The sequence below is a fragment of the Vidua macroura genome, chromosome 10, assembly GCF_024509145.1.
Source record: "Vidua macroura isolate BioBank_ID:100142 chromosome 10, ASM2450914v1, whole genome shotgun sequence".
Classification (NCBI taxonomy): domain Eukaryota; kingdom Metazoa; phylum Chordata; class Aves; order Passeriformes; family Viduidae; genus Vidua; species Vidua macroura.
Genome location: NC_071580.1, coordinates 983,821 through 1,106,278, shown reverse-complemented (window position 1 = coordinate 1,106,278; position 122,458 = coordinate 983,821). Strand labels below are relative to the sequence as shown.

The 122,458-nt window shown below is 53.9% G+C and overlaps 3 protein-coding genes across 5 annotated transcripts; 1 reads left to right on the top strand and 2 right to left on the bottom strand.

Moving 5' to 3' along the window:
* Positions 1-1,995: 1,995 nt before the first annotated feature.
* On the bottom strand, positions 1,996-70,982 carry KCNAB1 (potassium voltage-gated channel subfamily A regulatory beta subunit 1). 2 transcript variants are annotated; one of them, XM_053986922.1, is made up of 14 exons: positions 70,640-70,982; positions 33,156-33,199; positions 25,338-25,375; positions 22,848-22,927; positions 21,624-21,668; positions 20,279-20,323; positions 19,690-19,733; positions 13,483-13,569; positions 9,423-9,508; positions 8,147-8,267; positions 5,951-6,045; positions 4,908-5,028; positions 3,960-4,048; positions 1,996-3,379 (listed from the first exon to the last, which is right to left on the bottom strand). In XM_053986922.1, exons 1-14 carry the CDS (start codon positions 70,849-70,851, stop codon positions 3,290-3,292), a joined length of 1,197 nt encoding a protein of 398 aa, XP_053842897.1. In that variant the 5' UTR covers positions 70,852-70,982; the 3' UTR covers positions 1,996-3,289. The 2 variants fall into 2 exon arrangements, with proteins under 2 accessions (XP_053842897.1, XP_053842896.1); XM_053986921.1 differs by lacking the exon at positions 70,640-70,982 and adding an exon at positions 57,095-58,008.
* Positions 70,983-82,499: 11,517 nt separating this feature from the next.
* On the bottom strand, positions 82,500-110,746 carry GMPS (guanine monophosphate synthase). Its single transcript, XM_053986223.1, has 16 exons — positions 110,609-110,746; positions 103,928-104,109; positions 99,811-99,925; positions 98,581-98,678; positions 97,521-97,624; positions 96,694-96,887; positions 95,165-95,330; positions 93,279-93,430; positions 92,757-92,930; positions 91,860-91,965; positions 91,214-91,329; positions 90,229-90,354; positions 89,349-89,464; positions 87,504-87,634; positions 84,834-85,006; positions 82,500-83,047 (listed from the first exon to the last, which is right to left on the bottom strand). The coding sequence occupies exons 1-16, from the start codon at positions 110,633-110,635 to the stop codon at positions 82,946-82,948; spliced, it is 2,082 nt and encodes a 693-aa protein (XP_053842198.1). The 5' UTR covers positions 110,636-110,746; the 3' UTR covers positions 82,500-82,945.
* A 1,108-nt stretch (positions 110,747-111,854) lies between these two features.
* On the top strand, positions 111,855-122,152 carry SLC33A1 (solute carrier family 33 member 1). Of its 2 annotated transcripts, XM_053986153.1 has the most exons (6): positions 111,855-112,583; positions 116,698-116,888; positions 117,510-117,694; positions 118,106-118,223; positions 118,940-119,155; positions 120,838-122,152. In XM_053986153.1, the coding sequence occupies exons 1-6, from the start codon at positions 111,866-111,868 to the stop codon at positions 121,003-121,005; spliced, it is 1,596 nt and encodes a 531-aa protein (XP_053842128.1). In that variant the 5' UTR covers positions 111,855-111,865; the 3' UTR covers positions 121,006-122,152. The 2 variants fall into 2 exon arrangements, with proteins under 2 accessions (XP_053842128.1, XP_053842130.1); XM_053986155.1 differs by lacking the exons at positions 116,698-116,888; positions 118,106-118,223.
* Positions 122,153-122,458: the final 306 nt, after the last annotated feature.

Genomic DNA, 122,458 nt, shown 5'->3' with positions numbered 1-122,458 from the left:
AAATGGTTGAAGCTTTGTAAAAACTGACAGTAGTTAGTGGAAGTGCAGCACTGGGGATGTCCCCATGGCAGGGCTCCACCTCAGCTGGCAGGGACTGGTCAGTGTCACCTTGGGGAGGCTGGGGACAGCTGCACGGGGCTCATTTCAGGCCAAATCACAGAACGTGGCTTAGAAAGGACCTTAAATCCCACCCAGTGCCAGCCCTGCCATGGCAGGGACACCTCCCACTGTCCCAGGCTGCTCCCAGCCCTGCCCAGCCTGGCCTTGGGCACTGCCAGGGATCCAGGGGCAGCCACAGCTGCTCTGGGCATCCTGTGCCAGGGCCTGCCCACCCTGCCAGGGAACAATTCCTTCCCAAAATCCCGTCCATGGCTGTCCCCTCCTGCTTCAGGCCAGGTCAGACCTTACCCGGGACTGCTGTGCTGCTTGGGGACCTTGGGGCCAGCCCCGCTCCCTCCTGTCCCTCCTTGGCACAGCTGGAATGGTCCCTGGGCACAGCTGGAATAGTCCCTGGGCACAGCTGGAATGGTGCCTGGGCACAGCTGGAGTGGTCCCTGGGCACATCTGGAATGGTCCCTGGGCACAGCTGGAGTGTTCCCTGGGCACAGCTGGAGTGTTCCCTGGGCACAGCTGGAGTGGTGCCTGGGCACATCTGGAGTGTTCCCTGGGCACATCTGGAGTAGTCCCTGGGCACATCTGGAATGGTCCCTGGGCACAGCTGGAGTGTTCCCTGGGCACAGCTGGAGTGGTCCCTGGGCACATCTGGAGTGGTCCCCAGGCACAGCTGGAATGGTCCCTGGGCACATCTGGAGTGTTCCCTGGGCACAGCTGGAATGGTCCCCGGGCACATCTGGAGTGGTCCCCGGGCACATCTGGAGTGGTCCCTGGGCACAGCTGGAATGGTCCCCGGGCACATCTGGAGTGGTCCCTGGGCACATCTGGAATGGTCCCCGGGCACATCTGGAATGGTCCCTGGGCACATCTGGAGTGTTCCCTGGGCACAGCTGGAGTGGTCCCTGGGCACATCTGGAATGGTCCCCGGGCACATCTGGAGTGTTCCCCGGGCACATCTGGAGTGTTCCCCGGGCACATCTGGAGTGGTCCCCGGGCACATCTGGAATGGTCCCTGGGCACATCTGGAGTGTCCCTGGGCACATCTGGAGTGGTCCCCGGGCACATCTGGAATGGTCCCTGGGCACATCTGGAGTGTCCCCGGGCACATCTGGAGTGTTCCCCAGGCACAGCTGGAGTGTTCCCCGGGCACATCTGGAGTGGTCCCCGGGCACAGCTGGAATGGTCCCTGGGCACAGCTGGAGTGTCCCTGGGCACATCTGGAGTGTTCCCAGGGCACATCTGGAGTGGTCCCCGGGCACATCTGGAATGGTCCCTGGGCACATCTGGAGTGTCCCTGGGCACATCTGGAGTGGTCCCCGGGCACATCTGGAATGGTCCCTGGGCACATCTGGAGTAGTCCCTGGGCACATCTGGAATGGTCCCCAGGCACATCTGGAGTGTTCCCTGGGCACATCTGGAGTGTTCCCCGGGCACATCTGGAGTAGTCCCTGGGCACATCTGGAATGGTCCCTGGGCACATCTGGAGTGTTCCCTGGGCACATCTGGAGTGTTCCCCGGGCACATCTGGAGTGTCCCTGGGCACATCTGGAGTGTTCCCCGGGCACATCTGGAGTGTTCCCTGGGCACATCTGGAGTGTTCCCTGGGCACAGCTGGAATGGTCCCCGGGCACATCTGGAGTGTCCCTGGGCACATCTGGAGTGTCCCTGGGCACATCTGGAGTGGTCCCCGGGCACACCTGGAGTGTTCCCTGGGCACATCTGGAGTGTTCCCTGGGCACATCTGGAGTGTCCCTGGGCACATCTGGAATGGTCCCTGGGCACATCTGGAGTGTCCCTGGGCACAGCCCCCCCCGGCTCAGCAGAGAGCCCTGCTGGCCCAGGGCAGCTCCAGTGTCAGTAACAGGCCTGCAGCCCTCAGCGTAGATGCACAAAATGCTTTTATTGCGTCCAAGCAGAATTCCAGTCAGACTGCATTTCTCATGTACAGCAGGAGTCATTTACACACAACCACAGCTTCAGATACAGGAGGAGACCACTCAGGTGTGGGGAGCTGCTCACCTGGCCCAGGTGAGTGCTGCAGGGGGGGGAGTACAAGGGTCCTACAAATACTGTACAGAGCTGTGTCCCAGCAGGGACGGGAGAAATACAGACTGAAATCAGAGGAGCATGGTACAGAGCAAATCCTTGGGGAGATACAACGTGGGCTTGAGCTGGGCCAATTAGGATGTAAATTCTTCCTGTCAACTCCTGTAAATGCTCACAAAAATCTGTTTAAAATGCGTCTTATACATTTACTTACTCCCAGTTCCAAAGCAAGTGGAAGCAGGTGTAGCCTTTTGGAGTATGTACCTGATTGTTCCTGCAGTTCTCAGCAGCTATATATTGTGTATATTTATAATACCTAGATCCTTTAAAGCTCCTGAATATTGAAATTTGCAGTAGCTCTGTCTACAAGCAGGCAGAAGTAGAGGCAGGTTTCTATAGATGCAAAACCCAATATTTAATCATGGCTTTCTTGGCTTAAGGTTTATGGAGAACTTTGCAGAGCTGTTCTGTTCAGTAACCTGACATGCGTGTTTGGGCTTCCTAGCACTGCTCCACTCCACAGCTGGAACAGCTGTAAAATTAGGAGCTGAACTACCTAATTGCTAGCTAGTTCTCTGTCTTACAGCCTTTATTCAACTACAAAGAAATCCTAGAGCTTATATTCAGCGTAAAAAAGCAAAGTTTGAGCTTGCCCATTCCATCTGTTAACCTGAAGAAACATTATAGTTGAGATTTCCCAAACATGGTTTTATTAAAACCTGAAGTTGTATCTGGCTTTTCTTCATTGAAAAAATAGATCTGTACATCCTTCTTTAATTACCAAGTACCTGAAGGTTATAAATTTTTTTTTTGTTGTTTTTGTTTTTTTTTTTTTTTTTGCTTTACAAGTGTTTGTCACAGCACAAGCATGAGGTGCAAAGAGTAAAGTAAAAATTAATGAACTCGGTCAAGAAGGTAAGAAAATACAAGGTTATTCTTGGTTAGAAGAGAGATCAACTGTGCTTTTAAATTCACTGCAGAGTAGTAGCAAGAGCACACATCTCGAAGGATCCAGTGACAGTAGACACCGAGCAGCAAGTGCTGAATGATTCTCATGAGAGTAATTCAGGGCTGTACTGGAGTACAGAGCACTTCTAAACCATGCAGTCCAGGAAATTCATGCATTGCATTAGGATCTGTAGTCCTTCTTGCTGTAGGGCTTGTTGCCCAGGATATTATCTATTTCATTTACAATATGGGATGTCATCTTTGGAAGGACCTGGGGTGGAAGAAAGCGATGTTTAATCGAGATAGTTCCAAAATGAAACCTAGATTTTATCAAAGTACATTTCCTCTGGGGTTTTTGTGTGACAGTTATTAAGCATTCATCTAATAACTTTCTCCCTTAAAGGAAAAACCACAGGAGGATCTTTACTCAGTGAGAGAGTCACAGCAAAGCCTCTCAGCTCTCTGTGTGGAATATTGCTTGGCTGCACTGGGACACGAGCTGCTGGCAAGGACAGCAGAGGCAGAGCAAGCTCTGACTGGGGAAAACCAACAGGGAATAATTAGGGTGGGTGCAGGTGAAATGTGACAGCACACAATCTGTCACAACACGCCCTGGGCTCACTTGCATTTTCAGGTGCTTGAAAGCTGCTGATGCCACCCTCGTGTCACTGGGCACGTCTGCAATGACCCCAAAAGGTGCTGAGCCATGGTGGCACCAGGGATGGGCCTGATTAGGGTGCATGAATGGAGCTGAGAGACAAAATCCCACGTGTCAGCCCTGAACTAAGAGAAGGAGGGTGCTGGGGTCTGGGGGTGTCTCCCTGCACGGAGCTGCCACCCCCTGCACTCACCTGGATGGCGCCGAGGTTCTCGATCAGCTGCTCGGGGTTGGAGGATCCCAGAAGGACAGAGCTCACCCCCTCGTTCCTCAGGCACCATGCTGGGAACAAAGGCACAAAGTGGTCAGGAGCACGCAGGGGCTGACAGGGCCTCGCTCCAGTCCCTGATTTTTGACAGAACCTCTGAAAATTACCTCATTCCTTGTCTCAACTTTGCTCCTCTGGCACTACCGGGAGGGAGATGCACAGATCAAATCTCAAACCCCACAGATCTTCCAGGATCCCACCTGAGCCTGCTCCCTGCCCCAGCACTTCTCCTGCCTGTGGGGTTTGGATTTTCCCTGTCACAAGGATTCGCTGCTGGGATGTTGAACCAGGGATCACCTTCCTGATAAATGTGGTATTTTCCAGCTTCAGCTCTCAGCAGCATAAAGATAGTTACTAGGAAAAAAAACCCCAAAACTCATTCTGAACAGCATTCTCGTGTCTGCCAGCCCAGCACCACAGAGGTGATGGCTTCACGGGGGGAGGGATGTCCAGGGAAACAGGGAGGTGGGAGCCCCAGGGATGCCCAAGACACTGACCCTGTCAGTCACAGCCTGGTGCTGCTGCTGGAAACAATCCTGGTTTCATTAATTGTTGCCCAGAGAAGCTGCGCCTGCCCCTGGATCCCTGGGAGTGTTCCAGGCCAGGCTGGACCAGTTTGGAGCAACCTGGGCTAGTGGAAGGTGTCCCTGGAACAAAATTTAGAGTTCCTTTCTACCCCAAATTCCTTTCTACTCCAGGATCAGTAATTTTTTTTTTTACGCATTTTAAACAACGAACACATCTCTAGCTGCAGGCCCGGCCCAAACCGTGGTGGAAAGAGAACCCATTTTCTGTGTCAGCCTTTCCCAAGGCATCCCTGAGCCCTGAGGAGGGGGGAGCAGCCCTGGAGGTGGCAGCTGTGCAGGCACCCACCAACAGCCAGCTGTGGCAGCGTGCAGCCCAGGCGCTCGGCGATGGGGGACAGGTCCTTCAGCTTCCCCTGCTGCTTCCTGCCCTCCTCGCTGATGATCTTCTCCTTCAGCCACTGGTAGCACTGCAGGGCAAGCACAGCACGTCAGGCTGTCAGCTTTCAGCCTCCAAAACGGGGAGTTTTGAGGCGATTTGTAATTATAATCTATAAATATGTATAAATAGCAGCACTTGAAAAGCCACGTCCGGCCCAGAGGGTCGTGGGGGCTGAGTAACACAAAGCTTGGCTGCACAAAGCAATTAGGGCACGGCCAGGATGCCTCCCGTTGTCCTCAGCTCTCTGGCTTTGTTCTCACTCCAGAGCCTGGAATCTCTCTTTTCTTTTTGGTCCCCACAACCCCCAGTCAGAATAAAATCAGGACAATTGTGAGGAAACCAAGTTGTGGTGACACCAGAATGCCAAAACCTGTTAGAGAGGGCAGCCCCCAGCAGCCCATGGGTCCTCAGTGGGCTTGCCCTTGGCCTGGGGGTCTCTGGAGGGATACTGGGATCACTGGAGGGATGCTGGGGGGCTGAGCACCCCCTTGGCCTAGGCTGGCACCCGGGGAAACGATGCCCAAGTCTGTTGGACCTACGTGGCTCAGGGGGCTGCACGAGGCACCAGCTGCATCCATTCAGGGCTGGACTCCGTGACCTTGGAGGTCCTTTCCAACCGTAACAACTCCAGGATTAGCATCAGCGAGGAGCCTGGAGCACCACAGAGCCCCTGGCTCGTGCCTCCTCCCGGGTGAAGCCCCTCAGTGCAGGGTGGGGACAGCATCCAGCACTGCCCCCAGAGGAGCCCCAAGCCCCCCTGGGCTCCCTGCGTGGGGAGCCCGAGCTCGTTCTAACCCAGATTCTCCTGCTCTTTGGAGTGTGGTTGCCAGAGAAACCGAGCTGCTCCATCCAAGCACAGCCCGGCCTTCTCACGAGGGAGCCCTTTCCCCTTTGTCGTTGTTTTCCTGCCCTCACAGAAGCAGCACAACTCAAACGTGCACCAGAAATACCTTGAGTGAAGCCCTTGAGCTTTCAGGGACGCCGTTGCCGTATTTCCCTGAGATGATCCCGCAGGCCAGGGGAGACCACGTCATTGCTCCCACCCCTGCGGAGGGAACAGAAAAAGGGGGTTTGGGGGAGTGGGACAAATCAGAGCTGCAGCAAAAATACGCCTTTCAGCCAAAAACTAAACCAAAAGCAAACGGATTGCTGCTTGTTTCTGTTGCCACTGGCAGCAACGCTCAGCTGGTCTTCCAGGAAGGTGCTGCTGGTGCCCTTAAGGATTTATTTTACTTAATGGACCCCATGAATCTCAGAGAGTAAGGCGCAGCCAAGGCAATTAATATTTAATATTTTCATTAATGTACTTTAGTTATTAACATATAATATTAAGCAATACTTCATCAGAGGCACAGAAAGCTGGTTTTTCTTTTGGGGCACTATTAGATAGAGACTTGGCTTTGTCACTGGTCCCACCTGGAGCCCCAGGTGATCCTACTCTCCATTTCTCCCTGGGAATGCCCCAGCCAGAAGATGATCTCCATGCTCCTCACCATCACCTCCCTGGCCCTCACCATCACCTCCATGGCCCTCACCATCACCTCCATGGCCCCCAGCATCACCTCCCTGGCCCTCACCATCACCTCCCTGGCCCTCACCATCACCTCCACGCTCCTCACCATCACCTCCATGGCCCCCACCATCACCTCCATGGCCCTCACCATCACCTCCACGCTCCTCACCATCACCTCCACGCTCCTCACCATCACCTCTATGGCCCCCACCATCACCTCCATGGCCCTCACCTCCATGCCCTCACCTCCATGGCCATCACCTCCATGCTCCTCACCATCACCTCCATGGCCCCCAGCATCACCTCCATGCTCCTCAACATCACCTCCATGGCCCTCACCATCACCTCCATGCTCCTCACCATCACCTCCATGCTCCTCACCATCACCTCCATGCTCCTCACCATCACCTCCATGGCCCCCAGCATCACCTCCATGGCCCTCACCATCACCTCCATACCCCTCACCATCACCTCCATGGCCCTCACCATCACCTCCATGGCCCTCACCATCACCTCCACGCTCCTCACCATCACCTCCATGGCCCTCACCATCACCTCCATGGCCCCCACCATCACCTCCATGCTCCTCACCATCACCTCCATGGCCCTCACCATCACCTCCCTGGCTCTCACCATCACCTCCATGCTCCTCACCATCACCTCCATGCTCCTCACCATCACCTCCATGCTCCTCACCATCACCTCCATGGCCCTCACCATCACCTCCATGGCCCCCACCATCACCTCCATGGCCCTCACCATCACCTCCACGCTCCTCACCATCACCTCCATGCTCCTCACCATCACCTCCATGGCCCTCACCATCACCTCCCTGGCCCCCAGCATCACCTCCATGGCCCTCACCATCACCTCCATGGCCCCCACCATCACCTCCATGCTCCTCACCATCACCTCCATGGCCCTCACCATCACCTCCCTGGCTCTCACCATCACCTCCATGCTCCTCACCATCACCTCCATGCTCCTCACCATCACCTCCATGCTCCTCACCATCACCTCCATGGCCCCCACCATCACCTCCATGCTCCTCACCATCACCTCCATGGCCCTCACCATCACCTCCATACTCCTCACCATCACCTCCATGCTCCTCACCATCACCTCCACGCTCCTCACCATCACCTCCATGGCCCCCAGCATCACCTCCATGGCCCTCACCATCACCTCCATGCTCCTCACCATCACCTCCATGCTCCTCACCATCACCTCCACGCTCCTCACCATCACCTCCCTGGCCCTCACCATGACCTCCATGGCCCTCACCATCACCTCCATGCTCCTCACCATCACCTCCATGCTCCTCACCATCACCTCCATGGCCCTCACCATCACCTCCACGCTCCTCACCATCACCTCCCTGGCCCTCACCATCACCTCCATGCTCCTCACCATCACCTCCATGGCCCTCACCATCACCTCCATGGCCCTCACCATCACCTCCATGGCCCCCAGCATCACCTCCATGGCCCTCACCATCACCTCCATGCTCCTCACCATCACCTCCACGCTCCTCACCATCACCTCCATGCTCCTCACCATCACCTCCCTGGCCCTCACCATCACCTCCACGCTCCTCACCATCACCTCCATGGCCCAGCAGGCTCAGACTCACCGATTTTGTGATACAATTCTGGCAGCTGCACCTCCACCTTCTCCCTCTGGAACAGATGATACTCGGCCTGCTCACACACGGGTGGGATCATGTTGAACTGCCTGGCCACGGAGTAGGCTTCCTGCCGAGGGGAAACCCGTGGAGAAAACACTTCAGTCCATGGAAACACCCTGCAGGACACGCCAGGCCACGTTCTCTGAGGGGACAGGAGGTGGCCAAGGCAATCCTGGCATCTCCTGGAGTCACAGCCTGGTTTGGGACACTGAAGCCCATCTCATTCCACCCCCGTCCATGGGCCAGGCTGACACCAAACTGAAGGACTCGACTTCAGTCAAACCAAAAGGACACAAACACAAATAAATCACCCAAACCCCCCCACACACCAGCCCATCTTCTCCTAATCGGCACCGGGCTTGTTCTGGGACAGGCTCTTAAATTATTTGAGGTGGAAAGCCTGGATGGAGTGGAACCCAGCATGCCCAGGGTTGCCCTGCCAGCAGCCCTCACCATGATCTCCATGGCCCCACCATCACCTCCACGGCCTTCACCATGATCTCCATGGCCCCACCATGGTCTCCACACTCCTCACCAGGACCTCCATGCTCCTCACCATCACCTCCACGCTCCTCACCATCCCCTCCATGGCCCCACCATGACCTCCATGACCTCCTCGGCCCCACCATCACCTCCACGCTCCTCACCCTGATCTCCATGGCCCCCACAATGACTTCCATCTTCCTCACCATCACCTCCATGGCCCCACCATGACCTTCACCTTCCCCACCATCACCTCCACACTCCTCACCATGATCTCCATGGCCCCACCATGACCTCCACACTCCTCACCCTGATCTCCATGGCCCCACCATGACCTCCACGCTCCTCACCATGATCTCCATGGCCCCACCATGACCTCCACGCTCCTCACCATGATCTCCATGGCCCCACCATGACCTCCACGCTCCTCACCATGATCTCCATGGCCTCACCATGACCTTCACCTTCCTCACCATGATCTCCATGGCCCCACCATGACCTCCACGCTCCTCACCATGATCTCCATGGCCCCACCATGACCTCCACGCTCCTCACCATGATCTCCATGGCCCCACCATGACCTCCACGCTCCTCACCATGATCTCCATGGCCCCACCATGACCTCCATGCCCCTCACCATGATCTCCATGGCCCCACCATGACCTCCACGCTCCTCACCATGATCTCCATGGCCCCACCATGATCTCCATGGCCCCACCATGACCTCCACGCTCCTCACCATGATCTCCATGGCGCTCCAGCGGGACGTGCCCCAGTACATGGCCATGCCCTGGTTGATCACGTGCGTCATCGCCCGCACGATTTCTAAACAAGGACAAAAAAAGGAGAGTGAGAAGAGCCCAGAGGCCACGTTTCCACCAAACCCACTTCCACACGCCACACACACGGACAGCTCTGGGCCCTGAGCACGCCCCTGCTGCGCTCTCCTGCCCAGGTGTGTTTGGAAAAGCATTTTCAGTGCAAACATCAAGACACTGACCCTGCAGCTGGTTCAAAACTGCCTTTCCCACCCGGCTACGGCCTTAGGAGAACATTTCCTCCCAAACGGAACACAAGAGGGCAGCACAGTGGAAAAATAAACTTCAAAATAAATGATATATTTTTTTTTAAAATTGGCTTCCTGAAAGCACATATCTGGGTCTGCCTCTTTTTACCCGGAACACTGGGGACAAAGCTGCAAGAACTGAACCCAAGGGCCCTGTCACCCCCAGGTGTCACCTCTGCCAAGCCCAGCACAGCAGTGCCATGGTCCCCACTGCTGGGCCATGGTCCCCACGGTTCCCTGGGATATGGGAGCTTGCAAGGCCACACACCCCAGGAGAGGATCTTGGATTTCACCCCTCAGACCTCCCTGCCTGCCTGGGGGTGGGAAAAAAACCTCATAAACTTTAGTTTAAAGGAATCCCAGACTGGTTTGGGTTGGAAGGGATGCTAAAACTCATCCAGTGCCACCCCTGCTGTGGGCAGGGACTTCCACTGGCCCAGCTGCTCCCAGCCCTGTCCAAGCTGGCCTTGGGCACTGCCGGGGATCCAGGGGCAGCCACAGCTGCTCTGGGCACCCTGTGCCAGGGATTTCCTGATCTCCCAAGCCAGGAATTCCTTCCCAATATCCCATCTGCCCCTGCCCTGTGTCACAGCCCCCAGGAGCAGCCACGAGCCGCAGCCCTGCCCTGGCCGTGGTCATAAACCCAATTTCTGACAGGGCTGCAGCACGGACACAACCACTGCCCACAGAACGGGAAGAATGAGCTCCACTCGCCCTGGGAAGTGCAAGAAAACAGTTCTGGGGCACTGCTGCCCGTGGCACCTCGTGGTCAGCAGGCACTGCCCGCCTGCCCCAGCAGCTCTGACCACCCCAAACCCCTGCGGAGGGGCTGCCCTGGAGCCTGCAGTGCCCAAAAAATCCCTGAGCTCGCACGGGGTCAGGGCTGCAGGCACTGCTGCCCCGAGCCCACACAGCAGCTGCATTCTCGTCCCACTTAGGGCAGGAAAAGCAGGAGCCTGGCAGAGAGGAGGCTCCAGTGCCAGCCTGGGCGTTGCTGAGAATCCTCCTGCAGGCTCTGCCAGGCAGCTCCAGGGGGGAAGGCTCCATTTATAACCCACAGGGCTGCTCTGACACACAGACCTGCCTCAAACCCAAACACAAATCCACTTTGTCCGAGGGAGCGAGGCAAAGGAAATAAGAACCCCAGACAGCGTTAGAGCCAGCACTGGGATGGAGAGGAAACTTCCAGTTCTTCCTGAAAAAATATCAGTTCATCTCAGTGAAGTGTAAAGACAGAATCAAAAACTGGTTGGGGTTGTAAAGGACCTTAAAGATCTTCTTCTTCCAAGCCCTTGCTGTGGGCAGGGACACCTTCCACCTGACCAGGGCTCCAGAATTCAGTTAATGAGCAATTTCCATCTGCCCCATCTGAATATTTAATTTAAAATTGTTTTTCATTCCCTACCACCATCAGTCTAAGCCTGTAAGTGATCCTTCCCTTCCTGCCTCCCTTCAGCAGCTTCTCCCTGGGTTTAGTTTTCTATTTTTGCCCCGCCACCATTTCAGAGTTTTGCAAAACATTTCGTCACACGCCTCTTACACATCTCAGCCCAGGGTTGTTTTCATTTCTCCAGCCTCTACTCCTTTCAAAAAAAAAACCCAATTCAACTCGGAACATGTATGTAAATATAAATATATCTGTATCTCCTTGTTGAGAGAGCCAGGGGACGGCGGTGGGATTTGGGAAGGGCACAGGCCCGGATCTCTTGTCCTGCCAGCTGGATGCCCAAATGGCAGCGCTTAGGAACAGGAGTTGCTGGGTTTTTGTAACGTAAATCAATGCTTCAAATCCCAAATAACAGCCCCTTAAGGGGCACCATAACAACAACAACTCTGGAGCAGGTTAAAGTTCCCTGGAAGGAACGTTGTCACCTTCCCTCCCTGCGTGCCAGGCTGTGCCAGGTGCGCTGTCACCTGGCTCTGTGACAATGGGGACACACCAGGGACCCTCCTCTCCAGCTGCCCTGCTGGAAAAGCCCCTTGGGATGAAGAAAAAGCCTCTGCTTGCCCAGCTGGGGGATGAGATCTTCAGCCCGAGGAACAGGGCACGGAGCACACGGGGGCTGTGCAAAGGGATCCTTACCACCAGCCATCCCCAGGGTCCCTGAGTGAGGGGCTGGGGGTGGCCCAGGACAGCAGGGACACCCCACTCACGGCTGAGCCAGCCCCAGGGAGGGTGGGCAGCCCTCACCCCCTGCCTGGCAGACCCCAGCCCAGCTCTGGGGCACGGCCAGAGCCACGAGCCACGAGCTGCCCAAGGTGCTCAGCTCCAGCTGCTCCTACTCCAACATTCGCTGCTCTTACAATGGAAAACTGTTTTAATTTGCCCTGAGACATTTAAGAACATTAAATACATTTCGGGGGTTTAGGTTAAGCAGCTTGGCCAGGTGCCCTGAGGCCCAAGTGACTGACAGCACAGAAATCCCCACGGATGCTCATCTGCTCCTTCCCCAGGGGAGGAACAGAGCCTGGGGAGAGAAGGATCTGCTCTGGCTGGGGTCAGATCTGTAGAAGCTGCTCCTTGGTGCTGAGGGAGGAGGGACAGGGGACAAACCCCAGGAGCAGCAGGCAGGGAAAACAAACAGGACATCCAGGTTTGGATTTGGCTGTGCCCCGCTGCTCACAACGTGCTGGCTGCTCCAGCAGGACCCACAGGTAGGGAACACGTTAAGGTCACCTTCTCCTTCAGGAGTGGCTGCCCCACTCCTGGAAGTGTCTCAGGCCAGGCTGGACGGGGCTTGGAGCAGCCTGGGGCAGTGGGAGGGAATGGGGTGAGCTTTAAGGTGCCTTCCAAGGCACTCCATGGTTGCCTGTGGGAGAAGTGAGGCGTGTGTGGTCTGAGCAGGATGGAGTGGCTCGGGAAGCAGCACCGACAGATGGCCCAGCAGATGCTCTGGGATGGAAGTGGCTTAGTAGGTGATCCATAAAAAAGGCAGGAAGAAGATGGGAAGTATCTCCAGCACGCCATTCATAAGAGAAATGTCCCTTTTTTCACCCTGCTGGAGCCTCAGCCAGCGCCACAGCCCGTGCCTGGCTGCCAGGGCCAGCCCTGGGAAGGTGGGATCAGCTGTGCCCTGGCCACGGGAGCCCCTCCAGGCTGCTCAGTGACAGGAGACCGAGCACAGAGGTCACACCTCCCTCCCAGACACAACACAGAGTCTTCCTCGACTCTGCAGCTCCTGGGGAAGCTCCTAAAATCCCAGGCCAGTCCCTGAGCCTCACTGGGTGGCACAGCCCCATGTCCAGCAAGGAAATGGGTGCCAGCACTCCTGAGACAGAGCTGCAGCTCTGTTTGATTGCCATGGACCATCCACTACACCTCCTGCAGCCATCTGCCATAAATCCAGCCTTAAATCCAGCCACAAATCCCCTTTGTCTGAAGGAACTGGGAAAAGGAAATACTCCAAACATTAAAGCCACTCCTGGGACAGAAAGGAAACTTCCATTTCTTTCTAAAACCTACAAATTCATGTCGTGGCAGGGTAGATATAGAAACCTTAAATAGGTTGGGAGGGACCATAAAGGACATCTAATTCCAACCCTCTGTGTGGGCAGGGACACCTTCCATGGACCTGGCTACCAAAATGACACATTCCACATTTAAACTGCCCCGCCTGAACAACTGATTACAAATTGTTTTAATTGGTTTTGGCTTCCTGCCCTCCTCACTCTAAGCCCTTAGGCCAGGATCAGGCACCAAAGGTTAACCACTCCCAGCTCAGCTCCCACCAACCTTCCATGGGGGTGTTGTTGTCCGGCCGGTTGGCAAAGACCACGTCCACATATTCCAGCTGCAGCCTCTGGAGAGAAGCCTTGAGCCCTGGGCATGGGAAAGCAGAGACAAGGACAGGCAGGGTCAGAGGGAGGCACGGAACAGAGCCAAAATGGGATCAAACACAGCTGGCTGCATTTAAATATATGTATTTATATATATATAGATATATACACACACATAACCACTCAGGATGTGAGAGGCATGCTGAATAATGCTGTCCCACGTCCCTGCAGAAAGAAGAAAGCACCAGTGTGGTCACACAGAGAGCTTGGAGCTCCAGGATTTGTGCTGCTCTGTCACCAGATGACACAAGGAAAAACTGACACACCACAGCCTTGGTCACGACGAAGAGACTCATTTATTTCCTCTGACTCCAATCTTTTATAGTTCTCCAAAGGTGCCAGTGGGTTGGAGGGTGAACGTGCCACCTCTCCAAGGACACTGGACAAGCTACCTGTACATCAAATTTCTCTGCCTCTGTGAAAGAATGCAAAACAACAGGTTGTTTATAGAAAGTTGTGTGGGAAAGTTCTCTACAAGAATGTCAACTCAGAAGGGTTTGGAAAACTCTTGACAATCAGGGCGACATGGCCCAGCCCTGGTCGCAGAGCGTGTCCCTGCCAGCCTGGCAGGGGCAGCTGCCAGGGGCTGCTCCAGGGCCCTGCTCCTGCCTGCAGCGAATGCAATCTGAATTTTGTCACAGAGCCTTTCTTGCTCCAGCTCCTGACGCCAGGGGCACATCCCAGGGATGCAGTCCCGGGGGCAGGATGGTGCCACTGGGGTGGACTGGTGCCACTGGTCACGAGGAGCAGGGAAAGCAGCAGGGAGGGCTTCACCTTGCCAGGGTGAGCCGTGCCCACCTGCACTGCACAGGGAGCCTGGCAGAGCAAGCCCTTTGCAGCTCAGCCCATAAATGTCCAGGTTTTGGGAGCCTTCCTGTGAGGATCTGATGGGAGATGGCATCAAACCCCTGCAGATATATTTATATATCTATGTATGAGTGTGTGAGAGAGGGTGAGCAGGGGATGGGCATTTCATCCAGCTCAAAATTCAGCAAACATTTTCAGCCTGCTCTATTTTGACTCATTCTTCATGAACATTCATAAAAACATTTTGTTCTTGGGAAGATTTGTGGAAAATAACGGTTAAAAATCCTCTTCTCTCTCTCACACACACGGATATATATAAATATATATATATATAGAAATATAAAATATCTCTCATTGACCTTAATGTTGTTTGCTGGGTGTTCTGTGAAATTATTCCAACTCCTGCCAGTGTTTTTCTGTCATTTCACGAAGTATCTCCACAAGAAATGGAAAATGGATGGGTCTGGAGTGCCTGTGACACACCTGCCACCTCCCTGAGCTCCTTCAGTGCCAGCACCTCACTGAAGCTTTTTTAGATGAAAATTCAACAAAATGTTGCTACCAGGAAAAACTTTCTCCAGCATTACCTTACTGGGAAAGTCCCAGGATCCTGATGTGTCTGGATCCTGCAAACACTCCAAGATAAAACTCTGCAGGGCAATCCTGGATAAAACTTGCCCAGAGCAGGAAGGAGGATGGAAGGAGGCAAAGCTGCAGCTCAGGGAGGGGCTGCTGCCCCCAGCTCATCCCACCTGAGCTGGGCACTGCCCTGGGGCTCCGATTTTCCAGGTGTGCAGCACAGAAAGGAGGAGCTGCTGCACAGGGGATTCCATCCCCGAGGATGCAGCAGGTCCTGCACCTCCCGTGGGGACAGGGTCACACTGCAGAGGAGGTGGGGCACTGTGAAAAATGCAAATTTTATGATTGGCTTTATGCAATAGTTACAATGAATATTATATGTGTAATGTTATATGTTAATATTATATTATCCATGTTGGACAGTTGTGCTGTATTAATGCTCTCAAGTGGTGTGCTGAATGCATTTTTAGGTTATAACACAATGTTAAAATAGAAACTATACATGTAAGATGTGTACTATGTAAGTGTGAAAAATGCATATTTTATGATTGGCTTTACGCAATAGTTACAATGAATATTATATATGTTAATATTATATTACCCATGAATATTATATGTTATATGTTAATATTATATTATCCATGTTGGACAGTTGTGCTGTATTAGTTCTCTCAAGTGGTGTGCTGAATGTATTTTTAGGTTATAACACAGTGTTAAAATAGAAACTATACATGTAAGATGTGTGCTATGTAAGTGTGAAAAATGCATATTTTATGATTGGCTTTACACAATAGTTACAATGAATATTATATGTTATATGTTAATATTATATTACCCATGAATATTATATGTTATATGTTAATATTATATTATCCAAGTTGTGCTGTATTAATTCTCTCAAGTGGTGTGCTGAATGTATTTTTAGGTTATAACACAGTGTTAAAATAGAAACTATACATGTAAGATGTGTACTATGTAAGTGTGAAAAATGCATATTTTATGATTGGCTTTACACAATAGTTACAATGAATATTATATATTATGTGTTATATGTTAATATCATATTATCCATGTTGGAAAGTTGTGCTGTATTAATGCTCTCAAGTGGTGTGTTCAATGTATTTTTAGGTTATAACACAGTGTTAAAATAGAAACTATACTATGTAAGATACTTTTTAACTAGCTCAAGAAATAGATGAGAAAATCAAGGAATTCTTCGCACAAGGATAACAATTACAGAAACCCCTAAATCTTCCAGAGGAGAGGAATTTATGGCTTTCCTTATCAATAGAAATGAACTTCTTCAAGCCTGACTGAGACTCAAAGGCGCCTGGGAATTAACAGAAACTTTTTGACAAGTACTAGATGAATTTCTTGTTTTAAATAAAATATATGCATAATCATGAAGTGTTTTGCATATGCAACAGGCTGTTGCTTTTGAGGTGATTCCTTTGTTCACAAGGCGTGCTTGTCGTGGCTTAAGGGCCCGAGAGCATCCGGAATTCTCTGCTTTTTATTGTCTTGTAATTGTCCTAACTCTAAATTTTTATTCCTCTAATTGTATTGCTATTTTTATTATTATATTATAACAATTTTATTTTATTATATATTATATATTATATATATTATATTATAACCATTTTATTATTATTAGACTTTAAAAATTTTAAAAACCAAGTGATTGGCATTTTTCACAGGCACCAGTCCCTCCCCAGGGCGCTGGCATTGCCCTGCTGGGCGCTGGCACTGCCCTGCTGGGCGCTGGCACTGCCCTGTGGGCGCTGGCACTGCCCTGCTGGGCACTGGCACTGCCCTGCTGAGGGCTGGCACTGCCCTGCTGGGCACTGGCACTGCCCTGCTGAGGGCTGGCACTGCCCTGCTGGGCGCTGGCACTGCCCTGCTGGGGGCTGGCACTGCCCTGCTGAGGGCTGGCACTGCTCTGCTGGGCGCTGGCACTGCCCTGCTGAGGGCTGGCACTGCTCTGCTGGGCGCTGGCACTGCCCTGCTGGGGGCTGGCACTGCCCTGCTGGGCACTGGACAGCCCTGCTGGGGACTGGCACTGCCCTGCTGGGCGCTGGCACTGCCCTGCTGCACAGCATTCCCCAGCCCAGGATCCCTGGGAGCAGCCCCAGCCCTGGAAGCAGCAGGATGCTCCTGCTCCAGAGCCCTGGCTGGCTCCTCTCCTGGGGACAAGGTCACTGGGGACACTGCTGTGACCCTCAGTTCCCTGGGCACGGTGACACTGCTGAGCCTGGATGTGACCCTCAGTTCCCTGGGCATGGGGGACACTGCTGAGCCTGGGTGTGACCCTCAGTTCCCTGGGCACAGTGACACTGCTGAGCCTGGATGTGACCCTCAGTTCCCTGGGCACAGTGACACTGCTGAGCCTGGATGTGACCCTCAGTTCCCCCGGGCACGGTGACACTGCTGAGCCTGGATGTGACCCTCAGTTCCCCGGGCACAGTGACACTGCTGAGCCTGGATGTGACCCTCAGTTCCCTGGGCATGGGGGACACTGCTGAGCCTGGATGTGACCCTCAGTTCCCTGGGCACGGGGGCACTGCTGAGCCTGGATGTGACCCTCAGTTCCCTGGGCACGGGGGACACTGCTGAGCCTGGATGTGACCCTCAGTTCCCCCGGGCACAGTGACACTGCTGAGCCTGGATGTGACCCTCAGTTCCCCGGGCACAGTGACACTGCTGAGCCTGGATGTGACCCTCAGTTCCCTGGGCACAGTGACACTGCTGAGCCTGGATGTGACCCTCAGTTCCCCGGGCACGGGGGCACTGCTGAGCCTGGATGTGACCCTCAGTTCCCCTGGCACAGTGACACTGCTGAGCCTGGATGTGACCCTCAGTTCTCCTGGGCACAGTGACACTGCTGAGCCTGGATGTGACCCTCAGTTCCCCCGGGCATGGGGGACACTGCTGAGCCTGGATGTGACCCTCAGTTCCCTGGGCACGGTGACACTGCTGAGCCTGGATGTGACCCTCAGTTCCCCCGGGCACGGGGGACACTGCTGAGCCTGGATGTGACTCTCAGTTCCCCTGGGCATGGGGGACACTGCTGAGCCTGGATGTGACCCTCAGTTCCCTGGGCATGGGGGACACTGCTGAGCCTGGATGTGACCCTCAGTTCCCTGGGCACAGTGACACTGCTGAGCCTGGATGTGACCCTCAGTTCCCGGGGCACGGGGGACACTGCTGAGCCTGGATGTGACCCTCAGTTCCCCGGGCACAGTGGCACTGCTGAGCCTGGATGTGACCCTCAGTTCCCTGGGCATGGGGGACACTGCTGAGCCTGGATGTGACCCTCAGTTCCCTGGGCACAGTGACACTGCTGAGCCTGGATGTGACCCTCAGTTCCCTGGGCACAGTGACACTGCTGAGCCTGGATGTGACCCTCAGTTCCCCCGGGCACGGTGACACTGCTGAGCCTGGATGTGACCCTCAGTTCCCTGGGCACGGGGGACACTGCTGAGCCTGGATGTGACCCTCAGTTCCCCTGGCATGGGGGACACTGCTGAGCCTGGATGTGACCCTCAGTTCCCCTGGGCACAGTGACACTGCTGAGCCTGGATGTGACCCTCAGTTCTCCTGGGCACGGTGACACTGCTGAGCCTGGATGTGACCCTCAGTTCTCCTGGGCACGGTGACACTGCTGAGCCTGGATGTGACCCTCAGTTCCCTGGGCACAGTGACACTGCTGAGCCTGGATGTGACCCTCAGTTCCCCGGGCACAGTGACACTGCTGAGCCTGGATGTGACCCTCAGTTCCCTGGGCACAGTGACACTGCTGAGCCTGGATGTGACCCTCAGTTCCCTGGGCATGGGGGACACTGCTGAGCCTGGATGTGACCCTCAGTTCCCTGGGCACAGTGACACTGCTGAGCCTGGATGTGACCCTCAGTTCCCTGGGCACGGGGGCACTGCTGAGCCTGGATGTGACCCTCAGTTCCCCCGGGCATGGGGGACACTGCTGAGCCTGGATGTGACCCTCAGTTCCCCTGGCACAGTGACACTGCTGAGCCTGGATGTGACCCTCAGTTCCCCGGGCACGGTTCTGTTCCTGGCACTGCTGTCCCTGTGCTCTGAGCCCAGCCTGAGCCAGCTCTGGCTCCAGCCCAGGCTCTGCCTGTGGACAAACCGAGCCCGGAGCTCCTGCTGTCCCCTCTCCTGCAGGAACACGGCCACAAGGACAAGGCAGAGCAGCAGGAAGGGAAGGGGAGCAGGGGCTGGGGTCAGACCCCACGGTGGGATGCACAGAGCCAGGGCAGGGAGCGGGCAGCAGAGCCGAGCCCTTGAGGAGCAGCAGCACCAGGAGCAAAGCTCAGCCGTGCCAGCCGGGGCCTGGCAGCCCTCCAGAGGCTATTTCTGCAGCCTGACATCACGCCCACACCCTCATCCTCATCCCTCCCGGCTCCAAAGGCAGCCCGGGCGCCCCTGGCCCCACGGGGAAGGGCTGGGGTGTGCAGAGAGCTCCCCAAAGCCAGCAGAGCCCAGGGGATGCAGGGACAGGGGCTGCCAGTGCAGCTGACACTTTTTGAGGGGACCCAAAACAATCCTTGGGTGCGTTCTGGGCACCTCAGGGAACTGCCCTGCATGGGAGTGGCACAGGAGCAGTGGGATCAAACAGCCCCAGCCCATGGGAGAGCATTGGGATCCAGAGCCCACCCCAGGGCAGCCCGAGCCCCTGGCACAGGCAGAGCCCAGGTACCTTCAATGATGTGTTTCCTGGAAAGGCCTCTCTCCGTCTCAGCTCTGCAAGGGAAAAAAACAGGAACAGCTGGGAGAGTGCCAGCCCTGAGCTGTGCTCTGACTTAAACACCCCCAGAATTACAGAACCCCAGACTGGCTGCGTTGGGAGGGGCCTCAAATCCCACCCAGTGCCACCCCTGCCATGGCAGGGACACCTCCCACTGTCCCAGGTGCTCCAACCCCAGTGTCCACCCTGGCCTTGGGCACTGCCAGGGATCCAGGGGCAGCCCCAGCTGCTCTGGGAATCCCATCCCAGCCAGGAATTCCCAATTCCCAATTCCCAATCCATCCCTGCCCTCTGGCAGTGGGAGCCATTCCCTGTGTCCATCCCTGTCCCCACTCCCTCTGCAGTTCTCCTGGAGCCCCTTCAGGCTCTGAGCTCTCCCTGGAGCTTCTCCTCTCCAGGTGAGAAACTCCACAGCCCTAAAACTCTTGGTAAAATAAACAGAAATGCAATGACAGCAGCAAACCACCCCCAGGTGCCAGTAACCTCCCCTGGCTGCAGGGCTGGGGCAGCAAACCCCAGGACAAGTGACTGTCACACGTACTTGCCACCCCAGTACAGCTTTGTGGTTATCACCAAACTGGACCTCCTGTGAAAAGAACAGGAAAATTAATATAATTTTTTAAAATAATAATATTTTTAATAATAACAATAACAAAGCAGATGCTGCCCACCAGCGACTTGTGAAGCCTGGGAGCAGGATTTCTGCTGGGGATGCTCAAACTGACAAGAGCAGCTGTGAAATGTTGAGGAGACCCTGACTCCAGTGTTGGTTTGGGGGGTGAATTCCCTGCAAATGGAACTCTGGCAGTCAGGGAGACCCCAGGAACTGCCAGGTGCCTCAGGGAGTGGCACCTCTGTGCTCGGGGCACTGTCCCTCTCCACCTGGGGTAAGCAGCACAGGGGATCTGAGCTTTAGCTCCTTCAGGAGATGGAAAGTGAAATATCCTGCAGGTGTTGTGGTGAAATATGCTCATAAATAGGGCAGGAGGAAATGGAATGGAGTCAGGGGAAGTTTGGGTTGGAAATCTGATAGAAACCCAAGGTAATCCAAGCGACCAAAATCCCCAGACATTTTTAATTGCTGAGGAAGCAGCACCCAGCCCTTTATCCAGGGGCTGCAGTGCTACTCCCTCCTGCTCTCCTGCCCCGTGCCTCTCACTGCCAGGCAGCATTCCCAGAGCTATTAAACTCGAGTGTGAGACATCTGAATTAATCTGCAAAGTCTACATGATGTCAAATCAAAGATTTATCACCCTCCAGCTACCTCGCTGCATAACCAGGCACGCACAACACAATTTCCCCAGCTTTCATTGGGCTTCATTTCATTTCCTCCACGTCACCCAGAGTATTTCTCACCAAGTAATCCATCACCCCCACCCCAAATCCCCTAGGCTGGGTTTGGGGAGAGCCCTGCTAGAACCCCCCCCTCCCCTTCAGCTGAGCCTGCCCAGGACACTCGCGGGAGGCCTTTGAGGGTTGTGCAAATCCCTTCAGGCTCCACAGCTCGTGCTAATGAGCATCCTCTGAGCGGCGTCACCTCCTCCCGGGCTGCCGCAGCTCTGCATCCCTCACCCGCAGCCTTCCGGCAGGGATAAGGTGCCAGCGCCCGGCCTCCCACACCGGGGAGGGGATGGGCACGCTGCGAGGGGTGTGACTGGGACAGGGGTGGGCACGGAGGGTGGGCACAGCCCCCCGGAGTCACCGGGAACAGCCCAAATCCCAGGGCAGCACCAGCCCTGGGCACAGGGGGAAGGTGTGGCTGCTCCTGTGGGACCACGGCACCCGCCAGGCGCTGGGACAGCCCCACCCAGCGTGGGAAAGTCTCCAAATCAGAGGGAACGCCATAAGGGAATGCTCGTCTGGGGGCAGGGGATGCCATACTGTACCTCCAGCCCTTCTTCTTCAGGATGTTCCCCAGGATCACCTCGGCCCTGCGCAGGAAGAGCCCGGCGTGAGGGGGGCAGGGGGTGCTCAGTGCCCCCAGCCAGCCCGGCTGCAGCTGCCCCTGCCCTCCCCTGCTGGCAGCGACCCCCAGATCCACCCAGCACAGAGCCCAGAGCCTCCTGTCCCCCCAGTGCCCCTTCCCAGAGCCCCTGGTGCCAGCCTGAGCCTGGGCTGGTCCCTCAGCAGGACACTGACACTGACACGCTGTCCCAGCCCTGCTGGCAGCCCTGGCGGTCACCCCAGTCCCATTTAGCACGGGTGGTGTCCCCAATCCCTCAGGTGGTGTCCCCAGCCCCCCCAGTGGCTCTGAGAGCAGCCAGACTGGCTCCCCTGGGATCCCTGCTGGAGCTGTCACAGCCCCAGCCACATTCCCTTTGTTCAGGGTTCACATTTCTCTCCCTGTGCCAGCACCAGTGGCACAAGAGGGGCACTCCAGCCTTTGCTGGGCTCAAGAGGCTTTGGGTTAATTAATTCGGGTTTATTTGATGGGTGCCCCAAACACAAAGGTTCTCCTGTCCCACTCAGGGATGAAGAGGCTTTCCAAGCACGCCCAGAGCCCAGTCCATCAGAGGGGGAGCAGAGAGCCCAGGGAAGGCAGAGGCAGCTCTGCCAGCCCCTTTTGGGCACACCCTGCCCAGGTGTGGCTCTGCCAGCCCCTTTGGGCACGCCCTGCCCAGGTGTGGCTCTGCCAGCCCCTTTTGGGCACGCCCTGCCCAGGTGTGGCTGTGCCAGCCCCTTTCAGACACACCCTGCCCAGGTGTGGCTCTCCCAGCCCCTTTGGGCACACCCTGCCCAGGTGTGGCTGTGCCAGCCCCCTTTGGGCACACCCTGCCCAGGTGTGGCTCTCCCAGCCCCTTTTTGGGCACGCCCTGCCCAGGTGTGGCTCTCCCAGCCCCTTTGGGCACACCCTGCCCAGGTGTGGCTCTCCCAGCCCCTTTTGGGCACACCCTGCCCAGGTGTGGCTGTGCCAGCCCCTTTTGGGCACACCCTGCCCAGGTGTGGCTGTGCCAGCCCCTTTGGGCACACCCTGCCCAGGTGTGGCTCTCCCAGCCCCTTTGGGCACACCCTGCCCAGGTGTGGCTCTCCCAGCCCCTTTTTGGGCACGCCCTGCCCAGGTGTGGCTCTCCCAGCCCCTTTTTGGGCACGCCCTGGCCCCGGGCACTCACTTGCCGGCCGCGTACACCTCGGCCGTGTCGAACAGGTTCACGCCGCTCTCGTAGGCGATGGTCATCAGCTGCTCGGCCACCTGTGGAGGCACGGGTGGACAGCCAGGTGACCACCTGAGCCCAGCACACCCCTCTGGCTGCCCTGGTGTCTCCAGACCCTGGCAGGGGGCTCGGGGACCTTGGCATGAAGTCAAAACCACCTGTGGCTTCCATTTTAGCCCATGGGAAAAGCTGCCAACTCTGTGTGAGGAATTACAAACCACAAGGGTTTGAGTAGTGTGATATTTGAACTAACACAGGGTGGAAAAGTGGAATTTTGGGGGTTTTAGAATGTGGTTCAGGGGTACAAGTTGGAGGAATCTGGGCGTGTCCTGACCTTCTTCTCCTCCATGTCCTGCTGTGCTGGTGACACTTTTCTATTGGTTTAAGGTAGAGACACACTGTCCAACATGGGTGGTGGGCATTGGCACAAATCTGTAAACATCCCACACGTAATTTTGAGTATAAAATGTGGGAGCCACCCCAAGGCTGAGCAGAGACTGCCATGGCTTCTGTACTAGACAGACCTCGGCAGGTCAGAGAGAGAAAGTTATAGATAAGAAAGAATAAACAACCTTGAAAACTCGACCTCACACATTCCCGACCTTTTCTTTGGCTGCCAGGCTAGGGGAACAAGGACTTTTATGATTTCGGGGTCATTCCAAGCAAGCAAACCCCAACAACAACCCACACCCCGAGCCAGCAGGGAAAATCCCACAGCAGGAAAATCCCGTGCCAGGCTCAGCCCCTGTGACACCTCCAGCAGGGCAGGGAGGGAGGGACACCAGAACACGGATTTACATCAACTCCCCCTGGAGCCAGCCTGGCAGGAATTCATCTCCTCTCACAGGAGCTTTCCATCAGGAAGAATTTCAGAGGGTTGCAGGAGACACTGTGCAGTCCCACAGGGTGTCACACAGGATGGGGGGTTCACACTCCTCTGGCTGCCTGTCCCGAGCCCTCCAGATCTGCCGTGGGCTGGGGAAACGCCTGAAGGTCACTTTGTGGAGCCCCAGAGGAGTCCTGGGGCTGCTGCTGCCCCCGGGGTGCTGCACCCCGAGGGGCTGAAGGCTCTGGCTCAGCATCCCGAGGACGTGTCCTGCTTTTCCATGGAATTTGTCCTGCTTTGCACGGAATTACGGGGAGCAAGGGGGGCAGGAGGACCAGAGTGCAAACTGGACACCAAAACAGGCCTTGACTGAGCGTCACTGACTGCTCATCATCCCACAGGGCCGTGAGACGGGACCAAAGCTGGGGGTGCTGGGGACCAAAGCTGGGGGTGCAGGGGACCGAAGCTGGGGGATCCACTGGGACCAAAGCTGGGGGATCCACTGGGACCAGAGCCAGGAATCCATGGGATCAAAGCTGGGGAATCCATGGGAACAAAGCCGGGGAATCCATGGGACCAAAGCTGGGGGTGCAGGGGACCAAAGCTGGGGGATCCATGGGATCAAAGCTGGGGGATCCATGGGAACAAAGCCAGGGAATCCACTGGGCCCAGAGCCAGGGAATCCATGGGATCAAAGGTGGGGATCCATGGGACCAGAGCTGGGGAATCCATGGGAACAAAGCTGGGGAATCCACTGGGACCAAAGCTGGGGGATCCATGGGAACAAAGCTGGGGAATCCACTGGGATCAAAGCTGTGGGATCCACAGGAACAAAGCCAGGCAATCCACTGGGACCAAAGCCAGGGGATCCATGGGATCAAAGCTGGGGAATCCATGGGAACAAAGCTGGGGGATCCATGGGACCAAAGCCGGGGATCCAGCGGGAGCAGCAGCGATACCATGACAGAGCGAGAGAATTTCAAGGAAAACCCCTTGGAATTCAGGCTCCTGGGCTCTTTTCCTCACGCCAGAGCCGTTTTGGGGTGGCTGCACGTGCTGGGGGCAGGCAGCTGCTCGCCCTGGGGCGCTCACATCCGTGCCACGCGGGCTGCAGAGGAGCTCCAGGGGTGATTCCTGCATCAGGAGCCATCTGCTCCAGGGAAAAGCACCTCCAGAGGAAACCCCAGCTCGTTTTCAGTGGTTTCAGCTTATTATGCCAAAAATAAATCACCTCTGCAAGGCCGGCCCTGCCTGTATTTAGGGCTGCTGCCCATTACATCCACACACAAAAATAGGTGCCAATTCCTGCTGCAGGAGCCCAGGGGACGGAGGGGACATTGCTGGGGACAGCAGGGGACAGGGGATGGCCCTGAGGGGTGATGGGGCTTTGAGAGGCCACCTCTGGGAATGTCAGGTTCTTTAGGGGGTTGTGGCACAGCTCTGTGTAGTGACTCGCTGCTGTCTCTCCGTGCAAGAACGTTTGAAATTTCATTTTAAAATGAAATTCAAACTTTAAAATGAAATTCAAATTTTAAAATGAAATTTAAATTTTAAAATGAAATTTAAATTTTAAAATGAAATTTAAAAACCCTCCCAGGGTGGGGTTTGTTCCATGCACTCACCTCGTCTGAGATCTGACCTCCAAAAGTAACCCAGGTCCCTGGAAAAAGCAAAATAATCCGTTACTATGAGAAGGTTTCGACATCAAAATTGAGATTTCACCAGAATTCCCTTTGGGATTAAAAGGGTTTTAGATGGGGTGAATGGCTCAGAGGGTGGTGCAGCCCCAAGAGAGCTCCAGGCAGGACAGGGCACCTGCTCCAGGGTGGGACTGGCACAGGCAGCTGCTCAGGCAGCACCCGGGGGATGCTGTGGTGCCAAAACACAGAGCTGGATTCAAATCGTGGGAGGGGTTGGGTTGGGAGGGACCCCAAATCCCACCCAGTGCCAGCCCTGCCATGGCAGGGACACCTCCCACTGCCCCAGCTGCTCCAGCCCTGCCCAGCCTGGCCTGGGCACTGCCAGGCCCTGAAACCTGAAGCTCTTTCCAAATCAGAAATCATTTTCCAAAGGTTCCATTTGACAAATTGGGAAAAAAATCTGTGATGCTGCCACAACGCATCATTTGGGGAATGAAAGCCTCCTTAAATATGTACTTCAGCATTTAGCATCCTGAAAGCCAAAATTAGGATTAAAAAAAAAAAAAAAAAAAAAAGGACATTAAAAAGAGAAATATTTCTTCTGACAGGAACAATTTCCAACCCAGAGTGACTTTTCCCCAGGAAGTTTTCCATGAAGCCAATGTCCAGTGCCAGCCCAGCCCTGGGCACTGCTTTCTCCAGGCTGGCTCCTAAAGCTGCTGCAGTTTAGGCTCAGTTGCTGACTCTGGTCTATTCTTAGGAAAACCTGGGGCATTATCTCTTTATGATCATTGCATAAAATAAAATAAAATAAAAATAAAAATAAAATAAAATAAAATAAAATGAAATAAAATATAAAATAAAAATAAAATAAAATAAAATATGAAATAAAAAATAAAATAAAATAAAATAAAATAAAATAAAATAAAATAAAATAAAATAAAGTAAAATAAAATAAAAAATAATATAAAATAAAATATAAAATAAAAATAAAATTAAAAAATTTAAAAATTTAAAAAATAAAATAAAATAAAATAAAATAAAATATAAAATATAAAATAAAATATAAAATATAAAACATAAAGTAAAATATAAAATAAAATTTAAAAATAAAATAAAAAATAAATAAAATAAAAATAAAATAAAATAAAATAAAATAAAATAAAATAAAATATAAAATAAAATAAAAAATAAAATAAAATAAAATAAAATATAAAAATATATATAAAATATAAAATATAAGATATAAAACATAAAATAAAACATAAAATAAAATAAAAAATAAATAAAATTAAAATAAAATAAAATAAAATAAAATATTAAAAAATAAAATATAAAATATAAAATATAATATAAAAATAAAATAAAATATAAAATATAAAATAAAATAAAATAAAATAAAATAAAATAAAATAAAATAAAATAAAATAAAATAAAGTAAAATAAAATATAAAATAAAAATAAAATAAAATATAAAATATAAAACATAAAGTAAAATATAAAATAAAATTTAAAAATAAAATAAAAAATAAATAAAATAAAAATAAAATAAAATAAAATAAAATAAAATAAAATAAAATATAGAATAAAATAAAATAATATATAAAATAAAATAAAATAAAATAAAAAAAATATAAAATATAAAATATAAAATATAAAATATAAAATATAAAACATAAAACATAAAATAAAATATAAAATAAAATAAAATAAAATAAAATAAAATACAATAAAATAAAATAAAATAAAATAAAATAAAATATCCTGTGGTGGAAGCATCATGTGGATTTAAGCAGATCATCATTCAGTTTGGGTTGGGAGGGACCTTTAAGGGTCAGCTGCTCCATCCCAAGGGACTCCCAGAGGAACAGGATTTTGTACCCTGGGTGTGTGTGTGTTTATTTTGGGAATGCGTATTTCCCGAGGCACTGGTGGGAGTTTGCAGAGCCCACACTGGGCAGCTCCCGTGGCAGGGAGACCCTCCTGGAGCAGTTCTGGGTCAGGAAAAGGAGATGCATTGGAGTTTTTCTGTCTCCAGCTCCTGTTTGTTGTTATCTTATCAAAACTTCAGCACTGTCTGCACCAGACTCTGCGTGCAGGAAAAACAGCACAGAAATGGCCACGACCTCGTGGTGCAAGGCTTTTCAATCTAATCAAAAACTGAGCTGCACAATTAACAAGTGACACCTAAATTATTTTCCTTTCTAACCCAATAACCGACCCCTAAAGACCCACAATGTGGATTTTTCTGCCCAATTACAAGACACCACCCAAACCCAAGAAGAAAGAAGAAGGGAACTCAAGACAACACCCTGTACCCTCCATCTTGAACCCATCCTAAAAATCCTAAAACCTGAATTTCTCACCCCTGTGACACACTGCACTGCTCTCCACAATCTATGTCACACTTTTGTGGTTTCTGGTTCACCTTGAGGCTTGGGAAGTTTTCTCCATGAATGAGGGTCAGGGTTAGGACACCCCAGAGCAGCCAGAGGAATATTCCCAATGCCCTGGGCTCCCACAGGTGGGGAAGAGGCAGCAGGGAGCTGGGCTAGCAGAGGTCACACGGGGCTCAGCAGGGCTGTGACAGCCCTGGGCCTCCTGCCAGCCTGGCACAGCGTCCCCCCCGAGCCCAGCACAGCTCCAGAGCTGCACAGGAATCCAGACATCAAATCCACAAATCCAGCCCTTCCCTGGATGGACGGGGCAGAGCTCCCGGGGCTCTCAGAACCCCCCAGAACCCAAAGCTCTCACTGAGCCAGGGGCTCAGGCTCCCAGCTGGAAATGCAGCGGGATGTCCCCAGCCCCTGGCAGTGCCCAAGGAGGGCAGGAGGGAGGGGTCCCTGCCATGGCAGGGGTGGCACTGGGGGAGCCCCTCCCAACCCATCCCAACCCATCCCAACCCACCCGTGAGGCAGGGACGGATCAGGACAGGGACTGCCGTGCTCTGATGCTGCCAAGGGGCAGAAACTGCAGCTTCCCTGCCTGCCTGAGCTTGGAAAGATGCAAAAGCTGCTCCCAGACCCTCATCAAAGAGGGAAGGGGTCCCTGGGCACCAGGACACGAACCCTGAGCAGGGGTGGGGGTGCTCGGGCAGCTTTGATCAGCCCTGCTCAGAGCACAGGCACTCATCATCCCTGGCAGCAGGAGCTCGCTCTCCTTCCCTCAAAAAAAAAAAAAAAAAAAAAAGGCCAATCTGAATTTTTTAATACGTCAGGTTTCTCTCAGTGCAAATAAAGCTATTTAAAGATGCACAAAGTGTGAGTTCAAACTGCAACTCCTGACTTCCTGCTGAACAACCCGAGCTGGAAAAGCCAAGTTTGCCACAGATCAGAGATGAAATGGAAACTAAATAAATGAGCAAAGAGCACACATTTTCTAGCTAATTTTGTATTTGCTTTAGCTCTATAAGGACAACAATAATGGGACAGGAGTACTCCTGCTGCACCTTGCTGGCTACAGACCTCAGGAGAGGTATTTTCTCTGATTATTGGAGTTTAAATGCTCTGGTCCTGCACAACAAAGATAAAACTGAAACCTGTTTTCATTTTATCTTTAAGCTTCTTCATGCAGATAAAAAAAAAAAAAAATAACCAAATGAAGCCTGATTTCCATGTTAAAGCTTCAGAGGTGTTATTTTTACAGGAATACATTAAAATGTGTTTGTACCAAAAAAAAAAAAATGGGTTGAGACTGTTTATCTCAAAGTGATTTTTTTTTTTCCTTCTGCGTAAGCAGCACACAGGTGCACAGGTGAGAGGGAAGGGGATTATTCATCCTCCCCACAGAGTGCACATCCTCTCTCAAGATTCACCTTCTGACACAAAGCACGTCCCACTGAGTGCCAGCGTGCTCGGGGCACGGGGACAGCAGCCCGAGAGCTCACCATGGCTCAAATCACAACAACAGGCACCTCCAAGCTCCTGAAATGCAAGAAGAAATACCTGTGGGTGCTGGGCAGCCCTGCCCGAGGTGTGCCCACCCTGCGCTGCCAGGCCCAGCTGGGCACAGGAGCAGCAGCAGGAGCCCGTGGGTGGGGGCTCCGAGGGGTCTCTTTCCCCACAACCATCACAAAAACCAGGCAGGGACTGAGTTTTGGCTGTGGGGTCAGGAGCAAGGGAAGGCACCCCCATCAAAGCAGAGCGTGGCGTGGCACAGGCTGCTCCCCTCCCTCTGCAAATTAAAAAAGGCAAAAAAAAAAAAAAAAGCACAAGGCACATTTGGCATTTCAAACAACAGCCAAGGATGATTCACAACCTCAGCCAACACACTCATTTGGGGAGAAAAATATACTGGAAAAAGATATGTATTTTTTAAATATATTTTTTCATTTATTTTTTTTTTTTAATTTGCTCCTTTCCCTTTTCCAAGCCACTGTCTCTCTCTCACCTACCCCAGCTCATGGTTTGGAAAGGCATCCCCTGCCCCAGGGCTCGGGCAGACAGACCTCCCACTGCTGCCCCTTGCCCATCACCTTCCTCCCTTCTGCCTTGAAGAGGTTTTCCAAGTGGATACCCTCAGCTCCAAGGGCAATTCCTGCACAGGGCCCAGCTTTGGCTCCATCTCCCCGAGCCCAGCAGGGTGTGGTGCCACCTGAGCAGTGCCACTGCCAGCACACCTGTGCCACCTGTGCAGGAGCAGAGGGCCGAGCCCCCAGCCCGTGCCAAACCTCACCCCCAGAGCAGGGACCGAGGGGAGAGCAGCACCTGCCCCCTCTGGGCTCACAAAACACCATTTCTGGTGTGCCCCACTTGCCCTTCAAACACCATTTCTGGTGTTTTGTAGTGTCCATGGGACTGGGGATTGGGGATTGGGATGGCAGCTGCTGTCCTGCTCCTTCCCCTGCAGGCAGGGCTCCTCACCTCGAGGGTCTCTCAAAGCAGCAGGAGCCCACAGGCAGGGTCCCCCCGAGCTGGGCCAGGGAATGTAGGAATTTCCCTGGAAGCAGAAGCACCTCTTGGTGCTCACCTGGAGTCACTCATCCAGCAGGAGCTGAAGGCTCAGCCCAGGCAGGAGCAGGACCCAGCCTGGGGTGCTCCCAGGGGAGCTCAGCCTGGCTGAGCACTCCCAGCTCCAGGAATGATGCTCAGCCCTGAGGGGCTCGGAGCCCTCCCCTGCCAGCACCTCGGGCAGGACCAGCAGAGGAGCTGATCCCACTGAGCCGGGAGGAGCAGGGTGTCCCTAAAGGGTCCCTGCTCTCAGCCCTGCCCACCTCTGACTTGTGCCCCACTTCCTTCCCCTTCTCCTCCACTCTCCATCCCGCAGGATGAAGCACACTCCCGCCTTGCTGGGGTTTTGCAAGGCTTTTGAGAAAGACTGCTGAGCCTTCAGAAAGTTTAGTGAGCCCTAAATTAGATTTTCATGCTGCAGAGAACACGGGGAAACACATTTATCTTTTGGGGAGCTGCAAGAGAGAAGCCACTGAGGAAAGGCAGATAAGCCAGAGCTGGGAGCAGACACCTGGTGGACCTGCAGGGACAGGTGGGATGGTTTTAAACTGAAAGAGAGGAGATTTAGATCAGAAATTGGGGAGAAATCCTTCCCTGGCAGGGTGGGCAGGCCCTGGCACAGGTGCCCAGAGCAGCTGTGGCTGCCCCTGGATCCCTGGCAGTGCTCAAGGCCAGGCTGGACAGGGCTGGGAGCACCTGGGACAGTGGGAGGTGTCCCTGCCATGGCAGGGGTAGCACTGGGTGAGCTTTGAGGTCCTTCCAACCCAAACCAATCATCAAAAAGAAAATGTGCTGTGCAGCAGGAGAAACACCTGCCCATTCCAGGGAATTTGGGGTTCTGGGTTCCACGCTTCCCAGCTCCCCTCTCCCTGCACACAGGGCAGGGCTCAGGGCTCGCTGTGCTGGAGCAGGAGGAGGTGCCCAGCAGCCTCCCCAGCCCCTGCACAGCTGCACTCACAAAGGCTCAGTATATTTAGATGCTGCTGCAGTTCCACTTGAAATCAAAGAAAAGCTCTGCAAAACTGTTTGGTTTTTTTTTTTTTTCTTTTCCTGCTGCTACTTCCTTCCCGTGGCTTTCTCCTCCACCACACCAGCAGCACTTGGGGAAGCTGTGAGGCTGATAAATAAAACTGATAAATAAAACCTCTGCACAGACAAGACGAGTCCTTTCCAAGGCTGGGGCTATTTTAGCCCGAAGAGCTCTTGGCAGAACAGGCCTTGCTTCTCCCACTTGTGCTACAGGGTGACTTTGACAATTCCCTCCAGTTTCAACCCAAACCCTGTTGGAAGAACGGGCTGACAGCTCTGGGAGCAGCCAGCCCTGGCAGAGCCCCCCAGATCCTCACCTGCCCCAAGGCAGCAGCACCCCCTCACCCTGGCAATGCTCACCTGGGCAGGTGACCCCCTGCAACTTATCCCAAACACTCTCTGCTCTCACAGCTTGTGCTCTACCAAGCTCCTGGTTTCCAACAAACAGCCCCAAGGCCTTGTTTTTCTGTCTGAACAGCCCGAGCAGAATAATCTGGAAGGAACTTAAAGCTCATCCCATTCCACCCCTCTGTTGGGCAGGGACACCTTCGCAGTAGACCAGGTTGCTCTGACCTAATACTAATAACAGAATTGTTAAATAATAATATTATTATTACAACTGGACTTGTCAAAGAAAACTCCAGTAACAACCAACCCAAATTGCACCCAGGATGGAAATTTCCTGAAGACTAAAGCCAATCCCATAGGTTGTGAGTCTGCAGACAGCAGTGTTTCCCTGACTGTTTCACAGGTTTCTAGCTTGCTGCAGACTCCTTGGATCTGTGGGTACATCAATTGATTTAAATACTCTGAGTAAGTGCAGAATGAACATTGCCATTTAGATTCGTAATTAGCTTAGATTCATAATTAAGCTACTGTTGTGCTTATAGCAAATCCTATTGAGTCACTTTATAAATGTTAAATTAGTCAACTGATTAAGCCCTGCTATTGTTGTGTTGATGGAGCATTGCTAAATCCTCCAGACACGAAGCACTGGTCAGTGTGAGGCTGAGCCTGGCACTGGGGCTGCTCTGACCCCCATGGGAGGGTCTCCCCCCACCCTGCAGCCCACCCCTCTGTGTGCCAGCATCCCCTTCCAGCACTGCAGACTGATTTTACCCTGATTTCCCTCCACGTGCTCTGTCTACGTGGCAATAAACCAGAATGTGCCATCAACCTCTAGGGTTTTATAGGTTTTATAAATGTGTGCTCAGCCTGGCTTCGCTGCTGCCTTTCTCAGCCATTCTTTAAGGAACCTGGGGTGGTGCCTCCACCTCCCTGGGGCGGTGCCTCCACCTCCCTGGGGCAGCACCTGTGACCCCCAGGAACGGGGAATGGGGCTGTGCTGGGGCAGAGCCTCCATCCCTGGGGCTCCACAGCCCTGGTGCCCAGCCCGGCACCGCGGGAGGAGCTCAGAGCAGGGCACAGCCTCCTCCTCCTCCTCCTCCTCCTCCCTGCAGGGCTCATCTCCATCACACAACACCATCTCTGTGTCTCAGGGGCTGCGTTTCAGAGCATTTCTCCGAGCAGAGGCAGCAGGAGCTCTCCAGGAGCCAGGCAGGAAACAGCACACGGAGGGGGGATAAAACATCGGTAGGGAATTCTGTGCTTCTGGAGCCAGCAGGGATAGCAAGGCATGGCATGGCATGGAGCTCTGCCCCAGCCCAGGCTGGCCCTGGGGGCTCCTGGGGACGCTCCATGGCATCCCCGCGGGCTGCTCCTCCCAGGGGCCGGGCACATGGGAGGGTTTCACAGCACAAACCCTGCCACAGCTCCTCCGCAGGGCTGGGCTGGGCTGGGCAGAGGGGCCAGAGGTACTCACCCAACCCCAGGCACGACACTCTCAGCCCGGACTTGCCAAGGTTTCTGGAAGGAAAAGAAGATAATTAGAAAATGCAGCTCAGCCCTCGAGGGACACACAGCTCAACCCCAGGGGAAGCCAGCAGCTGGAGAGGACAAGCCACAGCTTTTGCCCAAAAAAGCTGTGTTTTCCTCCAAAAGGGGCAGGTGTCCCACAGTGGGAGCTGGGCACCCAGGCTGGGGAAGGGTGGATGTGCTGCCATCCTCCTCCTCCCCCCTGAGTGCTCAGGGCTGGGAATAAACCCGAACACCTTCAGCTGTACCTCACACCCACCATCAGCTGGGGTCCCACAAACATTCCCTGCCCTTCCACAGCAGCCCAGAGTGGTTTGGGTGGGAAGGGCCTTACAGCTCATCCCCTTCCACCCCCTGCCACGGGGCAGGAGCAGGAAGAAATCACTGCCCAGCCCTCTGCTGCAGGCACCTCAAACACTTCTTGCTGCTCCTGGCGAGTTATTTGAAGCCAAATAAAAATAAACCAGAAGGAAAAGCCCAGCTGGCCCCGGGCAGGGTCAGGGGAGGGGCTGGGCAGCACACCCCAGGCTGTGACCTGTGCTTCCAGCCCGTCCCATTTTTCCACATTGGATTTTCTGGCCGTGTCAGGTTTTCATTCCTACAGCACAATTTCCCTGGGGAGCATCCCGGGGGGGGCAGGAGGACCAGCCCAGCACCAGCCAGACCTCGGGGCAGGACTGCCCATCCTCCCACCCCTTAATGCACTGCTGCACCCAAAATTTAGTGCTGCTAATGGGAATGTCAGATGCTGGGAGGCACAGGAACCTGACCTGCAGGTCTGTCTGAAAAGCTGCAGCTGCATCTCCAGCTCCACGAGCCCCCAGGCTCACAGCACAGCAAGGGCTGGCACTGACCTCTTTTTGTGTGTGTGTGTGTTCTATTTTTTCTTCTTTATTCCTTTTCTAGTTTTCCTTCCTTTTTTCCCTTTTTCTTTTTTTTTTTTTTTTTTTCCCACATCTTTTGAGTGCAAGCACAGCTGGAGCCTGCCCACCAAACCCATCCATGCCCAGAGCAGCACAAATCCTCCCCAGCACGACTGGAAGCCTCGGGAGGGTCAAAGGCAAAGCCCCAGAGCTGCAGCACCAAGGGCAGAGATTCCAGACTCCCAGACCCACGGGATGGGGATTTCTGCATTCCTTCTGGACACAGCCCACGCACCCCAAAACACCCCTTGCAGTCAAGTGCTGCTGTTCCTTCCCTCACAGCTTCCAATTATTTTATAGGATTTTAATCCTATTTCTCACCAACCTGATCTTTGCTGCTCAAAGTCTGCGGGTGCAGCTCAGCCATGAGCTCCTCTCTCCACATAAATATAAATACACATCTACCCATACACCCTTCATCTATATTTGCACACACATATATATTTTATATACTCCCTTTGCACATACACCCTTTAGCTCTGTGCACTTACATATCCTTTATGTGTAACCTTTTATGTAAATGCCCACATAGCCCCCTCAGATCTCTATGTTCATGGCCACACCCTTTTTATATGTACACACAGAGATATTCCCAGAATCTATGTGCAAATACAGATCCTCTCCTCACATCCCTTTACACAGCCCTGTATCGACGTGTTTGCACGGACACACAGTGTGAGTGCATCTCTGGGGTGTTTCCCTGCATTTATAGGATCCACCACCTGCATTTATAGGATCCACCACCCCCTGGCAGTGGGATCTGCTGCAGGGTCTCAGCTCAGACCTCAGTGATTGTCCTGTCCTCCCCCACAGCTCCCCCGTGCCACAATGCCAGGGCTGGTCCCTCCCCAGCTTTTGGGGTAAAACACACCAGGTTTGCTCCAGGGAGCAACACCCAGCTCTGTGAAGAGTCTGCTCAGCCAACAAATCCGGGCAGAAATGCTGTGTTTGGGTTTCCAGAGCTCTGCCATTTGCTCAGCACACACCTGACCCGGATATTTGGGGAATTGATGCTGGAAATGCCAAATCCCTGCAGGGCGAGATCCCTCCTGCACAGGGAGCTGGGAGGCTGCTGGGCAGGAGGATTGCTGAGCCCATGGCCCAGCCTGGAGAGCACGGCCAGGTGTGCAGAGAGGCCCCACCAGCACGGGGAACTGGTCACACTGGGGATGGGGAACTGGCCACACTGGGTGGGAAACTGGTCACACTGGGGGGAACTGGTCACACTGGGGGGGAACTGGTCACACTGGGGGGGGGAAACTGGCCACACTGGGGGGAACTGGTCACACTGGGGGGAAACTGGCCACACTGGGTGGGAAACTGGCCACACTGGGGATGGGAAACTGGCCACACTGGGGATGGGAAACTGGCCACACTGGGGGGAACTGGTCACACTGGGGGGGAACTGGTCACAGTGGGGGGAACTGGTCACACTGGGGGGAACTGGCCACACTGGGGGAAACTGGTCACACTGGGGGGAACTGGTCACACTGGGGGGGAACTGGCCACACTGGAGGGGAAACTGGCCACACTGGGTAGGAAACTGGCCACACTGGGGGGGAACTGGTCACACTGGAGGGGAAACTGGCCACACTGGAGGGGAAACTGGCCACACTGGGGATGGGAAACTGGCCACACTGGGGGGGAACTGGTCACACTGGGGGAGGGAAACTGGCCACACTGGGGATGGGAAACTGGCCACACTGGGTGGGAAACTGGCCACACTGGGGGGAACTGGTCACACTGGGGGAGGGAAACTGGCCACACTGGGGATGGGAAACTGGCCACACTGGGTGGGAAACTGGCCACACTGGGGGGGAACTGGTCACACTGGAGGGGAAACTGGCCACACTGGGGGGGAAACTGGCCACACTGGGGATGGGAAACTGGCCCCAGCACAGACCCGGTGCTGTGTAAGAGCTCACTGAGCCCAGCCCTGCTCCCTCCTGCAGAGCAGGAATTTGTCTGGAATTCGTCATTCAAGACCTGCTTCTCCCCTGCCTCCCAACACAGAGGAAGCAACACAGCGAGAAACCCACAAAAACCCACCGAGAAAATACTCACATACACCTACACCCATTCTGCAGCAGCCAGGTGGATGCAGACGGAGATAGAGCAGACAGACAGACACACAGACAGACACACAGACACGTGCCTGAAGCTGCACAAGCGCCAAGTAAAATCAATGGGCTGTCTCCAAGTAACGGGGCAGTAAAAGCTCTTTGTGCTTCCACTGCACTAATTCCGGGCGCAGGGACAATGAGGCAGCTCCGTGCCTGCAGCTGAACTGGCAGCAGCCCCACAGCTCCCCGAGGCTGGCTGTGCTGGGAGCAGGCCTGGGAGGTGCTGGGAGTGGTGGTGGGAACAAATCCCAGCTCATCGGGAGCACCTGCTCCGGCCGTGCACAGCTGAGCATCCCCTGGGACACTGCTGGGTGCCCGTGCCAGCGGGCTCAGGGGGCTCCCCCGGAGCCTCTGGGCTGGAGGGGCTCCAGGAGAGCTGGAGAAGGGCTTGGGACAAGGGGGAATGGCATCCCACTGCCAGCAAACAGGGTTGGATGGGATGATGGGAAGGAATTCCTCTCTGCGAGAGAGCAGCTATCAAAGAGGACAAAGCAGGAGCCTCTGGGCTCTGAGGACCACTTTGCCCGGCCAGAGCAGCTGGTTGAAAGTCAGCTCTGACCCATCCTCCCCTGGTTTCCACGAGCACGGCCATCGTGCTTCTCCTGCGCTCTGCAGGCGTGGAGCCATGGCTCTGCTCCCACGGATCACTGCCCAGCCCCAGAGAACACGGGGTTAACTGCTGCTGGGCCCCATCCCTGCAGCCACCCCCGTCCCCCCAACACAGCTCCGACCTCCCAGTCGGGAGCTGCCACCTTTTCCTTGACTTTTTCCCCAAACTTGCCCCACAGGCAAGGCCTGAAGGTGTTCAGCACCTCAGCTCGGAGCTCCTTTAAAGCCAAGCAGCATCACACTGCTGTGCTGCCCAAAGCTGGGCTACCGCCGAGCCAAGCCTGGCCACTGGAGAGGCCTCACAGGGGGATGGGGTGGGGACAGGGGCAGGAGGGAGAGATTTTGGGGCAGAGCATGGCACAGCCACTCTCGGTGCCCACAGCAGAGCTCTACAAACCTCCTGAGGTCACCCAGGCCACCAAAACCCCCGAGGCAGGAGAGCTACAGCCACCTCAGCCCACAGGGCACTGCTTTATTCTGGGGAGAGAAGGGACACCCCAGTCCTTCTGCTGTCTGTAGCTCTAAGATGCATTTTAAGCTTAACTTCAAACCTTTCCAGTCTCCTTCTCCAGGGAGCAGCCTTGGGACAGGTGAGCACAGCATTTGTGCTGTCCTGGAGCCTGGCACTGAGCAGGGGACCTCAGCCCCCTGAGAGCCCTGCCCTGCAAGTGGGTTTAACTGGGCCCTGCCTTGCTGGCACCACCCAAGGGTGACATTTCCCTGCCCAGCAGGAGCCTGGGCTGGCACCACGTCCCCGCAGCAGCAGCCTGGCGAGCAGAGCGAGCTCTGAGTCACAGCAAACACAGCCTGGAGCCTGGCACGCCGCTGAAAACAGCCCGAGGCGCCCAGCAGGGCGGGCAGGGCTGGCATCTCCCTTGATTAGGCTTTTCCTCGCTCCCGAGGGATCCCGCCAGGCTGGGGCAGGAGCCCTGCAGGGAGCCGGGGCAGCATCCCCGGGAGCTGCTGCCAAGCCCAGCCAGAGCCAGGTGCCAGGCAGGGAAAAGGCTGGCGAGGGGCTGCGAGCCCAGCCCGGGACAGCAGGGAAGGGGTGGCACCTTCCTGCCGGGCAGGACCCCCGGGATGGCACAGCCACAGGGCTGGTCACCCCCCCCTGCCCTGCTGCTCCTGCCTCATCCTGCCCCACACCCGCAGGACCCTCCGTGCCCACTGGGGATTTCCCTGGGATGAGCTCAGGGTTTTGCCCCGTGGGCAGCGCCCCAGGACCATTCCAGCTGCACAGAGACCTGGAAAACTCGGCTCAGCTGCTGCCAGCCCTTCCCAGGCTGCAGCAGAGGGCAGAGCCCCTACCTGGGCACAGGTGTCACACCTGGGCTCCCACGCTCTGATCCACCTTGCCCCTGACTCAGTCCCAGCAGCCACAGGGCTCCTCAGCCCCCACGGGGATCCACACCTGGCTCCCCAGAGGAAAACCACAGCCCAAACCCACCCCAGCAGCCAGCCCTTCACTCCTGCAGACACACTGCTCAGAGAGCCACCTGGGCTCTGCTGCAGAGCTGAGTAATCCCCAGTTAATTATTCCGTGAAACGTAACGGGCTCAGGGGCTGACACCAGCCTGTGCAGGACAGGGAGGCACCACATCCAGCCCCGAGGACACAGCCAGAGCTGCAAAAGCCTCCAGCTCCTCCAGTCTGGGGGGAAAGCCATCATGTGGCTTGTCAGCCACCAAACTGCGAGGAGACAATGGGCAAAACCAAGGAAAACCCTAAGGGACGCATCCAGTCGGGAGTGCTGGGGGAGGAGGGCTCCTTCTGTGGCCAAAGAAAGCACCAGGGTCCAACTTCACACTAAAGGTCAAGGTGGCAGTTTTGGCTTCAGGAGCCCTGCAGTTCAACATCGGGAAGTCCAGAAGTGACACAAAGGGAAAGGGAGGACTAAACGCATCCTGCGGCTGCCCAGAGGCATCTGGGATAAAACCTGACAGCAAAAATGGGAAATAGCACAGGTTTTCAAGACTCTTTTAACTAAAGTCAATGTTACACACATAATCCAGTCTTCAAGCAGGGCCACATTACAAGGAAAAGTCCCCTGGGATTTGGTTTCACCCTCCCTTGCTCCTGGGAAGTGGATGCTGCACAGAATCCTGCCCTAAACCAGCAGTGCCCAGCCTAAACCTCCCTCAGCACAGGGCAGCAGCGAGGATGGAGCACGGCATGGAGAATTCTCATTGTGCCTCTCCCCTCAGCCCATGCCTCCCTCAGGGTTTTCATGGGAATCTGGAGTTGAATTGTTCCCTGGGAAGGGTAAGTGCTGCCTGCGCAGGCAGAGCTGAAGGAGAACTAAAGGAATTGTAATTGATGTATGTACATGGAGATGTGGGATGAGCCCGGAGCAGAGGGCTCCCAGGGGAGCAGGCACAGGCAGCCTGGGGAGCCAGGAGAAAGAGAACTGGAGAGCAGGGGCCCTGGGGAGGACGAGGCTCAGCTGTGGCACACAAACCGAGGCTTTAGGAGAAAAAAAAACCCAGGTGGTGACATCTGTGTGACCACCGGCTGCTGAGGCCACAGGGACAGCAGAGCCCTGCAGGGGGACACGGGCACTGCCGTGGGGGCAGAGCCAAGAGGCTCTGCAGCCAAAGAAAAGAGAGAAAGCAGGGGTTAAACGTCCCTGCAAAGCAGCCCGTGCCACAGAACCACAGAACGGGGCTGTCTCCTGTGGCACAGGGCAGTAAATCATTGTAATTGTGGGGCTGTAATTAATGCTGGAGCAGGGCAATGCTGAGAGCCCAGCCGTGGCACCGAGGGCTCTGCAGCACTGGGCTGAGGGGCCCGGGAGCAGCCCCAGGGGCTGTCCCTGTCCCTGCAGGGCCACCTCCATCCTCCCAAACACAGCCCAGCCCCAGGCAAGCCCACAGCCAGCAGTGGGGAAGGACAACTCCCCTCCTCAGGAAACCCTCACCATCCATCTCCAATCCCCCTCCATCCATCTCCAATCCCCCTCCTCTGGAAACCCTCACCATCCATGTCCCAATCCCCCTCCTCAGGAAACCCTGACCATCCATGTCCAATCCCCCTCCTCAGGAAACCCTCACCATCCATGTCCCAATCCCCCTCCATCCATGTCCCAATCCCCCTCCTCTGGAAACCCTCATCATCCATCTCCAACTCCCCTCCTCAGGGAACCCTCACCATCCATGTCCCAATTCCCTTCCTAAGGAAACCCTCACCATCCATGTCCAATTCCCCTCCTCAGGAAACCCTCACCATCCCTCTCCAATTCCCCTCCTCAAGAAATCCTGACCATCCATGTCCCAACTCCCCTCCTCGGGAAACCCTGACCATCCGTGTCCCACACCCCCCGTGCATCAGCCCAGCTCCTGCAGGGCACACGGAGCTGGAAGAGCAGCACAAAACCCACACAGGGACACAACCAACACCCGCCGCCTCTCCCGGCAGAGATTTATGGCCTGAGACACTTGTGCTGCTTAATTACCTCGTTAACCTACAACCGGTTCCCGTGTCCTTCAGGGACAGAGCAATTACAGCACAATTCCCTTCATCCAGGTGGGGATTTGCTTCCCTGCTGCCCTGCTCTGTTTGCAGCAGGGACAGTTTGGGTTTGGCCTCTTCAATGAACACCCCCAAATCAGCCCAAACCTTCCCTTCCCCTGCAGCATTCCCAGCTGGAAGGGATCAGGATAACCATGCTACCTGCTTGTTTATCTGTGTATCTATCCAGCCATCCAGCTTTCTATTGATTTATCTGTCTATCCATCCATCCATCTATTGATTTATCTGTCTATCCATCTATTGATTGATCTGTCTATCCATCTATTGATTGATCTGTCTATCCAACCATCCATCTATTGATTTATCTGTCCATCTATCCATCTATTGATTGATCTGTCTATCCAACCATCCATCTATTGATTTATCTATCCATCTATCCATCCATCTATTGATTGATCTGTCTATCCAACCATCCATGTATTGATTGATCTGTCTATCCATCTATCCATCTATTGATTTATCTGTCTATCCATCCATCCATCTATTAATTTATCTGTCTATCCATCCATCTATTGATTTATCTATCCATTCATCCACCCTTCTATCTATCTATCTATCTATTGATCTGTCTATCCACCCATCCACCCTTCTATCTGTCTATCCATCCACCCCTCCATCTCCCATCCATGCATTTATTCACCCATCCATTTATCTATCAGAAACGAGACAGAAAAGGAGAGGTTTCCCCCCCCTATGCAAAACCAGAAGTTTTAAATAAAATCTCTGCAATAACACATACAATGACTAAAACATTTTCGAGTCCACACCCACAGAAGAATCACCAGGCTTGGGAGAGCTCCACAGAATTCAGATAAAGCTGCTTTTGGCTTGCTCCAAGCCTGGTTTCGTTGCCCTGTGTCTGTGCTTGTGCCCACAGCAGCCAAACTCGATCAAAATAAAACCTGAGGGTTTTATGGTCCCAGTGCAGCAATCTGGGGGCAGGTGACCCCCAGGGGACCCCTCACACACCCCCTCGCAGGTGGGGGGATACAGCCAAACTGGGGAAATCATGGCACAGCTTTCCTGATATAAATTGCAGAGAGTTTGTCTTATTGCTACAAAAATATGAAAAAGAAGAAAAAAAAAAAAAAAAAAAACGAAGAAGAAGAAGTAAAAAAGTCACTGCTCCTGACGCTGGTGGTGGGAAAACAACGTTGCTTAGAAACATCCCCATCAGGGCTCCAGATCCGCTCCTTTCTGTGCAGAAATGAATAAAATATGTAATTTATTCCCTGAAAAAAGAGCCTGTTTCAAGAGACACCGAGATCCTGATGAAAGCAGAGACCCTCCCCATCTCCCTCTCCCGCTGCAGCTCATCTGACGTCCCTCACCTGTCACCTGTGCAGTGGGGACAGTGACACCTGGCTTGGCCTTGACCCCAGCTCCATCCCTGGCTCCTGCAGGGGAAAATAGCAGAATCCCAGAATCCCAGAATGGTTTGGGTTGGAGGGACATTAAAGCCCCTCCAGTGCCAGCCCTGCCATGGCAGGGACACCTCCCACTGTCCCAGGTGCTCCAAGCCCTGTCCAGCCTGGCCTTGGGCACTGCCAGTTCTCTGTGCCAGGGCTTCACCACCCTCTGAGTAAAGAATTTCTCCCCAGCATCTAATCCAAATCTCTCCTCCTCTCTTTTCCAGCTGTTCCCGTGTCCCACCCCTATCTGCCTGTGTCTGAAATTTGCTCTCCCTGTGTTTTACCAGCGCCCTGCACGCCCTGGAAGATGCTCAGCTGGTCCTGACACCCCGGGAACATCCATTCCTCACGATCCACCGGGCTCAGGCTCGCAGGGAGCCGAGGCTGGGCCCCACGGAGGTGTTAATTCTCGCCTTTAATGAACTTGGGTGGTTTCCTGCTCTCAGCGCCGGGTTTCCTCCGGCTCCCAAAGCCCTGCGGCTCTCGGGCCATCAGGAGCCGTCCCGGGCCAGGCTCCGCTGGCAGGACTCGTCTCTGCCTGGGTGGCAGGAGAGGCAAATGCTGCTTTCCGTGTCCGGTGTCGGGAACAAAACACTTCCCAAAACGCGCACGAAAGGCCAGGCAGATGAGATTTTGGGGAGAAATTCTTTACTCAGAGGGCGGTGAAGCCCTGGCACAGAGAACTGGAAGAGGCAGCTCGCCCCGGACCGGCCCGTGCCGCGGTGATTGCAGCGCTGCAGCCGCAGCTCTGGGCTGCCGCGGGCGCTGCAATCCCCTCTGCTGCACTCAGGGGGTGACGGGGCCCCGGGACACCCCAGCACCCCGGGCGGGGACGAACCACGGCGCTCTGGGGTGCCGCAGAAAGCCGTCACTGCTGGGAGCGATGGTTCGGCGAGGATGGGGTTAAACCCGTCCGTACTGCGACACAAGCGGGGTGGGGTTGGGCAAAGCCTGCCGGGCACCTTTCCTTGCCCTGGCACAACCCACCCGCCTGCCTGGCTCCCAAAAAGGAGCGTGTTTCACCCCGATACCAGCCCGGCTGCTCCGTGCCATCCACGGCAGACAGCGCAGCCGAGAGGGGCCCGCCCGTGCCCGCAGTGCCACCCGTGCCCGCAGTGCCACCCGTGCCCGCAGTGCCACCCGTGCCTGCAGTGCCACCTGTCCCCACAGTGCCACCCGTGCCCGCAGTGCCACCCGTGCCCGCAGTGCCACCTGTCCCCACAGTGCCACCCGTGCCCGCAGTGCCACCCGTGCCCGCAGTGCCACCTGTCCCCACAGTGCCACCCGTGCCCCGTGCCCACAGTGCCACCCGTGCCCGCAGTGCCACCTGTCCCCACAGCATCACCTCGTCCCCACAGTGCCATCTCATCCCCAGAGTGCCACCTCATCCCCACAGCATCACCTTGATCCCCTGAGTGCCACCTGTCCCCACAGCATCACCTCGTCCCCACAATGTCACCTTGATCCCCACAGCGTCACCTTGTCCCCAGAGTGCCACTGTGATCCCCACAGTGCCACCTCATTCCCATGTCCCCACAGTGACACCTGTGCCCACAGTGCCACCTCATCCCCACAGTGTCACCTGTCCCCACAGCATCACCTTGTCCCCACAGTGCCACCTTGATCCCCACAGCGTCACCTTGTCCCCAGAGTGCCACTGTGATCCCCACAGTGCCACCTCATTCCCATGTCCCCACAGTACCACCTGTGCCCATAGTGCCACCTCATCCCCACAGCGTCACCTTGTCCCCAGAGTGCCACCTTGATCCCTACAGTGCCACCTCATTCCCATGTCCCCAGAGTGCCACTGTGATCCCCACAGTGCCACCTCATTCCCATGTCCCCACAGTACCACCTGTGCCCACAGTGCCACCTCATCCCCACAGTGTCATCTGTCCCCACAGTGCCACCTCATCCCCACAGTGCCACCTGTCCCCACAGCGTCACTTCATCCCCACATCCCCTGTGGCCCTGGGACCTTTGGGTGCCCAGACCAAGGCCCCACGTCCCAGCCAAGGTTCCCTGTGTGGACAGAGGCCGGGACAGCTCCAGGCCAGAAAGCTGCAGCACAGACAGAGAATCAGCCACAGAATGTCCTGAGCTGGGAGAGTCACAGAATGTCCTGGTCCACAGGGACCAGCCAGGAAGAGTCACAGAATGTCCTGTCCTGACCCACAGGGACCAGCCAGTCCCAGCCCTGGCCCTGCACAGCCCCCAGCAATCCCACCTGTGCAGCCCTGACAGCGTTGCCCAAACGCTCCTGGCCTGATGAAGTTTGGATATTTATGCAAAGCACCAATCTCAGGGATTTTTTACCTCTGTTCCCAACTGCTGAGCAGCACAGACAAACACACAGAGCTGCAGCAGCTGGACCAGCGTAGGTGGCCCGAGCTGAAAACACAGATTTCTGCTCTGCCTTGAGCACGTGCATCCTTCACTTTGCTCTGGCGCTCAATGTGACACCTGCACGGTGTGACAGGGCTCGTGTTTGCTGCTCTGCAAACTGCTGGGAGAGCTCCTACCTGTTACAGAACCAGAAGGGAATTGGATTTGGGTCCCTTGCTGCAGCGGCAGCGCAGTGAAGGCGCTCCTGGAGCAACGCTGCTCTGCTCTCAGGGCAGGAGAGCACAGAACCACGGGATGGTTTGCGTGGGAAGGGACCCTAAAGATTATCCCGTTCCACCCCTGCCATGGGCAGGGACCCCTCCCACTGTCCCAGGTTGCTCCAAGCCCTGTCCAGCCCGTCCTGGGACACTGCCAGCCCATGCCCAGACCCAGGTGTCCCTCTGTGCATCCTCCTGGCCCTGCTGCAGGCAGGAGCAGGGGCGCTCAGGACTGGGGCAGTGATACACAGGACTGGGGCAGTGATACACAGGACTGGGGCAGTGACACACACCAGGAAAGGGAGCTGCTGCTCGGGCACTGGGGAAGGCAGGAGGGGGCTCCTGGGCAGGGGGCACCCAGCTGGCACCCAGGAGGGGCAGCCAGCCCAGGCGTGGATGGCACAAGGGAGGAGCAGGTGCCTGAAGGGCATCCAGCCCCCGTTCCCTGGCTCCCTCCTCACTTCCCAGCTCCTCTCCCGTACTCGCAGGGCCACCGGCTGCGTGGGTGGTCGCCTCAGCTGCAATTCCCCAGCGCTCTCCTGGGCTGCTCGCTCACAGAAGTTGCAGATGAGTTGCAGATGACGCATTCAAATGGAGATAAGGCAGAGGAGATGGCCCCGAGCCCGCGGCCGGCCGAGCCCGCCCGGAGCCATGCCCAGCCGGGCACAGGTGCCCGAGGAGCCCCAGCTGCGGGGTCACCGGGGGTGCCGGGCCGGGCAGCGGCGTTCCCCGGGAGCAGCTCCTGCCCAGGGCCCGGCGCATCCCCAGCGCTGCCCCCGCCGCGCTTCCCCACCGGCCGACCCCGGCTGCAAGGGAAAAAAAAAAAAAACCTCTTTGTCATTCTGCAGCGAGGCTTTTAGAGTGCAGGATTTCAGATGGCTGAGGGGATTGCGTGATCCGTGCAAAAAAAACCCGTGATGGAATCGAGTTACTGCCAGAAATAAGAGGAACATGGAGAGCTCCATCCCGTCCCGTCTGTCCAAGGCGTGATCGCAGCCCCCGCTGTCCCCCCTGTCCCACTGTCCCCCTGTCCCCGCTGTCCTCACTGTCCCCGTGTCCCCCTGTCCCCACTGTCCCCCTGTCCCACTGTCCCCCTGTCCCCACTGTCCCCCTGTCCCCGCTGTCCCCCTGTCCCACTGTCCCACTGTCCCACTGTCCCCCTGTCCCACTGTCCCCCTGTCCCCCTATCCCCACTGTCCCGCTGTCCCCCTGTCCCCCTGTCCCCACTGTCCCCCTGTCCCACTGTCTCCACTGTCACCTGGCAGTCCCCACTGTCCCACTGTCCCCACTGTCCCCCTGTCCCCACTGTCCCCCTGTCCCCACTGTCCCACTGTCCCCCTGTCCCACTGTCCCCACTGTCACCTGGCAGTCCCCACTGTCCCACTGTCTCACTGTCCCCACTGTCCCCCTGTCCCCACTGTCCCCACTGTCCTACTGTCCCCACTGTCCCACTGTCCCTACTGTCCCCTGGTGGTCCCCACTGTCCCCCTGTCCCCACTGTCCCCCTGTCCCCCTGTCCCACTGTCCCCCTGTCCCCCTGTCCCCACTGTTCCCACTGTCCCTACTGTCCCCTGGTGATCCCCACTGTCCCCCTGTCCCCTGGCGGTCCCCAGCCCTGTGGGGTTGCTGGGGGTGGACACAGAGCCCTGGGACCCGCCCTGCCCCTCCCGCTGACCACATCCCACTTTTTGGAAATCAGTATCGGAGCCATGCCTGTGTGCAGGGGGCTCAGCCCCCAGACCCCACAGGGCTGGGAACCAGAAATGCCATCTGCCCTGCTTTCCGTGCCACCTGACCCCCAAAGAGGCAAACTAAAACCAGGAAAAGCCTGTCAGGGGTTTGCCTTCCCCATCCCTCGGCCCACCTTGGGAAGCATCAGTCACCGAGCTGAAGTGGGTGAATCAGCTGGAAATGAGAAACAGGAACGTTCTCCATAGCAAGAGAGGCTGATGCTGACACAGTCCTGGGAATGGGAATGGGAAGGGATCTGAGCAGGCCCAGGGTAACTCTGGGCTCTCAGCACAGCCCAAGGCAGCTCCATCCCATTGGCAACCGGGAGCACCCTCAGGGATGGCCCAGGAAGGGGAGACTTCCCTTTGCAGGGACAATTTATCCTTGCAACAATATTTAGGTAAAGGCGATTTGCAGGAGTTGTTATAAAAACAAGCACCCTGGGGTAGGGAAACCACTGGGAAAAAAATAATGGAATTTATGTTTTTAATTACTGCGCAGGACCTTAACTTTTTGACAGAGAAAATGCTTTTTTTTTTGAAAGATTTGAAGAATTGCTGAACAAGGGCCTGGAGTGACAGGGTAGGAGGGAATGGCTTCCCACAGCCAGGGAGTGGGGATGGATGGATGGATGGATGGATGGATGGATGGATGGATGGATGGATGGATGGATGGATGGATGGAATATTGGGGGAAAATCACCACGTTGGACAGGGCTTGGAGCAACCTGGGAGAGTGGGAGGTGTCCCTGCCCATGGCATTCCAACCCAACCCGCTGTGGGCTGATTTGATGGCTCTGAGAAGCAGCTGCAGCAGTTTCCCAGCCAGCACAGCTGAAGCTGTTTTTCTGTGTCGGTTTTTATGGCGAATTCAATGCCAAAAGGAAAATATAGGTATGCCATAGAATTTTTATGACTCCATCCTCAAAATATCTCCAAAGCAGCTTGTTTACATAAAGGGCACGTTTTCCTGGTGGCTCTCAGGAGCTCTCAGAGGAGATCCAGGAGCCCAGCCCAGCTCTCCTGCCCTGCACAGACACCATCCCCCCAGGGCACCCAAGGCTGCTGTGGGCCCTGCAGAGACCCTCATACCAATCCTGAATTTTGTAACCAAAACCAAGGATAATTTTGTAACCAAAACCAAGGATAAACCTGCTCCAGCTTCCCTCTTGAGGACCTGCACCAGGATTTCAATGGGGACATCCAGGACCTTATTTTCCATAAGCTTCCTGCCTCTCCTGCTTCTCAAACCCCATATCCCACTGATTCTTTCTGTCTGGACAGAGCTTTGCCAATAAACATCTCCCAAAACTCATTTGCAGAGCCCTGAGGGAGCAGGGCCAGCCCAGAGAGGGATCAGGACACCGGGCCCTGCTCCCCTCCTGCCTGAGTGGGGTTTATGGTGCTACAAAAGTCGTTTGAGAAACAACTCAAACACCTTTGGATGCTTCGAGGAGCAAGTCCCACCCAGGGCATTTTCCTTTCCTCAAAGACAATTGGTTTCTTAACAAACACATTCTACAGAAGGCGTTTTGTAGCGTTAATCTGAAATAAAAATAAGCACGCTCAAAATTCCAATTGGATTTTGCCAAAGCAGCCAGGCTAAAATAATACATTTTAAATGTCTTAAACTGTGCACTTCCCAAGTAATTAAATTACAGCGTTCCTGCACGACGGCTTCTCTTCCATCCAGTTAAGCATTAGATTAAAGTTGTCAGGCAGCCTTCAGATGGAAAATAGCAGGCTGCAGGGAAGGGCTTGGGAGGAGGCTGAGTTTGAGCAGCCGTGGGGCAGGACCTGCCCCAGCCACCAGCACCAGCCCGGGGGTGCCCCACGCAGGGGACAGCCACCCACTGCCACCACGCAGACAGGGGACACGGCTCTGGGGGGCACAGGAGTGGCAGTGCTGTGCCAGCCACTCATGGGGGACGGGGACAGAGAGCTGCAGGTGATGGGGACAGCCACCCATGGGTGACAGGGAGAGTCACCCACGGGTGACAGGGACACCCACCCACGGGTGACAGTGACACGCACGGGTGACAGTGACACCCACGGGTGACAGGGACATGCACGGGTGACAGTGACACCCACGGGTGACAGGGACACCCACGGGTGACAGGGACACGCATGGGTGACAGGGACACCCACTCACAGGTGACAGGGACACCCACGGGTGACAGGGACACGCACGGGTGACAGGGACACCCACGGGTGACAGGAAAACCCATGGGTGACAGGGACACCCACCCACGGGTGACAATGACACCCATTCACGGGTGACAGTGACACCCACTCACAGGTGACAGGGACACGCACGGGTGGCAGTGACACCCACGGGTGACAGGGACACGCACGGGTGACAGGGACACGCACGTGTGACAGTGACACCCATGGGTGACAGGCACACCCACGGGTGACAGGGACACCCACGGGTGACAGGGACACGCACGGGTGACAGGGACACCCACCTACGGGTGACAGTGACACCCACGGGTGACAGGGACACCCGTGGGTGACAGGGGCATGCACGGGTGACAATGACACCCACGGGTGACAGGGACACGCACGGGTGACAGTGACACCCACGGGTGACAGGGACATGCACGGGTGACAGTGACACCCACGGGTGACAGGGACACGCACGGGTGACAGTGACACCCACGGGTGACAGGGACATGCACGGGTGACAGGGACACGCACGGGTGACAGTGACACCCACGGGTGACAGGGACATGCACGGGTGACAGGGACACGCACGGGTGACAGTGACACCCACGGGTGACAGGGACATGCACGGGTGACAGTGACACCCACGGGTGACAGTGACACCCACGGGTGACAGGGACATGCACGGGTGACAGGGACACCCACTCACAGGTGACAGGGACACCCACGGGTGACAGGGACACCCATGGGTGACAGGGACATGCACGGGTGACAATGACACCCATGGGTGACAGGGACACGCACGGGTGACAGGGAAACCCATGGGTGACAGGGACACCCACTCACAGGTGACAATGACACCCACTCACGGGTGACAGTGGCACCCACTCACGGGTGACAGTGACACCCACTCACAGGTGACAGGGACACGCACGGGTGGCAGTGACACCCACGGGTGACAGGGACATGCACGGGTGACAGTGACACCCACGGGTGACAGGGACACGCACGGGTGACAGTGACACCCACGGGTGACAGGAACACCCATGGGTGACAGGGACACGCACGGGTGACAGTGACACGCACGGGTGGCAGTGACACCCACCCACGGGTGACAATGACACCCATTCACAGGTGACGGTGACACGCACTCAGAGGTGACTGTGACACGCACGGGTGACAGGGACACCCACGGGTGACAGGGAAACCCATGGGTGACAGGGACACCCACCCACGGGTGACAATGACACCCACTCACGGGTGACAGTGACACCCACTCACAGGTGACAGGGACACGCACGGGTGGCAGTGACACCCATGGGTGACAGTGACACGCACGGGTGGCAGTGACACCCACGGGTGACAGGGACACCCGGCCGTGCCCCTCGGCCGTGGGCGGCCCCGCGGCGCAGCCCCCGCAGCTCCGGTGCGGTGTTCGAAGGATGCTCAGCACGCCCTCGGGGCTTTCCCTGCGCAAAGCCGAGCCGTGCCCGCCGTGCCCTCGGAGCAGCCCCGGCCCCAGGGCAGGCGGAAGGGCAGGAGCAGCCGGGCAGGGCAGGGCAGAGCCAGCTCTGCTCTACCTCACACCTGGAGATCCGCCCGCGGTGCTCACACAGCCCAGGCACCCGCAAAGGCCCCGTTTTCCCTGGAATGGTGGAATTGCCGAGGTTGGGCAGAGCTGGGGCATGGCAGAGCCAGCCCCAAGGCAGCACTGCCAGGGAGGAGGGGGCCCTGCCAAGCCCCGTGCTCTGCCCTGGGTTTGGAGTGGAGCTGGTGAGTAAATGTGAGTCCAAACCTGAATAAATGTGTGTCCAAACCTGAATAAATGTGTGTCCAAACCTGAATAAATGTGAGTCCAAACCTGAATGTGTGTCCAAACCTGAATAAATGTGTGTCCAAACCTGAATAAATGTGTGTCCATACCTGAATAAATGTGTGTCCAAACCTGAATGTGTGTCCAAACCTGAATAAATGTGAGTCCAAACCTGAATAAATGTGTGTCCAAACCTGAAAAAATGTGTGTCCAAACCTGAATAAATGTGAGTCCAAACCTGAATGTGTGTCCAAACCTGAATAAATGTGTGTCCAAACCTGAATAAATGTGAGTCCAAACCTGAATAAATGTGTGTCCAAACCTGAATGTGTGTCCAAACCTGAATAAATGTGTGTCCAAACCTGAATGTGTGTCCAAACCTGAATAAATGTGAGTCCAAACCTGAATAAATGTGTGTCCAAACCTGAATGTGTGTCCAAACCTGAATAAATGTGAGTCCAAACCTGAATAAATGTGTGTCCAAACCTGAATAAATGTGCGTCCAAACCTGAATAAATGTGTGTCCAAACCTGAATAAATGTGTGTCCAAACCTGCATAAATGTGAGTCCAAACCTGAATAAATGTGTGTCCAAACCTGCATAAATGTGTGTCCAAACCTGAATAAATGTGTGTCCATACTTGAATGTGTGTCCAAACCTGAATAAATGTGTGTCCAAACCTGAATAAATGTGTGTCCAAACCTGAATGTGTGTCCAAACCTGAATAAATGTGAGTCCAAACCTGAATAAATGTGTGCCCAAACCTGAATAAATGTGTGTCCATACGTGAATAAATGTGTGTCCAAACCTGAATAAATGTGAGTCCAAACCTGAATAAATGTGTGTCCAAACCTGAATAAATGTGAGTCCAAACCTGAATAAATGTGTGTCCAAACCTGAATGTGTGTCCAAACCTGAATAAATGTGTGTCCAAACCTGAATAAATGTGTGTCCAAACCTAACCGTGCAGCGTGATGAGAGCAGAGAAATCCAGACCCCACCAAACCCCGGCCTCACCTCGGAGCTGCAAACTCCCGGGGAGCCGCTGGGAAGGTGAAACAGCACAAATCAGCAGATTTTGTTTACTCAACTGGTTTCTTTTCCTTTCCCCTTTTGAGTTACTCCTGCCTCCTTTGTAGCCATTATAAGCTACAGTCCTGGGGGGAAAAGCATTGTGAAATCAGCGTAAATCCATTCTGTTCACTGGATTAATCTTAATTTGCAGCAGGAAAATGAAGATCAGACAATGAGCCATAAAAGTCAGCCTGATGTAGAGAGTACTGAAACAATATGGAACTTGATACCAAAATAATTGTACCATTTGCATGCGAGAGTTTGAAACTGCTCATAATTGCAGCAAGACTTAAATAAACCACAATCTCCGAAATATGCGAGGCAGTTATTATGGTTAATGCTTGGAAACAGAAACGCGGGGAAAAAGAAGACACAGCTCCTGGAACACCGCTAAGAAATTCCTGCTTCCACTTACACCCCTTGGCAAGCACAAGACGTAGCTGCAGTTCCCAAAGGAATTCTGCAGCCCAAGGTGACCCGAGTGCGTTTCCCAGCCCATGGGGCCGGGGGCTGCTCCGAGCCGGGCCGGTGCAGGAGCCCGGGACACCGCGTGCTTTGCGGGGCCGTTCCAGGCTCAGCGCCGCCCCGGTGCCACACAGGGAATCTGCATTTTAACCCAAGCCTTCCTGCTTCCAGCCCGGCTGAGCCGGGCGTGCTCCGAGCAGCGGAAGGATGCTGGAGCCGATGGTGCTCGCCCTCTCGGACCCGCCCGGGGCTCCGGTCCCTCCCAGGCTGGTGTGGGTATTCTCAGCTCAGTCAGAGAGAAAGAGAAAGGTTTTCTAACCAGGCAAGAGCCTGGGAAACAGTTGGGAAAGAATGTAAATAATTCTCTAATCTACCTTGTTATTCACATTGTTTGTAGATATGTTCTGCCTCTGTGTGTCATTCACTGCACACCAATGGTGTGGGATGTTTTTACTCTAAGACCAATGAAATTAGTCTTCTCGATGTCCTCTATACATAGAGCAGTATATTTGAAATAAATCAGAGCTCATTTTCTTTGCCTTCTGATCTGGAGTTCTCTGTTCCCGTCCTGCTCGACAGCGACAGGCTGGGATCCCTCCTCCCCTGCCAGCGCTCGGCAGCTGCTCCAGGGACCCCTCCAGGAAGGGCTGAGGGATGTTCCACGCAACCACAGAATCATCACAGCTCTGGAAGGGATTTTAAAGCCCTTCCAGTGCCACTCATGCCGTCCATCCCAACCTTCCACTGTCCACTGCTCCAGCCTAGCCTTGGGCACTGCCAGGGATCCAGGGGCAGCCACAGCTTCTCTGGGCACCCTGTGCCAGGGCCTGCCCGCCCGCACAGAGAACAATTCCTTCCTAAAACCTACTCTAAACCTCTTCTCTTTCCCAGGGGATGAGGAAGAAAGCAAACTTTACTTCTCGAGGTTTATCTGCCCAGATCACCTTTATGTAATTCCAATGTCAGCAGCTTTTCTTCCACAGCTTCCTCCCTGTACCTTCACCATCCCCACACGCTCAGCTCCCCCCAGATTTGCAAACAATGCTGGGTAGGGACACAACTCCTTTCTGCCCTCCCTTCTGCTTTATTCCCTTGTTTTTCAGCTCTTATCTTACAAACGTTAGTAACACTTCTCTAATGGGGGAAGATTCTCACCGCCTTGGGTGGGAAGGATGGGTTTCACCTCGGGGGATGGTGCCCGGCCTCTCCTCACCCTGCCCAGGCTCCCCGGAATGTGAACTCCACCAGTTCGCCTTTGCAGATAAAATTTTTTGTTTAGGCTCGCGCTGCAGTTAATGGTCAAAGCTGCCTCCATCAATTATGGATGAACACAAATAGATAGTTGTGCTCTCTAAATTGGGCCCCTCGTGCCCATGCGCGGGCAGGGCTCGGCAAAAAGGCTTATTTGTGAACTGCTGACGGCCCCAAATCGGCCCCGCAGCGGCGGAGCCCGGCACAGCCCAGCTCCCAGCACATCCCAGCACATCCCAGCTCCGGGCACATCCCAGCTCCCAGCACATCCCAGCACAGCCCAGCTCCCAGCACATCCCAGCACATCCCAGCACATCCCAGCTCCCAGCACATCCCAGCACATCCCAGCACATCCCAGCTCCCAGCACATCCCAGCACAGCCCAGCTCCCAGCACAGCCCAGCTCCCAGCACATGCCAGCACATCGCAGCTCCGGGCACAGCCCAGCATATCCCAGCTCCCAGCACATCCCAGCTCTGAGCACAGCCCAGTTCCCATCACAGCCCAGCTCCCAGCACAGCCGAGCACCAGGCACAGTCCAGCTCCCATCACATTCCAGCACAGCCCAGTTCCAGGCACATTCCAGCACAGCCCAGCTCCCATCACATCCCAGCTCCCAGCACAGCCCAGCTCCAAGCACAGCCCAGCTCTGGGCACATCCCAGCTCCGGGCACATCCTGGGCACAGAGCAGGCTCCTGGGTAGATAGGGTGCTCTGGGCAAGGCTTTGCAGTGCTGCAGCTGTGATGGATAGGGATGGTATCAAAGAATCTGGGAATTCTAGAAGGGCCTGGGCTGCACGGGACCTTAAAGTCCCATTGCCAAGGCATCAGCAGCCTCGTTGTAAAAACTTCTTCCTGAGATGTACTTTAAAGTCTGGGAACAGGCAGGCTGCTGCCAGTCTCACTTTGGGAAGTTGTTCCCTGCGGTAGCAGCGCCACGTCTCAAACAGCCCCCAGCCCCAGCAGCAGGGCTGGGTCCATTTTACTGAAAAGAATTTTAAAGAAGATACGGCAAATTAGGCGAGAGGAGAACCCGGGCTGTGACCTCTGCATGGTCCAAAGCAGGGGGAGACCCGGGCTGCCGTCCCTGCTCCCTGCTGTGCATCGTCTCGGGAAGCAAAGCCACGTCCTTTGTTTCCAGCAGCGGTGCGGCAGATTGCAATTTTCCAAGCCAAGCGCTGCAACTACATCGTTTTCAAAGATAGGCTAGAAGTGATCCCAGATATTCCCCCCGAGCATCCGGGCAGGCTCCCCAGTGGGACTGAACTGGAGCACTGGGAAGGGTAAAAGAGAGCAGCCCTCTGCCCGTTCGCCTCGCGCAGGAGGAGGCAGCGAGGCTGAGCCCGGCGGTGACAGCGGAGGCGATGTCTGGGAGGTCCCGTCCGGCTCCTGCCACAGCCGGGGGGAGGGGGGGGAAGATGCCAAACCCAAAGCTCGTTCTGCAAAGGCAGAGCCGAGGTTTGCTCAGGTGAGCGCCGCGGGGACGCACCTGAGTCCTCGTATTTGCAGCTGCTTCCCGGCGAACGCGTTTATTCCCGTAAACTTTTGCCTTTCGTATTCCAGTTCGGTCCCCGAGCTGGAGCGGGGCCAGAAACATGTCACTTGGTGAAAAGCCCCCGAGCTGGCTCCTCTCCCGCCCCCACCCCTGTCACAGGCGTAGTCGCTGTCTCTCCCTTTTACATAATCCCAGCGGATCGGGAGCGCCTGGCACCGGGGGAGGCAGCCGGGGCTCGGGCGCATCCCGGAGCGGAGCGGGAGCTGCGGGGCAGCCCTGCCGCGGGGGCGGCGGCGGCTCTCGGGGGCGCGGGGGGGGGGCTCTCGGTATTTTTAGCGTGCATCGAGGGGCCAGCGTGGCTGGGGTGGCATTTGGAGCAGCTCGCGCTGCAGAGCTCAGCATCAAGGACATAATTCAGGCAGAAAATGAATTGGGAAGGACTTCAGCTTCGAAATGTGAGGGAGCTGAGGAGTTCACAGAATTATTGCTGCAGCCGCTGGGAAATGCCTTTGGCTCTGGATTCCCCTCGGGCTGAGGAGCGGGTCCCGAGGTGAACACGAAATTCCAGCTCCACTGGCTGGAAGGAGCCTCCCCACCCAAAGGTTACCGAGACTCGGCAGCGGCGCAGCTGAGCCCGAGGGTTACTCAGCTCTTCCTCCAAATTCCCCTGCGCTGCTTCTCCTGGGGAGAAATCAGCTCTGCACACGGAGAGATCCGCGAGCAGAAACAGGGATTAGTCATAAAGATAAAACCTCAGCCTTGTCGCCAACGAGCTGCTATTCCTGGTGCAGCTCCCAGGTCTGGGGCAGACGGAGTGCCGGGGCTGTGAGAACTCCGGTGGGACAATCCACCCTCACTCTCCAAGCCTTATCCAGGAATAAGGCAGAAAGGACTCCCAAAGGCCCAACTCTGGAGGCTGCAGGAGCAAGGAATTGCGATTCTCCGGGGTGTTGGTACCCTGGGAGAGAGCTGGGAGCCCGGGGAAATCAGGGGATAACTGCAGGCAATTAGCACACGGTGCCCCTACAGCCAGCTTGGGAGCAGGTCCTGTCCCTGAGGGACACCATCAATGACTTGTCTCCCACAGATGGGGAAACTGAGGCATGATGGCCTGGATAGGGCTGCCAGAGGGGTCAGGGGTCACAGGAGCTGCTGGCTGCCACTGCTCCACTGGGGAGGTGGCTAAAGGACAAGTTATGCTGATTTTATGTCCTGTCTCCGGACAAGGCCCTCTGCCGTGCCCCAAACACTGCCCTCCCCACGGCCTGGGAGCTGGGATCCCCCTGGACACTGCCCCTGCCAGGATCCCCCTGGACACTGCCCCTGCCAGGACCCCCCTGGACACTGTCCCTGCCATGCCACCCCAGCCCCCTGTCCAGCTGGGAGCTGGCTCCAGGAGACATTTATTAACCAGCAGCTCTGCCCTGGCCACAGGCTCACTGAGGGCTTCTGCTGCCAACACCACGGCAGGAGGATGCAACCTCCCTGCTGGAAGTTGGTCATGGCTGAAGGACAGGGACAGGCAGCAGGAAAGGCCAGGCTTCCACTCGGGCAAAGCCTCCCTGCCATTGATCAACCACGCAAGGAAACCACAGAAAATGACATCTGAGCACCCCATGCACGCTGCTTCCAACCCATGCAGCTCCTGGAGAGTGAACACTGGCATTTCCCGAGCTGCAGGATCACCCTGCCCTGCTGCACCACGCCTGGATCCGGGAGTGGCTGCTGAACCCAGAGCGGCTGTGCAGCTGTCCCAGGACCCCAAAGGCAGCATTTACACAAAACCGCATCCTGCAGCTCCCCAGGGCAGGTCTGGGGGCACAGGAGCCCTGGCTGGCATCCCAGGGGCTGGGAACTAACAGGATAAAGCTGCCCGGAGCCCCACGCCCCTCAGCCTGCCCATGGAGCTCTCCTGTGCCAGCTGCCTCCCCCAGCAGCAGCTCCACCTCGGGCACGGGGTGCAGAGATCCCAGGCTGTCCCCTTCTCCCAGTCCGAACGTCCCCCATTGGTGGCTGAAAGGGACACCCTGAACAGGCAAAAGCCAGCCCCAAAAGCACACAAATCCTCCCTCGCAGCCAAGGGCAGGACAGAGAAGCTGATCAGCTGCCCACACTTCAGACCGAACTCACAGCCATCCTTCATGTTTGCTGCCTAGGCTAGGAGGAATAAAAACCTGTGAGAGGCAGGAGGCATTCCGTAAGAATGCCTGAGATTTTGTTTTCTGCATTTGTCTAAAATTGGCTTTGATCTCATCTTCCCCAAGCGCACCAGGTGAGAAGTCCGTGAGCCACCCCCGCGGTGGGCTGATACCCACGGCACACGCCTCTGCTCCACACAACACACTGCAAAGCAACTTTCCCTGCCCAGCCCCAAGCACGCCCGGCTAATTGATTCTTGTGCTCATTAGCACCAATATTAGTTACACTGAACACTTAACAGGAACCATCTTAGCACCGCTGTCACAAATTCACCACGTTGCACAGAATCTGCCCAAGCAGATTTAGGTACAAAATCACAAATATATATGCCTGCAAAACCACGAACACCCCAAAGCTTTCCAGTTATGCCCGAGTTAAAAAAAATCTATTAATAACCTGAGGAGAGAGCTCCTCTGCAAAACCAGGTGCATCCAGGCAGGCAAAGTAAAGAGCTATTACACTGCAAGGGAACAAAGACCGAGACCGTGCCCATACCTATATTTCATGCCCGTTTGCTTTGCGGTGGATTCTTTTAATGAAATGTGGTGCTGCGGGGTAAATGTCCCCAAACTGCGAGCGATAATAGCCACTGTCCGAAATTTTGCCCGGGCTGCATTCACTACGTTCGGGGTCGTGGTGTTCTGCTTGCTGATGAGCCTGTCTTCACCATTTCTCTTCAAGTTGTGGTCCGTGCAGGCGATGGACACTTGCATCGCGCCCGCGGCGCCCCGGCCGGGTGGCGGGCGGACCCCCGGCCCCCCGCGGGCTGCAGCTGCCCGGCTCGGCCGGCAAAGCCCCGACCTGGGACTCCCCGAGCACCGGGGGCTCCGGGAGAGCCGCGCTGCGTGCCCGCGATGCCGCCGGCCGAGGAACGCGAACTTGGCCGCGGCAACCGCGCGAGCGGCTTCGGGCTCACTCCGGGCTCTCCGCGGCGACGCTGCTGCTCAGCCAGAAGCATCCATCCAGTCAGGTGCTCCCCGAGCGCCGCTCCTTCATGGTGATCGCTCCGCAGCCGCTCTGGCTCGCTGCAGGCTCCCGGCCGCTGGTTTTAAATCGCTGCGAGCATCCTGCGAGCGCCGGCTCCGGCGCCGCTGGACCGCGAAGTGCTGAGCAGGCACAGCCGAGCCCCGTCCCTCGCCAGCGCGTCCCTAAGGAGCGGCAGCATCCATCGGTGTCCTTCGCCCAGGCGCAGCAGCGCTACCTCCCACCCATGGCAGCCCGCCGAGCGCTGGCAGCGGCTCCGCAGCGGCCCCGGGATCCCCCGCCAGAGCCTGCGGGAAGGACGGCAAGGATGGGGAGGATGCGAACGACGGGCCTCCTTTGTGCTCGGAGGGAAGGCAGGCGCTCAGGCAGATCCGCCCGGAAAAATCGCTGCCGGCATCGCTAAGCGAGGTCTTCTATAGCGGGCAGCGATCCGGTGTTAAAGGGAAAAAAAAAAAAAAAAAAAATAGGGGGAGGGGTAGGAAAATCGCGGTGCTCCGGTGCGTGAGGGAGTTAACACGTTAATGCCGTGCTCCTGGCGCCCGGAGCCGCCGCCCGCAGCCCCCGGCTCGCAGCAGGGCCAGGGTTAATCCTGCTCCCCCAGCATCGCCAGCGGAATAAGCCGCAGCGCAAAGGCTTGGAAGCAAAACCATCCCCATCCCTCAGCAGACCAAATCTTCCCCATCCCCCTTCCATCCCCATCCCATCCCCATCCCATCCCCAGCCCGGCACTGCCCCGTGCCACCTCTCCAGGGGCGGCTGGCTTTGGGCACTGAATTTGGGCACCGAGGGGACCCCCAGGCTCCGCAGCTGCTCACGGGAGGGGTGGCAGGGTGGCCAGGTTTGGAGGCCCCCCAGGACTCCTGTCTGTCACTGTCACTGTCACCAGCAGGCAGTGGGTGTCCCTGGGTGCAGCCCCACAGCAGAGGGTGCCCGTGGGTGGCAGGGCAGGGTCACCCGTGGTCCCTTTCCCACCCAGCACAGGCCACGGGAAATGGTCCCGAGGGGCTCTCCAGACCCCACTCCTACATCTGCCCCGGACTGCCCGGGGGGCTGGGGGCACCTCTGGAGCTCCCGGTGCCCACCCGGTCACTGCCAGGCCCCAGGCTCTCCCCTTGGCGTGGGAGCAGCTGCCAGGCCGGACCCCCGTGCTGGACCTGCCCGAGGCACCCGGAGCTGGAGCAGGGGCGGTGGCAGAGTGAGCTGGGGCTGCTGGGGGTGATCACAACCCGGTTTGAGCTCAGGGTGACAGAGCTTTGACCCCTGCCCTGCAGCGGGGGCACACCGTGGTGTGTGTCCCCTCTACCCTGCTGAGGAGGGGGCGTGTGACAGCCGCTGGGGGTGGCTGGCAGCCAGCCCGTGACAGGGGACGAGCTCCTTTGCATGGCTCTTTAACAGGTACCCAGCACATCCCTTTGAGGATGGAAAGCATTAAATCCCAACAAAGACAGTTTCTGTATGATATTTTCCCAAAGAGGATTAACAGTTAATCATGCAGCAGACCCACGAACTCCCAGCTGTGCGTGGTCTCCTTGGAGTCACCCTCAAGCAGGGATTTGGGGGGAGCAGGACCCCTGGGAGGGTTTCCAGACCCCTCCTCAGTGAGTCAGCACTGCAGAGCACCAGCAAACCCCGCACAGTGGGGCCTCGGGGGGCACGAGCCATGGGGTCACTGACCCCAAAGTGCCCCCCTCACATCCTCAGGGTCTCCCTGGGGCTGGGGCTGCAGCTGGAGCACAGCTGGCAGCAGGCACTCGGGTTGGGAGCCCAGATGTGCTTCAGAGCCCAGAGCAGGACTGGCAAACCTGGGCACATTCTGCCTCTGTCCTGTACATCTCTGGAGAGTTCCCACTGCAGCCGGACTGCCAAACGCTCTGACGTGCCCAGGGATGAGCCCAGGTCACTGCCACCCGGGTCCTGGCCATGCCCCGAGGGACCAGGGGAGGGGACAGAAAGGGACAGCCACGTTCTGCACTGGCACACCCCACAGAGCATCTCACCTCAAGCTGCTTAGCTTTGGAGGGGTTACAGTCTCTCCACAGAAGATGTATTTAAATATGGGATTTATTTCATTTCCTGAGCGAGATAATCACCTCTGGAGTAAAACGCTGGAGTAACATAATTCTGCATGATGAAAACCCTGAGCTTGTGGAAGAGGAGCTACGTGACAACCCTGGCAGAGGACTCAGCCACGAGCCAAGCCCAGGCTCCCAGTGCCACCCCAGTGCCACCAAGTCACGGTGACAGCACACCCGCGTGCATTTCCCTGGGCAAGACAGCGACCGCTCATTAAACGACCGGCTCAAAATGCTTCAGCAAGCAAATGTGGTTTAACACAGCTGCCTGTGACCACCCTGTGACCCCCCCCCCCCCCCCAGCCCTGGGGCCGCTGCAGCCACCCCGAGGGTGAAATCAAGAGCCAGCAGCGCCAGGACGAGCAGGGCCAGGGCAGCAGGAGCTGCCCCGGGGCTCTCCACAAACGCTGCCATGGCCCCAGGACTGTCCCCAGCACCTTGCAGGACGATGCAAACCCCGCGGCGAGCAGGATGGAAACTTCCAAAAACCAAAAACTGCTTTCTGCAGCCGCGGTGAGGTCCCTGTGGAGGCTGGAAGGGGCCGGGCACAGAGCGGGGCTGAGGGAGGAGCCCTTCCCAGAGCTCCTGCAGGGCCGCTGCTCCAGGGTCAGTCCAGCACGGCTCTGGCTGCAACCAGAGGCAGAAGGATGCTTCTGCAGCCCAAAATATGAACATGAATCAAGGTCCTGCAGTCTGGGCTGGGTGAAAGCTCGTGAGCTGCTGCAGCCCTGGCCCAGCACGGCCGGATTGCTCCTGATTGCTCCTTCCTTTTTTAAATTTTTACCTTATAGTGGAGCTCCTTCGAAATACGATGCCAAGTCTGGCTGGAGATTCTGCTTCTCATGGCTGCAGTCACAGGCTCAATTATTTACCCTCCCTGCCATGGCAGGGCGCTGGGACTGGGTGGGCTTTAGGGCCCCCTCCAGCCACAGCAGGCTGTGATTCCAGCAATCCAGGTCACAGTGATGATGCCAAGCCAGCCTGCCTAAGCTCTTGAACTGAAATTCTTGTATGTCGAGAAAGGACAACAACTGAATTTAGCAGCAAACCTGCAGCAGTGCCCATGACAGAGGTGGTGGCTGCCTCTGGATCCCTGGCAGTGTCCAAGGCCAGCTTGGAGCAACCTGGGATAATGGAAGGTGTCCCTGCCCATGGCAGGGGGTGGAACAAGGTGCACAACAAGGTCTCTTCCAACCCAGACCATTGTGGGATTCTGTGAGCCATGTTAGAGGCCTTCCCTCTGCTCCCAGTGCTGGAGGGTCCTGTCCTGTCCTGCCAGAGCAGCCCCAGGACCAGGGAGATGCAGCAGGATGGAACAGTCAGTGCTTCCAGGCTGGAGACACATCAAAAATATGATTTCAGCCGTCATGAGGAGAGCTTTAACCATGCTGGACACTTAGACAGATGCTCAGTGAGATGCAATGCCCTTGGATGGGCCAGGCCTCGGGAGATGGCATGGCAGCACTGAAAACACTGCTGGCAGTGCCATGGGGCAGGATCCTACTCCAAAATCTGAGCCCTTGGAGCTTTCCCACCCAAAAAAAGGCCTTTCTTTCCTTTATCCCACAGCCCAGAGCTGGCCACAGCCCCCACATTCCGTGCAGGGCCCCAGAGCCACACTCCCCACAGCCAGAGCAGACACTGCCTCTCTCCAGGAGCCCGAGAACGATCCCAAATCCCTGAAACGTTCCTATGAGGAACATTTGAAGGATCTGGGGTTGTTTAGCCTGGAGAAGAGGAGGCTCAGAGGTGACCTCGTTGCTCTCCACAACTCCCTGAAGGGAGGTGCAGACAGGTGGGGTCGGTCTCTTCCACCGGGCAGCACTGACAGAACAGGAGGACACAGCCTCAGGCTACGTCAGGGGAGGTACAGGTTGGATATTAGGGAAAAAAAAATCACTGAAAGAATAATAAAGTTCTGGAACTGTCTTCCCAGGGAGGTGGTGGAATCACCATCTCTGGATGTGTTCAAAAAAAGACTGGACGTGGCACTTGGTGCTGTAGTCTGGTTGAGGTGTTAGGGCAGGGGTTGGACTTGATGGTCTTGGGGGTCTCTCCCAGCCTCATTATTCTGTGATTCTGTGATTTCCAGCCTGCCCCCGTCCCTGCCGCAGGACAGGCTCAGGGCAGCCCCGCTCCACGTCCCGGTGGAAGTTCATTGGGCCCCGAGGGCTGCGGTGACAAAACAAACACAGCCCCTGCTCCTCGCCGCTCCCCGCAGCGGCTCGGGAACTTTCCTGCTGGGAGAATTCCTGCTGGGAACTTTCCTGCTGGGAGAATTCCAGCTGGGAGAATTCCAGCTGGGAGAATTCCTGCTGGGAGAACTCCCGGGATCGCGGCGGGTCCCTCCTTGTCCCCAAAGCGGACTGACACGGACGCGGGCGAGACAAGGAGCGCTGCCGCGGAGCGAGCTGGGCTGGGAGGCGGCTCCCAGCGGGGTTTCCCTGGGATTAATCCCAATTCCGAGCGAGCCGCTCCAGCCCCGCGGAGCAGGGTCCCGCCGGCAGCAGCAGCGCCGGAGCCCGCGGCGATTCGGAGCTCTTTGGGGGCAGCCGGAGCCCCGGGAATGGCTCTTTTTGATAACGCTGCTGGGAAGCTGCGCGAGGAAATGAGCTGCAGAACAAAAGCCCGGCGCTTATCGGGCCCACAGCCATCACATTTCCGCTGGTTTCACATCAAAACCTCCATTTGCATTTGTAATTGCACTTGAGGAAAACTGATCAAAATTCCCATTAAATGGTTTTTAGTTAAAAGGCGTCGTTCTGGCAGGTTTTGAGGCAGGCTGGGGGCAGCGCCCCACCGGGGTTCCTCTGATGACACGCGAGTTCTGTCACCTGCGGGACCCGCGGCAGCTCCGAGGGCTCCATCGGCCCGGAATGGACCAAAGCTGGGAGTGTGACAGCTCCGAGGCACGCTGCCCTGCCAGCCCGGGCTTGGGATAAGGCTGGGATCAATCCAGCAGCAGAGCAGCCCTGGAGGGGTCCCAGGCCAGGCTGGACACTGGGATTTGGAGCAGCCTGGGACAGTGGGAGGTGTCCCTGCCGTGGCAGGGGTGGCACTGGGTGGACTCGAAAGGTCCCTCCCAGCCCAAACCAGGCTGGGATTCTGTGCTGCCCTAAATCCAAACTCCCATCCCATCCCCAAGCCCCGCAGGGTCCAAGGCCAGCCCCAGCCTGGTGTGGGGGCACCCCCAGCCCCAAGGGAACCCCGAGGAGCCCTGACCCGGCAGCTCTGCAACATTCCATGAAGAATCTTTGATACAACAGGAAGGAATCAGTGCTGGGAGCCAGCCCGGAGCTCTCCGTGTCCGACACGGAGGGTGGAACTCATCAGGAGCCCAATCCAATTAATCAGCCGCTTGTGCCCGTGGAGACAACACCCCCCACGGTGCCTGCTGCCCATTAGCTGCTGGATCCCTGCTCCAAAGCAGGTAATTTGATTTTTCCATGCTATCTATTCCATTTCTCAGCTGACTGCAAGCCAGTGCCTCACATGAAGGGCTCCAGAAGTCACCATTATATTAATGTATCGTGCTACACTGAGCACTTAATGGTCTTTAAGGTCCCTTCCAGCCCAAGCCACTCTGTGATTCTGTGATATCAGAACACTCAGAGCAGCACGAAGCTCCACGGCACTGTACAAGAGTGCTGTGTTTTATTCCCCCACTGTACAAGAGGGTTTTGTGTTTTATTCCCCCTGGCAGCCCCTGATGTGGTATCCAGGCATCCATGGATGCCCGGAGCAGAGCAGCACCCCCCGCAGCAGCCTCGGGCACTCAGGGCTGCTGTGCCAGCTCGTGGCCAAGAAAGGATTTTCCCTCCTGCCACACTCGTGTTCTACACTGTGCATACACAAAATGCAGATCTTCGCATCACTTGATGGATAAATGCATCCCAAACAGAGCTCAACCCAAGCCGTGTCCTTCCAGCTTGGCTGTGCTCGTTGAACAGTGGATTTTAGGCAATTATGTACATTGCTGTGTTATCCACACACGTCAAATCTCACCCGAGCGTTACTTGTAACAGCTTAGAGCTCTAAATGAACTTGAATGGAGAAAGGCTGCTGAGGAGTGGGGCTTGTCTGGGTGACAAACGCACAGCCCCAGCTGCCCTGCTCTGGGACACGCCGGAGCACACGGGGGAGCAATTACGGAGCAGGAACTTCTCATTGGGTGAGATTAACCGGCAGAGGGGCAGCACAAAGACCAGCTACAGCATACTGTGCTGTTCAGGAAACTCTGTTCCAATGAATACCCCTTCAAAATATTTTCCCCTCCTCTGGAAACCCTCGGTTTTCACCTCCTCCTACAGCCGATGGAGGACTTGGCCCCTCTGAGCAACTCAAGAGAAAGCCAAGTGTCTCCATCAGTCACTGTCTTATATAAGTCACCACTGCATAATAAGCACTATTAAAAACACCACCTTCCCAAATAGCATTTTTCAGAGAAGAATTTTAAGTCTTCTCCGGAGAGTCTCTCTTTCAGCTGCAGCAGCATTTCTAATTATTAACGGGAGTGACAGGGGGTGCGAATCCCAAAAGCTGCACGCAGCAGAACTGGCACAAGACCTGGCTCCCTGCTCCCGAGGCAAAACTCCTCACCCCAGCAGCATCCCAAAAGAACAGGCATCTGCTGGAATTAATCACTGAGGAGAATCAGCGCATCGCCCAGGACAATGGTTTGCTGAAACCCAGCAGATTACCAGGGAACCATCTTCAGCCCCATTAATTTTAATGGATCCTTTTCCCACTGCCAGGCTCCACTTCGCGGGGGGAGGGATTGGCAAAACCCGCTGTGTCAGCACTTCTCTGCCTCTCAGTTACCAGCCCACACTGCTGGTTAACAATCAGCGTTTCAGGAGCGCTGGAATCTGCTTTGCACGGGAGCAGCTGCAGGCACAGCACTCTGCTGCCAGGCAGGAGCCAGGGCCCGTGGTGACTCCTCAGCTCCCGAATTTTCCTTTTCTCACTTTCAGAATTCTCTGCAGAGGCTTTTAACCTTTTTTTTTTTTTTAACTTTTTTTTTTTTTTTTTAGCTTTTTTTTTGGCCCACAAGGCAAGAGCACGATGTACCTCAGAGCAGCACATGGTCATGGAATGGTTTGGATTGGAAGGGATCTTAAAGGCACCCAGTGCCACCCCTGCCACCCCTGCCACCCCTGGACATCTCCCGCTGTGCCAGGTGCTCCCAGCCTGGCCCTGGGCACTGCCAGGGATCCAGGGGCAATGTCATTGTAGTAAATCAAGTGCAAGGCACTCTCCAGTCTGCAGGTGACCTCCAGCCACTGCCAAGCACTTCCAAGCCAATATTTCTGCATTTCCAGTGCTGGCCGGGCACGTAGTCCCCGATCTCTGGGCACATCCCAAACATCGAACAACCACTTTTGCACTGGATCGGCGCCCATTTAATTAACAAAAAGATTTGCAAGAGGATCATTACTTACTGCCAAATGCATAACCGCTCATTAGGCCCTCGGGGGAAATGAATAATTGCTCCTGCAATCTACAGATTGTGTCTTTTTCTGCAGGGAAAAACGGTTTCATCTCCCCAGCTGGGGAGGGAAACTGAGGGCAGGGGGAGAACCCTCAGCCCAGCAGCAGCTGGACCACGGGGAGCAACTCCCCCAGCAGCCTCAGCCTGTCCCCAGGGACTCTCCAAGGATCCCCGTGCTCTCCACAAAGACCTCTGGAAAAAGCAGCAGCCGTGCCCTTGGACTGATGGAAACACTCTGCTGGCTTCTGGAGCCTTTCTGGCGCAGGGGTGAAGCCAGCAACTATGAAAATACACAGAAAACAAGGAGGAAAAGGCTTATCAGGCAGTGACAGGTCTGCACAGGAGGTTTATCCACGGCAAAGCTGCCTTTCATCCAGGGCTCCCCCTCCCCAGCTGCCCACGGCCCTCCCCACACCAGGGGAGAGGCAGAAACAGAGGAGTGCTCGACTCGGCGTGGGGAAAACCACAGAGCAGTGCAAGCACATCTCAGCTGGGTGCTCTGACTGGCTTAAGACTGCAAAAAACAAACTCTGGTTCAAAGATGGGTGCAAAGAGCAGCCCCAGGGGCTCCACCTGAGCCATGCCCACCTGCCGTGCCAGGCACAGTTGGCACCAAGGCTGGTGACACGGGACCTGCTCTCCCCTGGCACTGAGCCTTGCCAGGGCCTGGATTTGTCACCATCCTAAAGGAGGCAGCCTTGGAATAAACCTGCAAGCCCCGGGAGGAGGTTTTGCTCCCAGATTTGCTCAGCATTCTGTGCCGGCGCAGCATCCGGCAACATCCCTTTCTCAGCACATCCCAAAGTCAGCCCAAAGACTCTGGACAAAACCTCTTTTAACCAGGACCACGTGGGCTGAGTTTCAGCCCAGCCTGCAGCCTTCAAAGCTGTCTATAAATACACGCAGGAACATCCCAAAGTCCGGAGCCAGCCCCGCAGGAGCGGCTGCAGGAGCAGGAGGAGGCTCAGCAGGAGCTCCTGCCCAGGACCCGGGCTGGAGCAGCACCTGCCAGCCCAGCCACAGCTCCACGGGAGCACGAGGGGTGGGGAAAGCAGCAAAAGTGGGGCAAAAGCAGCAGAAGTGCAAATTCCTGCTGGGCAGCGGCCGGAGCAGCCGAGGGTCAGCTGGGATCGACTGCGGCCGTGGGGAATGGGGAGGGCAAAATCTGCTTTGCTTTCCCCACCAACCCGAGCACCTACAGCACGGGAACTTCCCTCAGGAAGGTGGGAATGACCCTGGAGTAGCAGCACACAGCCTGAGCATGGCTCTGTGAGGACTTCAGGGAATCCTCATGGAATGGTTTGGGTTGGAAGGGACCTTAAAGCTCCTCCGTGGGCAGGGAGAGGACCCTACAAAAACACCACAAACCCCAAGGAACTGAGGCCACAGGAAGAAGGCCAGACACGGGGAAGTGTCCTGTCACCACTGCACCAGGCAGCTGCTGCGTAGTTTGAACAGACTAAAAAGCCACTTAGGAGCCTGAGAGTGACTATGAAAAAAAGGACACAGCTGGATGCAGCTCCGTGGATCAATCTGCACAGGAAGTAGGGGAAACATTAAGGCTGGAAGATATATCCCAATAAATATAATGCAGCAGCACTCAGAGCAGATGAGGACAGGATTACAGTGCAGGATTACAGGACCCCATCAAGAGCCCTCCTATATTTTGCCATCTAAAGATTAGATATTTTAAAGCTTCAGTGCACAAAATGGGCCTCACTGAGGAAGCCTGGAAGAGCAGCTATGGCAAAGGGATCATTCCCAAATTCCCCTCTTCTGGGGTAGCTCTGCAGGGGTGTAAGCTCCTTGGCTGATTCCTGGTAACATCTCCAACCTGCTGGAGCTTCCAGCACCCACAGCACATCCCGTGTTGGGGAGTGTGGCAGGCACATTCTTCTCTTCCTCAGGATTTTTCATAGAGGAGCACAGAGGAAAGAAAGAGAAAACAATTTCTATTTCTGGTCCTTGTTTTTCCCACGTAGAATGTGTTTGGAGAATTGTTTACCTGGGGTGATTGCTTGGTTGGATTCTGGTGAGGATTGTTTGAGCTGATGGCCAATCCAATCCAATCCAATCCAATCCAATCCAACCCAATCCAATCCAATCCAACCCACCTGTGGCTGGACTCTCAGAGAGGGGCACGAGTTGTGAGTGAGTTAGATATGGGAGTTAGAAAAGTAGGTTTGTAGTTTTAGTATCTCCTTTAAATAGTATATGAATGTATTATAGCATAGTTATAATAAACAAATCATTCAGCCTTCTGAGCTGCAGTCACACATCAGCATTTCTCCCCACCAGGTTCACCTGCATTTACAATACCCCAGTTCCATTACAGAGGCTGGCAAAGGGTTTCCTGTGCTCAAACCTGCTGTACAAAATGTCCTTTGCTCCCTCCTGCCCCAGTTCCTGTGCTGTGGGAGACGGTGAGTGACTGGCTACAGGCTGTTCCTGATTTAAACACGTCTGTAATCCCTGTCCATCATCTTTTCCCTAAGCCAAAAGCCTGTTTAATCTCCCGGTGCAGGGACAATCCCATCCCTCAGACCCCTCTGCATGCCAGAGCCCAGGTGGCTGAATCCATCTGGAATGGGATGGCCAGCACTGGCCAAGGGCTTGGTGTCAGCTCCTCACAGTTCCCACTGCAATCAGGAAAGGGAGGAGGAAAAAGGAAGAGGGAAAATGGGGAAGGAGAAAGGGAAAAGGAGTGAGGAAAGGGAATACCCTACAAAGGGCTGCCTGCTGGCCAGTGTCTGCATCAAAGTTTCACAATCCTAAATAGCCAGGTTTTAATTCATTGCTTAACCAACAAAAGCAACACAAAGAGCACAGTGCTCTCTTGGGATGGGCTGCAGGAGCTCAGGGGTTCCCTGCAGGACACCCCAAGGAGGCCATGCCGAGGGAAGTGGGTTTGCCAGGGATTTCTGTGCTGTGGGAAGAGTTCTCCCTCCTGGAGCAGGACCTCAGCTAACATAAAATGGATAAACCAGGAATGCAAACCCCAGCCCAGCTGCAGCAGGGTTAACCCAGCAGTGCCTCGGGGCTCCGTGACCTCCATAAATACTTTCCACCCCAACATTTGCCAGCAGCATGTTTTGCTAGAGCTGCCTGGGTGCTCTTGCAGACACATCTACAGATCTGCCCCCCAGGCCCCGAGCGCAGCTGCCCGAGCTCACAGGAGCTGCAATCAGGAGGGAGCAGAACCTTGGCAGCTTTTGCAGCCAGAGCCTCAGCCCAGCAAAGTGCACGGGAAGGAGCTGCGCAGTGAGCAAACACCTTGCTGGGTAACAAAACACCAAATTAGCTTTGTAAATGGTGCTTCATCTGGGAGAAATTCTGTTGTCAGCAGAAACGAGCCAAGCTCAGGCACTGCTGCACTTTGGGGTCTTCCGTGACCCAGAACTGTGCTGCACTGGCTGGAGCAATGAAAGGGAAAAGAGCTGATCAGCCTGTAAATGAACCAGCTTACAAGTGTTCAGCAAGTGCTCCTTGTTCACAATTCATTACTTCCCACATGTCATTGAATAAATCTTTAAAAAGGAGCTGCTACTGTGCTGGCTTCAGACTGGACCCGTGGAGAGCTGAACAAACACCCAGGAGGCAGAAGAAGAAAGAGAAAACGTCCAAGCTCACAGTCAGATAGAAGAATCCCTGTACTTCTGGAAAACACCCTGTGGAAGCAGCAGGTGGGAACTGCTGGAGCATCCCTGCCCTCAGCAGAGCCCTCTGGCCAGCCCCTGTCCCACAGGATAAATCTCTGGATTCGTGGGAAGTGCAGGAAGTTACGGCTGCTTCTGTGAAAAATGTGCACACTTCAAACGGAGCAGGGGCTCCAATCCATCAGCTTCCACAGAAGTGAAGCACATGCTTTATCTGCCCATGACTGATGGCTCTGCTGAATGAGGGACACTCCACTTACTAAGCCAAGAAACAGAGGTGCCTGAGGGTGTGTGCAGGGGCTCCTGCAGCCCTGGGCAGCCCCAGCTGCCCCCACACCACTCCCACAGTCTCTCATTAATTACATTTTTCTGTGGCTTTAAAACATCCATCTCCGTCCATCCCCAACCCTACAGAAATTTTCTCCCCAAGCTCTTTGCAGGTTTCTCCCCCGGGCTGGTGCAGCAGAACAGAGAACACAGGACACCTCAGACAGGGGATCCCAGCCCTTCATGGGAACACTGCGAGCCTGCACCTCTGCTCCTCAGTGAGGGGCAGGTTTTAGATCGTGTCTGCTGCGGACCGACACTGTGGAAAGTGCAGAATCAGAGAGAAACCAGATAAATGGGGATTTTCCTGTCCTGAAAGGGACACCAACCTTTTCAAACACAACTGCAGCTGTGCTGTGTCCCACAGCTGTGGGATTAGGATCACCAGAAGGAGCAGAGGAAATTCTCATGAAAGGGTGTCCAGTTTCCAGGCCAGAAGCCCCAGAGGATCTCGCTGGGGACAGCAGTGCTCCTGCCAGCCCTGGGATTTCTCCTGCCACAGTTCTGCAGCCCTGGGATGCACATCCATGGCCTTGGGACACTCTCCCATTTCATCCCCAGCACGGTGGGCTCAGCTCCCTTTCCCTAACCCCAGCGTGCTCCAAGGGTGCCCAGCTGGCCCAGCAGCACCGTGGCACAAAGCCCTTTGCCATTTCTGCTGCTCCTGACTCCAAAACTGCTCTTTCACAGCCCCACTCGTCCCTGGACATTGTCACCAAATGTCCCCATCCAGCAGCGAAATCTGGGACACAACTGAGCTGGATCCATAAAAATACCAGGCACAGTGTCTTATTTCAGTTTTAAGCTCAGACTACCCACGGGCAAAGATCAACCTCTTGGGAAAGCAAATGTTTCAAAGAAAACTTGCTTTTCTTAGAAGCAGAGAGAACTAGCAAGCTCTCCATGCAGGACGTCATCCCTTTAAAGGGAACCTCTCTGGAAGCCAAGCACAATGACAACTGCTGGAGCACACCAGCAATTCACCCACCATCCCCAGCCAACACCCCCTGACCCCAGGCTGTTCCAGCTCCTGGAGGGATGACACCCTTTCCCCTGGACACCCTTCCAACCCGAAAGCCACATATTTCCCAGCCAGGGGTTTGGGCTCTCAGTCCACTTGCTCCATGAGGACAGAGAGGGTCTCAGGGCTCAGGACCTGAGCTGGAAAACTCAGAGTGATTTTCCCCATCCTGGAAGTGCTCAAGGCCAGGTTGGACGGGGCTTGGAGCAGCCTGTCCTCGTGGAAGGTGTTCCTGCCTGTGGCAGGGGTGGGATGAGATGGACTTTCACTACACCCAACCCAAACCATTCCATGACTCTGTGATTAACGTCGGAAGAGAGCCTTTTGAGAGAACAGCTCACACGCTCAAAGCTTTGCTCAAAGTCTCCCAAACTCCCACAGTGCCCGGAGAAGCCCAAGAAGCCCCTGAGGCAGCCGAGGGCTCGGCCGCTGCCAGCCCAGCCGGCGGCGTGCCCGGCTCCGCGGCGCAGCCCCGCTCAGCCCCGGTACCTGTAGCTCATGGCGCTGCGGTGGCGGGGGCAGTGGCGCAGGGCCAGCCCGTGCAGCTGCAGGAAGCTCTCCAGCTGTTTGCCGTCGGCGCGGGGGCTGCGCGCCCCGGGCCGGCCGGCGGCAGCGCCGCGAGCCCGCGGGGCCTCGCCCGCCCGGCGACCCCAGGGCCGGGGCGGGGGGATGTCGGCACACGGTGGCTTGTACAGGTGCATGGTGGCCACCGGGGCTCAGCGGCTCCGGAGCTGCTCCCCGAGACGTTCCTCACCCCACAGCAAGCGGCCCCTTCTGGGCGATGCCCAGCGTGGACCTTGTCCCAGAGCAGCGATCTGGTTCGTCTGCTGAGACCTCTCCTGGCCCAGAGCCCCAAGGGGTGAGGAGTGCTGGTGGGAATAGAGCACTGACCCCATTTCCCAGGTCTTATATTTAGAGAATGAGAAATATTTGCTTGGGATTGGACCCAAGGCCAATAAACACAAAGCAAATACTCTCCCAGGGTGTATTTCAGGCCCTGGGCTGACCAGAGGAACTCTGCAGGCACCTCCTCTGCAGCTCACTGGAACATTTTGTTCTGTCACAGAGCGCTGCGAGCTCTCACAGCTGGGGTTACCTGCTCTGGGAACTTCTCCAGCACCTGCAGCCTCCCGGGTGTGACAATTCACGTGAATTAAAATGATGATGTTAACAATGATTTCACCACTGCCCAACAGCAAACAAAAAGGTTCTGGTTCACGGACCCACAGAATGGTTTGGGTTGGAAAGGACCTGAAAGACCATCTCATTCCAAACTCCCCAGCCATGGCAGGGACACCTTCCACTGTCCCAGGTTGCTCCAAGCCCCTGTCCAACCTGGCCTTGGACAATCCAGGGATGGTTTTTATGGTCTTCATCCCTGCAACACCCAGGAGGGCCACAGTGACCTTTCCTGGTCACAGCAGACAATCCTGCCAAGGTCTGGTTCATGCCACTGAGGCAGATGTCTGAGACTCTTCTATTTTAAAAACTCACCCCATTTCAGCCCCAAATACATTAGAAAAATAAGTTAAATAATCAAGTGATGGATGTATCATGAACTCAACTAATCCTTAAATCTTTCAAAGCAGATAAAGAAAGACTGATCCCAACCCCAGAATATATTTGAAAAGCTCCTAATTCAATGTCACAGAGGGGAGTTTGGCAGGAACAGTGGGATTACCCCGTTATTCCTCTTGTGCCACTGTCACATCAGGGCGTGGGTGTCCTCGGGAGGGTCCTGCCCAAGGATGGGGGTCCTGTTCTCACAGTGCTGATCCCATGGGGTGCAGGGGGGGGATCTCAACCCAGCTCAAGGACACTCAAGGGAGGGCAGCGTGTGCCCGGGCTGTCCCTCCCTGTCCCCCGAGGCTGTCCCTGCTAGGGCCCCGTGTTTCCTCCCTGCAGTGTAACTCCGGGGCTGCACCTGTGATCTCTGCTGCAGCTGCCTTTGGTTTTACCTCCTGCCAGCCCCAGCTCATCTGTAATGCAAGGTGAACCAGCGCTGAGAAGTATCTCTGCAAGCTCCTCGGAGTTTTCTGGACACAAGGGTTTTGCTGGTTTGGAGGATCAGGGCTTGTGTGGATCAGCATCTTGAGAAACCCAGCTCTCCCAGAAGTTATTCCCCAGCCCTTTGATTTTATGGTGCTGATGGAGCCGCTGGGTGCCAACCACAGGCCAGAGGGGCTGGTGGGCACCGGACCCAGAATCTGCCCCCTCCCAGCCCCCTCTGCTCCCCTCAGGCGCTCCTGAACATTCCTGCATCAACACCCACTTGCTCCTTCTCCCAGTTTTGCTTCCTTTTCCTTCCACTTACCCCGCTCCTAATTTTTATTGTCGTGACATTCCAGTTCATTTCTTACCCAAGCACATCGGCAAGAGCTCGGTTTGTGCCGGGCACTGCAGGCACCCCCACCCTGCCTGGGACTGGGCAGGGTCTCGGCCGATTCTCAGCCGGAATCCCGGCTGCTACCGAGGGGAGGGGAAGGAGAAGCCCCCCGCGGGAGGGGAAGGAGAAGCCCCCCGCGGGAGGGGAAGGAAGCCTCCCCTCCCCTGCGGTCCCAGGGCTGCCCTGGGGCGCTCCCGGGTGCGGCTCCTCGGGGCCGGGGCAGCAGCAGCCGGGCGGTTCCTGCCGAGGTTCCGATTTCAGTGAGGGTCTGACCCCGCACAGGAGATTAGAGACTCGCACGTCTAATTTCCACTAATACCAAGATCCCCTTATATTTTTTTAAAGGAGCAGATCAGATTCTGGAGGCTGCGACATTTAAGACCGATGGGATGAGAGAGGCAGCGACTGCAGGTTCCCCCTCCCGGGGGCTCCTTCCCAGGCTGAGCCCTCGGGCAGGAACGGGGGACAGGGACCCTCCTGCCACCCACACGGTCCCTGCAGCAACTTTTCTACTCTATTCAAAACACAAACAAAACCACGGTCACTTGGGCAAATTAGAAACAGGGCTCAACAACCACGCGCAGCTTGTGCTGGAGAAGTTCTGGGAATCAACAGACAAGTCTGCAGGATATTCATCTCTGCAAAGCACGAGTAACCAGAAAAATCAGACGTGCAAAGCCAAAGAGCTTTCTGTTATTATTACCATCGCAGTGGTTATTATTGCTGCCGTTGTTGCTATTGTCATTACTGTTGTTATTGTCACGATTATCACGGCCAGGCCGGCCAGCAGCGCTGGCGGAGGGCAGCGGGCAGGGCAGGACGTACCTGTGGGGCATGCCGGTGGTGTAGGCGATGGTGTACTCGTGGGACAGCTCGCACAGCCGCAGGTACCAGTTCATCTCCAGCTCCCGCAGCAGCGCCAGGCGCCGCGCCCGCTGCTGGGGCTGCGCGGCCCGCGCCCGGCCCTCCTTGCTGCTCTCGGCCGAGCTCTTCAGGGCTCTGTCCCGGCTGCCCAGGGACAGCACCGACTGCTTCCTCAGCTTCAGCGACTCGTCGGCGCTCTTGCCCCCCACGGTCCCCGTGCGTGCCGCCAGCATTTCGGCGCTGCCTCGGTGCGAGAGCGCTCAGCCTCAAATCATCCGAAGTGACCGCGGCGCTCCTTCTCCCTCTGTAGCCTCACGCCGGCCTCAGAGCTGTAATTAGAGACGTGTCTGCGGGGCTTAACCGGGAAGAAGAGCCGCAACCTTCTCATGGAGCCATCTGTAGCGGCTGCGGCGTGCCAGCGGCTCCGCAGCCGGGCCGGGGGACGGTCCCTAAAACACCACACCGGGCACAGCCCCACGCCTCTGCTGGCCTCGGACCAGCGAGGGCTTTCGCTGGAGACTTCTGGAAAACCCGTCCGGCTGCCCAGAGCCGTAAACATCGGAGGTGAAGTCACACGTGTCACCTTGAGGGCGAACCCTCGCCCACGTGGGCTGGCCCGGGCAAATTGCAGCGCGGTTCGTGCCGGCCGCGGCCCCGGAGCATCCCCGTGCCCATCGCTTCCCTCCTCCTCCTCCTCCTCCTCCTGCAGCTCCTCGGCTCGCCCCATCCAGCAGGAGCTTCCATTCTCCAAGGGGTCTGTAGGAATTTGGGGATTTGGCCCCCCCCTTAGGATGAGAACAAAGTTCCGACCGCTCCCGAGCAAGCGGTGTTTGTTAAATGTATGAAAGGGCGGACGCGGGAATCGCATTAATTCCCCTCTCCGGTCGGAAATGTAAAAGCTGGCACGGAGATTACAGCTCTAATCACAGCAGCCACTTCGGGAGCACGGGCACAGCCGTGTGCGAGAGAGCCGCCGGAGCAAAGCCCCGCTAGGACAGCGGCATGGGAAAGCCGCCGCCTCAAAAGCGCTGTCATCACCCCAAAGCACGGTCACCCCAAAGCAGGGTCACCCCAAAGCAGGGTCACCCCAAAGCACGGTCACCCCAAAGCAGGGTCACCCCAAAGCAGGGTCACCCCAAAGCAGGGCCGCCACCCCCGTGCCCCGCAGGCTCTCCCGGGGGTGGATGGAAGGGTTCCTGGGATGGGGCAAAGGGAGCTCGGGGGTCTCTGTCCCACTCCCAGCAGGTCTGGCACCAGCTCGGGATGGTTTCCCCCCCCCGAGCCGTGCAGATCCCCGAGGCTGGAGGTTCCCCCAGCCTTTCCCAAAATCCGCCCCAAGGCTCCAGGCTGTGCCGGGGGCCCTGCCCTGACCCCCAGCCACTTCCCAGGAGGGTTTGGATCCGCACCTCGCTCCGTCCTTCCCCTCCGGGCGCTCCCGGCTGCTGTCGGGTCCCCTCCCAGCCAGGTGGGACCTGCTGGGCTCTCAGCACCCCCAGCCCCGGGGACCCCTGAGCCAGCCCCAGTGCTGGGTGAGGGGTGCTGGGAGCCCAGCAGGGGCCCGTCCTGCTCTGCAGGCACACACGGCTGCTCACTGTGCTGCCAGGGGGGTTACAGGACAAAAAAAAAAAAAAAAAAAAAAAAAAAACCAAAACCTTTTTGGCTGCTTTTCCAGACAGCAGTTCCGTCGCTTTTTGGAGTAAGTCCTACAAAATTTACCTCCAACAAGAACAGGTGCTGTCCAACCTATTCAGCAGACACGGCACTAAAACATTCACCGGAAGCTTTGCAAAACTCTGGAAAACGACTCAGACTTTGAGCTGTTGAAACATTCTAGTTCTGTGCCTGATCCAACGTGTTTACCCTTAACCTTTAAAGTGCTTCACAGCAAGGGAGAGGAGTTTTTTCCCTGGAGTTTCCAGAAGCCTCCACCCCACCCCTGAGCAGTGAAGCAGCACGCCCTTCTATTGCACGTACACGAGCTGAAGCCTCACGAGATCCTTCAGGTCCTCCCATGTGGAAGTTGGTTACCAAAAGCCAAATAAAGCTCGCGAAGAGCTGCGTAAAAAGCGCATTGTGCTGCCTCAGTGTTCACCGGCCCGTGAAGCGCTCCCGGGGCTCTCAGCCAGCTCACAGGTGAATAAAGGCGAGCAGCTGCCGGCGATTTGTCGCTCTCGCTGGGGCATTGGCGGGGTGTCGCGGGCCATTGTTCCCTGGTGGCACTCGGGCCATTCCATAGCCCCGCACGTAAGGAGAGCCCGGCTCGCCTTATAAAAATTGCAGGACGATTGATTTCCTGAAAGCAAAGCTGCCGTGAAATATTGATGCTGGATCCCTCGGTTCCCAGGGCCGGGGGCGTCTCCTGGGGGGGACAAACCCCCCCAAAAACCCCTCCTGCTGCCGCACCGATGACACGGGACCGGGCTGTGATGCTCCAGGGAGCAACACTTCAAACTGATCCCTGCTCAGGGCTGGGGGCTCCTCCTGCCTTCTGTTCTCCTTCCACATTCCTTTCCTATTCCTTTCTATTCTTTTTCTATTCCTTTCTATTCTTTTTCTATTCCTTTATATTCCTTTTCTATTCCTTTATATTCCTTTTCTATTCCTTTCTATTCCTTTCCTATTCCTTTCTATTCTTTTCCTATTCCTTTCTATTCCTTTCCTATTCCTTTATATTGCTTTTCCTTTCATCATCTGTTAAAGTAATATGTAATAAAACTGTGCATTTCTAACTTGCCTGTACACTACAAATTTACAGAATCATGTTTAGGGGCTCTCTGCCTGTAGCTCATTATGAATTATAACTGATTATTATATTAATGATATGATATTATAGAACTTATGTTTTTTAATAAATTACACCAGGGTTTGAAAATGTCTCTGTCTCTTCTTAAAACGCTTTCTAAAATCTGATTTTTGTTCCAGCTGCGGTCCCCAGAGTTGGACTCACCAAATGGGAAGCACCTCCTGCCGAGGGGTGTCCCAGGGCTCCCCTCCCCCTGTGCCCTGCATCTACAGGGAATCAAACACAATCCCCGGCTCCCGGAGCCAAGGAGGCCCCGAACACCGCGGGGTGCAGAGGCACAGAACAGCCCTAAAAGAGCTTTAAAGGCCCCCAGTGCTGCTTGTGCCACTGGCTCTAAAGCAGAGCACTGCAGTGACACCCAGCCTGCAGCCCCCAGGAGCAGAGCTCGCCATTCATCCATTTTCCCCTGGCTCAGGCACCCTTTTAGCCAGACCTCCTGTTTTCAGATGTAAATAAGAGAAGCTTCTAAACCCCCTGCAGCAGCTGTTTTCTGCTCGGGGGAGCAGGAGGGAGGAGTAAATGCACTGCACACGGGGCCCCTTTAAAGCTGGCTCAGAAATCTCCCGAGCAGTTTTGCAGCAGGATGTGCCATTCCACCTCTGTGGTGGCCAACGTGTGACCCCACAATGTCACACACAGGAAGCCCCATCCTGACTTTCTGCACCACAAATTTATTTGGACAGAATGAAGGAATGGTTTGGGTTGGAAGGGAGCTTAAAGCCCCTCCAGTGCCACCCCTGCCATGGCAGGGACACCTCCCACTGTGCCAGGTGCTCCAACCCCAATGTCCAAGCTGGCCTTGGGCACTGCCAGGGATCCAGGGGCAGCCACAGCTGCTCTGGGAATCCCATCCCAGCCAGGAATTCCCAATTCCCAATGTCCCACCCATGCCTGCCCTCTGGCAGTGGGAGCCATTCCCTGTGTCCTGTGTCCATCCCTGTCCCCAGTCCCTCTCCAGCTCTCCTGGAGCCCCTTCAGGCCCTGGCAGGGCTCTGAGCTCTCCCTGGAGCTTCTCCTCTCCAGGTGAGCACCCCCAGCTCTGCCAGTGCCTCATTCCAGAGTAAAGGAATGCAGGACACACAGTCTGATCCTGCAATTCTCCACTAATTCCACAAAAACACACTCACAGTTCCCTTAAAGTGATCCCCAAATCCCCCCTTGCCCTGCAGATCCCAGGGCAGCCTCCCAGGATCTGCTCCACAAACGAGCAGCAGCTCAGCACCTGCAAGGTCCTGCTCAGAGGCTGAAGCAGAACCCCTCGGGCCGTGCCCAGGTACGGATTGATTGGGGATGTGCCTGTCAGTGACCCCTAAGCAAACAAAGAGTTTGGTCCCACAGGAGCAGAGCCACTGCCACCTCCTGATCCAATCAGCCATGGGCTCAGGCTCTTCCCAGCCCTCCTCTGCTCCAGGTAATTGGAACCCCACCAGGGAAGGGCTCATTAAGGTGTTTAATTGGGTTTAAGTGGCTCGCCCTGCTCTGGCAGTGCTCGAAGGCAGTGGATGAGCCTCTGCTCGGCCAGCAGCTCCGTGCCAGGGCAGCCCCAGCAGAGCTGCTCCCACAGCAGGGAGTGCTGCAGTCAGGCAGCGTTCGAAGCACCTCCAGGATCACTGAGAGCCCCCGTGGCAGCTCTCGGGGCACAGGGAGCAACACACAACTTCCCCAGGCCTTTCTGGGAAAGGCTGTGAGAGGATCAGAGAAAAGAAGGAGAAGCAATTCTTACCTGAACTGACTGCACCTGTTATTGTGGACATGTGCAATGTGTTGTGGAGATTTGTTAACCGAAGAGTACTTTCTTAATTAGCCAACGGTGATGGTGTTATAATTGAAGGTCCAGCTGTATCATAACTGTCTATAAAAGCAATGAGTTTCTTAATGATTATATACGTAATAAAGAGATTGCTCAACCTTCTGTAAATCTCAGAATCAGTGCTAATTATTACTCATTTGGGGATCGCCTGCTGCGACAATTGGAAAGTTTTGTACTGCTCTCTGTGGCCAGAGAGCTCCTACCACCCACCTGTAAGCCCAAATCCCAGGAGCAGCCCTGGGAGAGCTCCAGCTGCCTCCCTGAAGGGCAGCAGGTCGCAGCAGCCCCAGCGAGCCAATCTGCTGGAATTAAAAGCCGAAGTGGAAGTGGCTCTCTCCAGCCTTTTATCTTCTCCAGCAATTTCTAGATGTGATTGTAGGGCCAAAGGGCAGTCCCAGCACACCCAAGAGAAGAGGAAAATTCCTGGCTGTGTTAATTAACTCGTTTTTCCTTCTTTGCTGAGTTCAGGGAGGTCACTCACGAGCAGCTCCTCGGGGCTTGCTCTGAGTTGCACCAAGCAGCGACCACGCAAGCCGTGATGAGAAAGGGGAAAGTTTTCCCAGGCCAAGGAGAGCCCAGGCACTCAGAGCTCTCTGGAGGCACGTGGCTGTGCTGGGCAGGGCCTTTGAGCAGCTCAGCCAGCACCAGAAGGTGCAGAAGCACCCCCATGCTCTTTACTTTTCTGCACGAATTTCACACCGAAGGCTGAGCTGCTGGAGCAGAGTGTGGCAGGCACATTCTTCTCTCTCTCTCAGGATTTTTTCATAGAGGAGCACAGAGAGAAGAAGGAGAAAGCAATTTCTATTTCTGCTCCTTGTTTTTCCCATGTGGAATGTGCTTGGAGAATTGTTTACCTGGGGTGATTGCTTGGTTGGATTCTGGTGAGGATTGTTTGAGCTGGTGGCCAATCCAACCCAATCCAACCCAATCCAATCCAATCCAATCCAATCCAATCCAATCCAACCCAACCCAATCCAACCCAACCCAATCCAATCCAACCCAATCCAATCCAATCCAATCCAATCCAATCCAATCCAATCCAATCCAATCCAATCCAATCCAACCCACCTGTGGCTGCACTCTCAGAGAGGGGCATGAGTTGTTAGATATAGTAGCTAGAAAATAAGTATGTAGTTTTAGTATCTCCTTTAGATAGTATATTAATGGATTATAGCATAGTTATAATAAAGAAATCCTTCAGCCTTCTGCACTGGAGTCACACATCAGCATTTCTCCCCACCAGGTTCACCTGCAGGTACAATAGCTGAGCAGGTGGCCAGCAGTGGATTCCCTGCTGGGCAGGTGAGGGCTCCCAGGACGAATTCAGAATGTTCATTCAGAATGGATCCTGTTCCTGGCCAGCCTCCTGTGCCTGGGGGATTGTGTTTGGGGGTCTGGCAGAGCCCCAGCTCTGGCTGGGAGCTGCACCCACAGCCTGGAGCAGACAGGGGACACGGAGCTGTCCCTCCACCCCACAGCCCTGTCCCCACCCCAGCACAGCCCCGTGGTGGCATTGCCATGGCAATCAGCATCACACAGGGACTAAAAATAAACCCCAGCTCTGCAGAGCCCAGAGATCATCCCGAATGGCAGCCCTGACTCAGCCACCCCCGAGCCTGGGGGCTGCTGGCTCCCTGTTCTGCCCATCCCAGGGCTGCTGCTCAGCTCCCCTGAGCTTTTCCTCCAGCCCCGGGCTCTGCCACTGACAGTGCCCAGGAGCAGGTGGGCATCACTCCAGTGCTCACCCAGGAAACCTCCTCTTTTCCTCTAAACCCCCCAAATTCCCCCAATTCCCGTTTCCTGAGCAGCATCCCCCCCCCTCCACACCACGGAACCCCAACAGCTCCAGCCCTGCAAAGAGCAGCTGGGCCCTTGGCAGTGACCTGTTCCAGGTCACCTTGCCCAAATTGTGCCAGAATCACTGCAAGAGCAGCGCTGGAAGCATTTCCCAGGGGATAAAGGCTGCTCAAGAACATCATTCCTGGGCAGAACCCCCACAGGAGCCACCGAGGCAGAGCCACACCCTGTAAGGAGCAGACACCCTTCTCCTTGATTAACCCACAACTCAGACCCGGCTCACCCCAAAGCTTCATTTACCCCACAGTGGTTTTTTCCACCCTAAATAACGTGGGAAAAAAATGAAGAAATCCTGCAAGCAGCTTTATATTGATCTCTGTATTCCCAACCACTTGGGAAAGGAGAAATATCCTCTAAAGGGGCTCTTGAGCAGACATTTAAATCAATTACATCCATAACAACAGCTCGCTCAACCCAAAATACGCTCCTATTCGTAACATATTTTTACACATAAGCCCTTGAAAAATAAAATTTAAAAAAATCACACCAAGGTTCAAACATAATATTTTTATTTGTGGATAAAAATTAAGGCTCACAGTACTTTATCATTTCACAAGCAGAAAAATGTTAAAAATTGAGACTGATGGGGAGTGGCCCCGATACAAATTCCTCTAATTGCTGACATGTTTTACTGAAGACTCGAGGTGAACCATTGTACAGGGCAGCTACAGGTGTTAGTTTGTAAACTAGGTGCTAGACAGAACCGGCTCTTAAGAAATGTGAGCAGAGCACGACGTTTCTCTCCACGCTGCCCGTCCAGTGCACAGGGGTGGCACAGAAACACCCAGGAGTGCTGGGATGAGCACACCAACGTGCCCAGAACAGCCCAGCAGGGCTGAGGGGCACAGACTCCACTCCCAGAAGACATTTGGATTCACAGGGCAACAGCCTAGAACGTTCACTGTCCCACTTGCTGAGCTCGGGAAGGGCAGGGCGTGCTCCCAGCTCCAGGACACGGAGGGAGCAGCCCAGGGATGGTGACAGCGCACAGCAGACACGGTGCCCAGGCCAGGATGCTGCTCCAAGGAGGGCTTTTCCAAGGGTGCAGCCTGCAGGGAACTAAAGGCTGCTGCCCAGGAGAGCTGCAGGGGCTGTCCCAGCTCCCCTGCAGCCCCCAGCCCTCACTGGGAGCACGTTTCACCCCTCAGGACACAAACTGCAGCTCCAGCTGCACAGGGACAGCCTGGGCAGAATGCAGCAGGGGCTGGGCTTCAGAGCTCTCTTGTTATTTGCATTATTTTTAGTGATTCCTTCAGCTTTGCTTGTTTGCTGTCAAGGCAACACAGCCGTGGCAGCCTGTTGCTGTGAGAACTGAGGGGGTTCTGCCTCTCACCAGAGATTCAGCTCTTGGCTCTGCACCCTTTGGAGTGAGATGCCGCCCAGAAATGACAGCAGCTGCCCCCAGCCTTTCCTGACCAAACCTAAATTGCACAGGAACTGCACTGGGGAGCTCCCTCGGAGGTCAGCTTTTACCTGCCAGGGCAGGTGCTGCCCCAGCACACACCCAGCTGCAGGCTTTGAGCAGGCACAGAGCCCATCCTGCGGGGAAGGAATCGATAATCACCGACAGCACTGCAGCTCAGGGAGGTTGTGACAGCCGTGGGTGCAAATCACCACCCCCGTCTGGAGAGGAGGTGACTGACTTGTCAGTTCAGCTCAAGCTGCCCAAGCTGCAGAGCCCTCCTGGAGCAGGGCTGGAGGGGAGGCAGAGCCCCCCACCCCAATTCCTGCCCCCCCACGTCCCCAGCAGCCCTGGGAGCACCGGCTGGGACACGCCACCTCCTCCCCCTGGTGCAGAACACCCCTCAGTGACACAGGCAAAAAAACACATTTACGCCAGCCAGGCATTTCCTGGGAGCAGAAATTTCCAAACCCCATCTCCATAAGCTGTAGGCAGGGAATGCAAGAACAGGAAAATGCGTGCCACCAAAAATATAGAACAAACACTTTCAATGTTATTCCAGTTCACAAATCCAGGCAAGGGCAGAGAGGAGCTACAGCCATGAAATACTCCATGTTACTGAACAGCTTAAACCAAGTTTTTTTACCCCATAATACTACAGCGATCTCACAGCTGAACAAAACACAAGTGCTTGAACTGAAAAGCCAGGGGTAAGAGGGGTGGGCCTGGATGCACATTCCAGCTGCCCCAGTGGGGGTAGCAGCAGGCTCCTGGAACCTGCTCAGGTCAGAACCCAGCTGCTCCTGTCCCGGGACAGGAGCCTCAGGTGGATGGAAATGGCTTTGCCTCAAGACTTCAGAAAGCTCCTGTCCAGCAACCAAATTATTGCTTCACGACCAACAGCAGAACACGAGTGACAGGAGGGGCTACAGGGCTGGGGAGCCCACCCCGAGCAGGGCTCCACAGCAGCACCCAGGATGATCCTACAGACCGAGCTAAGCACAACACGCCCCAAAAACCCCAGTCAGAGCAAAGGTGTAGACAAGAAACCACCGTCAGGTGCAAGGGAAGCACAGCCCAGGAGCGCTGCTGTGGCCCAGCAGGGACAGACACACGGACACAGCAGTGCCAGCACCGCTCCCCCTCGCTGCCGTGCCCCGGAGCACAGGACAGGGGGACACAACACGGCACACACAGCCACGCCACGACTCGGCAGCACCCTCCAACTCCGTTTGGCAAAATATTTATTTATAATAAATCCGTCCCAAAGCGGTTGGTCACAAAGAATTAAACTCCTCTTACATGGCTGGGCCGTAACAATGCTTTTGGTAGAAGTAAATAAACTGCCTTCTTTTTACACAGTGTACAAAAACAAAGAGACACCGAAATGACAGGAAACAGGACACGGGGGAACTGGGGGGGCACTGGAGAGACAAAGGCAAAGCAGAGGGGCCTGGCCTGGCAGCGCTGCCACCGTCATTTACCCGTAGAGTCCTCAGCCCCACGCCGCTCTCATCCCCAGCACAGCTCTGGGCTGCAGGTGATGCTCCAGGAGAGGAATCCGATGCCGTGCAGCAGCTCCAGTCGCTCTTTCACAGTACTGCATGTCAACACTGGGAATGGTTTCTGATATGGTTTAGACTGCACACAGTACTTGGATAGGGAACAGTTCGTTACTCCCACTCCGTGGTTCCTGGGGGCTTTGATGTCAAGTCATACATCACCCGAGAGATCCCGGGGATCTTCTTGATCTCTGCCACCATTTTCAACACAACCTGCGGTGGAGGGGAAACAGAGCATCAGGAAAAAGAAGTGTGTGAAACAGGCCTGATGAAAATCACCCCGGAAACGCCGGCGGGCGAACTGCTGGCACCAGTTCTGCTGGGCACCAGAGCCTGCTGCCATCACACACTGCCAGCAGGCACCAGATAAAACCAGCTGGAAGAAAACCTCTGCTCTCCAGTGAGAGTCATCTTCCAGGGCTCACAGTTAATCCATGTTAGCAGCAATATTCCAGGGGAGGATCTGATGACCCTGAGAAGTTCAGCTGCCTTAAAACCCCCCCAGTTCCCAACACCACTTCCATGACACGCTGTTCTGTTTACAGAGAAAGCACAACTTAACACTGCATTGCTCTGCATAGAAAAACTTTATTATTTCCCCCATAAACATTAATAAATAACCTCTATTACTTAGTCACCACACTACTACCTAGCCTTAAAATGACCATTTTTCATTTTCAAGAATGCAGGGGTTTTGTTTGGGGGTGGGTTTTGTGGTGTTTGGTTGTTTTTAAACACAAACACTGAGGTCAAATGAATCCTCATTTTATACAATGGCATAGTCGTTCACATGGCAACCTGAACTGTTCTTTGCATGGATAGGCTGCCTGAAAAGTGGAGGACTTCAATTATATACAATTACTAGACAATGCTCATATGCTCCTAAAGTGTGTTTAAAATCAAAGGTTAATCCTACTCCTACAGTGCATTCCCAGAGGAGCAAAGTACTGGACTGGACATGGATAAAGTTAGGTGGAAAAAAAAAAGCTTGAACCTGACTCTTAAAGTCCTCTTAGTGACCTAAAGAGCAAACAGGACACTGAGATGTTAAGCTGCAAGCTCCAGTAAAAGCAGAAGTGCCAAACAAAGGCAGTTCCCAACGTCAGGAAATTTCCAATTACTGATGCAAAAATTAATTCCAAATCTCAGGAATGGCTGGGGGTATTCTTCCTTCTTTCACCAGTGGCATTTTAGCTCAGCTCTGCTGGAAAGCCTTCAAGTTTGTCATACCCACCTGCCGGCCCCTCCTTTTCTTAGATTTTCTTCCCAAAAGGCCACAACATTCTAATGATTATTTGTAACAGAGAAAAACCAGCAAGTTTTTTGGAGGTGAAGGCAGTGGGGGTGGGAGGGAAGCTGCAGTGAGCAGGGGCTGAGGGGAGCATTTCAGAGCCCAGCACATCCCTCTGGCTGCCCTGGTGTCTCCAGACCCTGGCGGGGGGCTCAGGGACCTTGGCACCAAGTCAAAACCACCTGTGGCTTCCATTTTAGCTCGTGGAAAAACATGCCAACTCTGTGTGAGGAATTACAAACCACAAGGGTTTGAGTAGTGTGATATTAGAACTAACAAAGGGTGGAAAAGTAGAAATTTGGGTTTTTTAGAATGGGGTTCAAAGGGGTACAAGATGGAGGAATTTGGGTGTGTCCTGACCTTCTTCTCCTTCTTCTTGCCCTCCATGTCTTGGTGTGATGGTGACACTTTTCTATTGGTTTAAGGCAGAGATTCACAGCCTAACACGGGTGATAGGAATTGGTAAAGGAATTGTAAACACACACACACGGAGTTTTGAGTGTGTAAGGTGGGAGCCGCCCAGGGCTCGGGGCAGACTGCCACGGCCTCCTTGCTGGGCAGAGCTGGGCAGGTCAGAGAGAGGCAAGAAGAAATAAACAACCTTGAAAGCACAATGGGATGCATTCCAGACCTCTCCTTTGGCTGGGGGAACAAGGAGTTTCCCACTGTGGGGGTCTCACCACGGACCCTGAGAGGAGCAGGCCTCACCTCCTCGGGCACCTCGCTGCCCGGCGTGGCGGCGACGCCCGTCATGAAGTCGCTGGTGATGAAGGGCCTGATGACCACAGACCTCTGGCACGAGGGCTGCTTCTGCAGGGGGTCCCGGTCGAAGTGCAGCGGGGTCAGGATGATGGGCATCTGGCTGATCTTCCCAGCAAAGCCTGCAGCACACAGGGGCACACGCACCCGAGTGATGCCAGCGTGGCACAGGGCCCGCCGGGGCTCCCAGTGCTGAGCCACGGGCTGCTCCCTCCATCCCATGGGAGCTGCTCCTTTATCCCATGGGAGCTGCTGCCTCCATCCCATGGGAGCTGCTCCCTCCTCCCATGGGAGCTGCTCCCTCCATCCCATATGGGAGCTGCTGCCTCCATCCCATGGGAACTGCTCCTTCATCCCATGGGAACTGCTGCCTCCTCCCATGGGAGCTGCTGCCCTCCTCCCATGGGAGCTGCTCCCTTCATCCCATGGGAGCTGCTCCCTTCATCCCATGGGAGCTGCTGCCTTCATCCCATGGGAGCTGCTGCCCTCCTCCCATGGGAGCTGCTCCCTTCATCCCATGGGAGCTGCTGCCTCCATCCCATGGGAACTGCTGCCTCCATCCCATGGGAGCTGCTGCCTCCATCCCATGGGAGCTGCTCCCTCCATCCCATGGGAACTGCTGCCTTCATCCCATGGGAACTGCTGCCCTCATCCCATGGGAGCTGCTGCCTCCTCCCATGGGAGCTGCTGCCCTCATCCCATGGGAGCTGCTCCTTCATCCCATGGGAGCTGCTCCCTCCTCCCATGGGAGATGCTCCCTCCTCCCATGGGAGCTGCTGCCTTCATCCCATGGGAGCTGCTCCCTTCATCCCATGGGAGCTGCTCCTTCATCCCATATGGGAGCTGCTCCTTCATCCCATATGGGAGCTGCTGCCTCCTCCCATGGGAGCTGCTCCCTTCATTCCATGGGATCTGCTCCCTTCATCCCATATGGGAGCTGCTCCCTTCATCCCATGGGAGCTGCTCCCTCCATCCCATGGGAGCTGCTGCCCTCATCCCATGGGAGCTGCTCCCTTCATTCCATGGGATCTGCTCCCTTCATCCCATATGGGAGCTGCTCCCTCCATCCCATGGGAGCTGCTCCCTCCATCCCATATGGGATCTGCTCCCTCCATCCCACAGCCCGGGCTCACAGCAGTGGTGCAGCTCTACAGCTGCAAAGCAGCACTGGGGGCACTGGGAGGGCACTGGGCAGGCCCTGGCACAGGTTCCCAGAGCAGCTGTGGCTGCCCCATCCCTGGAAGGAGCTTGGAGCAGCCTGGGATAAGTGGAAGGTGTCCCCAGGGCCTGGAACAGATGATCCCTAATGTCCCTTCCAACCCAAACCACTCAGATTCTATAAATTGCCACTTGAGATGATCCTCAGCCTTTGCAGGCACACAGAAAAATCCCAGCTAATCTGTGTCATCCCTGTAATTAACTGGGAATCAATGGAAAAGCCACTTTCCTTCCCACATAACATAAAATCATGGGGTTTTATCAGTCCCCATTTCAAGCCAAATAAAGAGATACTCCCAAATATTTCAAAATCTTTGAAATATTCTTTGAACAGTCTTTGAAACACTCAGGAGAAAGCTCTGCAGTATCCCTGGCTGGCGGTGGGCAGGTAACTCCAGACAATCACATTTCCCTGACTTTTCCACATCTCCTCCTCAAAGGCAATGCACAGCTCCCCAGTTTCCCTATTTCAGGGAGCTGAAGGTCCAAAACCTGAAGGAGCTCCAGGTGTGTGGAGCTCCTGCTGCTCAGGCTCCCTCCCTCTGCCAGCCCTGGCCTGAGCTGCTCACAGGGAGGTTTTCTCACTAAACCACAACTCCAGGCTTATTTTTAGGAGCCATTCATTCACACAGAGCCAAGTGTCACCAAAAGTTAGCGAGACACAGCTACAGCTTTACCAACAGTGTTATCTCAGCCTTTTGAGGTTAATTCTGTACAAATCCTGTTCACACAGCTCTGCAAACCGAATATGGATCCTCAGAGACAGGGATCTGTTGCAACTTGATTTATACCAAATCCAGCCAGGGCTTCCCACACAGATCACATCTCCAAAGGTAATTAAGTAAAAAACTGAGAAGGCTGAACCTCAGAACTATTTATTCCCAGGCTCTGCCTGTGTAGCACATCCAGGGGACTCCACACTCCCTGGCTGTGCAGGGCTGGGGCTGCAGCTTTGACTTCAAGTTAAGAAATCTGAAACCACCACAGGCTGTGAGCATCACCCCCATGAGAAACCTGGCATCTGGGCTTTCCCCAAAACCAACACCACTGAAAAACTGTGTCAAGTTTCTTCACCTCAGGTAAACACTGAGATCAGCAAAGAGAAGGGATTTGGGTGACTGAGTTGCCTGCCAGTACTTTCTGCACAAGTCTGCAGTGAAGCACCACAGCTTTGAGCTTCACGATGTGTCAGAAGCAAGTCAGTCCCCAAAATCCCTTAAAATTAATTCCCGGCCTTTGGCTATCAGCTTCCACAAATTTTCACTGCCATTCCACTAACTGACCACTTTTTTTGGAGGTACCTGCTTGCAGATTTTCACAGTGCCACTCTGACTACACCCACCGGGTTTGCAGGGATCCCAGAACACAGGTCTGAGCCCTGGGATGAGCTGGAGCACCTACCAGACTCCCTGAGAATGTTGTGAGCCTCAAAGTCAGCCTGACGTAAAGTGCTGAGGACTCCTGTGGTCAGGAAGGTGGGGGTGACATCCGTGGGGGGCTCCTTGACAGGGGGGCCAAACACATACACGACCCTGCAAGACACAGAGCAAACCACACTGCCTCCAGCCTGCTGCTTCAGCGCTGCAGTGACAGAGCACAGCTGGGAAACAGCACCACGCTCTATTTGCAACAGTTTTTAAACAGCAAAGCACCAACACCCCCCCCATGAAATGCTGCACCTTACTGTTAATGAAGGGTTTTCAGCACGGGGCACTAACTGCAGTTTATAAACCTACAGGAGCACATCTGCAACAAAACATCGTCTGAATCCAAAGCAGTCACACCAGCTTTATGTTTCTAATGTCATTCCTTGTGTCTCAGAAGCTGCAGAAGGAGGAGCAGGGTTTGAGTGGCCTCGTGCATGGATTCACCAGGAGCTGTGTGGGTCTGCAGACACAAACCAGGAGGGCTGGTCCAAGCTCCAAAACACACAGATATGCCACTTCACACTGTGGATTTGTGTTTGGAACACAAAGCCTGCGAGCACAGCTGGGCAGGGGCCCAGCTATGGCAGTGCCCTGCCCAGAACAGCACAGGAGCCTGCAGAGACCCCGGGGAGAGCAGAGCTCCCAGAGCTGTGGGATGCTCAGGAGGGCAGTGCTGAACCCAGCAGAGCTTACAGAAATCAGCAGTGCTCCAAAGCCAGAAACTGCCTTTTATTTTCATTTTCTGACATACTCTGGAACTGCACAGGCAATCTTGATTTAGGCCTCCTTTTGTCCCCTCTGCACTTAATTTGAACAGGTACCTCGCAATTCCAGGTCTCACCTTTCAGAGTAAAAGCTCTGTCAGTAGGTGTCACTTCTGTGAGACAATGAAGTTTTGCTATAAGCAATTCTAAGCGGTTTTGGCAGAAATCCCACAGCCAGGCAAGGAGGGTATAATTCTCCAGAGCTGATCTCATGTCTAAGCACCTTCAGCTGCTGGAAAAGTTATGGGCTCGAGTGGGTAAAAATGTATCCTCAGAGAGCTCAACTGAGATCAAACTGCCCAGCTTTGGAGCTCTCCCTGTGCCATCAGAACTGACAGCCCCACACAAATCCCTTCCTGACACAAAGGCAAACCAAAGTGCAGCACATCACAGCTCAGCACCAGCCTGGAGCCTTGCAGAAGGGATTTGCATAAATTATAGTGGGTGCTGCCTAATCCAAGGACATAGGCCAGCAGTTTCTCTTCAAGCTGGAAATAAATCCATATTTTGATTTATTGTGTGTTTGTGACCTCTGTATGATACACCTGTGTAGTAAAAAAGGGCACCCCTGACTGGGAAGAAATGCTGATGTCTGGCTCCACATCAGAAGGTTAAAGGATCTGTTTTATTAAAGTTATACTATAATACATTAATACACTATTTAAAGAGTATTCTATATACATACTTACTTATCAATTAACTAATAAATTTGTGACTGCTTGCTGAGCATCTGAGACACAGCTGGATTTAATTGGTTATTGAACTTGAACAACTTTCACTAGAATTTAATCAAGCAATTACTTCAGGTAAATAATCGCTGCATTAAATTCTACACGGAGAAAACAAAGGAGCAGAGATAAAGATTGTTTTCTCTTCTCCTTCCTGTGTTTCTCTTGAGAGACAGAATTATGTCTCTCTGTCTAGAGAATGTGAATGCCACACACCTGCCCAACATATAAAAGCATCACACCCCAGATTAAACAGGGAATGTGTGCACCTGCTAAACCTCCCCACACCAAGCAGGTAATTAGAAACAAAGGGAGCTCTGTGCTCACCTGTTGATGTTGTGGCACATGCGTGGTATGAGCCTGGCAAGGAACATCAGGGACTCCCAGTGTGGAGCATCTTTGCTGGAGATGCCACAGACGTAGCTGTAGGAGCGACAGTCACCCTGGGGAGCAGGAAGAGCCACGCTGAGTGCCAGCCCTGCTGCCAGAGCCACTCACAGCTCCCTGCTGTCCATCCTGCAGGTGACAGCAGCACAGCTCGGGCCAGCACTTAGCAGACACCGAGCTGGTGCCACCAGTGAGAGACTGAGTGGGTGAGAAAACACAGAGCAAGATGAGAGAGCTGTAAAAGGAAATATTCAGCCTGGGAAGACTCATCTACAGTGGCCAGTGTTGGTATTTTGGTGACAAAGCACAGAAATCTGACACTGCAGCCTGAGACAGTAACCAAAGCTGTCTGCAAAGAGCCACACCAGGCAGCTGAAAATAAAATATGAGGAAGAATTCAACACTGAGGGTGCAGAGAAAGGTGCTTTACAGCTCAGGAAGGAAATGCCAGTTAATGCACACAGTCCCTGAGTGCCAGCCCTGTGCCTGCACCTGGCTGAGTCTGTCCCACAGGGAGGGAAGGGGAAGGGAGCTCAGCTGCTGCCCAGATCCCAGTGTTCCTGCACTGCTCCAGCTCCTCCCTTCCCGAGGAGAGGGATGAGCACAACTCACAAAAGTACTGGAAAGGACAACAGGCACGTCCAAAAGAAGCAAAGTGGGGTTTTACCCAGTGCAGCCGAGCTCCCCTGAGCCTTGGTGGGGCCAGCAGGTGACAGCAGAGCTCAGGGGCTGCTGAGTGACCCCCCCTGGGCTGGCCAAAGCCCCCAGGGAGCCCCTGGCCCCGAGCCCAGGGACACACAGCCTGCAAGGAGCCCTGTACCTGCACTCCCACGGTTTTGATGGGCAGCAGGAAGGCATTCAGTGAATGTAGGCTTGTGATCTGCATCAGCTTCTCCTGGTCCTCCTCACTCGTGCACGCCTTCACCCTCTGCAGCAGCGTGTGAGGCTGGGCAAGGATGCAGAACAAGAAGCTGGGATTAAATAAAGCTCCCAGCCCCTCACACAGAACTTGCATGGCACAAATAGAACTGTTATTTAAGTAACTGTTTGCTTAGTCTACATTTACCCCTTGGAACTATTTAAAGCATACTTCTCATCTGACAATTAAACATTAGCTGAAGCACTTTTCTGTGATTACACTGAAGCTCTCCAAGGCCATAGGGGAAGCTCTTTTCCTGTGCTCATTTTCTCCTTCACAAAGCTGCACTTTCCACTTTTATGGCAACACAATTCCCTGTCTTCTAAAGGAAAGGCAGACAGAAATCCCTGTCCTTCAGGATTCACCAAAAAGGTTCTGGAAGTTGTTTTGAACTCACACCTCAGAGCAGACCCCCTAATGCCTGACAGCCACCACAAAGGTCAGCAGAGTTAGGAGATGTGGAAGTCAAACATCAGCCATTGAAAATGCCAGGTTTTGGATCAGGGCACCTGGCCAGTTCCTGGCTCTGCACTTGCATTTACACACTCAGTGATTCTGGGGAGTGCAAACCTAGAATGTCACAACTCCTCCAGGGAGGGAAGATCTTTTCCTGACACTATGTGTTCTCATCTGCACAGAGTTTAACTACAACAGAATCTCTTTATTGCTTGAAAGGTAAATAGAGTTCCATTTTCCAGAAATGGTTCAAAACACTTGCACCAGTCACAGCACTAAAAATTCCACTGAACAGCTTCAATTGAGCTGTTCTTGGAGGCAGCATTCCTCAAGGAGCACAAACCAGTTCTTTTAACCTTTCAGCAGACTAAACCTCACCACAGGTCACTACAGAACCATCACTCAAAATTAAAATTCGGGATTTCCTTACCTTCTTCACACTGGCAGAAAAATCTGCCACTATTTTCAAGATGTTGTTTGTTTCTGGGAAGTCTTTGCACACGTAAGGTTCTTCAGCACAGATCACTCTGATTGCTAGGCCAGGACCTGCAAAGCAAGGTTGAAAAGATATTATACCAAAGAACAGGCAGCTGGTTTTCAGCTGCAAGTGTGGAACAGTGAGCCAGTCACTGACTTCTGTGTATTCTGCCATTCCAGCTCAGCTTCAGCTGTCTAAACACCCTCAAGGACAAAAAGAACCCACAATTAGCAACTTTGCTGTTTTCTAGTGGAGAACTCGTGTTAGAAATGTTGAGCATTTACTTTCAAGACAGCAAATGCCCCTTGGAAAGGCAGAGCCAGGCCATTACTCCAGGCCAGATCCACGTGGCAGCTCAGGCAGAGCTCACTGCACTTCCTGAGAACTCCTCCTTTGGCTTCTCCCACCAAAGCCAAACAAAGGCTCCATCATAAAACATCATGTATATTTATCAAGCTGCTCTCAGGTCATCTTTTCCTGAAAGACTGTGCTTAAGTGAAAACCTAAATCGATTTTTTTCTGTGTTTAAAGGTCAGTTTTACACTGCAGTTACTCTGGATCTGCTGGAGAACTCTGCTGTGACCCAGCAGCTCCATACCTGGGAAGGGATGTCTGGAAACCAGCTCTTCAGGAAGACCAAGCTCTCTTCCCAGCACTCGCACCTCATCTTTGTGAAAGTCTTTCAGTGGTTCTATTACTTTACCCTAAAAAAGAAAAAAAAAAAAAAAGAGGGGCAATTTACACTCCAGCTCACATATCCAAACAAAAAGCCTCAAATATTTAGGTTCTGGCACCTAAACTGGCCTGACCTCACAGCACCAGTGCCAAGGATTCCATGAACACTGGAAAGAAATTCCATGTGAATGTGGGCTTTGTAGAACAGCTGCAGGACAGAGGGTGAGACCAGGAAGTCCCAGGCTGTGCCAGAAGAATCTGTGGCTCCAGCAGAGCAGACAGAGCTGTAAGGCCAAGCTGGCTGTGCATGAATTCAGACCTTTCTTGTCTCTGCTGGATGCTCAGACCAACCCCAAAGCCCTGGAAGCACTCTGTGCAGGGATCAATACTGAAAATGGGACCATCAGTCCTCTCCTGTGGGTGGGAGCTGGTGGTGACTGAGCACCTTCCACCAGATTGCTGGGTGAGGTCCCTCTGCTGCGCTGGCTCCTGCTCAGAGTGCAATACAGTTAGAGAACTCACCACTGCAGTGCCAGAAAACCAAACCAGGCAGCCTCCCACCTTTGCCTGACATGCTCATACTAAGGAGCTGTGCACAGCAAAGTGTTTAAAAAGCTTTTCTGGACTGCAGAGGAACAGACCCTTGGCAAGAGAAGGCGCACAATCGATTCCAGAAGGCACCCAATAAATTACAAGTGACAGCAGACTCTCGGGGGCCTTGTCAGCAGGGTGCAGCAGGCACAGTGCCAGCAGCAGCAGCAGAGCTGGTGGTTTTGGGTGCTGGGCAGAGGCAGGAGCAGGCAGCAGCCCCCGGGCTCACCTCCTCGCGCAGCTTGCGGATCAGCTCGGTGTCGTTGTGGTGGGTCTTGATCACCTCGGCCTTGCCACTGGCCACCAGGGAAGCACTCTCGATCAGGTCAGGCCTCAGGGTGCCCTGAGCAAGGAAAACCTCCTCGGGTTTCAGGTTCATCTCCCCGATGACCTCGTTGGCAATCTGCAGGGTGGGCACAAAGAGTCGGAGTTTGGGAGTTTTGGGGCTGTCCAATTGTCCGAGGCACGGCGGGGAGCTGGAAAAGCACAGCCAGCCAGCAAACTCATGGTGCCACGGTCCCACTGCTGAAACACTCCTGTAACCCCATCTTCTGCTGAACTGAAAGTGGGGAAAAGGCCTCCAGAGAACAGGACCATCAGTGCCTGTTCAATATTCTCCCTGTCCCTTCCCAAAGGCTTCTGGGGTCACCCACAGCCCACACAAGCACCCCTGCCACTGATCAGACACTAAAAGATCTACCCAGGAGTCACAGTACTTAAAAACTCCAACCAAACAACAAATAAACATTACCTTAACAAAGGTGTCACCGATAATTTTTCTCTTTTCTTCAGGACTTGTAGTCATATTTAAGGTCTTGCTAATTCTTTTCCGTGGAGTTCTGTCCTCATCTGAGATGGGCAGAGTTGTTGTGCCATTATAGAATGAATGGGCTGCATTCACCACTGCAGGAAATCACAGGGATATTTTTTTTTCTTTTTACAAGATCAATAAAGATTTTTGTGCAAGCTACAAAATAAAAGTTTCGCTTTATTGCTTAAAAAAAAAAATTCCTTTAACTGTTAACTGCATTGAATAGGGCTGCTCAATACCTCAAAATTTAATTTTAACAAGAGCCTTTTATTTCTCTTATTAACCCATTCCTTTTTCCATATTGTGAGATTAGGCAGCCACATGCAAGTCCAGTTCTTGCTTCCCTCTCAGATTATAATTTACTTTCTTTAAATAGTTTACAGTGTTTCCCCAAGGCCTTTCTGCAACCAAAATTAAATGATGCACTATTTACTCATGCTACATTATGCCACTTAATTTAGAGAGGCTCCCAGCCCAGAGATCAGCTGGGAGGCTCTCTGGAATCCTTCACCAGCACTGAACTCCCTGACCTACAGAAGGAGCATTTGCAGCAAAGGGATTCCCTCAATTTGCTCCTCTGGCTGCCTGCCAGAGCCCAGGTTTATTGCTCCACAGACTGCAAGAATAAGACGTGGATTTCCCACTTAAAAAAAAAAAACAAACCAAAAAAAAAAAAACCCAAAAAAAACCTAAAAAAGACCACAAAAAACCCAACACAAAAAACAAACAAACAAACAAAAAAGTAAAAATAAATGTAGAGAAATGTGTTTAGGAAGAAGCTCAGGACACTGCAGCCCAGAGGCCCCCAGAAGAGGCAGCTATGGCTCAGGAGCTCACCAGGCAGCACAGAGCTGGCACAAACTTGGTCTTCTCTGACCTCCTCATACCTGAGGTACCGAAAAACCTCTGAGCCTTCTCATCAGCCACATCTGGGCACTTTCTGCTCTCTCAGCTAACTCCTTCACAGAGTCATAGAGGCTGGAAAAGACCTCCCAGGTCACTGAGTCCAGCCCTTGAGCAATCAACACCTTGGCCTCAAAAAGTGACTCCAGAACCATTAAAATGCACCTCTTCCAAAGCGAGAAAAAACGCTTTGAAAGCCATTTTGGCTACAGTAGCATTCAGTCACCCAAACGAGCTCACAGTTGACAAAGGAAGAGACTCAGGATAAGAAATGAAGGCTGAAGTGTTAATCAAGATACTGGAGAAAATGGAAATGCAGTGAGTTCTGCAGCCAACTGAACAGGATCCCTCAGCAGAGAAGTGGCCAAGGCACAAATGCACGGCTCTGCCGTGCCCCACCTGCACAGACACCTGTGGATATTCTCAGCTCAGTCAGAGAGAAAGAGAAAGGTTTTCTAACCAGGCAGTTGGGAAAGAATGTAAATAATTCTCTAATCTACCTTGTTATTCACATTGTTTATAGATATGTCCTGCCTCTGTGTGTCATTCACTGCACACCAATGGTGTGGGATGTTTTTACTCTAAGACCAATGAAATTAATCTTCTCGATGTTCTCTATACATAGAGCAGTATATTTGAAATAAATCAGAGCTCTTTTCTTTGCCTTCTGATCTGGAGTTCTCTGTTCCCGTCCTGCTCGACAGCGACAGGCACCAACACCTGAAGGGACGGGGCAGCTCACCGTGCTCCAGTCAAGGAAACAAGGCCGAACACTCCAGTTCAAACTCCGTGCCCGGGTTCAGGAGGTTCCACATCACCCACCCCGCTCGGTACCCGGGGCTGGGAGCAGCAGCTCGCTGAAACCCGACCCTAAGGGCAGCTTTTGGGAGCGGAAGGGACGGGGGGGAGCAGGAAGGAGGTACCTTTCACGTGGATGCCCAGCTTCCTGAGGGCCTCCTCCACGGCCTGGCTCTCCCTCTTGCGCATGAAGCCGTTGTCGATGTGCACGGCGATGACCTGCTCGCGGTTGAGCGCGCGGTTCAGCAGCGCCGTGCACACCGTGGAGTCCACGCCCCCGCTGAGCAGCACCTGCCAGGGAACAGCAAGCCACAGCGGCTCAGCTGGGCTGGGGGTGATTCATTACAGAGATCTGGGTATTGATCTAGCACCGATATCCAGTGCTAGACAGAAACTCTCTAACAGTTTAAAGTTAGACAGTGTATGCTCACTGCGGCGCCGGGCAGCGTGCGGGACAGCTCCCAAATACACACTGCACCTTTCCAATGATTACAGAGTCCTTTTATCCACACCAGAATTGAACACCCAAAATACAAATACATATTCATCATTTAGTACATCCCATTCCTCGCTTCCTATGCTAATCATTCCCAAAGCTATTAAGCATTCCATAGCTTCGTATGCTAATCATTCCAAAAGCTATTAGTTTGTTCCTTGAAATGGGTCGGGGGTCCCTTTCATGGGGAGGGGTCCCAAAATGAGGAAGTAAATGAAGTCTTCCTCATTCTGACCTTTCTACCTTTTCAATGCAAATATGACAAATGAACCTTGGTAGAACTCCCATTCCTTGTTTTCAATTGGTTTCAGAACAGAGGAGGCCCACAATTGTCTCATGTTCCTAAAAGCTGTTTGTCAGTTTCTATATTCTTCATTATAAACCCAGCTAACTAAACATTGTGTTGACAAGCAATCAGTTATTAGTTAACTACTAACTCTTAACTTCATCAAGGCCTACTTACAGAGTCCTTTTATTTTAATTAACTCTAGTAAGGCTTATCTCTAACTAAAATCTTAGCTCCTCTAAAATCTCTAAATCCCTTCAAGTTTATGTTTCAGGGACAGGGCTTAGCGCAGCAGCTGGGAGGGGAGGGCACAGCAGCGACCTGCAGGCAGCCAACAGCGACCTGCCCCAGCTGTGCAACTCCCCTAAAAACTCCCCTAAAGCCTGGGCGTGCAGGACCCAAACCACAACAATTCCCTGTCGCAGGCACATTCTTCTCTCTCTCAGGATTTTTTAATGGAGGAGCACAGAGGAAAGAAAGAGAAAACAATTTCTATTTCTGCTTCTTGTCTTTCCCATGTGGAATGTGTTTGGAGAATTGTTTACCTGGGGTGATTGCCTGGTTGGATTCTGGTGAGGATTGTTTGGGGCTGGTGGCCAATCCAACCCACCTGTGGCTGGACTCTCAGAAAGGGGCACGAGTTGGGAGTGGGTTAGAGATGGGAGTTAGAACAAGTAGTTTTAGTATCTCCTTTAAATAGTATATTATAGTATAGTTCTAATATAGAAATCATTCAGCCTTCTGAACTAGAATCTGACATCAGCATTTCTTCCCACTGGGTTCGCCTGCATTTACAGTAATTCCCCACTTCCCACATCAACCCCAGCAAGCCCAAGCTTCTGCAAACCAGCCCCCAGCTCTGACTCACTCACCAGGACCTTTGAGGAGCCCACTTTCTCCTTGATATCCTGGATGCACTGGAGCTCTCTGTTCTCCACGGTGAAGGTGCCGCTGCAGCCCGCGATATCGTACAGGAAGTTCTTCAGGATCATCTTCCCGTTCACGGTGAGGCTCACCTCAGGGTGGAACTGGGCTCCGTAGAGCTTTTTAGACTCATTTGCTATGCCTGGTATACAGGACAGAACAAAAATAATTAACTGAGCTGGAACTGAGTGCACAGCCAAGTCAAGCACGAGCAGAGTGGCTCTTTGGGACTGGGTAACTCCAGTGGCTTTCAAACCCCAAATTCTAAGGTCCCACAATTTCCTGTGACAATCTCTGTGTGGTGTTAAAGCCCTGCTTTCAGTGCCTACATTATTCTTGCTCAGTTGAGTATTCATGCAATATTAAATACAATAACAAGTTAATAAAGCTTTAATAATTAATCAGTACTTGACTTGTACTGTTACAGTGCACAACCCAAACCCCCAGTGCAGATCTCCCTCTCCCCTGCCTTAAGGGCACGGGAGATTTCATTTCTAAGACAAACAACACATGCATGCTTTAAAGCAATATAAGCTATATAAATAATGCTAACTCTAACCACATTTAAATCAGGACCATTCCTTTTAAAGTCTATTCCTTTATTATCGTGTCAGCTTGACATACAAACACACTCCAGAAATTGTTAGAAACAACTCATTTATTTGGCAATTAAACAACAAGGGCTATTACTCTGTTCCCATTTGGTTCTAACTCCTGTCTGCCGTAATTCTTTACCAAACATTATCAGAAGACAAATTCAGGATAAAATAAATACCTGCTATGATATTCCCAGACTGTGCCACCACTTTGAATCCATCAGCTACTTTATCCACGCTGTCTCCATGAGTGAGGAGCACAAGCTCTTCCTTCTGAAGGCCTCTAAACCAGGATTAAAAACCAGAATCAATTCAAGAAAGAACAAAGACCTAACTCTGCCTTTCCAGGAGATGCCCTGAGGGATTCCAACAAAAGCACATCTCGACAGCCCAGGACATTTGAAATGTCTGCAGGATTTCCTTCCCAGGAACAGCCATCTGCAGCTTTGAGATGCCTCCCTTGGAGCTGCCCAAGTCTCTGTCCAACACACCCCTCCTCCAGGGAACTGATCCTAATTCTGGAGGGTTTGTGGGCTTCTCCTTATGGACACCCCAGCACTGAAGTCCCCTCTAGGACATGGGGAGCCACCTGGAGTCCATCAGGATACTGGGAGTCTTGCTTTTTATTTCAACAAAGTGAACTTTCCTTGTTCAAAACGATGTGTTTTCAGGACAATTTGGGCACATCAGACAGTTCTGCAGGAGCCTTACAGAGGGAAGACAATAAAACTGGAACACCAGGGATGAGTAAACTGACAGACTTTTCACAAGGAACTTGAAAGCCATCAACAAAATTATCAATACATCTACTTCTGGTTTATAAAACGTCACAAAGCAGTTTTAAAGGAAGGTGGAAGAGGAATGAGTTTGGATTTTCTGTGCCCTTTCCAAAACTGGATGGGCACCAACAAATACAAGAGCAGTGCACAGCAGGAGACAAGGGCTTAACCCAAATATTCTCAGATCATGGTACACTTACAGTGTCTCAGTGAAGACTCTGAAATAAGGAGTTTATACAATATTCCCAGCAAATACACCTGCTTTTTTAGAGACAGCTGGAAAGTTATCCCTAAGTACTTGTTTCAATGAATAACCTGCTTATTTGTGACCACATTTGTAAAAGTTTTATTAGAAATTATCAGCTAATTTCGCTCTTTTTTTTAAAAAAATAACCTTCCTCTCATCCAGACAGCCCTTCCCAGGCTGATACTGCCTTGATAAGTGGAAATGTGTGTGCACCTGAAGAGTGAGCAGGTGTTGTCCAGGGTGATGCTGAACACTCCATCCTCCCGAACGCTCTTCTTGTGCACCGTCCCTCCAAACACCTTGTTCATCATCTGCAGAGCAAAGGAGTCCATGAGAGAGCACCTCCCCACCTGCACTGCTCCATCCCTCACCTGGACTGCCAACACCTCATCCCAGAGTTGTAGTTAGAATTAATTCAGAATTAATCCTGGCTCTGTACTGGGCTCGTTCCCCTCTGCCAGCAGAGCTGGGGGCACTGCCACACACGGGGAGCAGAGCCCCACAGGCAGAGATTTGCAAAATAAGGTATATTCCATAGTGTGCAGCTCCTTCCCTCAGAAATGGCTGCTCTGCAAACCAGCAGTGACCTGAGGCCACGTCAAAAACCTGACTTTATTCCCTTTATTTCAGGACTAACCCTGGGAAAAGCAGGATGCACGAGCAGAAGTCATGCACCTACAGCAGCCCTTGTCTCCCTGGAAGTTTGTTTTGCTCAGCTGGGATCTACCAGATCCCTGCAGGATCAACAGTGAGTCCAAAGGTAAGTGAGGGTTATTTCCTTTTTTGTGAGGGAGTGTTAAGCACTCCTAAGGGCTCTGCCAGGAACAGCCCATGCCTGAGACACTGCTCCACTTGTTTCCAGGAGAGCTGCCTTTTTCAGTACCAGCTGGGCAGAATTAATGAGTGACTGACAGTTTATATTTACCCTGACAAAAACAGGGAGTGCAGACCTCAATTCACAGCACTGCAGCAAAGAAAAAACCATTTATGCAACTGATCCCAAACTGTTTTGGGTTGGAAGGACCTTAAAGCTCATCCCATTCCACCCCTGCCATGGCAGGGACACCTCCCACTGTCCCAGGTGCTCCAAGCCCTGTCCAGCGTGGCCCTGGGCACTGCCAGGGATCCAGGGGCAGCCACAGCTGCTCTGGGCACCCTGTGCCAGGGCATCTCTACCCTCCCAGGGAAGAATTTCTCCCTAATCTCTAATGCAAATCTGTCCTCCTTCAGTTTAAGGCCACTCCAAGGTAAGGCAGAGCCAAGAGAGGAGCACACAGCAAGCTCAGCTCATCAATGAACGCTCCTGTGGCTCTGCTCAGAGAGCAGCTCCTCAGCTCATGCAGGAAGGAGACCTGTGGCTGTGGACAGGCACATTTAGTGGCTGGACCCGCTCCTGGAGGTGTTTCCCAGCCCCAAGGACTCTGTGTTGTCTCCCAACAGCACCTGCATCCCATAGCAGATCCCAAGCACTGGCTTTCCTATTGTGAATATGGCTGGGTCGAACCATGGTGCATCTTCTGCATACACAGAGTTTGGTCCTCCAGATATGATGATGGCTCTGCAGACAGAACATGAAGAAATCATTAATCCAAATGCACTGGTTTCTTTGAAATCTGTTTACTGTAAGCACTGGCACGGTCTCATACCACTCTTAGAACTGATACTTTCTAGCAGACATTTGAACACAGACATCATAACACACAGCTTGGTTTTTGCTGCCAGACCCAGCAGGTTTTCAGGGAAGGATTTCCCCAGTTTAAACAAAGTCATATGTAAACCATCATAAAAAGTGCCTGTATTATAAATTTCTCATAGCCAGCCATCAGCTATGAGAGAAGCAGGATGGCTGGGACAAGTGTAGAGTATTAGCAACAATATATATATTTATATATATATATACACACACACAATTTATGAAGTCTGTGATATCTGGAGGAGACCTGCAGTCAAAAAATCCACTCCCTAGCTCCTAAGTCTGCTGAAAGAAAATGTCCCTTCATCCATTCTGGCAATGCAGAGATGGCATTAGCAATAAGTTGAGAATTACAAGCGCAATACAAGCAATCATGTAGGGCTTGCAGTTAATTCTTCACACTATAAAAGAAAATGAAACCATCTCAAAGGGGAAGAGAGAGTTTTTGCAAACCACAGTGATGTACAGGACCATGAACTGCAGAAGCACCAGTTGGGCAATGCTGCTGGCCTCGTCCTGGGATGGAGCAGGGCAGTACCAGACCTTGGACTCAGAACTGTTTGTTTCACAGAGAACATCAAACTTGCCCCGAGCCACAAGTGCAAAACCAAACGAGACAGGAGTTGCACAAATGGGATTAAATGTATCTAATCATTCCCCCAGCACTGGTTCCGTGCAAGTACAGACAAAGCAGAGTTTTCCTGGTTCTCAGCAGCAGGAACAGGCACTGTGCTGCCCACTCCTGCCCGTGCCACCAAGAGAAACAGCCCTGCAGCACCAAGGTCACCTGCAGCCCCCCAGTCCAGGAGGGATGGAGCTGGGAGGGGCAGCATTTGTCTCCCTGCCTGCTGGGATCTCCAGGCCAGCTCTGGAAGCAGCACAGCTGATGTGGGTGCACTTTTACATCCTGAAATCTCCTCCCTGCAGGTCCTGCACAGGCACTTCTGGTCAGCCTGGAGACACGGTGCATTTCCTGAGCCTGGACTGCTGTGAAGAGCCTGAACTCTCTCCGTGCCTGCTGGTGTTCCTGCTCCAAACAACTCCATGCACAGAAGCATTTGTTCCAGTGCCAGATGTACAGAACATTATTTAATATTAATTAGAACCACAGAATATAGTCCTGGAGCTCGGGGCCATGCCCATTCCCTGGGGAGCCTGGGCAGAACCTTTCCCTGATCTCCAACCCAAAACTCCCCTGACACAGCTCCAGCTGCTCCCTGGGGTTCTAGGAAGGAATTGAAAGAATACAGCCACACCTATAGGCTGAACATTCTTATGAGAAGTCAAAATAGTTATACACTCTTCTAGTCAAAAAGTAGACTCTTAAACACCTGGGTTTTTTTCCATACCAATTGAAAATTGACATAATACAGAGAGATCTGCAATGTGCCCAAGTACTGAAGTAAAAAAAAAAAAAAAAAAAAAAAATGAGGCTAGGAGAAGGACTTGCATCTTCTCAGCTGTGCAGGAGAAGTCAGAACCTGCACAGAAGCTTTCCTGCAGCACTTGCCATTTCCTGCACATTTGTCTGTGTTGGTATGAATATCCCTTTCTCTGGTTCACCCTAAACCCCTTCCCAAACCACCTGACCCAGCTCTGGAAAGCCCCTCTGCACTGGATTACAGGCACCACACAAAAACACCCAGGGGAAATGTGTGCACTGACACCCCGAGGTCAGCACTCCTGCCAGAGCTCAGTGCCAGAGCCCAGACTAAATCCAGAGCCCAGACTAAATCCAGAGCCCAGACTAAATCCAGAGCCCAGACTAAATCCAGAGCCAGGATATTGTGGGAAATGCTCCTGCCACATTTAGGGGACATTCAGTGGAGAGTGTTCTGAACGTTGAGGAGCTGGCTTTTCAAACACAAGGTGTAAACATGATTTAGCAAAATGTTGGCTCTTGCTGCCCATCCCAAAGCTCAGCAGAGGAGCAGCTCCTCACCCATTCCTGCCCCAGCTGCCTGACTGCTCCCAGGACATGGAACATGCACCAAAATCCTGCAGTAAAACCACAAACTCAGTCTTACAGTGACCACAGCTGTTGGTCTGTTGGGTTTGTCAACTGACACTGGACACAAACAGGTTTTGTGGACACACAGAGTTACTGACCAGCCTGGGTGACCTGAATCCACCACCCCAACCTTGAGAAGTGACCTGGCTGAAGAGGTCACTTCTCTCTGCCTCGTTTTAGAGAGCAGCTATTTGCAATGACAACTCCCACAGGTCTAATCCCAATACTCTGAGGAACTTTCAACTGTTCTGAATTCTTCCCACTGCAAACCTGCATCAACACAAACTATTTACTGCTTCACTAATCACCATTGATTGGAAAAATGCACTTCTGCAGCACTGTCTTATCTGTTACAGAGCACAACCAAAATCCCAGGTGCACCACATTTCTGGATTTTTACCCAACTGACAAGTAAGTACAAATCTTTGGTGATTTGTAGACTTCAGGGTATTTATTTTCCACACACAGAAGAGATGTATAGCCTAGAAAGCCTAACAAAACATGAAAAATTAAAGTACAAAGTACTAAATAATTGTGAGACCTTTCTTTGCTGCAAACAATGAGTGGCAGTGTCAATTAGGGATTTTTTTTAGCTGCTTCCCAGGAACATCTGGCACAATTTACCATAATACCTTGAGTATCCAAGTTAGTTAGTTTAATTAAAAAAAAAAAAAGTAAAGAAATATTTTTAGAAGCCCACAAAAAAAATTCAACAGGTAAAACAGCAAAATCAACTACGTTTTGGCAGATAGTTAAAATGTAGCCTCTTGAATGATGCTCTGCAATTGAAATTATCAAAATGACATTAGGAAACAAATGTACAAAAAGGCATGGAGAGGCAAATGTACAAGATGGATCTCTGCCCAAGTGTCCCCAGCACAGCTCAGGTGTTCCTGCAGCCAGGCTCAGAGGGAATCATTCACACCACTGCCATTAGAGAGCTGTATACAGGTAGAGAGATTATAAAAGAAAGGCTTTATAAAATCAGGGCTTAAGCCTGTTGCTTCTTTTAAGTGCAGCTAACCAGCTAGCTTGTAAGCTCCCATAAGGAAAGAATCAAAGGAATAAGAAGCAGTTAGCACAACAACCAATTCTAGTAAGAACAGTAGGTTGCACCTGTAATAACAGAAGATCTGTCCCACAAAAATCCACAAAGAAAAACATAAACACCTGGGTGAAGAGAGAATCTCAGCACACACACACAAAAACACCTTTGAACCAATGAATTGGGCAAGAAAATTGCAGCCACGTGGAGTTGAACACAAGGTCTGTGAAAACTACATAAAATGAGCTATGTGAATAAAGAATTGCCCTTTCCTAGGTGGAAAAACAGAGTCCTGTCTGCTTTACTGCAACATCAGAGCTACTGCCTGTCGCAGGCACAATCTTCCTTCTTTCAGGATTTTTCATAGAGGAGCACAGAGGAAAGAAAGAGAAAACAATTTCTATTTCTGCTCCTTGTTTTTCCCATGTGGAATGTGTTTGGGGAATTGTTTCCCTGGGGTGATTGCTTGGTTGGATGCTGGTGAGGATTGTTTGGGGCTGGTGGCCAATCCAACCCAATCCAATCCAATCCAATCCAATCCAATCCAATCCAATCCAACCCAACCCACCTGTGGCTGCACTCTCAGAGAGGGGCACGAGTTGTGAGTGGGTTAGAGATGGGAGTTAGAACAGTAGGTTTGTAGTTTTAATGTCTCCTGTAAATAGTATATGAATGTATTATAGCATAGTTATAATAAAGAAATCATTCAGCCCTCTGCACTAAGTCAGACATCAGCACTTCTCCCCACCGGGTTCACCTGTGGGTACAATAGCTGCCCAGGTGGTGAGCAGGGAGCAGGCAGGGCACCTACCGGAATCCCTGCTCGCGGATGGCGAAGGCCGGCGTCTCCAGCGGGAAGATCTCGGACTGCACGAAGAGCTCGCGCACGCGCCGGTCGATGACCTTGCCGTACTGCGCGCCCGCGTCCAGGATCACCACGGCGCCCTCGTAGTGGTGCTGCCCATCCTTGAGCTCTGCCCCGGCGTTCTCGGGCTGTCAACAGCACCCGCGTCAGAAATCCCATGGAACCGCTGACACCTGTGTCAGCAATCCCATGGGATCACCCACACCCACTCAGCAATCCCATGGAACCTCTGACACCCGTGCCAGAAATCCCATGGGATCACCCACACCCACTCAGCAATCCCATGGAAACACCCACACCCACTCAGCAATCCCATGGGATCACCCACACCCACTCAGCAATCCCATGGAAACACCCACACCCACTCAGCAATCCCATGGGATCACCCACACCCACTCAGCAATCCCATGGAAACACCCACACCCATGTCAGAAATCCCATGGAACCGCTGACACCTGCGCCAGAAATCCCATGGAACCTTTGACACCTGTGTCAGCAATCCCATGGGATCACCCACACCCACTCAGCAATCCCATGGGATCACCCACACCCACTCAGCAATCCCATGGAAACACCCACACCCATGTCAGAAATCCCATGGAACCGCTGACACCCGTGCCAGAAATCCCATGGAACCTTTGACACCTGTGTCAGCAATCCCATGGGATCACCCACACCCACTCAGCAATCCCATGGAACCTCTGACACCCGTGCCAGAAATCCCATGGGATCACCCACACCCACTCAGCAATCCCATGGAAACACCCACACCCACTCAGCAATCCCATGGGATCACCCACACCCACTCAGCAATCCCATGGAAACACCCACACCCATGTCAGAAATCCCATGGAACCGCTGACACCTGCGCCAGAAATCCCATGGAACCTTTGACACCTGTGTCAGCAATCCCATGGGATCACCCACACCCACTCAGCAATCCCATGGGATCACCCACACCCACTCAGCAATCCCATGGAAACACCCACACCCATGTCAGAAATCCCATGGAACCGCTGACACCCGTGCCAGAAATCCCATGGAACCTTTGACACCTGTGTCAGCAATCCCATGGGATCACCCACACCCACTCAGCAATCCCATGGAAACACCCACACCCACGTCAGAAATCCCATGGAACCGCTGACACCCGCGCCAGAAATCCCATGGGATCTCCCACACACCCTCAGCAATCCCATGGAAACACCTACACCCATGTCAGAAATCCCATGGAACCGCTGACACCCGTGCCAGAAATCCCATGGAACTGCTGACACCTCTATCAGCAATCCCATGGGATCACCCACACCCACTTAGCAATCCCATGGAAACACCCACACCCATGTCAGAAATCCCATGGGATCACCCACACCCACTCAGCAATCCCATGGAAACACCCACACCCACTCAGCAATCCCATGGGATCACCCACACCCACTCAGCAATCCCATGGAAACACCCACACCCATGTCAGCAATCCCATGGAACCGCTGACACCCGCGCCAGAAATCCCATGGGATCACCCACACCCACTCAGCAATCCCATGGAAACACCCACACCCACTCAGCAATCCCATGGGATCACCCACACCCACTCAGCAATCCCATGGAACCACCTACACCCGCACCAGAAATCCCATGGGATGACCCACACCCACTCAGCAATCCCATGGAAACACCTACACCCATGTCAGAAATCCCATGGGATCTCCCACACCCACTCAGCAATCCCATGGAACCTCTGACACCCGCGCCAGAAATCCCATGGGATCACCCACACCCATGTCAGCAATCCCATGGAAACACCTACACCCATGTCAGAAATCCCATGGGATCCCCCACGCCCACTCAGCAATCCCATGGGATCTCCCACACCCACTCAGAAATCCCATGGAGCCATTGACACCCATGTCAGAAATCCTATGGAATCACCCACACCTACTCAGCAATCCCATGGGATCCCCCACACCCTCTCAGCAATCCCATGGGATCCCCCACACCCATGTCAGCAATCCCATGGGATCCCCCACACCCACTCAGCAATCCCATGGGATCCCCCACACCCTCTCAGCAATCCCATGGGATCCCCCACACCCATGTCAGCAATCCCATGGGATCCCCCACACCCTCTCAGCAATCCCATGGGATCACCCACACCCACTCAGCAATCCCATGGGATCCCCCACACCCTCTCAGCAATCCCATGGGATCCCCCACACCCATGTCAGCAATCCCACAGGGTCACTGAGACACGAGGCTGGAAAAGGCCTCTGTGAGTGGCCCAAGTGCAGCTGTCCACCCAGCCCCACCACCGTGGTCCCCACTGAACCGTGCCTTATTGCTGCTTCCACACGTTTCCAGAACCCTCTCGGGGATGGTGACCCCACCACCACCCTGGGCAGCCCCCCTGGATGCTTCACAAACGTTTCTGTCAGGAAACATCTCTTGATATCCAGCCCAAACCTCCTCTGGCTTTACACTGACAGCCTATTGACTAAGCCAGATCTCTTTAACAACTAACATGTGCAAGGCTTTGCTAATTAGCTATGCTAATTTATGTTAAAAATGATAAATACCAGCCAAGAAACTTCAAAATTAAAAAAAAAAAAAAAACCCAACCAACCAACCAAAAAACCCTTGAAGATTATAAGGACCAGCTGAGGCACTGGCAAGACAAAGGTGCTGGACACCAGCACAGAACATCCCAAGCAGACACACAGACACGACATCCCATCCCCCAAACCAAACAGAGCACAAATTAGGGAAGAAAAATGCTAATGATCTAATGAGGGCAGAGCTTCCCACCAGCAAGAGCTCATATGCCCTGATCACCATCTGCAGCCTCTCCATCTTTTCCCATTTTCCAGTTCCACATGAACCCCAGCACAGCCCATGAGAACTGACAGCATCGGCCTTTTTCTCAGGCAAAACAGCACAAAACCAAACAAAAAACGTTTCCCCCGTCACGCTGGCTCATATGCCGAACTTCACTTGACATTACCTCCTGGAGAGAATAAAAAGGGAAAATTGAGAACAAATGTCGCTGCTAAATGATTCAAAAAAAAAAAAAAAAACAAACCCAACACATTTTGAGTGCAGCATTTGAGCAGACTGCAGGTCAGAACAAAGCAGTGGTTCCCTCTGAGCCCCTCACATCTGAACTGCTTGGCCAACTTCAGCCAAATCTGAAAGAGTGCTAAAACACACAAGGCCGAGTTTCTTCATTAACGAAGCTTGTGAGGAGAGGCAGCTATTGCATGGAAGTGTCCTTTTCAGAGCATCTCCAAGGAAGAATCAACAGCCATCCTCCACCACCAAAAATCTGCTGCATAAAGAATTGACTTCTGTCAAGGCGTTCTTCCCCCAACTTAAAGCTTACCCCGTCCTTGCCCATGCAGCCTGGTGAAGGACAAACTGGGAAGGGTTTTACTTTGGCAAACGCTGCCTCCAAACATCTTGGAGCTCCGTTTCAAGTTTTACTGATGGCAGGTTGGAGTCGTTCTGCTGGTTTGGAGCAGGCAGCAGAACCTCCTGTTTCCATCACAGCTGCCCAAGCATTTCCACCTGGGGCAGGAACTCGCCCCAGAGCAGCCACAGGTGACCCTGGAGAGCATCATCGTGCTGGGACACAACCTCCCAACACACACACTGGAAACCTCCAAAGTTCACACCAGCTGGAAGAGGTTTTATCTTAATTAAAGGACCTAAGTGGGGGGAAAAAAATAGCGCTAAATCCCTCAAAAGCCTAAATCCAGGTTAAAATCAGATATTTAATTTTTGCCCTTCAGCTGGCAGCCAAGTTGCCTGATGGGGAGCTCTTAATGACTTTTATTCTGGGGTTACACAACAAAAAGTGCACATGCTGGAAGAGAGCAGACTTTGCAGCAAAGACCCCTCCACACCCCCAGCGAGGCAGAGTCACCAGAGCTGTCCTCCCTTCCAGTGCAGGCAGGGAATCAATTTTAGAGTGATTCTGGGCATGTTCACCTGCCAATTCCTAAATTAGCAGTTCCTGCAAGGCAGACCAACATCCTTGTGCTTTCCTGAGCCCATCTTGGGGAAAACACTATTCCTTGCAGTGCTATTTTTTTATTTGAAGTCTTTAATTGCTTCAGAGCAGTAGGTTGTGTCATTTAGGGCCAGAGCTCTGCAGCCCCTCACGAAAAAAGACTAAACAGGAGTTACTGTTGGTGTCAGCTCAGCTGGACTGACAGCCAAGCATCCACACCTGTAGCTAATAAATTAATCTGGTTTTCAGTGCCCTACCCTTGATGCTTTGGGCAGGCAGGTGTGGTTAATGGGGGCACGAGCAACAGCTGGGGGGGGGGAGTGTGAAAACAGAAAGAGCCCCAAGTTACATCAGGAGTAGCTTGAGGATCACTGTTAATGCAGCATGAGTAGGTCTGTGTCCTGAACCTGCACCTCCCTCAGATCCCAGCAGAAGCAGGACAGCAATCCAAACTCCTCTGAACTCACCAGACAAGTAGAACTGTAAGGGGGCTCAGAACTAAGAGAGCCCAACGTGCACCACCATAAATCACAGGCCAAAAGAGGAAAGGAAAAAGGGGCAGAAAAGTCATCACAGGATCTGGCGTTACTTATCGAAAGGCACAGTTCCAAGGCTAGGGGTTTTAAACCCCAATTTACCAAGGGAAACTCCACTTGATGAAATCCAAAAAGGCACAGATGCTGTTCACGTGCAGCCAACGTGGCAGCTGAGCTCTGCACGCCACGGCCGTGCCAGCAGAGATTGAGAGGACACCAGACAGCCCAGCTCCTGCAGGGGTGGATGGGGCTTGTGGAGCCAGCACCTCCTCCTGCTGGGACTGAAGAGCCTCTAATGAAAGCTCCTTTTCCCCTCAGTATGGGCAGAAGTAGCTCTCCTTGCCTTCCTTCTCCTGCTCCTGTGGTCTATTCACACAAAAGTCTGGAGGATGTGCTGGTTTTGAGGCCTCCTGTGGAAGCTGCTCTGACACCTGTCCCAGGCGTGGGGCAGAGGCACCACGCTGCTGTCCACAGAGCAGGACTGAAAGCAGGACTAAAAACTCGTGCACACCGAGAGAAGAAAGTCTCTATTCAGCTAACTCAAATCAAAAGTCACCCTGAATACCATGGACCCGAGACACGGCACCAAGGTGCCACGTGCCACCTGAGCCGTGTGGTCACCCCAGCTGTGCTGCCAGCCTCATTCCACCACTTCAGCTCTACCACGCTAACGCTGGAGGACAAAATCTTCCATTGCTGCTGCTCTTCTGTGTCGAAAACAAATAATTCCGAGTTCTCTAGTGAGCTGAGGTAGGAGAACTGGAACCAGGCTTGGGTTACCAGCCAAGGACACCACAAATCCTGTTCCTCACATACCTACCTAGTGCCTTAAACTGAGAGTGCAAGCTCCTAGCAGCCCACGTGTGCAGACTCAGAGGATTTTTCAGCATTTCACACACCCACAGGCTTGCAGGTTGGTCATTAATGCAATTTATAAACCACATTTCCATACAGACCAGTCCCATTCTGGAGTACTGGAAAGCAGCAGCAGCTCCTCTGTCCAAGCCCGCAGCCCTGAGCTTTCACCCATGCTGGTAGCTCAGGACAAGCCTAAACCAGGAGCCTTGATCTTGCACTATTCAAGCCAGCACAGGTTTTACAAGAGTTTAACTGTTTCCCCGTGGCATCAAAATAAAGCAGGTCTAAGAACGCTCACTCGTACTTCACAGTACAACAGGAAAGCAGCTCCCTCAAACTCAGGCCATCCCCAAGAGCGAGACAAGAGCCCCCAAGTCTTTATACCAGGGGAACTTTAAGGGACACGAGTCCCATGCAGGTGTCGGCGGGCTGCTGGCAGCCGGTCCCTGCAGAAGCTGCAGAAGCTGCTCTCCCTCGTGCAGGACGAGCCAGGAGCTGCACAGCCCACGGCCAGGGAGAACTGGAGCCCCCGGGAGCAGCCCCGGCCAGGAAAGGAGGCTGCGACCGCGGCCGGGGAAAAACGGGCCAGAAAACTCACCCGGGGACGAACCGAGCACTCAAAAAGCCCTCCAGAGGCACAGCTTCGTGCAAACGAGATAAAGAGCCGAGAACGAGGGAGGAGAGGAGCAGCCCCGGCCAGGAGGGGAGGCTGTGAACCCGGCCAAGGGAAAGCGTGTCAGAAAACTTACACGGGGACCAAGCGAGCCCTCAGAAACCGAGCGCTCGAACCGCCCCGGAGCCACGCGTTTGTGCAGACCAGATAAAGAAAGCAGAAGAAGCCTTTTATCCCGCTACAGCGGCGGCTCGAGGCAGCTCGGGTGGGAAGCTGCATTCTCGGAAAGAGCTGGAAGCCCCTAGGGCGCACGGCTCGTCCCGTGCCCCGCCGTGCCCGGGCCACACGGACACGCGGCCGCCCCGTCCCCGGGGCTGCAGCGGCGGCACCCGGGCCGGGGCGAATGAACCGAGCCCCCGGCCCCGAGCGGGGACACAGCCGGCTGGAGCACGGCGGAACAGCCCCGCTCGCTCGGGGGAATTAATCAGTTAATTAACGAATTAGCGCTCTGCGAGCAGCCGCGGCTGAGGGCGCGGGCGGTCCCCGCTCCCCTCCCGGGCCGCGGGGCCGGGCCGGGCCGCAGCCCCGCGCCCCGCGGCCGCAGCACTGACCTTGGTGTCCCCGTTGCACAGGGCCATGGGGGCGGCGGGCAGCGCGAAGAAAGGGCCGCGAGGAGCCGCGGCCGATGAGCTAATGCCGCCCGCGGAGGAGGAGCCGCCCGGCACGGCCGCTCCGGCGGAAGGGGAGGAGCGGCGGCGGGGTCAGGGGCGGGACGGGGATGCGGGGACACGCCGGGGACACGCCGGGGAGCCCGGCGCCCGCGGCGGGTCTGCGCTCCGGCCGGCTCGTTTTGCTCTGTTGTCATGGTAAAAAACAATCAGAGCTTTGCAGTGAGTGGGTTTTCCATAAGATGCTCCATCTTATGGAGTCTTGGGATCGCCGGCTGCTTTGGGTTGGGAGCTCTAAGCCCATCCCGTCCCGCCTCCTGCCGTGGGCAGGGACACCTTCCATCGGCCGGGTCCATCCCGTCCCGTCCATCCCGGCCTCGGGCGCTGAACCTGCTGTGCCTGCTCGGTGATTCCCCAGCGCACACCGGGGAACGTGACTGCGTCCGTGGAACCCTCCTGGAGCGGTCCCGGCGCGGTTTTGATGCCTTTCCCTGAACATGAGTGTAAACAGAAGGAATGAAGGAAGGGGTGAATGAAGGAATCCTGGTTAAGATGAAATCACACACCAGCGTCTGGTTCTGCTGTCAAATTCCAAACTGTTCTGTCCTGCGGCTGACAGAAATGTACAGGTTTTGTTCAAAATCGGGGTTTCTGGTCTGTTGTTTTTCGGGACGTGTCATTCTCTTACACTTGTATTTACATTGGCATTCAATCAGGGTCATCTCAGAGCACATGGCACAGGACTGTGTCCTAATCCAGGTCTGCAATATCCCCAGTGAGGAGACTGCACACCCTCTCTGGTCTCTGTTCCAGTGCTCACAGGAAAGGTCTCCCTCCTGTCGAGGTGGGACTTCCTGGGCTCAGTCCCTGCAGAGCCTGGGCAGAGCAGAGCTGTGACGCTCCCTGCGCTCAGGACGCCCAGGGACAGTCAGGGCTGAGGGCTCCTCTCCAGGCTGAGCAGGAGAGAAGCTCAGCTTCGGCTCCCTCAACCTTGCCCGGGCCCGGAGCCGCTCCAGCGATCCCGGCTCCCGTCCCCAGTTCCGCTCCTGCCGCCCCGTCAATCAGGGCCGAGGGGGGCGGTGCCGCGCATGACGTCACCCGCAGCGCACCAATGAGGCGCGGCCACGCCTGGCCCGCGCGGGGCGGGGCGGCTCCCTCAGCGCGGCGGCGCCGGGGCCGCTGCCGGGCCGCTCCCCGGACATGGCGCCCGCCATCGCCGCCGAGGAGGGCGGCCGGCAGCGCCGCGCCGCCACCCGCCAGCACAGCCTGGACCTGACGGACGAGCCGCCCCGCGGCGGGCTGCCCGGCGACACCGAGGCGCTGCTGCCGGAGCGGGCGCGGGGGTACCGCGCGGAGCTGGGCAGCATCCTGCTGCTGCTGGTGCTGTACGTGCTGCAGGGCATCCCGCTGGGGCTGGCGGGCAGCGTGCCGCTCATCCTGCAGAGCAAGAGCGCCAGCTACACCGACCAGGCCTTCTTCAGCTTCGTGTTCTGGCCCTTCAGCCTGAAGCTGCTGTGGGCGCCCTTGGTGGACGCCGTGTACGTGCGGGGCTTCGGCCGCCGCAAGTCGTGGCTGGTGCCCACGCAGTACGTGCTGGGGCTCTTCATGATCTACATGTCCACGCAGGTGGACGCGCTGCTGGGCGACGGCCACGGCCGCGGCCCCGACGTGGCGGCGCTCACCGTCACCTTCTTCCTCTTCGAGTTCCTGGCGGCCACGCAGGACATCGCGGTGGACGGCTGGGCGCTCACCATGCTGTCCCGGGAGAACGTGGGCTACGCCTCCACCTGCAACTCCGTGGGGCAGACGGCCGGCTACTTCCTGGGCAACGTGCTGTTCCTGGCCCTGGAGTCCGCCTCCTTCTGCAACAAGTACCTGCGCTTCGAGCCGCAGCCGCGGGGCATCGTCACCCTCTCAGGTAGGGCCGGGCGCTGCAGCCCGCGTGTGCCGCGACGGAGCCGGCGAGTGCGCTGCTTTGGAAGGGACTAAAGAGGTTCCCTGCCATGGCAGGGACACCTTCCACCGCCCCAGGTGCTCCCAGCTCTGTCCAGCCTGGCCCTGGGCACTGCCAGGGATCCACGGCAGCCACCGCTGCTCTGGGCACCGTGTGCCAGGGCCTGCCCACCCTTCCAGGGAAGGATTTTTTCCTAGTAAAAAAAGGATTTTTTTCCTGTTATATCTTCCTCAGGATGCTTCTTCCCTGTGCCTGGACCCCTCTGTGGTGGGACGCTGGGAACCAAACAGGTTTGGTTTGTCCCTTGCCCCGTGGGAAAGCACAGCCTGCTTGGAGGCTGGCAGAGCCCACTGCTACATGCACTGGAGCTCAGATTTTTCTGGGCTAAAGTGTGTGGAAAACCTGCCTTGTCATTATCTTGGCTGACCTAAGCACTTTGGAGGAACTCTTTTTTTTTTTTTTTCCTCCTAGTTTAATGCCCATGGACTAGATTACTCTTTAAAAAAAAACAAGCCAAAGTCTCCATGTGGGAAGAAGAAAGAGGGGAACTAAAATAAAAAAGATATTCTTTCAATATGATATTTTTCACAGAATAGAAGTGAAGGTGCACAGGGTTGAGCATGTAGCTAGTTTCTGAAGGAAGGCCTTATTTTAGTAAATTAAGGAGGATTTGCTTTTTCTCTTCAGCAAATTCAATGGAGTGTGGTAATCCAAGCATAACTGGCTGGTAGTGGAGGGATGTTTCTGTTTGCTGGGGTTGGGGGTTTTTCTCAGAAAGGTTCTGTGTGGTGGCAGGGGTATTACCCTGGAGATGCTTCAAGGACAGCTGGTTTGGTTGCAAGTTTGAGGGAGGAGGGGAAATGCTGGCAGCACTTCTGGCTGCAGCCTCAGGGTGAGCCTGGCAGTGAAGAGCAGATCCCCATGGTCTCAGTCTCTGCTCCCCCTCACACTGTGCCACCTCAGATCAGGTATGCCAGAAGAGGCTGGAATTGTGTGAAGGGGACCTTTGCTTTCTGTCCTGCCCCTTCCTCGGGGCTGAATCAGGACAGCAGTTCCCACAGCTGCTGTGCTTGCCTGCTCGCTGCAGCTCTCACCACTGCTGACCAGTCCTGCTCTTTGCTCCCTGCTGCCAGCCTCGTGCCTGGCCTATGTCAGGGAGCACAGAGTGGCCCTCCAAGTGTCCCAGCTGGCTCCTGGCTGTCCCTGGAGCTGTGCAGCTCCTGGGCTGGCGTGTCCATCCCTCACTGCAGTGCACACTGACGTCTTTGCTGCTGATGCAACTTGCAGCCACTGCTGTTCAGACAGCTCGGCTTGGCTGTACTTCCCTCACTGCCCAGGGTTTTTGTTGTTTGGGGTTTTTTTTCTCTCAGGGCTGTTTGTATAAATAAAAGTGTTGTTTTTAAAAGATATTATCTCCAAACAGCACCAATCCCACCTTCTTTACCTGCCCTGGAGTATTGATGTGGGTGGAGTAAGAACAGCAAATAACTGACACTGTAGTTGCAGGATATGATTTTTCAGGTAGTAAAACTGTAAAAAAATTCTGTTTCTCAGTCATGTGAGTGGCACAGTTCAGTGTTTCCCTGGAGCAGCTGAGACCAGCAGCAGTAACCAGCTCACTGAGGAGCACAGGGACTCACTGGTCCTTGCCCTGGCTGTAATGGGCTGGTGATGAGCAGGTTTGGCAGGTAAAGCAGCAGAAAACTTCACTGCTGGAAAAGGTGAACGTTCTCTGCCAGCTCAGATCTCTGAGCACTGTTGCTGTAGGCTGAGCCCAGTGCTAGGGAAGGAACAAGTCAACACTCCATGATCCAGAGGAGCAGCACCCCGAGGGAGCTGGTTTAGGTGGATATCAGGAAAGGTTCTTCCCCCAGAGGGTGCTGGCACTGCCCAGGCTCCCCAGGGAATGGGGACGGCCCCGAGGCTGCCAGAGCTCCAGGAGCCTTTGGACAGCACTGCCAGGGATGTCTTGTGCCAGGAGTTGGGATGAGCCTTGTGGGTCCGTCCCAGCTGAAGATATTCTGTGATCCTAAGTCAGCTTTGAGTTGTTGAGAAGCAGCAGCAGCATTCATTGTTCTCATTAACTTCAGGAAATTAATATGGACAAAAGTAAACCCATCATCAAATTCACCAAACCAAAGGCTGTGTTGGGCTGTGTCAGGCTGAAGTGCCAGAGAAGGAAACAGGAAAAACCCTTCTGTGGGCTGATTGTCCTGGGATGTATTTAGCACTTGCTGCTCAGGTGACTTCAGTTTTTTTTAAAGCAGGGGAAGCTCCCTGGCTGGCTTTGTGATTCCTGCCTGGTTTGCCCGTTCCAGCAAGGAAGGAAGGACAGTGGGAAAGAGTGAACACAGGACAAAGGTGCCCCTTACCTGTGCCAGGGACTGTGGAGCACCCCTGCTCCTGGGAGGGGATCCTGGGTACCTGTACCACCTGGGTACCTTCTTCAGGCTGTTTTCCAGCCTGATCAATCCCTGATCTAGTTCAAAAACTTGTTTTGCCCCATCTCAGTGGTTTATTTTGTTACTAGTAGTGTAGCTGCAGAAACAAAATAGGGATGGGGGAAGCAGCAGCGGTGGGACCAGAAAGTTTGTCCTTGAAATCCCTTAGTAAACTCTAATTTCAAAGTTCTTCTGCTTGTAGCCTGTTAGTGAGGTTCCTTGTATTTGAAAGGAAATGTACCTTATTTTTGTGTAAACTGCCTACAGCCTCAAAAAACCCACTTTTTTCGTCTGAACTACTATATATATGGATATGGTGGGTTTTTTCTTTTTTTCTTGCTTTGCTTTGTTGCTGATGCAGCCCCTGCAGTGCTGTGCTGCAGCTGACAGGGCTGGCCTGATCAGGAGCACTCATGTGATGATGCTCAGAGCTATTTCTATCCCCATCCTTGCACTGTGTCTCTCACTGCAGTGATAATGCTCAGGGTTATTATTAGAGAGCTGCTCCTCCACATCCTTTGCAGCCAGCAGCTGTGATTAGTGAGACTCTCAGAAAATGCATCTTTCCTTGAGAATGTCTGTTCAGGGCACCTTGTTTTTTTTTTAAGGGAGAGCAATCTTGACAGTGCTGCTTGTGAGGTCGTGTTTATTTTAGGAAAGGGAAGAGTAGCAGAAATGGTGTGAAAAGCCTTTTTTCTGTTACCCTGGGAATGGTGGGACACACCTGGAGCAGTCCTTGCGTGTTTTCTTCCAGCTTGCCGAGCCTGTTCCCTGCTGTGCGCGAGAAGCAGGCGATAACTGACCGAGCCTTTGTCTCTGCCCTTTCACCAGCCCTCGCTGCTCCTGCCGAGGCCCCCAGAGGCTGCTGGAGCTGCTCCTGACCTGGAGGACTAAAGGCTGCTTCTGTCCCACCCCCTGCACATGGCTGAGCTCCTTCCTGCCTCTGTCCTAGAGGCAGAGGATAGGATGATCTTGAACTGGCCATTCACTAAACCAGAAGTACTCTCTTGGTGGCTTTTTTCTGTCCCACATCCACGATTTAGCAGATACTGATCTGCCTAAAACAGAGCACTGGAATGCTGCCGAGTCTCCACTTCAGCCAGACAGGTCTGAGGACTCCTTAGAATTCTGCAAAAACTTTCCTCGGGCCATCTTCACACTCCTAAATCCCTTTTTCCTGCAGGTGGGAGATGGGTATTAGATAGGGATGTAGAGCTGAGGCACAGAGTGGTTCCCTGAGTGCAGGGTAAGGGAGGAGCTGGGCAGGAGTTCTGCCTCTGGAGGTTCTTCCCTCTCTTCTAACTATTACATGTGGTTTTCCTCCTTTATCAGCCTGTGCTGGCTGTGTGTGTAATCCTTCAACGTGTTCATTTTTGCCTCTGTTCCTCCTCCAACATGCTCACTGTGGTGATAACCCACCAAACAGCAGGGAGGTGACCTGGTTTGCTGCTGCTCCTCTGCCTCAGATCCAGCAAACACCTCCTCTCAGAGGAGGGCAGAGCTGTGTCATTCACTGTATGTAGCTCCTGGTTTGCTTTTGCTGCTTGTTTTTATTCCACTTTGATTATTAGGTTTGTATTCTACAACTGTCAATCATGGCTGCTACAAAGGAATTTTTATTCTATTTTCCCCTCCAGATTTCCTGTTTTTCTGGGGAGCTGTCTTCTTAGTTACCACTACATTGGTTGCCTTTCTGAAAAAAGAAAACCAGGAGCTAATACCAGCAAAGGAAGAAACAAAAGGCATCACTGACACATACAGGCTGCTATTCTCAATAATCAAGATGCCAGCAGTTCTTACTTTCTGTCTCTTGATCCTCACTTCAAAAGTAAGTAAATACACTTAAGAATTGTTAAACGCTGGCATCAGGGTCTAGAAGGCTGCTGAGTCCCCAGGATGTAACTTAGTTTTGCTGTTGGCTGTCACAAGAGTTGTGAATTTCCACATGAAATTCAAGCAAAATGGCTTATCCCATTGTGCTGAGCAGGGCTGTGCAGCAGAAAAGCTTTGTGTGAGCTTTTGTGTTTAACACAAGCATTGAATAGAAGCTTGGTGGCAATGTGGTATTAAAGTAAAGTACATTTTTAAACAGGCTGTGTAGCCTGCAGTTAAAAGGACAGAAAATCTTTCTTTTTAGCTCAGAATCCCCAGCTCTGTCCAAGCTGTTTCCATGGCTCCTGGTTGGACACTGAGGATGCCAACAGCAGTGAAGGCACAGGAATGAGTGGCAGTGCTACTTAATGTTCCTGGAATAGTTTTGGCTGTGATGACAGTAAGTGTGCAAGTGTAGAACATGTGGAACTAATTTGGAAACCAAATCAGGGGCAGAAGTGACTTCAGTGACAGTGTGTTCTGTATCCATTTCTCGATTTACGTGATAGGGAGTAAATTGAATTTCTAGCCAGACTCCCTGTTCTCCTCAGCTTATTTTGTCTCCCTAACATTGCAGGTTGGGTTTTCAGCAGCAGATGCTGTAACAGGACTCAAACTGGTGGAGGAGGGAGTCCCCAAAGAGCACCTGGCTCTGCTGGCAGTTCCAATGGTTCCTTTGCAGATCATCTTGCCTCTGGTTATCAGCAAATACACAGCGGGCCCCCAGCCCCTGAACACCTTCTACAAAGCAATGCCTTACAGGTAAAGCCTCATTTTAGTGGAACACGGTGATATGTGTGCTCAGTTTGTGTGTTCAGATCACCTGTAGGGTTTTGTGTGTAACTCTCTGACTGCCAGGTCCAAAGAAGTGTGTCAGGATTGTCACAGTGAGTTGAACTGTGGTTCATGCAGTGTCACTGTGTGGAAGCAGAGCATGGGGTGTTGGGGATGTGCATGTTCAGCAGCATTAGAGCAGTGCTCTGCTGCTCCTAATTAACAATGTCACTGCTTGTCAAATATTTGGTATCTAATTCTGAGATAGAAATAGGTGTAACCCTTCGGATCTAAACTATTTTAAAGTACTCACTATGATTGTTCAATGGTTGCTTCGTGTTGAGGAAACACATGGGAAGAGTTACTTGGAATAGCAAATCATCTTTCTCATCCCTCCAGGTTGCTTCTTGGCCTGGAATTCACTTTCCTGGTGTGGTGGGCTCCTAAAGTAAAACATGAAGGAGGATTTCCTGTCTACTACTACGCTGTGGTGGTGCTGAGTTATGCTCTACACCAGGTAACACTCACAGTGTGGGGAGGGGAAATGATGTTCCAGGGTCAAACTGGAATCCCTCTAGCCTGACCCGTGCTGTGTGGCAGGACTGACTTGACTCTTGCTGGTGTTACTCCTCCCCATTCCCTGTGCTCCATTGGACATCATCTGTGAGCTACTTTGAGTTGTCCATGTCCAGTGTAGTTCCCCAGATTCCTTTTTCCCCAGACCCAGAAGCTCAAAAGCACAGAGGAGCTGGAGAAATCCCAGAACTGTGTCTGAGCTTGATAGGCATGCTGATGGTTGTGCAAATAAATAAAGTTATGTGATCCTGGTCTTAGGGAAAAAACTCAGTTGTTGGAGGAACACCATAATGGATCTGATCCAAAGACTTGGGAAACAAGCACCTGATACAGCGTGGTCTTTGGATCAGAACTGAAAGCAGGGCCTTGAGAGGTGATTTTCAAATGCAGAAGGGTTGTGGTTAGTGCTGTTTTAGCTGGCTGATTGTATTTCAGTTTGATACCCCAAGTCATGCCAGTGCTTGTGGGGCTGGGTCTGTCGCAGCGTGGCTTGAGACAAGCAGCAAGGGCACTCCCCGAGTCAGCACAGGGACAGGCTGCAGGAGGAACTGCTGCTGCTGGGATCATTTTCCAGTCAGTGCTGCTGAGTTCAGGGCATCTCTCAGCAGGGCTTTCGTGCTGGGGGTTTCATTTTCTCTGGCCTGTCTGTCCTCCCAGATCACCCTGTACAGCATGTACGTGGCCATCATGGCCTTCAACGCCAAGGTCAGCGACCCGCTCATCGGGGGCACCTACATGACCCTGCTCAACACCGTGTCCAACCTGGGGGGCAACTGGCCCTCCACGGTGGCCCTGTGGCTGGTGGACCCCCTCACAGTGAAGGAGTGTGCCGGGGCCCAGGGCCACACCTGTGCCACTGCAGCGGCCACAGAGGTGAGTCTGGGGGCTGGGGGGGGGTTCTCTGCTCAGTGTCTCAATTAAATGGCTTCTTGCAGTATTTTTTTGCCTTTGGAAACCTTCACAATGTATGGCTTGTGCTCACAAATTCCCAGTGATGGAGCTCATTTTCCTGGGTGATAAAATCCAGTCTTGTAACAGCTGTGCACTCTGAATAACCACCCCTTTCCCAGGGTTTGCAGCTGCAGAGTAGTGAGCCCTTTCTTCCTGTGCTGAGCTGGGGTGGAAGCACCAGACTGGTGCCACATTCCCTGCAGGGTGAGGAGCCTGTAGGTGTGGTTTTGAGCTGTGCAGTCAGGGGCTCTGTCCATGGCAGGCTCTCTGTCCCCCAGGGCCCTCCATTTCTGTGGCAGGTTTTTCTTTCTCCTGTTTCCCTGGAGGCTTCTTATCTGCCTGCCTTGATACCTTCTCCAAGATGCTGCTCTGCTCTCTGATTTTGGTGTCCACTTTCCCCATGAAATCAAGTGGGACTGGCTGCCTGCCCAGTTCTGGGAGCCCTGTGGAAGAGAACAAAGAACTTGCTGTACGCAGATCAAACAACAGGACACAAAACTGCTGGGAAAGCAACATTTCAAATTCACCTCCTCACAGCAAATGAGACATTTGACATGGCTGAAGAGTGGAAATGTTTGGGTGTTTTGTTTTGTTTTTTTTTTTTCTGTGCTCATGACTGAGATTTATTTCATTCCTGAATGCCAGGATGCTCTAGGACATGGAGGTTCTCTAAATGATCAAAGTGTTCTAGAGTCCTGCATGATTTGTCTGAACTGGACGTGCAGTTTTTGTTGGTGCAGAGGGGAAACTGCTTCAGCAGCAGATGCTTTCCCAGCCTCTCGCTCATTAGCCTGTCACTAATTAGGTTCCTTGTGTCTCAGCCTCTACTGAACTTGAGTCCTTCCTCCTTCACCTCACTCCTCTGATCTTTTCTCACATCCTCCTAGTTGGTGACATTCCTCCACCACCACCACTCCCTTCTTATTCCTAATCTGACTTTGGCATGTCTCGGCATAATGAAACTGCTGGCAGAGCCTCAGCTCAGAGAATTGATTAATCCTGGGATTAGAGCAGTGTTGAAAGCCAAACAATAGCAGAAACAATCCTGGGCTGTACAGTCACCTTGTGAATGCTGGGTGTTTGTCTTCCAGTTCAAAACCATCCTGGGCGTGTTTCTTCCAGATACAGAATCACAGAATCATGGAATGGTTTGGATTGGAAGGACCTAAAAGCCATTCTAGTGCCACCCCTGCCATGGGCAGGGACACCTTCCACTATCCCAAGTTGCTCCCAGCCCTCTCCAACCTGGCCCTGGACATTTCCAGGTCTGGGGAGTCCACGACATGGATGGCTAGGGAGAAAATCATCTTTCTCTGTGAGGCTGGGAGCAGTGGTTGCCCCTGCGGGCCAGCACGGACAGTGGGGCTGTGTCTGTGTTGTGGAGTTTGCCCTTTGGGCTGACGTGCTCCATTTCCCACGTGTCTAGAGCAGGTTTGGTACTTTGTTACTGTCCATGCTGCTGATAAGCTCGGAAGCCTCTCTGACCAGCTGCACAGGAAACAACAAAGAGTAAACAACTCCGTTTAGTCCTGACCAGGAGCAGGGAGACCCCTGCAGCTCTGGAGTGCCGTGTGCTCAGTGCATTGCCCTGTGCTCTGTTTCAGCTGTGCACAGCAGCTGGGGGCTCCTGCATCACCACCCTGGACGGGTACTACGTGGAGTCCGTCGTCTGCGTCATCCTGGGCTTTGCCTGGTGGTTCTTCCTTGGACCAAAATTCAAAAAGCTGCAGGACGAAGGACAGTCTTCGTGGAAGTGCAGGAGGAGCAATTGATGCACTTAGGTGTTGGATGGACCAGCAAGGTGGTTTTAGTTTTATTACAAAGACATATCCCATAATCAGCACCCCGGAATCTCGGTGTTCCTGTGCCACGCCGGGGAGATCTGCGTGGCCGAGGCAGGGCTGTGTGTGGCACCACTGCCCTCCCCACAGCACGGGCAGTTCAGAAAGGAATGCCTAAAGCAGCACCTCCGTGCTCCATGCTTACCCCTGACTCCAGAGCTGCTGATTCCATAGGGCACCTCTGGGAAAGCTCCTCGTGCCCTGGCTGTAGAGGCAGCAGCATTGCCAGCTGAGTGCCAGCTTTTATTTTCACACAGAAATGATCTGACAGGGCAGCTGACCCGGGGAAGGATGCCCAAGGCATTCTGACTTGCAGGTTAAGCATGGTACTGTGGAATTCCTTGTGGGAAGATCAGTGTGAGATGTCTGTGGGCTTCGCTTCTTCTCACTTTCTGAACTGTAACCACGCCTCAAAGGATGAAATATTCCGGAGATTCTTTTAAATGTATTTTCTGGCTTTTATAAGCTTTAAAGATTTATAAGAAACTATTTTTATAAGCAAATTACATTTGTTTAATTTATTTCCGCTGTTTCAAGGCAGTTTGATTTACGTTCAAGGTACTTTCTTGACGGCAAAATGCTGTAAGGTAGGACTGGAATAACGCACAATCCTCTGAGCCTTGAGTCCTGCAGCTGGAACGGGAGGTGCTTCCCAAGGCAGGGCACGTGCGCCTTTGGAAGGGGTGAGTTGATGGGGGGAAAAACCAATCCGTTGGTTTTCCAACCCGTGTTACTGAAGTTTGAATATTCATTCTCAAAAGCAGTGGGAGCACCGAGACTCCCCCCAGGCGGGGGTGAGCAGAGTGAGTTGGTGGTGACAGAGTTGCCAAATTCCCAGGGGGCTGGTGCAGGACTCGCCCTCACACCAATGAAACGGGCGCGGTCCTGTGGCAGAGCTGCTGCAGAATTCACTGCTGGCGCCATGTGGTGGAAACATTCCTGCTGGATTTCTCCCACTGAGCTCCCTCCTGAGTGCCTTAGGGACCCACAGGTGCTGGAGAGGCACTCGGACCCCGCTGGGTCTATGTGGAACATTGCTATTAAAAAGGAAAACTATTAAACATCCCTTGGAAAGGTGCACGACGCTCCCTGCCCCGTTTCTTGTCAATATTGGAAGGACTGGGCTGGGAGGGGGGTTGGGATCTTCTGCTGCTGTGTGTTTTATGGGGAAAGTGACCCAATAGCACCTCCGGAGTGCTGGGGGGTGGGTGGGTGTACAGAGGGTCTCCTTGGCATCAGGGGTAAGGAGGGCCTGTCCTCTCCTGTGCTCTGTCCCCTCCCTTGAGGGTCACCCCTCACAGCTTGCTTCAGGCACAGCAAAACCACTCGTGCTAAGTGAAATCACGTGGGTTTTACTGCCCAAGCCGAATGTATTCCAATTTCC

What these genes read in the sequence shown, in the direction of transcription:
- KCNAB1 (XM_053986921.1), bottom strand. Translation starts at nt 57,312, where the DNA reads ATGCAAGTGTCCATCGCCTGCACGGACCACAACTTGAAGAGAAATGGT. An exon ending in CTGAAGAAGAAGGGCTGGAG is followed by an intron (nt 20,324 to 21,623) that starts GTACAGTATGGC and finishes TTCTTTTCACAG; the next exon opens with GAGGTCCAGTTTGGTGATAA. An exon ending in AGAACCTCGGCGCCATCCAG is followed by an intron (nt 3,380 to 3,959) that starts GTGAGTGCAGGG and finishes CTTCCACCCCAG; the next exon opens with GTCCTTCCAAAGATGACATC.
- GMPS (XM_053986223.1), bottom strand. Translation starts at nt 110,635, where the DNA reads ATGGCCCTGTGCAACGGGGACACCAAG. An exon ending in ATCCGCGAGCAGGGATTCCG is followed by an intron (nt 99,926 to 103,927) that starts GTAGGTGCCCTG and finishes TTCTGTCTGCAG; the next exon opens with AGCCATCATCATATCTGGAG. An exon ending in GCAGCGAGGTGCCCGAGGAG is followed by an intron (nt 83,048 to 84,833) that starts GTGAGGCCTGCT and finishes CCTCCACCGCAG; the next exon opens with GTTGTGTTGAAAATGGTGGC.
- SLC33A1 (XM_053986153.1), top strand. Translation starts at nt 111,866, where the DNA reads ATGGCGCCCGCCATCGCCGCCGAGGAGGGCGGCCGGCAGCGCCGCGCC. An exon ending in GGGCATCGTCACCCTCTCAG is followed by an intron (nt 112,584 to 116,697) that starts GTAGGGCCGGGC and finishes TTTCCCCTCCAG; the next exon opens with ATTTCCTGTTTTTCTGGGGA. An exon ending in TACAAAGCAATGCCTTACAG is followed by an intron (nt 117,695 to 118,105) that starts GTAAAGCCTCAT and finishes TCATCCCTCCAG; the next exon opens with GTTGCTTCTTGGCCTGGAAT.